The following is a 113,769-nucleotide window of genomic DNA, read 5'->3' as shown; positions in this document are numbered from 1 at the left end:
ATGTTTCTAAAAGTGTTCATTGTACGGATCCTTGCATCAACATGGAGTCCGGAAGTTTGCACAACATGCACACTCTCTCCCCTTTGCATAGAACATAAGGGAAAACTGGAGATAAAATAGTGCAAATATGATCTAACACACTTGATTTAGATAAAAACAGGTCTAACCTGATCCAATTAGAATTACGCTTTGAGAACAGTAGTCAGGTGCTGCAGCCACTGGTCGCTAGACCAGTTTAGACATGGGATGGCGGCTCTATACAGTAATTCAGATGCTATGTTTTTGGCATAGCTTCTTCAGGGGGCAAGTATCTATCTCCTGATGAAACTGGAAAAACGTTTTTTCAGGGTCAAACATCTGAGCAGCACTCAATAACTCCACAAATCCTCCATCCCTTACCCTTTTCACAGAGGAACACGCTGAAGTCCTAGGAGCTTGCCCTTGTATGAAATGTCAGCGATCTCTATGGCTGTATGTTCTATACAAGTGGGAGACTGTGCAAACTGAATACACTTTCGCTCCCCTCAAAGCCAGGGCGACATTTCCACATCAATTTTCTTTCAGAAAGAAGCAAAATCAGGTAGTCAACATTTGATATTTCAAGAAATGATATTTGCTGCACACACAAAAATATATTGACTCTTTAAACCCTTGTATTACTTGGTGACTATTAGTAGACAGATATCATTTTATACTAATGTAAGACGTTGCCCATCAAAGCTTGTTAGATCCAAACAAACCTCTTATTTCTTTGAGTAAAATACTCGTTTCTCGATGATCCAATTATTCTTCCGAAATATGGGCTCTACTCCTATCAGACTGATAGAAATATCATCTTTGGTTCCTATTCATAATACAGCCCACCACATGCCATCCCCCAGTGTACGTGAAGCAACTGGATCACTGAGGGCACCAGCATGACCAAAAGCGCCAATAACTCCTATAATGTAAGAGGTCACTAAAGCCATAGAACATCAAATGCAGAGATTCATCCATTTCCTGAGACGATATACATCATGACGGACAACTGCACAAAACTTTCATGGATTCCCCAAGACAGTATATTTTGTGGGTTTCACTTCTGGGTCACTAAAATCCCTTTAACCTCAAGGGTGGTTTGCACATTAATGACAGGACCAATTATTACAATTCTGACCACTGTCCCTTTATGAGGTTATAACTCTGGAACACTTCTACGGATCCTGATGATTCTGACATTGTTTTCTCGTGACATATTGTACTTCATGATAGTGGCCAAATCTCTTTGATATTACCTGCGTTTGTGAGGGGAAAAAAAAAAAAACGGAAATTTAGCGAAAATTTCGCAATTTTCCAACTTTGAATTTTCAGGCCCTTAAATCACAGAGATATGTCACACAAAATACTTAATAAGTAACATTTCCCACATGTCTACTTTACATCAGCACAATTTTGGAACAAATTTTTTTTTTTATTTTTTTTTTTTTAGGGAGTTATAAGGAGAAATTGCTGGTCAACTTTTAACCATATTTACAACACTTTTTTTTTTTTTTAGGAACCACATATTTGAAGTCACTTTGAGGGGTCTATATAATAGAAAATACCCAAGTATGACACCATTCTAAAAACTGCACCCCTCAAGGTGCTCAAAACCACATTCAAGAAGTTTATTAACCCTTCAGGTATTTCACAGGAATTTTTGGAATGTTTAAAAAAAAAAAACATTTAACTTTTTTTCACAAAAAATTTACTTCAGCTCGAATTTGTTTTATTTTGCCAAGGGTAACATGAGAAATTGGACCCCAAATGTTGTTGTACAATTTGTTCTGAGAATGCCAATACCCCATATATGGGGGTAAACCACTGTTTAGGCGCATGGCAGAGCTCGGAAGAGCAGGAGCGCCATTTGACTTTTCAATGCAAAATTGACTGGAATGGAGATGAGACACCATGTCGCGTTTTGAGAACCCCTGATGTGCCTAAACAGTGGAAATCCCCCCACAAGTGACGCCATTTTGGAAAGTAGACCCCCTAAGGAATTTATCTGGATGTGTTGTGAGGACTTTGAACCCCCAAGTGTAAACTACACTACTAACTACTATAACGCAGAGCCGTGAAAATTGAAAAAAAAAAAAAAAAAAAATCCACAAAAATTTTTTAACCCCCCAGTTTTGTATTTTCCAACGAGTAACAGGAGAAATTGGACCCCAGAAGTGTTGTTGTCCAATTTATCCTGAGTACGCTGATACCCCATATGTGGGAGGGAACCACCGTTGGGGCGCATGGCAGAGCTCAAAAGGGAAGGAGCGCTGTTTGAAATGCAGACTTAGATGGATTGGTCTGCAGGCGTCACATTGCGTTTGCAGAGCCCCTGATGTACCTAAACAGTAGAAACCACCCACAAGTGACCCCATATTGGAAACTACACCCCCTCAAGGAACTTATCTAGATGTGTTGTTAGAACTTTGAACCCCCAAGTGTTTCACTACAGTTTATAACGCAGAGCCGTGAAAATAAAAAATCATTTTTTTCCCCACAATTTTTTTAGCCCCCCCAATTTTTATTTTCCCCAAGGGTAACCAGACAAATTGGACCCCAAAAGTTGTTGTCCAATTTGTCCCGAGTACGCCGATACCCCACATGTTGGGGTAAACCCGTTTACGTGCACGGGAGAGCTCGGAAAGGAAGGAGCAGTTTTACTTTTTCAACGCAGAATTGGCTGGAATTGAGATCAGACGCCATGTCGCGTTTGGAGAGCCCTGATGTGCCTAAACAGTGGAAACCCCCAATTCTAACTCCAACACAAACACACCCCCAACCCTAACCACACCCCTAACCCTAATCCCAACCGTAAATGTAATCCAAACCCTAACTGTAGCCCCAACCCTATCCTTAATGGGAAAATGGAAATAAATACATTTTTAAAATTTTATTATCTTTCCTTAACTAAGAGGGTGATGATTTTTTTTTGCTGATGATGCTGTATGGCGGCTCGTTTTTTGCAGGACAAGATGACGTTTTCAGCGGTACCATGGTTAATTATACCTGTCTTTTTGATTGGGTGTTATTCTACTTTGTTCGGCGGTATGATAATAAAGTGTTTGTTTTTTTGCCTTTTTTTACGGTGTTCACTGAAGGAGTTAACTAGTGGGACAGTTTTATAGTTCGGGACGTTACGGACGCGGCGATACTATATGTGTACTTTTATTGTTTTTTTTATTTAGATAAAGACATTTTTTTTCATTGGAAAAAAAAAAAAAAATATATATATATATATCTACTTTGTCCCAGGGTGGGGCATCACAGTATAATGTCAGATCTGAGCAGGCGCTTACAAGCCACCTCCCTGCAGGACCCCTGTGGCCATTTTGGATCCAGGGCCTGCAGAGAGGAGACGCTCGGAACAACACGATCACATCCCGTTGTTCTGAAGGTCTCAGGGAAGCACGCAGGGAGCCCCTTCCCTGCGCGATGCTTCCCTGTGCCACCAGAATGCTGCAATCATGTTTTATCGTAGTGTTCCTGGGGTTACAGTGCCAGTCCGTGACCGCTCCTGGCGCATAGTGCCGGATGTCAGCTGTAATAATCAGCTGACACCCAGCGGCAATCACCTATGACGTACTATCCCGTCCCTGGGAATTAAGTCCCACGTCACCTCGACGGGATAGTACATCATATGGGATTAAGGATAAAGAGAATGCAACCCATTAGCACAACCCTTGGTATCACCATGCTGCCCATATGGCAAGGGGACTAACAGCAGTAGAGGAGCCACGGTCGGTGTTAGAATAAGTGATTATAGGACAGTTGTTCCAGAACAGACTAAAGAGAAGGCGTCTTAGCTAGTGGTATATGTAAGCCTAGTATAGGCCTACATCGAGAGCAAGGAACATGAGGCTGAGACCAGTGTCCGCCTCATAAAGCTCTTACAGTTCATCTATGAGAACTTACTACTATAGCACACAGGAGCAAAAATAAAAAATTCCAGAGTAAAACAACTTCCCCACCATCATCATGTTCCTTGTCTTTTCAGGGGTAGGAGGCACCGTTACATCCAGAAGCCCTGGCTCATAACCTCAGTAGAAGACCCTCAATATCCAGCAGAGATGTGAGCCAATCCATCCCATGCAGCAGCCCTCCCTGGTATCCCCATGCCTTCTCAAATCAAGGCTCTTTTTACATAGGCATGCAGGCATCTCTTCACTTCAGGTGGTCAGACGGCCGTGTATTCTCATGAGAATGAATAGTGTTGATTATTAGTGATGAGCGAATATACTCGTTACTCGAGATTTCTTGAGCATGCTCGGGTGTCCGCCGAGTATTTTTTAGTGCTCAGAGATTTAGTTTTTCTTTCCGCAGCTGGATGATTTACATCTGTTAGCCAGCATAAGTACATGTGGGGATTCCCTAGCAACCAGGGAACCCCCCACATGTACTTATGCTGGCTAACAGATGTAAATCATTCAGCTGCGGAAAGAAAAACTAAATCTCTGAGAACTATAAAATACTCGGACACCCGAGAGTGCTCAAGAAATCTCGAGTAACGAGTATATTCGCTCATCACTATTAATTATGCTAATGGCATAAACGAAGTCAGGGTTTAAGCCAAGTGTTAGCGTGATCTGATTTCCGTGCATGAGAATGGCAGCACAGATACTGAGAACTTAACTTCCCAATTGCCTCTGTGAGTGTACATCGGACTGCACTCTGATGACATCCAAGTGCAGTGCAATATTTACAAACACCCATAGACTTGTATGGGTGAGTGCAAACCGATTATCGGATGCACTCGCAGCATGTGGAATCGGAGTGAGAAAATAATCGCAGATCTGCACTGCCGAGTGCTATCCCATAAAACTTCAGACGGTCACACTGCTATATACAATGGCTGAGTGCGAAGGCCCAGGTAAGGAGAAAAAAAAAAATCCACCTTTGGGGAATTTTCTTTTGCTTCAATGTATTGGGGCTAAAAAAACCCAAAAAAAACCTAATGGTGTTTTATGAAAAATTTGCACTGTTTGGCTGTTACAGGCATTTTGTTTTTCTGCATGTTCAGCTTTGATGTGATCTATGGTTATAAATCAGATAATAGGTCAGAAACAAAAAAAAAAAAAAGATAACTCCCTGTTAAGACTAAAGGTACCTTCACACGAAACGACTTTGTAACGATATCGCTAGCGATCCGTGACGTTGCAGCGTCCTGGATAGCGATATCGTTTAGTTTGACACGCAGCAACGATCAGGATCCTGCTGTGATATCGCTGGTTGCTGAATAAAGTCCAGAACTTTATTTGGTCGTCAGATCGCCGTGTATCGTTGTGTTTGAAAGCAAAAGCAACGATACCAGCGATGTTTTACACTGGTAACCAGGGTAAACATCGGGTTACCAAGCGCAGGGCGGCGCTTAGTAACCCGATGTTTACCCTGGTTACCAGCGTAAAAGTAAAAAAAACAAACAGTACATACTCACCTGCGCGTCCCCCAGCGTCTGCTTCCTGACACTTACTGAGCGCCGGCCCTAAAGTGAAAGTGAAAGCACAGCGGTGACGCCACCGCTCTGCTGTTAGGGCCGGAGCTCAGTCAGTGTCAGGAAGCAGACGCTGGGGGACGAGCAGGTGAGTATGTACTGTTTGTTTTTTTTACTTTTACGCTGGTAACCAGGGTAAACATCGGGTTACTAAGCGCGGCCCTGCGCTTAGCAACCCGATGTTTACCCTGGTTACCCGGGGACCTCGGCATCGTTGGTCGCTGGAGAGCGGTCTGTGTGACAGCTCCCCAGCGATCAAACAGCGACGCTGCAGCGATCGGCATCGTTGTCGCTATCGCTGCAGCGTCGCTTCGTGTGAAGGTACCTTAACAAATTCTCAAGTAATGGGGCTGTTCTTTCAATAAATGTTGGTCTCCGACTGCTGATTATAAGGAATCAAAAAGCACTTACTCTCCTTCCCCGCGTTACTGGCGAGTCTCTGCTGTGACTCCCGGGGTTTGACACTGGCTACTGCCATGACGTCAGCGCCACAGCCAATGTCAGACCCCAGGAGCAGCGGCAGAGACTCCCCAGTAAACCAGAGGAAGAAGGAGCACAGAGCGTGGATCATTTCTGTATGTAATAACCTGCAGGAGGAGGCCATCAGTTATCGAAAAAGGGAACAACCCCTTTTAATCATCCTGGAGCCAACAATAAGCTGCACAACGTGGAGGCTACAGAACGTAAACATAGCAATATTTCTTTATGAAACCCAGTAGTAAAAATATCTTTAGCCCAATACATGTATTTAAGTATATATATAAAAGGAGATTTTTGTGTACTCACCGTAAAATCCTTTTCTCCGAGCCAATCATTGGGGGACACAGGACCATGGGTGTTATGCTGCTGCCACTAGGACACGAAGTAAACACAAAGAATAGCTCCTCCCCTGCAGTATACACCCTCCTGCTGGCTCTCAGTGAACCAGTTCGATAAAGCAGTAGGAGCTTAATATTTAACAAGGATGAACTATGTCAAAACCAAGTTAACTTACCAAAAAACCCAAAGCCAATAGGCTAACAGGGTGGGTGCTGTGTCCCCCAATGATTGGCTCGGAGAAAAGGATTTTACGGTGAGTACACAAAAATCTCCTTTTCTCCTACGCTTCATTGGGGGACACAGGACCATGGGACGTCCTAAAGCAGTCCCTGGGTGGGAAACAACTGCAATCGCTGCTTGTACCCACAAGTTACAGATGCGGCACAGCCGCCTGCAAAATTCGTCTGCCGACGGTCGCATCTGCCGAGGCTTGAGAGTGAATATGGTAATGTTTTGTAAAGGTATGCAGGATGGACCGAGTCGCAGCCTTACAAACTTGTGCTGCCGAAGCTTGGTGCCGGATGGCCCAAGACGCACCCACTGATCGAGTGGAGAGAGCCTTAATCCCTGCTGGGACAGGAAGACCTCTGACTCGGTAGGACTCTTGAATAGTCGAATGGATCCATTTGGCTATTATTGCCTTGGAAGCGGGAAACCCTTTCCTCGGTCCTTCCGGGAGCACGAATAGGGCATCTGACCTGCGGAAAGACGCTGTCCGTGAAATGTATCTCCTAAGAGCTCTCACTAAATCCAGTGTGTGAAGGGCCTTCTTGATGCGATGAACTGGTGCCGGACAGAGTGACGGTAAGACAATCTCCTCATTGAGATAAAAAGAGGATACAATTTTCGGTAGAAAAGAGGGGGGGATGTCCTCAAAACCACCTTATCCTCATGAAAATTCAGGAACGGAACTTGAGAGGACAGAGCCGCCAGCTCGGAGACTCGTCTAATAGAGGTGACCGCAACTAGAAAAGCAACTTTCCATGAAAGAAGAGACAGGGAAACCTCCTGTGGAGGTTCGAAAGGAGCCTGTTGCAAAACTCCGAGGACCAGATTAAGATCCCATGGTTCCAACGGCATCCTATAGGGGGGCGCCCGATGGAAGACTCCCTGAATAAACGTCTTGACCTGTAATCTGTTGGCAATCCTGCGTTGGAAGAGAACAGACAGGGCTGAGATCTGCCCCTTGAGAGAACTAAGGGCGAGACCCAAGTCCAAACCAGTTTGTAAGAACTCGAGAAAGGAAGGGATGGAAAAATGTAGGGGAGAACGTCCTTGGTCGCTACACCATGAAAAGAAAGTCTTCCAAGTGCGATGATAGATACGCATAGACGTAGGCTTTCTAGCGCTGATCATGTAGCTATGACTTCTGGAGAGAAACCTGCCTAGGTTAGGACACAGGACCTCTGCGTTCTGGTGGTAAAAGGGGCCTTGAGATAGCAGATCTGCGCGATTCGGTAGTCGCCAGGGAACATCAGCAACTAGTTGAACTAGTTTCGCGTACCACGCCCGGCACAGCCAATATGGTGCAATCAGGATTACTGGTACCCTCTCTGCTCTGATTTTCTTGATGACTCTCGGCAGGAGAGGAAGCGGGGGAAATATGTACGGAAGCCGAAAATGATTCCATGGGAGTACAAGAGTGTCTGCCCCGATGGCTGCCGGATCGTGGGACCGAGCCATGAAGTCGGGAACCTTGGAATTCAGCCGTGAGGCCATCAGATCCACGTCCAGGGTTCCCCAACGACAGCAGATCTGGTGGAAGATCTCCGGATGGAGAGACCACTCCCCGGAGTTGAGGCATTGCCGACTGAGGAAGGCTGCCTCCCAATTGTCCACTCCCGGGATGTGAACAGCAGAGATCATTGAGCGGTTTTCCTCTGCCCATCGGAGGATGTGGCCTACCTCTGTCATGGCCGCCCTGCTGCGGGTTCCCCCTTGGCGGTTGATGTATGCCACTGCAGTGGCGTTGTCGGACTGAATCCTGATTGGGCGACCTGCTAGGAAGGGATGGAACTGGAGAAGTGCCAGCCTGATCGCCCGGATTTCCAAGATGTTGATTGGAAGGCGTGATTCCTGGGGGGGACCAGCGGCCCTGAGCGGTGTGATGAAGGAACACCGCTCCCCAGCCTAGAAGACTGGCGTCTGTCATCACAACCTGCCAGTGTACTAGAAGAAAAGACTTCTCTTGATTCAGGGAGGATTTCAATGTCCACCTCCTGAGAGACTGTCTGACTCGCTGGGGAAGGAGGAACTGACGGTCTAGGGAGAATGGGTTACTGTCCCAAACAGCCAGGAGGGCAAGCTGTAGGGGATGGAGGTGTAGTTGGGCAAATAGAACCACCTCCATAGCTGCTACCATCCTGCCGAGGACTCTCATACTGAAGCGCAGAGAGTGAGAGCAAGGCTGAGAGAGCTTCTCGCTGTAAGACAGATCTTTTCCGGGGGAAGAAGAACCAAACCCCGGGACGAGTCGAGTATCATTCCTAGAAAGGAAATTCGCTGAGCCGATACTGGGGAAGATTTTTTGAAGTTTATCTTCCAACCCAGGCGAGAAAGGGTATCTATTGTGATGGCCACGGCTTCCCTGCAGGAGCGGAAAGAGGGCCTTTGATGAGGATATCGTCTAAATACGGGAGCGCCACCACTCCTCTGGTGTGGAGTATGGCCACGGCAGCCGCCATGACCTTGGTGAATACCCTGGGAGCGGTGGCGAGGCCGAAGGGCAGAGCAACAAATTGGAAGTGATCTTCCAGAACTGCGAAGCAAAGAAACCTTTGGTGAGAAGGTAAAATAGGAATGTGGAGGTATGCATCCTGGATGTCTATAGACGCCAGGAACTCGCCTTTTTCCATGGAGGCAATGACAAACCGTCGCACCCTGACGAACTTGTTCAGCAGTTTTAGGTCCAGTATGGGCCGTACTGTACCGTCCTTCTTTGGAACAATGAAGAGGTTTGAATAAAAACCTTGAAACCTTTCGCTTTGAGGGACCAGAATAACTCCTTTTCTCAGAGAGCTTATAGCTTTGAAGAACTCTGATGCTTTTGCCCTGGGAGGAGAAGACAGGAAAAAATGGTTTGGAGGACGAGATAAGAAATCTCTCTTGTATCCGGAGGACACTAGATCGCAGACCCACTCGTCGTGAACGACTGAGAGCCACGCGGCACTTAAGGAAAGCAGGCGGCCGCCTACTTTGAGGGTGTCCCCCCGGATATCGCAGGGAGTCATTGTGTGGAAGGTCTGCCCGTTCTGGCGCCTCTGGATCCCGGCTGCCTTGGCCTGCCTCTCCATGAAGGGGAAGGCTTAAAAGAGGCCTGTGAACCTCTGTCTCCACGTTGTGCCCGGCCAGAACCGGGAGATGTGGAAGTAGAGGACCAGTTTGAGTTGTAACGAAAAAAAAAAAAAAAAAAAAATCGGGACCGAGCCTGTGGTTGCAGGTTCCGAAAGGGCAGAGAGGGTCTCTGTTGTGGAAGAAATTTACTCTTCCCTCCAGTGGCGTCAGAAATTAACTGGTCGAGCTTTTCGCCAAAAAGGCGACCGCTCTGATATGGGAGAGAAGTCAATGACTTTGTGGAAGTAGAATCCGCACGCCAGTCCCTGAGCCATAAGGACCTCCGGATGGTGATGGCATTTGCTGCTGCTTGAGAAGCGCAGTCAGCGGCATCCAGGGACGCGGTGACTACAAAATCTCCAGCTCTGGCTATCTGAGTAGCGAGGTCTGCTATCTCGGGGGGGGGGGGGGGGGGGGGAGATTGGTATCCAGTACTGCTGAAGACAAGACCTCAGCCCAGTGGGTCATAGCCTTAGCCACCCACGTAGTGGCAAAAGATGGAAAGAGTGCGGCCGCTGAGGCTTCAAAAGCTGAACGCGCCATATTGTCGATCGGTTGGATTTTTAATAGAGGCGCCCTCCGAGGATAAAACAGATTTCGCAGCCAGGCGCGATACCGGAGGATCTACTGGGGGAGATTGTGACCAATCTTTTCTTAGATCCTGGGCAAAGGGATATTTGGATTCCATGGGCTTCTGCCCTGTGAATCGTTTATCTGGACGGATCCTGGGAGATTCAACAATTTGCTTAAACTCGGGATGAGTGGCGAACACTCTGTGAGCTCGTTTGGTCCTCTTAAAGGACACGGCATGATCCGTTTTAGATAAGGGTTCCTCCTCAAGTCTCAAAGCCTTATTCACTGACTCAATTAGAGAGTCGAGAGTCTCCTGATCGTGATGAAATTCCTGATCTAGGGACGTATCAGAATCTTCCTCTGAAACAGGTTCTCTACTAGCCCCAATGGAAGGGGAGCGACAAATGGAGCTCTCAGGACCCGAAAACCGGTGATATGCCATATCCCCAGACTGAGTCCTTTTCCAGGAAGAGTGAGAACTCCTTGGCAAGGTACGACCCCTGGAGTACGAGGGGTTCTGACCATCGGAAGTGTCGTCCGTATTAGTGCCCTGGTTAGAGGAAGGGTCTCCGAACGAGTCTAACGCTTTTGCCAGGGATGCCATAGACCGGGAAAGGGAGGTAGCCCACTGAGGGGGACTAGGCTCACTGGGTTCAGTATCAGCAACAGGTGGTTCCTGAGCCGTCACCGGTTCACAAGCTGTGCATAATGCAATATTGTGACCCCGGGGTAATGATACCTTACAAGAGGTACATGCAGCGAAAAATACAGTGTGGGTTTTGAGACATAGTAAAGCCTGGAGGAAAGCGCTTACTAGCAGGGGAAGGGTTAAGCTATGTTTCTGGAGCTTATCCATGGTCCTGTGTCTTGAGTCCCCAGGGGAGGTCCACAGTGTGATGCCACGGGAGTTATGCACAGGAATCGCTAATCCTGAAGGCTGTGATTGAAAAGGCTGGAGCAGCGCTGCAGCATCAGCCCTGTGGGTGTACCAAGATGGCCGCCGAGATCAGGAAGTGAGTATCTCAGGGAACGCCAGAAAGCGCCAGAAAGTGGGCGGCGGTAACTGCCGGTGGGCGTGGCCAAAACTCCGGCCTGTATGAAAGGGAAAAGCCGGGGGCTAAAATTTAAACCTGTGGTTGCGGCCTGCAGCGCCGCCACCGCTATTAGTGCCATTCTTAAGCCACACTCTCTGAAGGAATTGCCGCACTGCAGCCCACCCACGGACCCGGGCTTTAAGGTCCGGACCTCCCATATTCCAGGGACCAGGACCCCCCAAGCACCTCGGCCCCTGCAGTGTACTCACGGTAGATGCGGTGGGCTGGTGCTCAATCCACCGTCGCCATAGTCAGGGAGGGGGTGGAGAGCTTCTGCCGCCATGCGTCATCCGCTATATCAGTGGTGATGCAGAGGGGGGCTGCACGGACGCCATACATAATATGTCCGGCTGTGCACCTGGCTCCAGGAGAGGTAGATGGAGGGCTACTCCATGTGGTCGCCTGCTATGGAGGGGGGGAGATCGGAACGTGAAGGAACAGTCACCCGCAAGATGAGCTCAGGGCTGGCATCCAATGTTGCAGGAAAGGATACGGGAGGAACGCTCCACGTACTTGCCTGTTGATGGTTCGGGGGAGATCGGAGCCTAGAAAGGATCCGTCGCCCCCATTTGCTCCGTTAAAGGAAAAAAATAGAACAAAAAAATAAAAAACGGTGGGGTCTGAAACAGACCCAAGTGCCTCCTACAGACACCAAGCAAGAACTGGTTCACTGAGAGCTAGCAGGAAGGTGTATACTGCAGAGGAGGAGCTATTCTTTCCGTGTTACTTAGTGTCCTCCTAGTGGCAGCAGCATAACACCCATGGTCCTGTGTCCCCCAATGAGGCGTAGGAGAAAAAAAAAAAAAAAAGTCCCGAGTGGTGAACAACCCCTTTAAAATCACCCAAATCTTTGTGGCCTCTGTAATACGGCACAAGAAATGGTTAACTGAGATCAATGAAGGTCAGCAGAAAGTACAGAAGTGAAGAAAGCCACGAGCACGGAGGCACCTTAACTAGTGATGAGCGAGTGTACTCGCTGCTCGGGTTTTCCTGAGCACACTCGGGTGGTCTCCGAGTATTTGTCAGTGTTCGGAGATTTTGTTTTCCTTGCCGCAGCCGAATGATTTACAGCTGTTAGCCAGCCTGAGTACATGTGGGGGTTGCCTGGTTGCTAGGGAATCCCCACATGTACTCAGGCTGGCTAGTAGCTGTAAATCATTCAGCTGCAGTGATGAAAACTTAATCTCCGAACACTAACAAATACTCGGGAGACCATCCGAGCAACGAGTATACTCGCTCACCACTAACCTTAACTAAAGGGAAGAGGTGGTCTTACATCATTAGCCCCCATTCTGTATGACCGGTCATACACAACAATGAAGTGATGAAATTAAATCAGAATGACATTGTGCTGCCGAATTTAGTTCCTAAAACTACTTTGTAATGTAATTAAGAGCACCGTTGCTTTTTTTTTCTGAAAGTTAATTACAAATTCTTTCACATAGAAAAAAACCTTGTACAAGAAAGCAGCAACCACAAGTCATCGACTAGTAAGAGCCCTGAATCTGAATGTATGCACGTAAATACGTGATCAAATATTATAAACCTATGAAAGGTACTAATGTTTCCGTCCTATATTAAAATCACACGGCAAGCGCCCACGGACGAGCAGTGCACTTTTTTTTCTTATTTTTACTGGTGGACCTCATTGTTTCATTGTACAAAAAAAAGCAAAACCTAAAAACAAAATAACAAAAATAATAATTGGGGACGTAAGCGGAGAACATTAGCGCTCCCAACAATTAGAGAAGGGAGTTAATATGAAGAAAAAAATATACATTAAAATAAAGGGATGTGGGTAAAATGAAAGATGGAAGGCGAAAGAGCAAAAACAAGGCCCCGTCGCTGCTAGGTCAGAGAGGTGATATTTGGGAGCTGGATTTCAAAATGGGAGGTCTTCACTCGGGGGTCCTTCTGTCCTCAAGTGTATTTGCCAGTGAGATAAGCACCGAGTGAGCAGTACTGACTAGGAAGGGTGAAGAGGACACAATTTGTTTTCTACGGATGGTCATTTTTTTAGTCCCTTAGTCTTCCAAAACAATTGGTTCACTTGTACTGGCAGGATGGGGTGTAGTGAGGGAGGGCAGGAGCCCCGATGGTCGTGGGGGCAGTGGTAGCTTCAACTTCAGAGGCTGATTGGGACGTCGGGCAGCTCGGCGCATCTCCATGTGTGATAGGGATTTTCTTAAGCATCTGTAAATGGAGAAAATAGACAAGTTAAATGCTAAGTGATGGAGTAGAAGAAGTCACAGATCATAAAACTCTACTGTAAAATTCCATTATTCCTGGAACATTCTGGTTCAGAAATTCCTTAGAAGAAATAAATTCTAAGCCAGAGTAACAGGCCCTTAAGTAAGTAACAGTAGTAAGTCTTCGGGAAGAGCCAGGTGACCGTATAACTCAGACGAGGATCGCAACGCAGTGCACAGACTGGCCATCGCTTCTCCAGACACGAACTGCATAGAAATACACACTGTCACGATCAGGTAGGGAGAGCAGACGGCCGGTCCGAGCATTGCGTTGTGATCCTCGTCCAAGTTATACGGCTGATTCTTCCCTTATAGACGCGCTCACAGAAATACCTGGGGCCTACATTACCAGTATGGCGACTTACAATGTACGTATTCTGCCGTGGTGGGACTGAGGCACACACCTGGGGGTATGGACCCCGGTAAACATAGACCTTGTGATTTGAAAATTCTAAACCTCTGGTGCTTCCCCCAATAATTCCAGATGATCAGAATTCTACTTTTGCATATGGTTTTCACTTCTGTAGAATCAGGACTCTGTAGGTCGTAAAATACTAGGATTTTAGTCACCTTGTGTCTTTAGTAGCCACAAAAACGACAGGATTAGGGGCATCGGCAAGATTGAGTTTCTGCCTCTTGACATTGGGTTGATTGCTAGAACGGACACCTGATGAGAAGGAACGACCATTGGCAGAGAATGGTGGAACTACCCCCACGCCGGACACCTAAGAGAAGAGGTAGGAGATGAGAAATTCATGATTTAACAACTACATATAAAGTAGTATAATTAATGGACACAGGACCAGATTACTTAAACAATAATTTGAACAAGTGAACTGATACATTTACACCCATAAACTGGGCTGAGTTTAACAGGAATCATGGTCGAGCATGACTGGCAAATTCATCAACGGGAGTATACGTTCCTTGTCAAGGCTCACGGCAGCTGAAAGATATGGCAAATTTACTAAGAGGTATACACCATTTCATGAATTTGGCAGATCTTATTCCAGTGCACTATTTATTAAGACTGGAATGCAAGACGCTATTCTTGATGAAGATTCGGGACCATAATCTTTACCTCGTGGTGTGCGTAGCTATACAGTCTGCAAACCATCAGATTCGTCTTTTTGGTGAAGTGGATTTAGTTTCTTTCACTCAGACATCCCCTTTATACTCTATGCTGGCGCTTTATAAGGCAGTAGAACTGACAACCCCTTTAATCTTATCATGTGCTACTCACTCCTGCACTGGAGGGAAGAGGTTGCCATTGACGTTATGACCCCCACAACTTGCCAAGACGTGGATGATCGGCAGATACTGTGCACATGTCCTATTCTAATGAACCTTACATGTGCACAATACCCGACCAACATGCACGCGTCTCGGTGGGTGTGTGAAGTCGTACCGTCATCAGCTCCGTTCACTTTCAATGTGGAAGTGAGAGTCATATGTTAAAGGGAATCTGTCACCCCAAAATTCGCCTAAAAGCTAAGGCCACCGGCATCAGGGGATTATCGACAGCATTCTGTAATGCTGTAGATAAGCCCCCAATGTAACCTGCAAGAAAAGAAAAACAAGTTAGATCATACTCACCCAGGGGCGGTCTGATGGGCATCGCGGTCCGGGTCAAGCGCCTCCCATCTTCATACAATGACGTCCTCTTCTTTGCTTCTTGCGCAGGTGTACTGATTTGCCTTGTTGAGGACGGAGCAAAGTACTGCAGTGCACAGGTGCTGGGCCTCTCTGACCTTTCCCGGCGCCTGTGCACTGCAGTACTTTGCCCTCAACAGGGCAGATAAAGTAGGCATGCGCAGGAGCCACGGCAGGAAGCAAAGAAGAGGACGTCATCGTATGAAGATGGGAGGCCCTGGACCAGGACCAAGTCGCCCATCAGACCGGACTACACCGGACCGCCCCTGGGTGAGTATAAAATATAACCTGTTTTTCTTATCTTGCAGCTTACATCGGGGGCTTATCTACAGCATTACAGAATGCTGTATATAAGCCCCTGATGCCGGTGGGCTTAGCTTATAGGCGATTTTTGGTGTGACAGATTCCCTTTAACCCCTTTACTAGCTGCTTTAACAGACCGTACAGTCAGTCCTCATCAGTAAATGCAGGCTGCAGTTAAATTGAATGAGCAGCATGATTTAGGGGCAGAGACCCCAATTTCAGTGACTTCACTTATTGGGCTGCTTGCTGTAGTTTTGATAACTTATCTGCTGCAGATTTAGCAGTTCTCTGAATGCTGAGCTCTGTATAACTCTGCCGATTTAGTACACCGCACACTCCGTATGTATGTTTGCAAAATTAGTGAAAAGTTTATTTAACATGAAAAGCGACCAGAGGTAATTATTTATGTGCACATAGAAGAGGCCCTGCTGCCGGAGCGCCGCATAGTAACTACAAGCACCAGGTTTACAAAACCCACTTCAGGGCTACTATTGCGTAAATACACGCATCACTACTCGGCATTTAAGTGTATGCCTCTAACTACAAGGACTCTTCCCTCTTCTATGTGCACATTAAAGCGATTGTATGATTAAGGCCCTGGTAGGGCCGAAACGTCATAATAATTACCTCTGGTCGCTTTTCATGTTAAATAAACTTTTCACTAATTTTGCAAACATACATACAGAGTGTGCGGTGTACTATATTCTCTATGTACGTGGGGCTCATACAGCTCACTACACCTGCACCTCGCTCCCATATTACTCTGAGTGCGCGCCAATTTTCTTCACTTAACTCTGCCGATTGACAGCTTTCTTTGCACACTGTGCATAGGCAGAAAGGTGCCATTGTTTGGGGCGGGTTGGACTACTTGGCAGCAGGTTTATTAGTCCTGCAGTGATCATACACTTATGATAAAACAGTGATTCTATGAAAACAACAGCAATCAGCCCAGCAAGTGACATAATTGGACACCCGATCTCAGCCCCTACATTATGCTGCTCTCAGATTAGGCAGCAAAAACCTGGTGACAGATTCCCTTTAGCAGTATAGGGATATAATATGTATAGCACCTTTTATATTTATTCAAATTTGCATTGAGTTGCTCAGAGGCAATGTGTGGAGCAGTAACCCTATACTTACTGCTTCAAATGCTCTTTTGGCAGGTAGTACACCAATAGTACTGACTCTACTCTGACTCAGTTGATTACGGTTTATTGGAGTTTTTGTTCCCCGAGGAGTCTTCGGTTTCAGCGGTGCTTGAGCAGCTACAAGAACAGAAAGGTTTATCAGAACATAAAAAGGTTAAAAAGACCATAAAAACGAGAAAGCAAAAATAGGAAGGAAAAAAAAAATAAAATTATTTCTTACCTAGTTCTTTTACAATAGCTGCCAATGGTGGACGCACCAAGGGCGATATTTTCAGAGGAGTTTTAGCTGCTTTCGGTAGTCGAATGGAACCTGGTCAGAGAGGTTGCTACATGGTAAGTTCTCAACAAGTTACAAGGCTAGGAAATGAAAAAAAAAGTAATGATACTTTAGACAACTCACATTCTGCTTTAATGGAATTTGAGTTGATCGGGGCATAGGGTCGCCGTGCGGCTCGCCTAGGCTGCAAGATATCTCTGCACATGCGACGTGCGATGCGGGTTAATTTGGTCGTTTGCAGGAGGAACGTCTGACGGTTCTTTGCCAAAAGCTTAGCACGGTTTGCACTGGAGCTGTATGGAGACAAGCTCTGAGCTTCAGGCCGAGAGAGATGGGTACGAGGGTGGGCTTCCTAAAGAGAAAAGAATGCTGTCACTGCAAGATGGAGAGAAAATGTTACCCCCTATTACAGCAGTTAATATTCTCTTCTAAAGTTTGAGAAAGGTTTATTACTCCTCCTTAATATGCATGTGAACGATTTCAGAATGATCAGCGACGTACCCCGATATTGCGAGTTGCACCTTCAAGTTGTGTTGGCGTTTTAAGTCCTCCATACTTCTTCCAATAAATCCAGCAAGAAGCACAAAGGCGGCATTGCATGTTGGGTGGACCCCATGCATACCACTGTGCCGACACTGTGGCTGTAACAGGGGAAGGGGGATAATATATGAGCAAAAAAAAAAAAACCGCATATGCACAGAGGTTAGGACAAATTAAAGTTTGGAGTGCGCTTACTATGGCAGCTTTCACAGGTAAGACCTTTCTGGAATCCGGCTCCATTCAGTCCAGGCTTCGCTCCGACAGAAATAATCTGATTGGGGTTGGGTTTGGTACTAAATGGAAGAACTTGTGTCATTGAAAGCAAAATACATTCTGACGTATCACATAGAATACAAAGAAGGGCGTCACTCACTAGGTTGGGATGTAGACTTGTTTCAATTTGCTATCTGCTTCGGCGGCCTTCAGACGTTTCTGCAGGAAGAACCCGAATGGGTAGGATGCCATTTTTAATCCTAGTGTACCAGTTACTTAACAACATTTAGAACATATACACTTCTTACCTGCTGAATGTATCGGTCTGTAGTTTTCCACATATAGTAAAACTGGACAATACTAGCTAGAGACTTCCAAGGCAGCTTATATAAAAAAAAAAAAAAAAAGAAAAAAAAAAAAAGGGCATTAAGTTTCTGTATTTAAGAGACAAGGTGGGGCTAGAGTAACACAGATCAAGACAGTCACTGGACTTACAAAGTCTTGCCGAATATCATTGAAATCCTTTCCGTATTTCTCCAAAGCTTCCTCAAACAACATGGCTTCTGATGCAGACCACTCCTCCATCTCATCCCGACACAGGACTGGACCTCCTTGAGGGACAAGAGTAGACATGGCACGGGCAAGATCGTAACCGTTCCTCTGTAGTGTATCCATAGCGTGAAACTAGGGGAAAAAAAGCAGAAAAGATCAGCACAAAACTCACTGCATCAGTATTGGCAAAGACAAACCTAACTTTCTTACTTCCAGGATACTCATTTCACTTTTGTCTAATACAAATAAAACCTGGAATACAAAAACTAAAAAGAAAAAAAATCCATCCAACATCCATATATTTTTGGAGACATCTGAGAATGTCATTCAGTACGTGTAATTATGGGTGCCTTCATGCAATAAATTAATGTTTGCAGCCAAGTGTCTTCAGTTTTTTTTAATGGATTCACAGGATCCGGGTCCATCGGCCACGTCAGTAATCTGTGACCGCTGAGCCCGAGATTCTCCTCCTACCTCCCGCAGCTCGTCATTAGCCGCCCTGCACCGATCTCATCGCTCCGGCATGAAGCACATGTGATGTCGCACCAGACCGGCTAATCAAATTAAGAACTGGAGATGCCAAAAGGAAGGCGGTGGTTCTCAGGTTCTCCAGTCCAGCGGCCACAGTTGGCTAACGTGGACGATGGACTGGGTCCTGTGAATCGACTTGCATCAACTTAACATAACTCCAAACAGTGAAACCATAAAACAAAGAAAACCAAAAATGAAAGGGTTCTTTCTAACCAGAGTGATGTCACGAGAAGCAGCTGCGGCACTCATATGTAAGCTCGGCTGTCTTATTGAGCTGCTGCAGTCCAAGGCTCTTGCGAATGTTCCAACAGCTCTAAGGAGAGATCAGGACAATGCTGAGATTTCAATACGCTGCCAAAAACACGAGAGAAGAAATCACAACGAGCAAGTGAGCGAAACTCTCTACCTAGCAACCACAAGAAATTGGTCAATTTGTCTGTCTGTCAGAGGATTCTCTGGATCCCACACTTTGATTTCCATCTTCTGTTGGTTTCGATTATCAGATTCACCTGAAAGACCACGTTTATTAGTCACAGGAAACTGCAAGCCCGTGCAAATAGAACTTAAAGAAGTTCTCCGCTCATTGATTACATTTGCCAGAGAGGTGCCAAGGTCGTAAAAACAAATAAATGATAATCTACTATCCCCTGGATTTCGCTCACAGTCCCATCGATTTCTGTCACACTGGACGTAATCCCATCACTGACCAATTGGTCAGAAAGGGGACCCCAGAAGACAATCAGTGACCAATTCATTTATCAGTGAACTTCAAGTCTGGCGATGAGCGCCAGGGTTTAGAGCAAAATCCAGGGGGCGAGTATATCTTACTATTTTACCACCCTAGCTCCAATCTGCCAAACTGAACAATATAACTCCCTTTAGTATCGAGTACATAAAGTTACCCCCATCCAGTGACTTACCCTCAGCTAATTGGTCAGGAATGTCTGCCTGATACTTAGAACCGACCCGTATCTCCCCTTGATCAGCCAGCAGAGTCTTCTGTACTGGATCAAACACCAGCGAGTAGAAGAAACAATCCTAAAACCACAAGTAGGATTAGTAAAAAAAAAACACAAAAAAACAACACAACATGAGATGCACAAGGAGGAGAGGGATGAAGAAGTGACATGATGCATTTACCTCTTTTTCCAAATACTGACTTAACATGTCAGTCTCATTTAACAGGGTTACACTACATTTACCCCTGCAAAGAAAAAAATAATGTCAGTGGCAGTCTATGGATTCCGCCTGGACAAAAATAAAAATCATAGTCCATTATGAACTTTCACACATTGCAATTATCTGTTCTGTCTGCTGCAAGCTTTGTTCTTGTTTTTAGAACAATAAACGGAAACCAGACAGACTGCATAATAGTCAGTGCGGCCCCTCTGCTTCCGTTTGCATAAATGATGCACCAGATCACTTTTACATTTCCGTGTGTTCCTAAATATACGGAATCTGCCATGATTCCCCATCAGAGGGGCGCTTATTAAACAGATCACTGAGGGTCCAATTCTGTTTTAACCTGCAGATATGGGGTTAATCTGCAGGATAATAGCGCTGTGAACCTACCTGGCGGTAAGACCCCCACTGCTGGGAAGAAAAACTTTATTCCCCCAGCAGCGTTTTGGTTGCAGTCACGGGGGTGGCACTGGCGCAGGTTCAGTCACCGCTCTGTGTATATAACGGCACTGACTGACAGCCGTTCCTTATGCTGAGCTACTGTCAGCCAGTATCGGGACGCGGTTACAGCCGCTGTGCTTGATACACAAAGCGGTGACTGAACCCAGGTCAGCATCGCTCCCGTGACTGAAACCTTAAGGCTGCCGGCGGGAATAAAATTAATTTCCTCCCGGTAGTGGGGGACTAAGTACCGACCCAAGGCAGGTCCAGAAAGCTATTAACCTGCAGATTAACCACGTTTTTTCAGGTGACAGGTTCCCTTTAAAGACTGCAATGCCTTTAACATGCACATACCTGATGTGTGTGGCCGGCAAGGATTCAAACTGGCGCGACAGAAAGAGCTCACGGTGTTTCAGCTGGTGCCGCTGTTGTTCGCCCACCGTTGGCTGCTTTGACTCCTCCTCGAATTCCCCTACAAATGCGTGGAAAATCAACATCAGACTCTGTATAGATATCTATAGGAAGATACCGTGTAGAGAATTTAGAATGACATGATCTGCAGCATTCACAGCGCTGCAGACAATCACCAAGCTCAGCGCCCTGAGCACCTGTCACTCCAGCTCTATTCCTGGCCCAGCACCGCCTCCTCCTGCTTGACCAATGGCTCCTTTGCCTGAAGTCACACAGCAGAGAGGCTGTCAGTCGTACAGAAGGCAGCAATACTGAGTGGGGAATAGAGCTGGAGTGACTGTGGCTTCAGATCTACCATAGCTTTTCAGCCTGATTTTTAAATCAATTCCAACGCTGACTACTCAGGAATGGAGGAACAGACTGGCCATGTAAAGGTATTCCTGGACTTTTCTTTAAAAGATTTCCTTTATATAAGCTTTTTAGTCATCCACTGCCTTTTAAAAAGCGGTTTTCAGGTTTACATAATGGCAGTACCGTTCACGTGTTCTAGATGAGACAACACTACTGCTTCATGTCACCAAGGCATAGATGCATCGCTGGACAGCCAAAGGCTATGTGCACACTTTGCGGATTTTGCTGCGGATCCGCAGTGGATTTGACCTCTGCGGATCCGCAGCAGTTTCCCATGAGTTTACAGTACAATGTAAACCTATGGGAAACAAAAAACGCTGTGCACATGCTGCGGAAAAAAACACGCAGAAACACAGCGGATTACATTCCGCAGCATGTCACTTCTTTTCTGCGGATTTTCACCTGCTCCAATAGGAAACTGCAGATGAAAATCCGCAGAAGAAACCGCAGTACAAACCACGATAAATCCGCAGTAAAAACCGCAACGGGTTTTCACTGCGGATTTTGGAATTCCGCTGCGGAAAAATCCGCAGTGGAATCCGCAAAGTGTGCACATAGCCAAAGGGTAAGTAATGTGGTTTTTATTTATTTTTTCTTTTTAACATTTTTGGCTCTAGCTAAAATTAACATTCAAAACTGTACAAGTCCAACAAACCAGAACTTACTTGCGTTGCTGTCGGCCAAGCTGTTCAGGCTGCTGGAGATGTCTCTGCGACGGAACAGGCAGACCACTTTGGCTTCTACGTTACCATTTGCAGTCTACGATGGGAGAGGACACGCTTTAGTCAAAAGCCGATAAATAAAAATGTAATTACCTCCTGAATGGATCTAATTGAAGTTCTGTTACCTTGTTCAGCTCCTCGATTCTGCGGATCAGGTACGGGTTACTGGAGGAGTTTTCAAAATATACATAATCTGCAAACACAACAAAGAATTTCATTAATGGCTGATATAACCTGTAACGTATCATACACGAGTGACCGGTATCAGCTGACTAAAGACACCGACCCTCCGATGTGTATTGAGGCTGCCCAACAAAGTCAGAGAAAAGGAACATTGGGCATGTAGGGATTTAAAAGCCAATAATGTTTGCAGGGAAAGAAAGTGCAGCTGGGTGTCTGGCAGCCGCTTACTCCACTCTCCCCATAGACCACCCACAAGCTGTGTATGCCGCAGACAGGGGAGAACTGCTCTCGCTCCCACGGTCATAGTGTGTGCGACATCGGGCAGTGCTCGCAGCTTAGCAAGTCTTCATAGCCCATCGGCTACTAAATGGAGCCAAACCCCATGCATAGTTCCCCAGTATGGTCCGTGCGCCTCTATATAAATCACCCAAGAGTCTGCCTAAGGGACAATGGCAAAAACTAGTCATACTGGGAGAACTTGCTCCCAGCTAAATGAACACCTAGAAAGAAAAGCCTTAGTGCACGACAATAACAAAAAGGTCTGGGATAAAGACCAATAGATCAAAAATATGAACAAGTCACATCATAGTAATCAATAAACCCTCACTTAGTATGTCTCCTCCTCTATATGATCCATGATCGATGCAAATAATAGTAGTCATTAGTCACAATACTAAGAAGGACGGGTGGACTCAGTTTATGGAAAAATATAAAAAGCCCAGGTAATACCACATATGGCCTATGAAGCCCGGATATGTCAGCTTTATGTTCCCCGACTGGCAGCAGAGGTTGGCACCCTGGATAACGAGGTTCTGGCGCCCGCGCTCCCCCTCACTTTCCCTATGTGCACCTGATATAGCAAATAATCCCTGGCATCTGTAAACATAAGAGTCCAGTGGGTGGTTCTACTAGTGATTGACAGTCTTCCATGGGCATGCAGAAATAGCTGTCAATCACTAGTAGCACCGCCCACTGGACTCCTATGTGTACAACCACCAGGGATTTCAATGAATAAAATGCAAGAAATCTGCATATTATTCAGCTCATTCCGTGCTGTCCACAGATCAGACCGCGCACAACGTGAGATTCCTACCAGAAATGCAAATTTACTAAATCACCACCGCGTTGTTTAGTACAGTCTTCTCCACCGACTGCACGGCATGCCAATCCTAAACATGGCGTCTAATCCATGTGCAGGTGACCAGAAATGTCCGTTATTGGCCCCTACTGTATGGGAAACGGGCGTATGTGCAGTGCCGTACACAAGGCCTTTTCATGTAGGCAGCTGATTGCTGCGTCACCTGCCCTTCCGTTAGTGCCCATGTTCAGGATTGGAGCGCCATGGGGTCTGCGGAGAAAACTGTGCCAAAGAAGACCTTGGCTCTAATCTAATTCTGCATTAATAAGGGGCTAATAATACACTTTACAGCACATTTGGTTAAATTATATTTGGGGTTACTTATAGAGATGAGGGTTCATCTCGGACACCTAGTGTCTGGTGCTGAACTCTGACCTCTCCTAGATATCCGCCTTAGTGTTTGGAGTCCCAGGCAAAGTCCGAGAGGGGAGAAAGAATATATATTTTTTTAAAAAACAATGTTTGGTTCCCCATTGACATTTATCGGGTTCTGGTACCCAGACCGAACTTTGGACTAAAGTTCAGTAGAACGCAATGAACCCGAACTTCAACGAGTCCGCTCATCCCTGGTTATTAAGAATCAGAAAAACCAAACATGGCCTAAAGACAGGTGCTGCTCCTGCCGGGGGTGGGGGGAATGAGCAATGTTTCCAACCCTGAACTACTCAGACCATGTGTTTCTACCAGGACCAAAAAAAACCCCCACACAAAACAAAAAAAACCCCAAAAAAACAGAACTCCGCCAATGTGCACACCGCTGCAAAATGTGATTCACATGTATACCTGAAAATTTAATTTTAGTGTTCTGGATGTGTTTTTTTTTTTTTTTTCCCTATAAAATAGGGGGAAACAACATTATAGCCATTCATACATAATACACGTCTGAACTGCTACACTACAGCAGCCTCAAGACAGATGATGGAAAATTACCGTATATAATTTTCTAAAAGCAGTAAACTAAAAATAAAACCCCACCACTATACAGGTTTCAAACTTTATTGTAGATCATTAAAAAATATCACAATCAGCATAGTAAGTCACAATAGGGGGATGTTACACAGTAATATAGGGGGGCTGTGACTTACTATGCTGATTGTAACATTTTTTAATGATCTACAATAAAGTTTGTTGTTATGGGATACCTGGATTCTCCGTCTATTATCGCTTGGCTTTCCTGCTGCACCGCTGACTTGTCGGATCCCTCTCTTCATTTGGGCGAGCTGACTTACACCCCCTTTTTTGCTTACTACACAGGTTTGGTATCGCGTTCTCATACTGGTCTGGGGAATAGAGGTGCCAGGTCATTTTTACGGCACTATGAGGTCATATGTTGAAAAAAAAAAAATACATAATTGTTCTTAGAAGAGACAGGAGGAAATAAGAAAAAGGGCAAAAAAAAAAAAAAGAAAAAGAAAAAACATAACAGGAGCCTAGCAGGCGTGGGTTAATAACGCAGCTACGCAACACTTCCATCTGCAGTTTCCTCTGCTCTTTTCATTAACTAGGGTGACTTCAGCTATCGGCTCTATACCTCGTCTCTGGTGTTGTTACACCCTAAACTGACATCTTTCATCTTACACTGAGCTAATAAAATGCTCTCCATTCTGAAGAACTGAGGGATTTTTAAATATATTTAACGATGGTTGCCTAAGTAACTGTCCATCTCTGCAGTGTATCAGCAGTGGACGGACTCCTAGACAAAGGGGTGCAGTGCTTAGAAGCTCTCCTGCTAGAGAGTTTGTAAGCGCTTCTCTGTAGTTGGCTGGCTCACCGGATCTTGACAACTTCGGTGCCCCTGAGGACACACAATTCAGGCCAGTAGCCCTCTCTGATGCAGTTGGTCCGAATGGTTAAAAATCTGTCAAGCTCTGCATGTGCTGCTGTCACTACCGGCAGCATCATATGAGGGGTTAAACTGCTGGGATCGGTGAGAACGCTGATCCTAGTGGGTAGAGCAGGAGCTAGGCTGTGCACATCAGCAGATTGCATCAGCGCAGAAGATGAATCAGCATGAAGAACATATCAATCATGGAGCAAAAAGTGACATGTGCTCAGCTCATATTGAATCTATGCATCAAATACCATTAAGGGGTTAAAGACAAATTAACAATTAGAGCCGAAACCCTTCCATACAGGGCTGGAGGCCTTGGGCCATGTACACACTGCGGATTTCAGCATCCCAAACCTTTGTTCTCATGCGAGATAAGTTGCTACCAGGGGAGTGTGCAACTACGTATCTGGGCATCCCCAGTGAGGAGCCATGCAGCATTTTGGGGTGTGGGGTGGGAGTGCTGGGATGACTTCTCTTGCAAGCTTCAGCCAAAAAATGCATGCGCTCAGCCCGGCTGTCTGCAGGTTTATGGGGGTGGTGGGAGAGGAAGAAGCATTTGGCCGACAGCTTCATCTTACATGCTTCACAGGCATCTAAATTTGGCCTTGGGACAAATTAAAATATAGGGGTTTCGCAGTCCATGTATAGACTGCAATGCACCAACATGCTTGGATCAGGAGACCCACGACCAGTCCATATATCAGGGTCCTTACTCGGACCACAAAACACAAGATTATCTGAATTCTGGCCTTAGTATTAGAAATACCATACGTAGCAGCGTTGCCCGCCACTCTCAGAGTCACTGCTGTCATCTCTCCGCCTGCTGCCAGCCACTGTCAGTTACTGCGGTCATCTCTCTGCCTGCTGCCATCTCTCCGCCTGCTGCCAGCCACTGTCAGTCACTGCTGTCATCTCTCTGCCTGCTGCCATCTCTCCGCCTGCTGCCAGCCACTGCTGTCATCTCTCCGCCTGCTGCCTGCCACTCTCAGAGTCACTGCTGGCATCTCTCCGCCTGCTGCCTGCCACTCTCAGAGTCACTGCTGTCATCTCTCCGCCTGCTGCTCGCCATTCTGACTCATTGCCAGCCCCAGAAGCTCCCATCCTCCAATAATCATTCCTTTTAAGTTGTATGTTAGCCGCCCTGGTACGCCTGCCCAGAAAAGCCCCAAAAAAAACAGACAATAGTAACACAATTGAGAAACACTGGCAAGAAAAAAAATAAGCCATGGTGCCAGCACAAATAGCAATTGCCAGTCTGCACAGGTAAGTGAACAGGATTAGAACATAGAGCTGAAAATCAGCAAAAGGGTAATCAGGAGCGCCGAACCTATATCACTGCAGTCAATCAGAAGGGTAAAGAGGACTCCATTGGTATCAGTGAGAAACTCTTCCAAATGCCTTGTCAATCAGGACTAGTGACTGTACTCCAGATACCGCAATCATTCTCCAAGGGTGTATCCAGTTTTAGTTCTAGATGTTTTTTTTTTGTTTTTTTTTTTACTGTGGAGACAGGGTGTTCAAAAACAATAAGATTTTCAAGTCAATACTCGCTACAGGAAACCATTCCTTTTTGGGGAGTTTGTCTTCTTTTTGAACCGTTTTTTCCCCCCCAGACTTTTGATTCCATCAGGATCTGCGGCAAAGAAGTGGCGACATACCGTATGAGTTTTTTCCCCCACAGCCAGGCATCTTTCAAAATGTTTAGTGGAAAGAAAAATAAAATGTGACTTGTCAGTTTTCTGGCCTAAAATGCATGATGAATAGGTCCTTCGGGTCTTTTCTTTACAGGCGTCTTCCAGTAATAATCCAGTGTAGAACTGATTAGAAACTAAATCAGAAATCCCATTCATACTGCCATTAAGTGACCCATTTAGACGGGTCGGCCATACTCCAGTGCGCAAAGTACGATTACTTACACAGAACTTTGGGCTGCTGAGAGTTATGATTTTTAAAGGGAATCTGTCAGTGGGATCAACCCTCCTAAGTCGTCTATATGAGCGCGTAGGTCAGAGGAAGCGGAATAAAATGATACCTTGATATCTGCAATCAGATGCTTTATTCCAGAGAAATCCAAAATTTTTCTTACATGCAAATGAGCTGCTAACGGGGTTTGGCACAAAAATGTCACTGGCTGCAGACTTGTGAATCCTTACAGTGTGCACAGTCAGGATTCCCCGACACCAGGAGCAGGCGGCCATGTGAGAGCAAGTATGCGATATACTTACTCCTGGCCACATTATGACTAGACGTGCAATACAAGCGATTGCAGATATGAAGGTATCATTTTATTCAGATTCCTATGACCTACATGCCCATATAGATGGCTCAGGAGGGGTAATCCTACTGACAGATTCCCTTTATGTGCACTGGCTCTGAATATTTCAAGACCCCATTCACAAGTCTGAATTCCACATGAATGATCATTTGCATTTATGGCTGTGGAAAGCTGACACGAGCAGGCCAACAGACACTAATGGACAGAGTGTGGTTACTTAGCTAGAGATGGCAGATCCTCCCGACCGCTTCCTGTACTCTACTTACAGTAACCCACAATTACCGCACACAGCGCCATAAATCAAGAGGTCCCCACAGTGACTACAGAGGAGCTTGGGCGCTGTGCGAGTATACAAAGTGCAAGATCTGAGGGCCTCATCTAAACAATGGGGCCCAAACAGTTGATGGGGGGGGTAAATAACCGCACATATAGCACCTGCTGTCCAACAAGAAAACCCTGTGTATAAAGTCAGAGGCACAGTAAGAGGCCCCACAGCAAGGCCTCACTCTGACCTTCCACTTGTTTTCTTCTGTGAAAAAAAAAAAAAAACTACTAATTTTCATCAGATTGCCTTGGAACAGGTGACATTATAATGGGTCCGTGTTCTGTGAGAAGCACGGATAGAACACGCAAGTGTAAGGATTAAAGATCCATTAGTTTGCGGTATACAATCTAGACAGGTTTTCTTGAATCTGCACTAAAGACGTGACAACCACTGAATCACCAGCAGAGGATTACAGAGGCTAAGATTCCCAGAAAACACATCCGGAGCATCCAAGGATCAGGTTGTGGGTCCACCTTTATTTATTTATTTTTTTTTACTATGCAAAAGTCCTGCGCTCACATAACAGTATATATTCCATGTCCCTGTAATAGACTGAAACAAAGCCCAGCTCACCATAGTCGGAATCCTGTGGAACTCGGAGCACGGAACCGCTGTGTCAGGGAGTAGAAGAATTCAGGAAATGATGAGGAATCCAGCTCCACGAGGTAGTGAAAAAAACCCCTTCCTTTATTCATCGTTATCATGATTAAGGGTGCTTGTTCACCAGAAATGAGTTGATATCGCATTTTAATCCATGTTGTTGCTAATGTTTTATCCTCCACTGAATATGATTTGAAGTGAAGAAAGGAAGGTTTTTTTCACTACCTCGTGGAGCTGGATTCCTCATCATTCCCTGTAATAGACGCCTATAACACCTCAGAGAATAAAGGGGTCTCAGGTGCAGAGCACAGGATCCGAGTCCCTCATCTACAAGAGATATAGGAGTAGTTTATGTACCCAACGGCACCGCAATCACCATGATGGGGGTAACCAAGAATGTGGTCACCTCTGCCCTGACCTCAGAGAGATCAGTCTTATAACAGCTGCAGATCCTACAGAAATGCCATAAACATAAGTGCAATGGAAAAGCAGCATCTTGACATGTGCGGGACAGTGTGGACCACCAAGATCCACCACCAGACTTTACTACAGAATACTGTAAACAAACATTTAAAAAAAAAATGGTGCAATAACAAAACTAATACCACGTCGTCACAAGTGTGAACGAAGCCGTATCTACAAGCCGGGGGGGCAACATCGTTCTTAGGTACACACCATGTCTGTCCAGGTCTTCTTCCCATAAGAACACCCCTTAATTTTGTTCCCCGAGTTGTGCACTACCAGACAAGCCCTTCTTAATTGCTAAAGTACCCCACATAAAATACAAAAAACACACATGCCTCTTGGACCAGTGCCATTTTGCCAATGTTTGCACTGTGTTTACATTGTCAAAAAAAACACAAAACACTGCAGCCAGTCAGTGACCGCTGATCGGCTGCAGCCATCACTGTTCCATTGGAGTTGGTATCTTTAGCAGTTATAAAGGCGTTATCCAGGAGTGGACAACTTCTTGAACCATCTAATCTTTATGCTATGAGCGACAGCTCAGGGTGTCTCCTGCGGGAACTCACAAAGTCATGGTAACACTGAGCGCGGCAGTGTGTTTATTCCCAGTGTTCCATCTGAATCCCCAATAATCAAGATTTGGAAGAGCCCCGGAGGATTAATTATATTAATGAGGCAAACGAAGTACAAACTATGAAAGGTTGTCCACTGTGCTCCCTTCTGGAGGCATCCATATTCCCTGACAGTCACAATGACACGTGAAGACCCTAAAGGTCCGTTTAGACCAGTGTTTCCCAATGTTTTCACGGCCCCCCAAAAGGTCGTTTTCAGGATTCCCTTATTGATGGAAGTATCATCAAGGAATAAGAAATTCTCTCACCTGTGCGATACTAAAAACAAATCCTGAAAACATGATCTGTTGGGGGTTGTGAGGACTGACGTTTGGGAAACACTGGTCTACATTGGCCGACCAGCAACACAATTACTGATCATTGAATTCCTGTGAGTCCTGTTTACACTGGACGATGTCCTGACAAAAACGATGATCTACAGCGCAAAAGATCGATTCACTAGTGTTCTGCAGGTGATTACACATCTTGCATTATTGTCGTGCAGTGTAAATGCCCTTACACGAGCTCCAGAGATCTTTTGTGGCTATCTCCGCACCACACAATGGTATGATGCACTATTCTGTCCAATCCACAGCTCTGACTCTACAGCGACATGATCAGACTCCTTGGAAGCAGCGCTCCGCAGCGTTAAAGGCTACGTGCACACGTTTCAGAAAGCCCTGCGGATTTTTCCGGACTGATTTTGGTAAATCCGCAGGTAAACCGCACTGTGGATTACCTGCCGAATTACTGTATTTTTTGTGCGGATTTCACCTGCGGTTTTACACCTGCGGATTCCTATTATGGAGCAGGTGTAAACCGCTGCGGAATCCGCACAAAGAATGAACATGCTGCAGAATAAACAATGCAGCGATTCTGCGTGGTTTTTTTCTGCAGCATGTGCACAGCGGATTTTGTTTTCCATTGGTTTACATGGTACTGTACTGTAAATGTATACTCTCTTGCAATGTTACATTCAAACGGGAAGAAAACGTTGTGGATTTTATCTGTGTAAAACTGCACAGAATCCACAGCAGATTATTACGGTTCCTGACGTGTGGTAGAAATGTTTTCATCCATGGAAATTACTGTGCGGATTCTAAAAGGGTTTTCTGCAAATCTTTTTTAAAAAAAGTTAATTAATTGTCCAAGAATGTGATAAAATAAAGAAATAACCCCCCTTAAAGAGATCCTGACTGATCTACTGAAGTGGCATGCCGGTCAATCCCTGTATTCTGCTATGGTGTCTATGTGCTGGCTTAGGTTGCAGGCTTTTATTCATCAGGGTTATATATACTAATGAGGCATAGTTATTTAGCCATTGAATTCCCAATCGCTGTTCTGGTGATGTCCGTTCTATCATTCACATTACCACCTGCAGCCAAGCACTGATCTCAGCAGTTACATGCCATCACCGCTGAGGCCAGTGATTGACTGCAGCGGTCATGTGAATGATAGATGAAACGGTCGAAGAGTTAAAGGGTAATTAGTAGTGATGATCGCTCAGATAAGGTGTTATCTGAGCATGCTTGAGTGTTATTCGAGCATCTTCAGAGCGCTCGAATAATATGTTCCAGTCCTCGCGGCTGCATTTCTCGTGGCCGATAGGCAATCCCTCAATTTGTTTCAGCGGTCTAACAAACAGGTAATCCCCGCATGTGTTGCCGCTGTCTATCAGCCGCGAGGACTCGAACTTATAACTCGAGCACGCCTGAGATACTCGGGTAACACGATATCCGAGCACCTTCGCTCATCACTAATAATTAGCTTTTTTTATATCACATTTTTTATTTCTGGAAACCTCTAAAAATCTCAAAAACACCTTTAACCCCTGAATTACTGGGCCATGTTTTGTTTTGTAGAGAAAAAAGGGTGGCACTCACCGTTTCTAAAATCCAATCTTTATTGTGACGATTTAAAACATCTTCGGCGAGGAGGTGTAGAACGGGAAGAAAAAAAATTGGATGACGGCCGTTCCGCGCTCCCTTGCGCTTCTTCTGAATAGGACCCGTAGAGGCGCAAGGGAGCGTGAAACGGCCGCCGTCCAATTTTTTTCTTCCCGTTCCCCTGCCAAAGATGTTTTAAATAGTCACAATAAAGATTGGATTTTAGAAACGGTGAGTGCCACCCTTTTTTCTCTTCAGTATATGGATTGATGCAATTGTTTACAGGGTTTGGCACCCATGATCCAGAAAGGGCGGTGTATTTGACGTGGTAATCACACACACTGGATATTTGGGCTCAGGTGTTGCAGCGGTGCAGGATTCTATCTTCTATAGTATTGATCATGTTTTGTTTTGTGCTTTTTCATTCTCCTTTTCAAGAATCCACTTTTTTTTATTATTATTTATCCATCTACGTAGCTGTGTGATTGCTTCCCCTTTAACGTCATTTTGGGGGTTTCATTTTTATGGTGTTCATTCTGCGGTAATAGTTACCTGGTAACATGATTCTTCAGGTCAGTATAATTACAACGATAAACTTGAGTAGGGTTTTTTTTATTATTATCGCTATTTCAGTGACTTAAAAATGCTCACAGCGTGCACAGTTTACAGTTATTAGGATTCACGGGAAAATTCTGACCAGATGTGTCCGGCCTCGCTCAATACACTTTTATTGGCTACGTTAGTGCGCATCTATTCGATGATCCCGAAGCTGGAGACTCCTGATAGCGTGCACTGTGCATGTTGTGAGGATTCACAAGTCTGCAGTCAGTAACTGCAGACTTGAGCCCCAAGCCTGGACAACCCCTTGAAGAAAAAGAAATTGGCTTGTGTCACCATTTACAGAAACCAATAACTTTTTTTACTTCAGGTTTTCTTTTTTTGGGGGGGGCTGTGCTTTTTTTCTGGCGAGGCAAACTATTTTTCATCACAATCATCTTCAGGTATAGGAAACATTTTAAAAACTTTTTAGCCAGTTGTGTCAACCAACAAAAAGCAATTTTGTTTCATGTTTATTTTTCTGTTTACCCTTATAAGTTAAAACGACGGCTACTCTTTATTTCATAAATTAATATCACACATGAAAATAAGAAGATTTTCAATATATGTTATCAGAGAAATCTGCTTCTTTCTCCTCTTGGACCTGATCTTTCATTCTCGGGTAAAATGTGTCTCGGGTCAATACAGATTTCTACTTTACGGAAATGCCAGTTGGTGCTGATGAAATTCTATGGAGAAGAAGAGGATCTATATAGAATCTCATCAGCAGCAGCTGCCATCTATCTCAATATTGGGAAAGTCTTCACTGAACACAGATTTTATCCATGAATATTGAATTTTGATCAATTCTGGAAGAGAAAGAAGCAGATTTATCCGATAAGATTTATTACAAAGTTGCTTATTTTTGTGTAATATTGATTTATCACATAAAAATTAAAACGACAGTTACACTTTAACCCCTTTCCGATGTTGGGCATAATAGTACGCCCATGTCGGAATCCCTCCCTTTGATGTGGGCTCCAGCGTTGAATCCACATCTTTCCCGGCACATGTCAGTTGTTTTGTACAGCTGACATGTGCCTCAACAGCAGCGATCCACCCGCAGCTGTTAACTAGTGACAGCAGCATTTAACTCGTGTTTTCCAGAAGTGTACCGGAAATCCTGCCCATCCTGTCACGTGATCGCGGGTCACCGATGGGTTGGCATGACAACCAGGTGTCTCCAGCAGACCTGTATGGTTGTCATACCTGGATTACTATGAGGGCTGACCGGTGGTCAGTGATCATAGCAAGTGACCATTTCTGCTACATATAGGCGTTCTGATCATCGCCTGTTTGTAGCAGAGCCGATCAGACAGCGGCAGTTTCTACTCTCCCATGAAGAATATTGAAGCATACAAAACGTTAAAAAATTTGTAAAAATATTAAAAAAATATAAATATAAGTTCAAATCACCCCCTTTTAGCTCCATTCAAAAAAAAAAAATATATATATATTTGGTATCGCCGCGTTCAGAATCACCCGAACATCATTAAAAAAAAAGAGAAGAATTGACCCAATCACTAAATGGTGTAATGTAAAAAAAAATTCAAAAAGTCAGAATTACCTTTTTTTTGGTCGCCGCTACATTGCAATAAAATGTAATAACGGGCGAGCAAAAGAACGTATCTGCACCAAAATGGTAGCAATAAAAACGTCAGCTTGGAGCACAAAAAATAAGCCCTCACCCGACATCACGAAAAATGGAGACGCTACAGGTCTCGGAAAATGGCACTTTTGGGTTTGTTTGTTTTTTTTTTTACCAAAGTTTGAAATTTCTTTTTCACCACTTAAATAAAAAGATAACCTAGACATGTTTGGTGTCTATGAACGTCTAAGGACCTGGAGAATCATAATGGCAGGTCAGTTTTAGCATTCGGTGAACACGGTAAAAAAAAAAAAAAAAAAAAAAAAATTGGAATTGCACTCTTTTTTGCAATTTCACCTCACTTAGAATTTTTTTCACGTTTTCCAGTACACGATGTTAAAACCAATGGTGTGCAATCAAAAGTACAACTCGTCCCGCAAAAAATAAGCCCTCAAGTGGCCACTTTGACTGAAAAAAAAGTTATGGCTCTGGGAGGGGCGCAAAAAAAGGAAACACAAAAACAAAAAACTTTGGTCGTTGAGGGGTCAAATAACTTTATATTTTGATCTGACTTATGGATATGGCACTTAGGATTATACTACCCCCCCTTCCCACACACACTTTAGTTTTGAAGAAAAAGGGGGGGGGAATGAAAAGTTTTGTTTGTTTAAGTTTCCCTTTAGTCCCCCCATGGTGGGCTCTGATCACTATTGTTAGAGCTAGATGCCGGCTGTAGACCGTAGCCAGCACCTGCCCTGTGTGGAGCAGGCCCTGGCATCCAATTACATGACAGATATATACATCATGGGACGTTTAAAGGGGTTTTCTGCTTAAAAAAAAAAGAAATAAAAACTGTTCCTGGTTTTAACAATAAAACTGGCCTTTCCTCATCCTCTCTGGGTCCAGTGCCGAGTCACCACCGCTGCTCCTGATGTTGTCAAGGACACTGCGCTGCAGGCAATCGCTAAGTTCAGCAGCTCACGCCGTCTATTCTGGCAGCAGCAGAGACTCAGCGCTGGACCTGGGGAGGGTGAGTAAAGCTCAATTAGTTATAAATGGGAAAAGAGGTATTCCGGCACCAAAATAACCTCATAAAAGGGATTTAAATTCTCTTGTAACTCAGGGAGGAGAGAATATGGCACCGCACACGTGGATTTGGCTGATTTTTCCACGCCGTGCGGATAAACCGGGAATCGGTACAGAACCGGTACCAAGAACCAGGGGCATTAAAGCAATATAATGCCCCAGACAGAAATCAGTCCATTCACATAAAGAAGATTCCAGAACATCACCCACTGCTGTAAGGGAGACCCCCGGGGGTCGTACAGGGACCCAAGAAGCCTCGTGCGCCCCCTGCAGGCCGGGCAGGAAGCGCAGCAGTGAGGGGCTCAGACAGCGCGGAGGCCTGTGGCCGGTCACTGCGGCCCGCACTCCATTACAGGCTACAGGAGCATGGACGAGCAGCACACAGCCCTCCCCACAGTCCCCGAGGGCTGACGAGCCGGTACTCACCGCCCACCCGGTACATATTCGCCGCCATCTCTCGCTCTCCCGCGCGCACAATAACTCGGGGCGCCGAGTGTGTTTCCGGTGCCCGTGGTGGGGGCGGGGAAAGAAGGGGGGATACTTCCGGTAAGAAGGAGAAGAAGGAGAGGGAAGGACTTCCGGAAAGTAAATAAGAAAAGCGGGTTCAAAGTATCACTTCCAGCGGGTAGTTCCGAAAATGCACGAAGAGCGTTTACGGAAATAACCGAAAGTGGTTGACATCAGCCGTTGGTTAGCCTTGATAGCCAATCAGATTGATGCATTACAATCACGTGGCTTATAATGGCATATCCAGAGTATAAACGATGCATACGGGTGGCGGGGAACAGTAGTGCGCATGCGCAGACTGCGTGTGCTGAATAGCCGGCCCGTCATTGAGCGCATGTGCAGGCTGCGGCAGGGTCTAGGTGGCCCATCACTCAGAGTGTGAGGACACGCTCAATATTATCACCGATTAAGTATCAAAAATCGCGCATTAAAATTTTAAAAAAACTTTTGTATGTTTTATTATTTTATTTTTTGCAGTCAGTATAAGTTGATTTCAGTTTACGGTTTGTTTTTTTCATACAGCAAAAATTACACATTGGCCTGGATTCATCAATAAGATTGGCCAGAACTTGTCTTTTGCTGTGTTTACACCAGTCCCTGACAGCTCCATCATCATTCTGAAGAGTCGGGGCCACAGAAGTGTCATTAACTACGGCGGAGACTGCAGCTGAAAGATGCGCCATATTCATTAAGAAGCGCCTGTCTGACCTGAATTGGCGCATCGTGCGAACTCTTCATGTAGCCTGGAGTGCACAGAAACCACGGATCACCATACAGCAGCTCCGTTCTACAAGGATCACTACAGAAATCACTAGATCATAGTGGATTTATGGAGGTTCAAGATCTCTGTGCGCACAGTAATCTATACCGCCACCCTCCATACAGTAACTCCATTACAGAGGTCTCACAACACGATCGACTAGAATCAGAGGCAGAACTAGAGTCCAACGGCAAAACTTGGACCTCCCCCTCCCACACATGTTGGTCAGATGTATGGGCCCTTGTAGCGTTCTAAATCCTATAAGGACATACAAGTTGTACCCCCTCTCCCATTATGTAGTAATGTCCTCCATCTTGGGCTCACTCCTGATTATATATATTTATTTATATATATATCTATATATATAATTGTCTAAGGGTTTTTCCGTCTGTCTGTCCCGTTTATTCATTCTCTGATTGGTCGAGGCCGCCTGGGCTACGATGATGTCATAATGGAAATCCCGCGTCTGATTGGTCGAGGCCGCCAGGCCTCGACCAATCAGCGACGGGCACAGTATCGACGTAGATGTCATAATGGTTGCCATGGCGACGATTATGTCAAAAAGGTTGCCTCGACCAATCAGCGACGGGCACAGTCGGAATCATCATTGTCCATATACTACGGGGACATGCATATTCTAGAATACCCGATGCGTTAGAATCGGGCCACAGTCTAGTGTATATATATATATATATATATATATATATATATATATATATATATATATATATATATATATATACACATATATATATATATATATATACACACACTCCATCCCGGCATATATGTTCCTTATCCTGGTATATATATACTCCATCCTGGTATGTGGCCCTTATCCTGGTATATAAATACTCCATCCTGGTATGTATGTTCCCCATGCTGGTATATGGCCCCTATCCTGGTATATATATATACCCCATCCTGGTATGTGGCCCTTATCCTGGTATATATATACTCCATCCTGGTATGTATGTTCCCCATCCTGGTATATGGCCCCCTATCCTGGTATATATACCCCATCCTGGTTTATGGCCCTTATCCTGGTATATATATACCCCATCCTGGTATGTATGTTCATCATCCTTGTATATATGTTCCTTATTCTGTTATATATATCCCCCATCTTGGTATATATGTTCTCCATTCTGAATTATATCCCCCATCCTAATATATATGCCCCATCCTGGTACATGTCCCCCATTTTACCGCTGTTCTTTAATGTATAGAAAAAAGGTAAACAATTATATCGACCTTCCCCCGACATGCGGGGGCCTGTTCTGAAGATGCCAGCTGACCTCAGCGTGCAAACGACAGGGAACACATGACATCACGGCCATGCTCCCCGAGTCGCATGCATGCTAACGTCAACTGACTCTGATTGGCCCTCAGCGTGTATTGTAGTGCTCGGACCCAGCGGCTGTCTGTGCCACAATACACTCCAGCTGAATGTGTGTCCAATGATGCACATCCAGTTGAAGTTTGCGCTGGCGTCGGCAGGTCCCTCACCCACACGGGCCCACTGTGCAACCACGATCGTTACACCCCTGACTAGAGTGGAGGCTCAAGTGTTCTCTGCACACAGTAAAATCAATTAAAATATCCTCCATACAGCAACTCCATTCTGGCCGCCTCACTACAGGGATAAGCAGAATGAAGTTGCTGCACAGGGTTAGTGGTGGTCAGTTATCCACCTGTCGTGTATAAACCATCCTCTGGGTACATTGTTTTTTACTACTTTTGGAAATTTGCTTTCCACTTGCAATATTTTTCTTGCATTCAATCTTACTTTTATAGTGTGGTAGGATATATACTCTTGTATCTACAAGAGGTGTTAGAACTTTTGGTGAGTTTTTCAGGTTGCAGATTTTATGCACACATTAAATAGGTTCCTTGAATTTTTTCTGAAATGTGCAGCATAAAAAAATCATTGTGGGAACGTAGCATTCTAAGGCTATGTACACACGTCAGGATTTTGTCAGGCTTTTTCCTCAGGTTTTGTAGCCAAAACCAGGAGTGGAACAATTAGAGGAAAAGTATAATAGAAACATATGCACCACTTCTGCATTTATCACCCACTCCTGGTTTTGGCTACAAAACCTGATGAAAAATCCTGACGTGTGCACATACCCTAAAGGGTCTTCCACGTTGCAATGATGTAGAATTGTCGTTCTAATGATGACTCATGCAAGGAAAATAGCCTTCCTGTGTCAGCTAGTCAGGTTTTAATCACGTGATGTTACAGATCTAATGGGAAAGAGAAGAATTATCTGGGTAGAAAGGCAAATTAGCAATTGTAAGTACACAGTGCTGTGTAATATGATGACTGCACTATATTAGGAGGATAAAAAACTTTGACGGGAGGAAGAGGAGGAGTGCTTCTTTAAGGCAAGTGGACTCTAAGGGTATGTGTCCACGTTCAGGAAACGCTGCATTTTTGACGCTGCGTTTTTCCGCAGCGTCAAAAACGCAGCGTCCAGATGTTACAGCATAGTGGAGGGGATTTCATGAAATCCCGACTCCATTATGCGTTAAAAAACGCATGCGTTTTTGCCGCGAAAACGCACATGCGGTGCGTTTTTTCAAAACGCAGCATGTTGCTACAATGAGCAAAACACGCAGGCACACCGCAGGTGACCTGCCAGTGACCTCGGGTGCAGTTTTGGTCAGGATTTTACTTGCATAAAATCCTGACCAAAGCCTGAAGCAAGCCTGAACGTGGACACATACCCTAAGGGTATGGCTCCACGGTACGGCTTGCCGGCGGGTTCGCCGCAGCGGCGAAGCCGCTCGGAGCTAAGCCCCGCCCCCTTTCTTGGACGCGATGGTGCCGGATGTGTACAGTACACATCCGGGATCATCGCACCCCTCGCCATAGGGCCCTGTGATATGCCTTGCGGGGACGCTGCGTCCCCGCAAGGTGTACGGACATGCTGCGTTCTGAAAAGACGCGCAGCATGTCCGGAGTCGCAGGGCCGCCGCGTGCGGGTTTCCACGCATAGTGGAGACGGGATTTCATAAAAGCCCCTCCACTATGCAGGAACATCTGGACGCTGCTTGTTTGACGCTGCAGCGTCAAACAAGCAGCGTTTACGTACCGTGGAAACATACCCTTAGCGTTCTTATATGCCTAAAATAAGAAACAGAGCAGGTACTCACCCTCCCTGGGGTCCAGAACCGACTCACAGACTCTGCTCAGGTCTGTGTTTTGACTGCATTGGTGACGTCATGTCAACAATGCACACAAGCAGTGCAGCTAATCATTGAGCTCAGTGATTAGCTGCAGCGGTTATGCACCTTTAGGCCGGGGACACACTTAACGTATAAAAAAACGGTCCGTTTTTCACGGCCGAGAATCGCACAAATGTTTCAAAAACAGTGATCCGTGTGCAGTGCGAGGATGCGATTTCCTCGCATCAAATGATCCGTGTGACATCCGTGTGACATCCGTATGGCATCCGTATGCCGAGATTTTCTCGCAGGCTTGCAAAACCGACATCTAATGGATTTATGTGCTCAAATGTTCGGGAAAACATATATACAGTATATATATATATATATATATATATATATATATATATATATATATATATATATATACACAGTAGGGCAAAAAAGTATTTAGTCATTCAGCAATAGTGCAAGTTCCACCACTTAAAAAGATGAGAGGCGTCTGAAATTTACATCATAGGTAGACCTCAACTATGGGAGACAAACTGAGACAAAAAAATCCAGAAAATCACATTGTCTGTTTTTTTTTATCATTTTATTTGCATATTATGGTGAAAAATAAGTATTTGGTCAGAAACAAACAATCAAGATTTCTGGCTCTCACAGACCTGTAACTTCTTCGTTAAGAGTCTCCTCTTTCCTCCACTCATTACCTGTAGTAATGGCACCTGTTTAACCCCTTCATGACCCAGCCTATTTTGGCCTTAATGACCTTGCCGTTTTTTGCAATTCTGACCAGTGTCCCTTTATGAGGTAATAACTCAGGAACGCTTCAACGGATCTTAGCGATTCTGAGATTGTTTTTTCGTGACATATTGGGCTTCATGTTAGTGGTAAATTTAGGTCGATAATTTCTGACTTTATTTGTGAAAAAAACGGAAATTTGGCGAAAATTTTGAAAATTTCGCAATTTTCACATTTTGAATTTTTATTCTGTTAAACCAGAGAGTTATGTGACACAAAATAGTTAATAAATAACGTTTCCCACATGTCTACTTTACATCAGCACAATTTTGGAAACAAAATTTTTTTTTTGCTAGGAAGTTATAAGGGTTAAAATTTGACCAACGATTTCTCATTTTTACAACAAAATTTACAAAACCATTTTTTTTAGGGACCACCTCACGTTTGAAGTCACTTTGAGGGGTCTATATGAGAGAAAATACCCAAAAGTGACACCATTCTAAAAACTGCACCCCTCAAGGTGCTCAAAACCACATTCAAGTAGTTTATTAACCCTTCAGGTGTTTCACAGCAGCAGAAGCAACATGGAAGGAAAAAATGAACATTTAACTTTTTAGTCACAAAAATGATCTTTTAGCAACAATTTTTTTATTTTCCCAAGGGAAAAAGGAGAAACTGGGCCCCAAAAGTTGTTGTCCAATTTGTCCTGAGTATGCTGAAACCTCATATGTGGGGGGGAACCACTGTTTGGGCGCATGGTAGGGCTCGGAAGGGAAGGAGCGCCATTTGACTTTTTGAATGAAAAATTAGCTCCAATCGTTAGCAGACACCATGTCGTGTTTGGAGAGCCCCTGTGTGCCTAAAGATTGGAGCTCACCCACAAATGACCCCATTTTGGAAACTAGACCCCCCAAGGAATTTATCTAGATGCATATTGAGCACTTTGAACCCCCAGGTGCTTCACAAATTGATCCATAAAAATGAAAAAGTACTTTTTTTTCACAAAAATTTTATTTTGCCTCAATTTTTTTCATTTTCACATGGGCATCAGGGTAAAATGGATGCTAAAATTTATTGGGCAATATCTCCTGAGTACACCGATACATCACATGTGGGGGTAAACCACTGTTTGGGCGCACGGCAAGGATCGGAAGGGAAGGAGCGCCATTTGACTTTTTGAATGAAAAATTAGCTCCAATCTTTAGCGGACACCATGTCGCGTTTGGAGAGCCCCTGTGTGCCTAAACATTGGAGCTCCCCCACATGTGACCCCATTTTGGAAACTAGACCACCCAAGGAACTTATCTAGATGCATATTGAGCACTTTGAACCCCCAGGTGCTTCACAAATTGATCCATCAAAATGAAAAAGTACTTTTTTTTCACAAAATTTTTATTTTTGCCTCAATTTTTTTCATTTTCACATGGGCATCAGGGTAAAATGGATGCTAAAATTTATTGGGCAATTTCTCCTGAGTACACTGATACATCACATGTGGGGGTAAACCACTGTTTGGGCGCACGGCAAGGCTCGGAAGGGAAGGAGCGCCATTTGACTTTTTGAATGAAAAATTAGCTCCAATCGTTAGCGGACACCATGTTGTGTATTGAAGGTATGTAGTGTATGTCATGTTGGGGTGTGGTGTACTGTACGTCAGGTTGGGGTGTGTGGTGTAGTGTACACCACACACACACACCAACCTGACGTACATTATACCACACCACACACCAACCTGATGTACACTACGCCGCACACACCAACCTGACACACTACGTCAGGGCTGTCCCACACGTCCAGATAATTCCGGTACCGGAATAAATCGGTACCGGAGTTATCCGTGTCCGTGTGCCTGGGAACTCACGGAGGCCATACCTGCGGCACACGTGTGCCGCCCGTATGGCGAGTGGGTACCACACGGAGCGTGTGGTACCCACTCTGCATGGTGCTGAAGCTGCGATTCATATGTTCCCTGTAGCAACGTTTGCTGCAGGGAAAATATGAAGAATAGTGTTTAAAATAAAGATCCATGTGTCCGCCGCCCCCCCACCCCCTGTGCGCCCCCCCGCTGGTCAGAAAATACTCACCCGGATCCCCCGTCGGCAGTCGCTCCTTCCTGGTCTGGCCGCGGCTTACTGTATGCGGTCACGTGGGGCCGCTCATTTACACTCATGAATAGGCGGCTCCGCCCCTATTGGAGGTGGAGCCACATATTCATGAGTGTAATCGGCCGCATACAGTAGAGAAGCCGCGGCCAGACCAGGAAGGAGCGACTGCCGACGGGGGATCCGGGTGAGTATTTTCCGACCAGCGGGGGGGCGCACAGGGGGTGGGGGGGCGGCGGACACATGGATCTTTATTTTAAACACTATCATTCATATTTTCTCTGTAGCAAACGCTGCTACAGGGAACATATGAATGGCGGCTTCAGCACCATGTGGGGGGGACAGCGCTTACTGTAGCGCTGTCTCCGGCACGCACACGGACCCCAGACGGAGAATGTCCGTGTGAGGTGCGTGTTTTACGCGGACCCATTGACTCTATTGGGTCCGTGTAAAACGTGCGCTCCCACGAACACTGACATGTCTCCGTGTTTGGCACACGGAGACACGGTCCGCACACGGTCCGCACAAAATCAATGACATCTGAACAGATGCATTGATTTTTATGGGTCTACGTGTGCCAGTGTCTCCGGTACGGGAGGAAACTGTCACCTCACGTACCGGAGCCACTGACGTGTGAAACCGGCCTCAGGTTGGTGTGTGTGGTGTAGTGTATGTCAGGTTGGGGTGTGGTGTACTGTACGTCAGGTTGGGGTGTGTGGTGTAGTGTACACCACACACACACACACACACACACCAACCTGACGTACATTATACCACACCACACACCAACCTGATGTACACTACGCCGCACACACCAACCTGACACACTACGTCAGGTTGGTGTGTGTGGTGTAGTGTATGTCAGGTTGGGGTGTGGTGTACTGTACGTCAGGTTGGGGTGTGTGGTGTAGTGTACACCACACACACACACCAACCTGACGTACATTATACCACACCACACACCAACCTGATGTACACTACGCCGCACACACCAACCTGACACACTACGTCAGGTTGGTGTGTGTGGTGTAGTGTATGTCAGGTTGGGGTGTGGTGTACTGTACGTCAGGTTGGGGTGTGTGTGTGGTGTTGTGTATATCAGCCTGGTGTGGGTGACTTCTGTAGTGGAATATCAGGATGTGGCTAGTCCACGGACGTGTGATGAATTCTGAAGCATTCATTCAAACACAGTGCCGGTTTGTCGGGACACGTTTCACATTGGAAACGAGATTCCCTTCTTATCCCCCTTTTATAGCACACCCGACACCTTTTTTTTGCTCTCCCCTCACAGGGAAAATGTTGCCCTGGTACCATACGGGATCCTTGAGTTCCAGGGGTGCTGGGGCCCGCTCCTTCCACGCCTCCAATCAGGGCCTTTATCACCGCCTCCTGGAACTGAAGGAAGGTGTTGTTGGTCTGACCTGCACATCGTGATAGCACGTATGCATTATACAGTGCCATTTGTACGATGTGCACAGCCAGTTTTTTATACCACACCTTCGTCTTCCGCATGGCACTATAGGGCTGGAGGACTTGATCAGAAAGATCAACTCCCCCCATGTGTTTGTTGTACCCCAGGGCACAGTCCGGTTTGTGGACCTGTGCTGGGGTACCTCGAACGGTGGTGGCCGTGGTGCCGGGACCATGGATTGTGGTCAAGAAAAAGACGTCCCTTTTGTCTTTGAACTTGACCGCAAGCATGTTGCCGCTACATTGGGCCCGGCTCTCACCCTTCGGGAGAACCTGCTCAATTAGCGACAAAGGGAGACCCCTCTTGTTTCTGCGCACAGTACCGCAAGCGACGGTAGCTCTGGCAGAGAGGGATTGAAAGAGTGGGATGCTTGTATAAAAGTTATCAACGTACAGATGGTAACCTTTATCAAGCAGTGGGTGAACCAAATCCCACACTATTTTCCCACTCACCCCCAGAGCGGGTGGACATTCTGGGGGCTGGATACTGCTGTCCTTTCCTTGATAAACTCTAAAGCTGAGAGTGTACCCTGAGGTACTCTCACAGATCTTGTAGAGCTTTATCCCGTACCTCGCCCTTTTGCTTGGCAGGTACTGACGGAACTGAAGCCGCCCTTTGAAGTGGACGAGGGATTCATCCACACAAATTTCTCTTTGGGGAGTGTACACTTCAGCAAACTTGTTGCTGAAGTGTTCGATGATAGGCCGAATTTTGAACAGTCTGTCAAAATTCGGGTCACCGCGGGGAAGGTTGTCAGTGTTATCCCTAAAATGGAGAAATTTATGAATCGCCTCAAAACGTTTGCGATTCATAACCATGCCATATATTGGAGTTTGATATAAAATATCAGTACTCCAGTATTGGCGAATTTCTGGTTTCTTCACAATCCCCATGTGAAGGACCAGTCCCCAATATTTCATCATTTCTACGGAGTCAACGGGATTCCAAGTAGTAAATGATGAACTTGGGTTTTGGGCAAAAAATTGCAGGGCGTATAAGTTTGTTTGCTCCACCATGAGACTGACAATTGACTCCGAAAAAAAGACTTTGAAAAAGTCTATTTCCCTGAGGTTGGCAGTCTCAAATTGGATTCCTGATTGGGGAATGAAATCAGGAATCCGTGGAGCAAAGTTTTCAGGGACGGGGGTCCAGGTGGGGGCACTAGTGCTAGGTTGGGCGTGACTAGCACTAGGTTGGGGGATACTCACCCTTGGCTGTGTGTCTCCTCCGCTGGGCTCCGGCTCTCCTCTTCTGGGCTCCGGCTCTCCTCTCCTGGGCTCCGGCTCTCCTCTCCTGGGCTCCGGGCGATTTCTCGTCCTGCGACATCTTGTGGGTGGCGAGTCCGTGTCACTGGAGGAGGAAGAGGGGGAGGAATACAGAAAAGTAGGGTCCTCACCCTCACTATCAGCGTCGGAGGCAAGAAAGGAATATGCCTCCTCAGCTGAGTACAGCCTTTGTGACTGGGATGACTGGGATGAGCGGGACATTGTGTGTGTGGTGTGTGTGCGTGTGTAAAAAAAATCCAAACTTTATTATAGTGTTGCGTGTGCGTGTGTATGTGCGAGTGTTTGGTGAAACTCTTCTGCAGGAGGAGGCTGTCAGGCGCGCGGGGGGGCTGTCAGGCGCGGGGGGGGGGGCTGTCAGGCGCGGGGGGACAGGAGGGGACTGAGGAGATGCAGCGTCAGATGGAGATGAAGCTGGCAGCAGCAGGTGATCAGGGGGGGCAGGGGGTGATCAGGGGGGGCAGGGGGTGATCAGGGGGGGCAGGGGGTGATCAGGGGGTGATCAGGGGAGCAGGGGGTGATCAGGGGGGGCAGGGGGTGATCAGGGGGTGATCAGGGGAGCAGGGGGTGATTAGCGGTGATCACTGAAAAGGGTGATCACCAGGGGAGGAGGGGCTGACAGACTCAGGGGGCGGTAGGCGAGATGAAAACGCAGCAGCAGCAGCAGGTGATAAAGGGGGGCAGAGGGGTGATCAGGTGGACGGGGGGGGGGGGCAAGGGGTGATCAGGGGGGGCAGGGGGCGAACAGGGGGGGCAGGGGGTGATTAGCGGTGATCACTGAAGAGGGTGATCACCAGGGGAGGAGGGGCTGACAGACGCAGGGGGCGGTAGGCGAGATGAAAACGCAGCAGCAGCAGCAGGTGATAAAGGGGGGCAGAGGGGTGATCAGGTGGACGGGGGGGGGGGCAAGGGGTGATCAGGGGGGGCAGGGGGCGAACAGGGGGGGCAGGGGGTGATTAGCGGTGATCACTGAAGAGGGTGATCACCAGGGGAGGAGGGGCTGACAGACGCAGGGGGCGGTAGGAAAGACGAAAATGCAGCAGCAGCAGGTGACAAAGGGGGGTGATCAGGTGGACAGGGGGGGCAGGGGGTGATCGGGGGGGGGGGGTAGGGGGTGATCAGGGGGGCAGGGGGTGATTAGCGATGATCACTTTAGAGGGTGATCACCAGGGGAGGAGGGGCTGACAGACGCAGGGGGGCGGTAGGAGAAAAGAAAGTAGAGCAGCAGCAGGTGAGATAAAGGGGGGCAGGGGGGGTGATCACCGGAGCAGGGGGTGATCAGGGGGGCAGGGGGGAGGGAGCAGAGGTTGGGGGGAGTGGAGGACAGGAGAGTGGAGGTACCTGTCCTCAGCAGCAGCGGTGGTGCAGGCGGTAGCAGTGGGGGAGGCGGCAGTAGCGGCAGCGCTCTGAAGAGGTCTGCAGCAGCGGCGGTGGCGATCGCGGTGTCTGGGGGGGCAGGTGAACAGTCGGGCACCTCGCTCCTCAGCTTCCACGGATGGGATGAAGCTGAGGAGCGAGGCAGACACTGTTTATCTCCGCCCCTCCACATCTGATTGGAGTGCAAGCGTCACATGGACGCTAGCTCCAATCAGAGCTGGAGGGGGTTAAAAAAAGGTCGCCAGGAGCGATCGTAAACCCGGGGGGGCAAAGCCACCCCCCCCCCGGGGTGAAGTACAGGTCCCCCTGCACCTGCGGGTACGGTGACATTTGAATGACCCCGGTCACCGGACCCGCAGGGAAGCATTCCCGCCATGACGCCACATAGGCGTCATGGGTCGGATTGGCACCGACTTTCATGACGCCTATGTGGCGTCATGGGTCGGGAAGGGGTTAAACTTGTTATCAGTATAAAAAGACACCTGTGCACACCCTCAAACAGTCTGACTCCAAACTCCACTATGGTGAAGACCAAAGAGCTGTCAAAGGACACCAGAAACAAAATTGTAGCCCTGCACCAGGCTGGGAAGACTGAATCTGCAATAACCAACCAGCTTTGAGTGAAGAAATCAACAGTGGGAGCAATAATTAGAAAATGGAAGACATTCAAGACCACTGATAATCTCCCTCGATCTGGGGCTCCACGCAAAATCCCACCCCGTGGGGTCAGAATGATCACAAGAACGGTGAGCTAAAATCCCAGAACCACGCGGGGGGACCTAGTGAATGAACTGCAGAGAGCTGGGACCAATGTAACAAGGCCTACCATAAGTAACACACTACGCCACCATGGACTCAGATCCTGCAGTGCCAGACGTGTCCCACTGCTTAAGCCAGTACATGTCCGGGCCCGTCTGAAGTTTGCTAGAGAGCATTTGGATGATCCAGAGGAGTTTTGGGAGAATGTCCTATGGTCTGATGAAACCAAACTGGAACTGTTTGGTAGAAACACAACTTGTTGTGTTTGGAGGAAAAAGAATACTGAGTTGCATCCATCCAACACCATACCTACTGTAAAGCATGGTGGTGGAAACATCATGCTTTGGGGCTGTTTCTCTGCAAAGGGGCCAGGACGACTGATCCGGGTACATGAAAGAATGAATGGGGCCATGTATCGTGAGATTTTGAGTGCAAACCTCCTTCCATCAGCAAGGGCATTGAAGATGAAACGTGGCTGGGTCTTTCAACATGACAATGATCCAAAGCACACCGCCAGGGCAACAAAGGAGTGGCTTCGTAAGAAGCATTTCAAGGTCCTAGAGTGGCCTAGCCAGTCTCCAGATCTCAACCCTATAGAAAACCTTTGGAGGGAGTTGAAAGTTCGTGTTGCCAAGCGAAAAGCCAAAAACATCACTGCTCTAGAGGAGATCTGCATGGAGGAATGGGCCAACATACCAACAACAGTGTGTGGCAACCTTGTGAAGACTTACAGAAAACGTTTGACCTCTGTCATTGCCAACAAAGGATATATTACAAAGTATTGAGATGAAATTTTGTTTCTGACCAAATACTTATTTTCCACCATAATATGCAAATAAAATGATAAAAAAACAGACAATGTGATTTTCTGGATTTTTTTGTCTCAGTTTGTCTCCCATAGTTGAGGTCTACCTATGATGTAAATTACAGACGCCTCTCATCTTTTTAAGTGGTGGAACTTGCACTATTGCTGACTGACTAAATACTTTTTTGCCCCACTGTGTATATATATATATGTGTATATATATATATATATATATATATATATATATATATATATATATATATATATATATATCGAGACACATATATATATATATTCTGTATTTATATTTCATTCAGCGCGATATCTGTGAAAAGCCGGTAATTCAATTGCCGGCTTTGCATTTCTCCTTCACAAACCCGACAGGATATGAGACATGGTTTACATACAGTAAACCATCTCATATCCCCCTTTTTTTTGCATATTCCACACTACTAATGTTAGTAGTGTGTATGTGCAAAATTTGGCCGCTGTAGCTGCTAAAATAAAGGGTTAAATGGCGGAAAAAATTGGCGTGGGCTCCCGTGCAATTTTCTCCGCCAGAGTGGTAAAGCCAGTGACTGAGGGCAGATATTAATAGCCAGGAGAGGGTCCATGGTTATTGGCCCCCCCTGGCTAAAAACATCTGCCCCCAGCCACCCCAGAAAAGGCACATCTGGAAGATGCGCCTATTCTGGCACTTGGCCACTCTTCCCACTCCCTGTAGCGGTGGGCTATGGGGTAATGAAGGGTTAATGCCACCTTGCTATTGTAAGGTGACATTAATCCAGATTAATAATGGAGAGGCGTCAATTATGACACCTATCCATTATTAATCCAATTGTTTGAAAGGGTTAAAAAACACACACACACATGATTTAAAAGTATTTTAATGAAATAAACACTCTCTGATGTCCTATCATGTCCCACGAGGTAATCCAGCTGGATGTCCTCATATGACCTGGAGCGTGGGAAAAAGTTCCCAGGCTGCAGTTCATGAGAACATCCAGCAGGGGCGCATCACCGCGACTGAATGTAAGTACAGATCACTGCTTTCCTTTCAGCACCCAGGGATTACAGGTACGAGCGAGTGGTTTATCGCAGCTCGTGCCTGTAATATTAGTTAACCCCTCCAGATGGATTACCTCGTGGGACGTGATAGGACATCAGAGAGGGTATGTATATTGTGTGTTTATTGTTTTGCCAAGCGAGGGTCTGAAAATGGATTGAGAGAGCAATAAATTATTAAAACAACCGCTGTGTTTATTTCATTAAAATACTTTTAAATCATGTGTGTGTGTGTGTGTTTTTTAACCCTTTCAAACAATTGGATTAATAATGGATAGGTGTCATAATTGACGCCTCTCCATTATTAATCTGGCTTAATGTCACCTTACAATAGCAAGGTGGCATTAACCCTTCATTACCCCATATCCCACCGCTACAGGGAGTGGGAAGAGAGTGGCCAAGTGCCAGAATAGGCGCATCTTCCAGATGTGCCTTTTCTGGGGTGGCTGGGGGCAGATGTTTTTAGCCACGGGGGGGCCAATAACCATGGACCCTCTCCTGGCTATTAATATCTGCCCTCAGTCACTGGCTTTACCATTCTGGCGGAGAAAATTGCGCGGGAGCCCACGCCAATTTTTTCCGCCATTTAACCCTTTATTTTAGCAGCTACAGCGGCCAAATTTTGCACATACACACTACTAACATTAGTAGTGTGGAATATGCAAAAAAAAAAGGGGGATATGAGATGGTTTACTGTATGTAAACCATGTCTCATATCCTGTCGGGTTTGTGAAGGAGAAATGAAAAGCCGGCAATTGAATTACCGGCTTTTCTATAGAACACCGCTGCGTATTTCTCGCAATGCACACGCATGGTCCGTGTGTAATCCGATTTTTTCTCGCACCCATAGACTTGCATTGGCGAGTCTCGGCCGAGATACGCTGACAATCGCAGCCTGCTGCGAGTTCCCTCGGATCCGAAATACGGTGGAGAAAATATCGGATGATGGGAGCTGAACCATAGATTAACATTGGGCCGAGTGCTATGCGATTTTTTATCGCATAGCACTCGTCCGTATTACGGTCTAGTGTGACCCCGGCCTTAAAGTTCACTGTTCTTAAAGTGAAAAAGTTGAAACCCCTTTAAAGTGTAGTCTGACTTTGTGGGTGCAAGTTGGTCAGTGATATGTAGCCACAGAATTTATAAAAAAAACAATAAAAATAACAAATGATTAAAATAAATTACTGCGTTTGTTTCCGCAGGCAAAACTTGCTCTCTTACACTAAAGAAGCTGCACACAAAAAGCAGGTTTTGCTGAGTTTTTGCTACGTTTTTATTCTCTGGTGCATGTTGATAGTCTAGTGGCACAAAATAAAACCTGATTTAACTGATACCTGCGTTTTTTGCTGCATTTTTACACTTACCCATCGTTTCCTATGGATGAAAAAACACTGGAAATACGCAAAAAAAAACACAAAACACTGAAAGCAGTGACTTGTTGCAGTTTTCCAAATCAGTCAGGAAAATAAAACCAATGTGTGTGTATGAGGCTTCTGAAATCTCATAGTCTTTACTGGTACTGTAAAATGCAGGTTTAAAATTAGCATTACAAAAATGCTACGTGTGAACATAGCCTTAGCATAGCCATTCTGGACAAGACCATGAAAAAAAGGATGGTTAGCTGAGACTGTGATAGATTTCCTTTACAGCTTTGTCAGACGTTTTGACTCTGCAAACCCGCTGACAGCCCTAGATAGGAGAGGTGTTTAAAAGCAGATTTTACAATACAATGTACATGCATTATAATATAGATCTCGTGAGGCTGGTGTACTTACTTTGGAAATCATTGTAAGAATGGATATATTATCCTTAGTGAATATTGCCCTGCCTAATATTTAAATGCTCATTTAATATAAAGGATGATGCAACCATTTTGACATGGAATTTAAAGTAAGCACAACAGCATCATCGGGTCTGAGTGATCTATTTAATATTGTATGCAGTTTGTACTGATAAGTCTGGTGATCATTGCACATGGACAGTAACAGGAGTTGCTCTGCTGTAAGGTTTGAAGAACACGCAAAAGAAATCTGCACTCTCACCCAATCTTTATTTCTCATTGTCTGCAGCATAGTTAAAGGCTATGCTCATCTTTGCACAGAATTTTTATTAAATGTCCATTTGCGTTATTAATGCAAAGCTTGGCAACGTTCTAAAAAAATCAAGCCAGACAAGTCACTAGGTGCAAGAATCACCAAGCTGCAACTTTCTTACTTTGGACACATACGAACAGAGTGATCACTGTGGAGAAGGACATCATGGTCAGAAGAGTAGAAGGAACAAGGAGAAGAGGAAGACCAGCCACCCGATGGCTTGATACAATCAAGATAAAGGATGAGAAGACCCTGGTGGACCTATCTAGGCTTGCACAAGATCCATCTTCCTACAGAGCGTTCATCCATCAAGTCGCCATGGCTCAAGATCGAGCTGAATGCTGTTATTATTAAAAATAATAATACTAATCATACTAATAATAAAAATGTTCTACCATTTTCCTGTTGCATAGAGTGTATGAAAGTCCTTTATCTAGCAGAGTGGACTACAAAAATGTATCAAATCCATCAGAGCTCCCATTTTCCCTATCTCTGGCAGCCTCTTATTGTCTGGAGAACAAAATATATAGGCCATTGGAAATCCATGCGACGGATCCCCCTCTCTATCTCCACCATTATCTGCAGGTAGAGGGTCGGGAGGTCTCGGTACACATTAGACTATCAGCGGGTCGAACAACCGTGTAGATGGGATTTTTTTGTTTTGGCCCCATTTACAAGGTTGTGTTTTACCTCTCTATTTTTTTTACACAATTAAAATAAGTACCCGTTATAGTTTATGTCTTTTGGGACAATAGTCCGGAAAAAAAATTGATTAATCAAGTAAAAACAAAGCAAAACTCGGATCGCACTTTCTTACTTTTACCATTAATCTATGATAAAAAAAAATTACAGTAACAATTTAAAGGTTTTTTTTCTGGGATCCGAATAATGATGGCGTAACCTTCAGTGTAGGGCACCAGAATCAGGTGGGTGGAGGTCCAACTTTTGGCTTGGCTGTTTGAAGAGGCCATCTATGATGCTCATGTTAGCCCTATATTTGCATCATACAGTTTACTTAGTAGCAGGATTAGCAACGTTATCACAATCACATCAATGGGACATGTTGGCAACGTTCTCTAACACTGCTACTAAGCAGACAGCGTGCGCGCAGAAAGAGGGATGTGGCTGCAGAGTTCGTGGGAGCACTGCGGCCCCTTAAACAGCTGATTAGTGGAGGTGCAGAGGGTTAGACCCCCATCAATCTGATATTGATGACCTATCCCAACAATAAAAAAGTCACAAACTTTCAGAATAAAATCGTTTCCACAATCATAATTAAACCCCAATCACGACACCTCATTTTCCAATATTTCATATATATCTCTTTAATAAAAATCCATTTAAACTGGAAGTCAGTAATTAAACATATACCTTTATATACAGTAAGGGGTAAAAAAAAAATAGTGCTTTGGAAGGTAAGAGGGAAGGAGCATTGTGAGGGCACAGAAGGAGCAGGTATAAGGATGGATGGCTCTCACGTCACCCGGCGCAGCTTTCATGTTAGGTAGGTTTTTGCACTATTGATAGGTGGGGCTCGATTTTGGCATTGTTTGCATCTAATGAGACAGTGCGGGACAGAAAGCTTCACGTTTCTGAGGATATGTTGCAGGATTGTCTACAGTGCAATTATTGATAGCAATATTTCATAAAAATCTGTTATGGACGTGTCAGCACCAGAAAAGGGTTTTATGGTCGGTCACTAACCCTAATGCCTTTATTATACATATACATCTTCTGTCCTTCACTCTCTTAGAAAGCGTATGCTGTGTCTGCCGCCGGACGCTTACACTATATGTACAATGACATGAGGCACGTTGGGGGTTTATTACTGCAGGACGTGGTGGGTTTGCGTTTCAGTAGTTAAGATGGCGTTAAGACCTATGGCTCAGTCTAGAGCAGTATGGCAGGTGTAGGGGAATAAAAGGGGAATGTAGTCAGCAAAAAGCAGAGCTGGGAGAATGTCTGATCGACTTGTGGAGTTGTACCGTAATAACCTTTCTGATATTGTGACATTGCAGGTCGTTGTGTCGGCTCCGCTCTTAGAAGGTACTTGTGTGACATCGGCTCAGAGTTACCTTACACGGCTTTAATTGATAAGGTAACAATTAGTGATGAGCGATAAGGTGTTATCTGAGCATGCTCAGGTCCTAACCAAGTGACGTCGGCGTGCTCAAATAATATGTTCAAGTCCCCGTGGCTGCATGTCTCGCAGCTGTTAGACAGCTACATCATATGCAGGGGATTGCCTAACAAACCGGCTATCCCTCCATGTGATGTGGCTGTCGAACAGCCGCGGGGACTTGAACATATTTTTCAAGTATGCTGACGTCACTCGGTTAGCCCCTGAGCATGCTCAGATAACACTTTATCCCAGCATGTTCACTCATCACTAGTAACAATGAATGTTGGCAGATTTAATAATAATAAGTCACAACCAGGTTATGGTTTCCGGATCTTTGTCTCTGTGTATTGGGAGACGTCCCTTAGTGAGCAGCTTCTAGCGATGATGTGGAGGACAGCGACTGGCTGCGAGGAAGATTTACAGCTTTCACAACTCTCCACTGGAAAATGCTTGCATCCTTCCCACCCAATGATATGAGGTAGCTATCACTGTGCGTGAAGCGAACGTTGGTTACATGGCTTCCATGGCCAGAGTAGACATGGCTTGGTGCCTATTGGAGAAATATGCAAATTAATTACAGACATTTTACATTATATTAGCAACGTATTACATTTGCAATAATAGTGTTAGAATGTTACTGTTATACATCACTCGGCTTCATACCTTAGGCTTATTGCAAGGATAGCTAAAGAGGTGAACCTTGCAGAAATCATCTGCAACGGAGATCATGGTCATGCCATGGGAGCGGGAGAGAGCATTAATATCTGTCCCATCAGATCCTTCTGGCCAAACCCCTATTGAAAGAAAAAATGAAAAATTTACTGTCCTCTGCTATAGACCATTGGTATGTACAGTCTTCCTTATTGTTAGATCAGGTGGGCACCCCACAGTGCACCAAACAGTGCACTCCACAATGCACCCCACAGAGAACACCACACTGCCCCCCACAGTGCACTCCACAGTGCACCCCACAATACACCCCACAGTGCACTCCACAATGCACCCCACAGAGAACACCACACTGCCCCCCACAGTGCACTCCACAGTGCACCCCACTGTGCACTCCACAGTGCACCCCACAGTTGATACACCCCAATTTACCCAGTCAGCACTAAAGGGCCTGGCTGTACTATGCAAATATTGAAAAATGGTACAGCCGTGATCTATAGGCTGCAGGCCAGACACTGTGCAGCACACGTGTGTGACTGACGCCCTATACCAGCCTCATCTGTGTGCATTTATACCACTAGGAAATCACCACTCCATGAATGGTAGGTTTGTGAGTGGTTGTTTCATCAGTATTTTGCTTCTTTGCTGCGCCCACCTTTATCATGCGAGTCTGCTGCATCCTGTAGTGCTTTGCTATTGTGATCTGGTATTGGTAATGTCTGCTTTTTTTTACCATGTATGTTTCACTTTTATGTGTAGTCTGCAATACTACATGTCTCATATATGCAGGTCCAACCTCTCCAGAATAGAGTCCCATCTCATGCCGCTGTCACTGGAGAGAATGAACAGATTGAACACTATCTGGACAACCCCTTTTTAAACTAAGTAGACACCCACTTAAGATAAAAATAACATCTACTCACCACTCATTAAGGTGGTGTTCCAGTGATGTGGTCGTCAGTGTTCATGATATCATTATGCCACAAGAGCGCTGCAGCCAATCAGTGGCTACTATTGGGCTGCAGCACCCTCAGACAAGTGGAAGAAATGTTCAGGAGAGTATCTGTTATGTTTATTTTACAAGGGGGGTTCTATTTCATTTAAAAAGGGGTAGTCCAAGTAGTGGCTTGATCCTTTGTGAGATTTTGTGATTATGCTTGGCAGCCACGTATTCCCTGTTCATACGAAAATGATGTATGCTCAATAGATTCAAACATGCATGTTTATGGAGGGTGTAGCCCTATATCCCTCTATGAAGCATATCATATAGTATATGCATATTGTGCTCTATGATGGATATATCCGTAGCCCTGATCCGGCTTAACCTGTCAATAGTGACTGCGGCATCTGATGAGTTTCAAAGAAAGAGTCATATTATGGCTAGCTTAAAGGGATGTGTATTATGGAAAAAGCCTTTAAAAGTCAAGAAAGATGTACAATTGACATGGAGCCCATTGCTCTGAGTGAATACTTGTCTGCTCATTAATAATATAAATTATATTGTCATGCACTAATCATTACTTACCAAAAACATGGTAGCCCAGTACACATGTGTATGTTGCCCACTCACGATCTTTATTTTTATATCTGTTTCTGAGAAGTTTGCACCCTCCGATGATATCCCCTTGTTAGGAATAAGTGATAAGCAGAAAAGGTAAGACAACCAAAGACTTTGGAAAAAAGTAAAATATTATACTATAGTATAGGTATGTGACAAGTGATAGGATATAAGGAATAAAGAAAAGTTAAATAAATAAATTAATGATTCTCATTAATTACTAAGTATTACCTTAAAAATAAAATCTAAATTAATTGTAAGATTCTAAAATGTGTTTCTGTTTTCAATACTCACAGTATAGGATCTCATAGTCTCCAGAATTTGACATGATATAATTTCCATCTTTTGACCAATCCAAATGGGTTATAAAGCTGGAGTGCCCCTGTTGTGAGAAGATGAAAACAAGTTCAATTTATTAATTTTATTGGTGACTTTACTATGGTACTTAAACATAAAAGGAAAGTTAACAATATTTGTATACTGTGGTGGCCAGTATTAGATATAATAGTGCCCCTAAGTTACAATATTAGTTTATTTCTTGACAACCATTGCAACCAACTGATTCCATAACTCTACTGAAAACTAGTAAATGGAAGTCCCAAATAAGAGGGAAAATTAAGAATAAATCTGACAAAGAAAAGGAGTTTAATATCCAAAAATGAAAAAGACAGCGCCTCACACGTTGGTGACATAAATCACGCTTTATTCTGCCTTCTGTGGCGACGTTTCGATCCCAAAGATCTTTATCAAACCTTTCTTTGGGATCGAAACGTCGCCACAGAAGGCAGAATAAAGCGTGATTTATTTCACCAACGTGTGAGGCGCTGTCTTTTTCATTTTTGGATACTGGACTTTATGCTAAGAAGGACTCCTTGGCTGAGACGTGCGCATCATGTATGGGTAATGCTGTTCTCCCCATAAGGTGCTGTGTTCTAATTTCTAAGTAACGTAAAGAAAAGGAGTTTGTCCGGAACTAACATACTGAAGACCTTTTCTTGGGGTAGCTTATAAATAGGAGATCGGTGGAGATCTGACACTAGGGACCCCAACTGATCAGACAAAATCCGCTCAGCTGTAGTGGCCAGATGTAAGCAATGTACAGAGTGGAAAAACGCAGCTACGTAGATGTGCAGTGGCTGCTGCCGAGTACTGCAGTTCATCAGCCATTCACTTGAATAGTAGCTGAGCTGCAGTATCCACGGACATTCACTACACAGTGTACGGAGCTATAGTGTTCGAGCTTTATCTATAGGGAACTTCAGATGGCTTTTGTCGGACCCCATCCAACTAATACTGATGACCAATTAGTAGTCCCGGACTGTAACCTGAGGCCAATGTAGCCTGAGGGACCGCTTTAACCAGAACTGGTAACTTAATTCTAAAATAAGTGCCAATGGGTATATCAAATTTGTATTGACAGCAATGGATCCTAAGAGCATCAGAAAAGCAAATAATGAGGGCTGAGAACTCACCACGCACTTTCCATATCGCGTGTAGTGCTGCGTTCTCTCACACACGAAGGTCTCTCCCTCTCCTTCGGGGTTTTCTCCTTCTTCTTGGGAGCTATATTTTTCTTCTAAAGAGCTGTCTCTGGAGTAATCCTTATGTTCTTTATGGCCCGTGCTGTACATGTAGATGACATTATCATGGGAACCAACCGCCAGGAAACTCCCATCTATCGGAGAGAAAGACAGAATGATGAAAACCATGCAGAATGTAAGATGTCAAAACAAATCTAAAGGCCGATCTAAGCAAGACGGTAATGAAACCCAGAATGTTTTAATGGTAAAAGGTACTTTCCACACCACAATTTCTAAAATCACATATAAATCAGTAGATTGAAAAATATTGTTGGACATTTGAGGAAGATCATTGCATCGGGAGACAACTGTGGTCAATGGTCGGCCAAGTTGTAGCCTCTTTGGGGTACTTGATGTCCGGAGGTTCCAGCTATCTCACCAAGCTCTCCCATACACACGAGCCCTCGGCTTTGCTGAACTTCCATGTGCTTTTAGCATGGAGAGAGGAGAAAGCCGTTTCTGGACTTCTCTGATAAGTGGCTTCTCTCTTCTAAAAATAGGTTAACATTCCCCAACTTGATCTATTGGAGGGGAGAGTCAGGAGGCCCCCCCCCCATATACATCAGATAGCTTGTTGATCCTACCGAAATCAGCCAACTTTCATCTGACGTGTACGAGACCCTCATTGCAGCCCCAAATAATTTAAGAAATTAGAAAACCTACAACCTGCACTTATTTTACAGATATGTCCCAGAATCTAAAATGAACACAAAACTCAAATATACATTAAGAAAAAAAAAAGCACTTGAAAAAAAGACACTTGTGTCTTACTCGCCTGGAGAGTATCTGACCACAGAGAGTTGCTCATTCCCATCGGAGTGCACCGAGAGGATTTTGCTGGACTGCAGGTCCAAGACCAGCCACCTGTAAAGAACGGATATGTGATGGCCACATAGGTGGAAGAAGGAGGTACAGGAGCCACAAATCAATGTGGGTATAAAAAGCTGCAATGTCATCGTAACAGCAGACCAGTGCAGGACATTGCACTTAGTAGCATGTAGCACATATTCGGGAGAATTGTAAGGAGAGAAGAATGAAAAGATGATGTTATAGAAGAGGAAAGAAGGAACTGCAAAACAGATGTCTATTCTTACTTTCCTGTGCTTAGACCCACACAAACTTCTTTTCCATTGGGATGGAAATCTGCACATAAACCAGGATCCTACGAGTAAGAAGCACTGTTTCATAGTAGGTCCATAAATATAAATATACACAAAAATACCCTTCTCAAAAAAATTACCTAATCCTTCAGCAACCTTATAGCAGAGAAAAACTTGGAAGTGTTTATTCACGTTCACAGTACTGGTGGCCTTCCCTCAGGATATGACATTCATATCAGATCGGTAGGGGTGCAACTCTCAGCTGTTTGGGGGGGTGGAGGTACTCACAGCCTTTTCTGCTCTGTTTGGGAGGGCAGAGGTACTCACAGCCTTTTCTGCTCTGTTTGGGTGGGCAGAAGTACTCAAAGCCCTTTCTGCTGTGTTTGGGAGGGCAGAGGTACACACAGCCTTTTCTGCTCTGTTTGGGTGGGCAGAGGTACTCACAGCCTTTTCTGCTCTGTTTGGGTGGGCAGAGGTACTCACAGCCTTTTCTGCTCTGTTTGGGAGGGCGGAGGTACTCACAGCCTTTTCTGCTCTTTTTGGGAAGGTGGAGGTACTCGCAGCCTTTTCTGCTCTGTTTGGGAGGGTGGAGGTACTCACAGCCTTTTGTGCTCTGTTTGGGGGAGGTGGAGGTACTCACAGCCTTTTCTGCTCTGTTTGGGAGGGAGGAGGAACTCACAGCCTTTTCTGCTCTGTTTGGGAGGGCGGATGTACTTACTGCCTTTTCTGCTGTTTGGGAGGGCGAAGGTACTCACAGCCTTTTGTGCTCTGTTTGGGGGAGGTGGAGGTACTCACAGCCTTTTCTGCTCTGTTTAGGAGGGCGGAGGTACTCACAGCCTTTTCTGCTCTGTTTGGGGGAGGTGGAGGTACTCACAGCCTTTTCTGCTCTTTTTGGGAAGTTGGAGGTACTCGCAGCCTTTTCTGCTCTGTTTGGGAGGGTGGAGGTACTCACAGCCTTTTCTGCTCTGTTTGGGAGGGCGGAGGTACTCACAGCCTTTTCTGCTCCGTTTGGGAGGGCAGAGGTACTCACAACCTTTTCTGCTCTTTTTAGGAGGGTGGAGGTACTCACAGCCTTTTCTGCTCTGTTTGGGGGAGGTGGAGTTACTCACAGCCTTTTCTGCTCTTTTTGGGAAGGTGGAGGTACTCGCAGCCTTTTGTGCTGTGTTTGGGGGAGGTGGAGGTACTCACAGCCTTTTCTGCTCTGTTTGGGAGGGAGGAGGAACTCACAGCCTTTTCTGCTCTGTTTGGGAGGGCGGAGGTACTTACTGCCTTTTCTGCTGTTTGGGAGGGCGGAGGTACTCACAGCCTTTTCTGCTCTGTTTGGGAGGGCGGAGGTACTCACAGCCTTTTCTGCTCTGTTTGGGAGGGCGGAGGTACTTACAGCCTTTTCTGCTGTTTGGGAGGGCGGAGGTACTCACAGCCTTTTCTGCTCTGTTTGGGAGGGCGGAGGTACTCACAGCCTTTTCTGCTCTGTTTGGGAGGGCGGAGGTACTCACAGCCTTTTCCGCTCTGTTTGGCTTTATACGGGAAAATCCCTTATGCAGTAATTGCACCATAACGTAACATTTCTGTGACTCACCTCCAATAAACATGCCCAATTCAGAGTATGGTCACTGCCATTCCAAATACACAACTGCTTGTCATGGCCACAGGTTACAAAGATATTCTGAAACGGATGTGTAGCCAAACCCCACAATTCATCTGTGTGCCCCTGCAGAAAACAAGGTAACATGCGACAGAATGCATGAGTGTATGATATATTTTATGTACGGTATATATCTATATCTCATATTCCAGGCACAACAAAGGAAAGATCAACGATGTACTGCCCACAAGACTCACATAAGTGTTTCTTCTTTTATTGGTAGACTATGCTATTAATGGTGGCTTACAGTGTTTGTGTGCAATGTCCATGACAAGATAATCCACGTACTACATTCTATAATTCGCCCTTTATTGCAGAATGTAACATTAAAGCATGTGTCAGGAATAAGACATCTGTGCTAATAGAGAAGCTCGAATACTATGTTCGAGTCCCCGCTGCTGCAGGTCTCGTGGCTGTCGAACATTTGTTTTTTATATGGGTTTTTTTTTTTTTTTTTTTTTTACAGTGGGGCCCTCTAGTGGACAGATGCTAGGATGCTCATGAAGGTTGTGGTCACTGCCAGATGTCCGCCCCATAAACGAACATGCTGGACGGTAGGTGCAAACACACCTGTATGATAGGTGCAAATCCCTGCTCCAGAGACCCCTTCAGAAGGGCGTTCTTCGTTGTCCCGACCAGCAGTTCTCCCTCTATGCCCTCTGCGATGGATCGTACAGCCCCATACTGTTCAGGGATCTGAACGACAAAAGGAGTAGAAACACGATGAAGAAAGGCGACACCAAATTACATTTCTCGTCCTCTTGGAATAACTGCTTACCTCGTATTCCTTCAGTTGGCTCAGGGTCTCACTCCACAACACCAAGCGCCTGTCCTTTCCTCCTGAGCTGAGCACGTAACCTCCTCGCAGAGCGATCAGCGATGATACGCTGCCATCATGTGCACGGGTGTGACGTGATATCTGATATGTATCTGGGGAACAGACAAAGGAGGGGGAAGAAGAAAACTTATCAACTACGTGACGAGTAATTGGTTGTATACAAGACAGAGGTGGTCATAGACTTGAAGGATATTCCCATCTCTAGGATCCTATCCCAATATGTAGTAGGTGTAATAATAATAATATTAGCAAATACCTCCAATTAGAAATGTAGTTTAGTTCTTCTGATTCGCTATGTACCTTACCCCATGTGCAGGACCTTAGATATCCATGGTTACAACCACTCATATAGTGATAGTGAGTTAGCTGTTAGTGGTCATAACCATGGATACCTAAGCTACTGCAATGCCCTGCACATAGACTAAGTGACATAGTGAATCAGAAGAACTAGACTACATTTCTAATTGGAGGTATTTGCTAATATTATTATTACACCAACCACATATAGGGATAGGATCGTGGAGATGCACAATTGGTAAAAATTTGAGGAATGAAATAAAAAATGCCCTGAGGATTGGATATATTTCGGTCAGACCAACCGATCTTCATCCCATAGAGGTAAGAATAGTTAACAATGCTAAAAATGATAATACAATCCTAAAATCATTTCCGTATGTTATATCTCACCCTTTGCACCTTTGCCCAATGTCCGTGTATCTGCGGCACTTCTGGCCCAGGTTAATATCTGTCCCTCTGAGTCTCCTGTAAGGACATCCCCGGTTCGGTCGAAAAGCACACACTGCACGTAGCGAGGCTTTTTATATTTCTATAGAAGGGGCAGAAAAAAACAAGAAAAACGGACTGTACAGGAAATAATGTGGCAGAAGTAACAGCACAAGTCAATAAAAAATGTGTGTGTGTGCACATCCTAGTCGTGAGAAGGACGTACGCAAGGGTGGACGGACGTCCAGTGGATGTTCAGTCCCCATATACAGTGCAATGTCCAGTGTTCGGTCCCAATATACAGTGCAATGTCCAATGTTCGGTCCCCATATACAGTGCAATGTCCAATGCTCGGTCCCCATATACAGTGCAATGTCCAATGTTCGGTCCCCATATTCAGTGCAATGTCCGGTCCCCATATACAGTGCAATGTCCAATGTTCAGTCCCCATATACAGTGCAATGTCCAATATTCGGTCCCCATATACAGTACAATGTCCAATGTTCGGTCCCCATATACAGTGCAATGTCCAATGTTCGGTCCCCATATACAGTGCAATGTCCAATGTTCGGTCCCCATATTCAGTGCAATGTCCGGTCCCCTTATACAGTGCAATGTCCAATGTTCAGTCCCCATATACAGTGCAATGTCCAATGTTCGGTCCCCATATACAGTGCAATGTCCAATGTTCTGTCCCCATATACAGTGCAATGTCCAATGTTCTGTCCCCATATACAGTGCAAAGTCCAATGTTCTGTCCCCATATACAGTGCAGTGTCCAATGTTCTGTCCCCATATACAGTGCCATGTCCAATGTTCTGTCTCCATATACAGTGCAATGTCCAATGTTCGGTCCCCATATACAGTGCAATGTCCAATGTTCTGTCCCCATATACAGTGCAATGTCCAATGTTCTGTCTCCATATACAGTGCAATGTCCAATGTTCGGTCCCCATATACAGTGCAATGTCCAATGTTCTGTCTCCATATACAGTGCAATGTGCAATGTTCGGCCCCCATATACAGTGCAGTGTCCAATGTTCAGTCTCCTTATACTATGCAATGTCCAATGTTCAGTCCCCATATACAGTGCAATGTGCAATGTTCGGTCCCCATATACACTGCAATGTCTAATGTTCTGTCCCCATATACAGTGCAATGTCCAATGTTCAGTCCTCATATACAGTGCAATGTGCAATGTTCGGTCCCAATATACAGTGCAATGTCCAATGTTCAGTCCCCATATACAGTGCAGTGTCCAATGTTTAGTCCCCATATACAGTGCAAAGTGCAATGTTCGGTCCCCATATACAGTGCAATGTCCAATGTTCAGTCCCCATATACAGTGCACACTGGTGACACACAGATGGTAAAATGGACACTCGGGCCGTACACTGTTGACACACCGATGGTAAAATGGACACACGGGCCGTACATTGATGACACACGGACGGTAAAAACGGACACACGGGCCGTACACTGATGACACACTGAGGGTAAAAATGGACACATGGGCCGTTCACTGATGATGGTAAAATGGACAGACGGGACACACATTGATGACACACGGATGGTAAAATGGACACATGGACAGTAAAATTGACACACGGACCATACACTGATAACACACTTATGGCACCCAGATGGTAAAAACAGACACACGGGGTCGTATATTGATAACACACAGATGGTAAAAACGGACACACGGACCACACACTGATGGCACACGGATTATAAAAATGGACACACGGACCATACACTGATGGCGGACTGATGGTAAACGGATGGTAAAAATGGACACACAGGCCGCCCAGTTTTTTTTTAGATATCCCAGGATAAAAGAAACCAACTTAAGGCACTTACCCCAAAAATCCCCTGTTTCTTTGTGAGTGAAGCACCACTCCAGCTCCAGAAGTGAATATGTGACTTGCCTACAGTGACAATGTAAGAGTTGTCCACGGGGTTGAAAGCAACACAAAGCACCGGCTCATTCGTGCACTAGGAAAGAAACAGTAAAAGCCGGGAGAATATCACAGATCTCATAAAGAAGCTGACGAGGAAAGCAAAAATTATCACACTAAAATATGTAGAGGTGTTGGAGGCATCCAGTAAGGAAACTTGTCTGTGATTCTTAATTCTGCGCACTCTCAGAGTGTTACTTAAGTGGTTGAATCTCAGTCTTACTTTTATAGATATTTGTATATATTCTGTAGCCGAGACCGAAAATGTGAGTTTGCCTATTAAATAACTAGATGTTTCCAGCCAGCTAACGCTCGGCACGCTCATTGCTATCTAATTAACGCTGCTGGTGATTAAACTAAAGTAAATAATGACAACATTCAATAGCGCTTACGCAGGTGGTAAATTAAAGGGTACCTGTCACCACGTTTTTTCCGTATGAGATAAAAATACTGTTAAATAGGGCCTGAGCTGTGCATTATAACAGTGTATTTTGTGGACCCCGATTCCCCACCTATGCTGAGTTCGCATCTCTGCTTCAGGAAAATGGCCGCCGCGATCTCCATCTGCGCACGCGCGGCATCCCGCGGCCATTTTCCTGAAGCCCCGGGCAGCAGAGCGCTCCATCTGCGCACGCGCGGCCACAGGAAGATGGCCGCCCCCACCGATCACCAGGGGAATAGCGCAGATCGTGCTCTTTTCCCTCCCCTGTGCAGTGGATTCTGGACTTGGGCATGCGCAAACCACTACGCCACCAACGGAAAAATAAGCAAGATCTGGGGGAAGACACCACGCCCATCTGACCAGACCAGCCTGATTGACAGGCGAAAACGGCTACTTTGGTAACTTATTTCGGCAGCATAGGTGGGGAATCGGGGTCCACAAAATACACTATTGTAATGCACAGCTCAGGCCCTATTTAACAGTATTTTTATCTCATACGGAAAAAACGGGGTGACAGGTTCCCTTTAACTTAAAATGAAGTTAATAACAATAGTGTGGTGATGTGTTGGGGGCAGGAAAATGTGTGGTGATGTGGTGGGGGGGTGGGATTATGTGTGGTAATGGGGTGGAGGGGCGGGATTGTGTGTGGTAATGGGGTGGGGGGGCAGGATTATGTGTGGTGATGTGGTGGGGGCGGAGCTACTGTGCAGGGGGCGGGATTAGCGAGTAATCACGATGCCTCATATATATAGATGTTAAAGAGAATCTATCAGCATGTTTTTCCATATGGAAGTAGTGATATGTCTGTCCAGGTGCTCACATTAATTTTTGTCTCAGTCATAAGAAGTCTAATATAGAAACCATATGCAAATCAGGCTGGAAGTGCACAGGGGTGGGTCAGTGCACTTGAAAGATGCAGTCAATGTGTGCTAACACGCCCACTGGGGACCTCCCCTGTAATTTGCATATGGTGACCCTGCATACAGCAATAACAGATCCATCCCAGTCCTTTGCAGCTTGAAATGCCTAAATATGTTCTTACCCAGTGTCAGTGCACGCAGGAGGTCAGCAGGGGAACAGCGGTAGAAAGTGAATTAAAATAAAAACAAGCTGCAGACAGGTTTACAAGTGTTTGAACGTTTTCTATCCCAACATGATACTAACCTTTGTCTCCGCGATCTTGTTTCCTTTCACTGTATCCCAGATTGACAACACATGGTCGTTGCAGTCATCTATAACACCAAGGTATTGGCCAAAGTCCTGTGAGAAGATCACAAATACTTTGATTATGGTTACGTTGTACAATACTCGGCAAATCCAAACTCCTAAGCAGCAATTAGGGAACAGAAAAAAGTATATAGAAGCCTACAAAGGGAAAGTGTCATCAGAAAATCACCGGGTGATTAAATCAGGTTTTATGTTAGAGGGGTTTTTTTTTTTTACAAATTTTAGATTTTTTTTTTTCAATTTTCTATTTTACTATATTGAAAAAAAAAGGAACGTCAGAAATGTTCCAATTTTGACATCTTCAGCCTGAGCTGCTCCAGAGACATCTGCCATTTTCACTCTGCGTGTGGCAGTGGTGATGGAAGCAATCACAGCCAATACCTGTGGGCAGCGCGGACGTTGTCCTGCCAAAGGCACTAGTACAGGACGGACCTGTGATTCCATTCAACCAGGCTGAATGGGCATGTGCTGTCCAGCAGCTCAGCCCCTGGGATTGACTTCATGCAGTGGCCAATAGGACAGCACCACACACTATTCCAACTTCCTGCAGTGGCCAATAGGACAGCACCACACCCTACTTCAACTTCCTGCAGTGGCCAATAGGACAGCACCACACCCTACTTCAACTCCCTGCAGTGGCCAATAGGACAGCACCACATCCTATTTCAACTTCCTGCAGTGGCCAATAGCAGCACCAAACCCTATTTCAACTCCCTGCAGTGGCCAATAGGACAGCATCACACACAACTTCAACAATCAGCAGTGACCACTTTTTTTTTTATTGATCCCATAGCATTTGACCCTGATAATTCACTTGTCTATGGTTTTGTCACCCGATTGTGCCCCGGGTTCTATCCTCTCAATTCCTGACCTGGCTAGTTGTACTACTCTTGCTTCAGGCTCGCACCTCCAGTCAGCAGCTACTCCATGGACGCAACTCCTGTGGCTTCCCAGCGAGTCCAAATTTCTGTATAGAGAATAAATTGTAATGGCCGACATTTCTCTGGGATCTGCTACACGAAGTGTCTAGAGCAAAATCTGTACAAGGAAGCCTCAGACAGACTTTACAACTTGCCACTGGGCCCTATACTAGACTCACACTTCCTATTCTGTACAGACAACTTTCAATAGCTTCATTATCATCACAGACAGGATTACAATGACAAATAACATGTCTATGTACAGAAGACAACATAGGATCCACAGTGGTGATGTCACAGCTCACCTTCTCCAACTTCCCATCACAATGACCTTTCTCCAGATCACAGCATGCTCAGATTAGGAGCTCAGTGGACTTATAAACACGATATAGGGTCTAGTTTATTGCTGCTAATGTCCATGTGCCAATACAAGAAGTAGGACTCTTAAAAAAAATTATATTTAGCAATTTTACCTGATTTAAATAAATTAGTAATTTTCTGATGACGCATTCCCTTTTTTATCTAGTGGTACATTAATACTTTTTTTTTTTTACATAAACTGTCACAACCATGTTTCTTTAAGCTCAAAACTTCCTTTTGTTAATAGTAGTATTAAGATCTGTATTTGCACCCCTAAAAACAAGAGTGAAACATAAACAATTTTAAAAAATGTTTATCACTTCTTCTATATTTTGAACCAACCTCTGTCCTTCACTTACAAATGGCCTTATTTTAAGAGCGGAAGGTGAAAGTCGAAGGTTTTTATAGAACCTATAGAATTCGGAAGGCATTTTATGTACTGAATGGAAGAGACTGAATACAAACACTTACCTGGGTGGAGAAGGCGAGACAACCCACACCTCTTTCAAAGAAGCCCAAACCAAGCTGATGTAATATCTGAAGTGATGAGGAATCCCAAATAAACACCATGGGCTGCAAAAAGAAAAATACAATGATTGTTATAAACTATTTTTCTTCAATGGATTGCAGAGAGGGTAAGGTACGTTCTGAGACCTCCTACCTTGGACACCAAAAGGGCTTATCCGGGCACTGACCTGACAGTAACTGCTTTGCTCAGCGCAAATGATTTAAAGGGGTTGTCCACTATTTATATATTGATTGTCAACAATATAGGATCGGTGGGGGTCCGACAACAGGTATCCCCAACAATCAGCTGTTATGACCTACAATGGGTAGTTGAAAGCAATGTGTGGATAGTCTGTACAGGGTTTAGTGGTTGCTGCCAGGTACCGTAGATCAGCTCCTATTCTCCTATCTTCTGTATCTGGCAGCAGCCACTAAAGAATCAATATAAAAATAGTGCTCCTTTCCTTTACTACTTTTAGAAGCCACTGCAAACGAAATATGGCAAGTACTTCTATAATACATAGTCGCACCAAGTCTTCCCAAGGAGTGAAATTCATAAGAAACTTTCCAAACTTAAAGTTAATATTGTTTTTCTTTTTCTTATAGATAATTAAATCAATTCCCTCTTCGCTAATTTGAGCCTTTTACAAGAGGGACTAATTTCACGAATTGGGGGTTAATGCAAGGGGAAATTCCAGCCTTTGTTATATCATTATGATTTTGCTCATGTAGCGCTATCATCTTCCACAGCCCTTTACAGACATTATCAGCAATGTCCTCATTGGGGCTCACAATCTAGATTCCCTATCAGTATGTCATAGGAGTGTGGGAGGAAACCGGAGATCCCGGAGGAAACCCACACAACCCACACAAACCTAAAATGATGCCTAGGCAAGGAAAATACTAAGGCAGGTGATAGTCGGCAGTAGAGGACAAAAAGTAAAAGTTATCTGACCCAAGGCTCCAGTATTTTTAGCTTTTTAATAACGACAAGGGAAGAGAGGAAAGTGTTTTATTGCCTGTTGTGGGCAATTTGAGATTTGAGAAGGACATCATGGTCAGAAGAATAGAAGGAACAAGGCGAAGAGGAAGACCAGCAACGCGATGGCTTGATACAATGAAGATAATGGAAGAGAAGACCCTGGTGGACCTATCTAGGCTTGGACAAGATGATCTTCCTACAGAGCGTTCATCCATCAAGTCGCCGTGGCTCGATATTGAGCGAAAGGCCATTAATAATACATAATGTGGGCAATTTTTCTATGGTCTCTAAGCAAATGAGGTGACTATGAAAGGTACGTGCGCTTCTCACCTTACCATCCTTGTCTACTCCAGCTGTTTGTCCAGAGGCCACTTTTACTCCATCCGGGTGGACAGCTAAACTATGTGTGATCAGCAATGGTGGAAAGAGCAAAGGATACGTGAAAGTTATGTACATTCCCTTATATTACAAAAAATAAAAGTCAGTTGGGTTTCCCACTTTGCACAGTCTTTGTTTTCCCACAGATCTCCTGAACGTAAGTTGATTGCGGAATATCCTGCTATTAGGACCCCAAGTGATCTGCTGCTATCTGGAGGGGAGTATTCAATCTTCATTCTCCTTGTAGGAGCTCAGCCTCGGGAATAATGAATGGCAACTTGGTACTCAGTGAAATATATAGGTCATCCCCACATACAAGCCTGATCTTCCAGAAAGAAAGACATTCTTTTAGTTGCTCTCCACCATGTCTCACTGACCGAGTTTCTATTCTAAACCAGAAAAACCATTTAAAGGAAGTTATTAAGTATAAAATAATTTTGAATTTAGAAAAAAACAAAACAATTTTCTCAATTTTGTAGATTCCCAGTTTTATAGTATATAAAGGGGGAGTCATTTTGTCTATTCTTTTAAATCTGCCAAAAGAGACTCTAGAAAAAAAATCTTTTAAAAAATGTGTTTTTTTTGTTATAAATCTTACAAGAAATGTGTTAACAGAAAAAGATTATATGTTAAATACTTTAAAAAAAATACAAACATTTAATTTTACATATCACTAAAAAAAAAATGTATTTTTTTTTAGTAAAAAACACTTGAAATTTTTTACTCTTGCAATTACATCTCTATTTATAGTAGCTACCACAGAATCCACCATTCCCAATATTACAGCTCACCTCCAGCTCCCTTCATAATGACTTTTGCCCACGTGCCCAACAGAAGGTAAAAGTTTAATATTAGTTCTCGCTGACAGTGTGACAATTTTGTTTGATATAGATAGTGATAGGAAAAAAAGTTTTTAGAGATAAACTATTTTTTTCTTCTAAAATTATGATTTTTTTGCAGTGGCTCAGACACATATGAAGCTGACCTGCTCAGGTCGAGAATCCGTGTTCAGACAGATTTGTACGGACATCTGAAGAAGCTTTAAAGGAAAGCATCTTGTTTCTAATGATGCATGAATTTGGCATTAAAACAGCTCTGCAGCATAGTGTTTAGGAGAAAATAAAGCAAAATAATGTAATGAATAATGTAAAAAAAATCAGAACTTTGCAATGCTTGCAGAATAATTAAATAAGCATATTTTCATGTAGAAAAAAACTGGACAATTTTTATCTGCATTGCCATTCATATTCCATCGGTGCGTAATCAATATGTTCGCTGCATTTTTTCTAAACTACAGTATATCTTACTGACTTTAATGCAGAAGGAAAACAAGAATAACCCACGTAAGAACAATGATTGTGTTTTACATGGAATTTACCCAAAAATTATCAACAAGTGAAATCGTAAGTGACTTTACTGATCAAACCTCTACAGTTAAAAGCAGAAATTCACCAACCTCACGCCTACCCAAAAGGTCTCACTCCCCTGGACTTACCAGCGAACGCAGTCCGTGTGCCGTAAAAAGTGGCGCTGCGTTCCACGGTTTACATCACAGATGACTATGATGCACGCGGTAAAATAGATAACTTCTCCGGACTGCAACATACGCAGATTGCATCGTGAATCACGGCCGCGACAACCATAACTGTGTGTGCAGAACGGGTTAAGGAGATCTCCTTAGTCAAAGTTTCTATAAAGATAAGGCAAGTGGACTACCCAAGTTACATGTACTATAAGCTCCGGAGTCACAAGCGTCTCTACAGTAAATTGTTCCAATTTCTTTTAGAAAAAAGTCATTGGATATAATCTAAAATGCTATTTTTATATTCAAAAAAAGCTTTTTTTTTCTTTTAATTCTATGTATTTCACAGCAGCACCTTGATCGCTTCCTTTAGCCACTTCACGGCTTTCAAAGCCTAAAAGAAGTTACAAAAGATGGAATATATGCACAGCAAGTCGTTTTGACATTGCTGTGCGTATGTTCATGCTTTTTGGCACTTTTCAGGCAGGTTCCAGATAAAATCCATAGGAAAAAAGGAGATTTTTGTTTACTTACCGTAAAATCTTTTTCTCCGAGCCAATCATTGGGGGACACAGACCGTGGGTGTTATGCTGCTTGCCACTAGGAGGACACTAAGTGATACAAAGAAAGTTAGCTCCTCCCCTGCAGTATACACCCTCCTGCTGGCCCTCAGCTAACCAGTTCGGTGCAAAAAGCAGTAGGAGATCAGTAACAACATATTAGCTTACAGCATGTCATATCATATATGAGAGTATAGCATATCGGATTGTAAAAACAAGCATAAGCCAATACTAGGGTGGGAGCTGTGTCCCCCAATGATTGGCTCGGAGAAAAAGATTTTACGGTAAGTAAACAAAAATCTCCTTTTCTCCTACGCCTCATTGGGGGACACAGACCGTGGGACGTACCAAAGCAGTCCCTGGGTGGGGACAACATCAGATCAGGCTCTGTGTAACCGCTACTTACAAGTGCGCCACCGCGGCCTGCAGAGTCCGCCTGCCCAGAGTCACATCTGTGGAAGTCTGGGAATTATAATGCTTCAAGAATGCATGCGGACTGGACGAATCCGCAAACGTGCAGGCGTGTCTTGTTGACGCCTGGTGCCTGGAACCCACGATAGACGGGGAGATAGGCTGTCATCTAACACGGAAGGACTACTGGATGGTGAAAGAATACACCAGGCTAAATGGCCGATGGAGACGGCCAAACCCTTCCTGTAAAAGTCAGGAAACCTTCCTCTTACCGGTAGGAAACCCAAGATACAGTGTCCAACCTTCGGAAGGACGCCGTCCTCAAGACATACCTACTCAGAGCACTTGCTCTGTCCGGAATATGGGGACCTCATTCCATTTTGTGGAGTGGTGCCAAAAGAGATGAGGGAGGAACTATGCCCTCATGACAGTAGTAATACAATACCACCTTGGTAACTAGGGACAGGGAAGGCTTGAGGACAACCTTGCCTTGAAGGAAATAAGAGAAAAAAGACTGAAAAAGACCCGTTAGCACCAAAGACTCGTCAGGATGAGGATATAGCCGAGAGAAAAGGGGGCAACCTTCCCTAATAGAATAGATCCCAATGATCTAACGGTATGCAATATGGAAGAATTACATGTGAAAAACATCCTGCGAGGTGGTCCCTACTTGCAGTTTTGTTGCAGAAATACAGAAAGCTACCAGCTCCGCAAGTGAACTGACGTGGTCAGTACGGATGTCCGAGGATCACTGGGGCCCTTTCTGCTTCTGAAAAGTTTTCGGAAGTGGAAACTGGTACCACGGAATAACCGGAGCATGCAGTGCGAAGGCTCCTGGATCTCGAGGCCGAACAACCAACTCCAGTACACCGGCGATCAGTCAGGACGCTATCCGAGCTAACAACTGTAGAGCTCCAGTGAAGGCGGGTCTGATGGAATACTTCCGGTGAAGTTCCCACTCACTTGAGGGGAAACCCTGACGACTAAATATGTTCGCAGCCCAGAGTTCTACTTCTGGGATATGAACTGCCAATATCACCGAGTGATAGATCTCGGCCCATGTGAGGTACTTTGGCCATGGTGCTTGAACGTGGGTACTCGCTAGATGATTGACGTATGACACAGCCGTGGCGTTGTCCGATTGAATTCGGATGGGTTGACCCGCCATAAGGAGTGGACCTACTATAGGACTACCCTTGAGATCTCCAGAGCAATGATCGGGAGAAGAGGACTGGCATTGGAAGTTACTAGTAACCATGGAACCAGGAGAAAAAACTCCGGATGAAGAAGGAACTCAGAGACTATCGTCTGAAAGGCTGCTTGACTTGCTGAAAACTAACGGAGCAAAGGAAACTGTTTCCATTGTCGTCTCCGTTTTTTTTTTTTTTTTTGGAACCCTCCCAGCAAATCGAATGAAATGAGGGGATGAGTGAGCAAGAGCGCAAGCTCCCGTTGAAAAACCATGACCTTGTCCGGAGGGAGATTTTACCACCCTTCTGGAGGAATACTGGATCATCCTCAAAAAGGATATCTGCTGGGCTGGAAATGAGGAGTTGTCTAAGTCTAGCCACCAGCCCAGGTGAGAGGGTATCGCAAGAGATATAGACGACTTAGCGTAGTCCTGCAAGGGTGGGTAAACAGTCGGTCAAACAGGATAGGACGACCACGCCTCTAGGTGCAAGATGACAGCCACCATGACCCTTGCGAACACCCTGGATGCGGTAGCAAGGCCGAAGAACAAGGTCGTGACTTAAATGCTATTCACGAATGGAAAAGCAAAGGAATTTTTGAAGAGGTTAGGCATCCCGAATGTCGATGGATGCCCGAAACTGCACCTTTTTTGTTGAAGTAATGGCTGAGCGGATGAAACTCCATTCGAAGAAGAAGAAGAACCTTGTGAAAAGATTGTTAGAAGTTTGAGGTCCGGAATCGGTCCTACTTATCGTTCCACCTTTTAGTAACCAAGATCCCTTAGATCTAGACTGTCCTGGACAACCCTTTCACTGTTGGTCGGGGCTGCGGAAACGTACGATTGTTCGTTAGTCTCCCGCTCAAGAATATGATTGACCAGCTGAACTGTCCTCAGGAAAGGGATACTGGTGTGAATCAAAGTAGTTAAGGGCTCTAAGCAGGAGACCGTTGCTCTAGCATCCATGCGGCGGATAGGGAGGTTAAAGGGCTGGACCCGTAGTTGCCAAACGGAACAAATCAGATGTGCTATTTGACAGATCGTGGCATTTTTAATTAAGGACATATCGGGCAGGGATACTGGTAGGTAACCCACAGGAGATTGTACCCGGTTAATCTGCCGAGTGGCAGAATGCGCCGCTGCTTCCAGCAGGTCATTGCAGAGTTAAAAATTAGGAGCCTCAATCCACCATCCTCTTAACAAGGAAGTGGAGAGGGAAATTCGCCTACTTGCATCTTCTGTTAAATAGTGGTGATGCAGAGGGGGGTGCTCAGACGCCCGAAAAAAAAGGATGCCTCTGTACATCCACAGAGTGCAGGTCTCCGGGTGGACAGGACAGGCTGTCTGGCGTTAGGCCTGGACCTTCGAGTGCCCGTCTGTTGATGGTGTGGGGAGACCGGCGCCCTTTAAAGTGCCTGTCGCCCTTAAAAATCAGACCAGGCATAGCGTCCCGCGTAGAGGCTTCTGTCCAGTGAATCGCATATCCGGACTGGATGGCAAAAGCTCTACGAGGGAGTTTAGGCTGAGGGAACTAGTTACACTGGGATAAACTGGGCTCGGCGGCAGAGGGCTCCTCAATTATGACCAGTTTCGGATTGGTCATGGTGCCCTCAAGACCAGGGAATACTGGTCGTGTGCCGTTAAGACCAGGGAAAACTGGTCGTGTGCCTTTAAGACCAGGGAAAACTGGTCGTGTGCCTTTAAGACCAGGGAAAACTGGTCGTGTGCCTTTAAGACCAGGGAATACTGGTCGTGTGCCTTTAAGACCAGGGAATACTGGTCGTGTGCCTTTAAGACCAGGGATTGCTGGTCGTGTGGCTTTAAGACCAGAGAATGCTGGTCGTGTGCCTTTAAGACCAGGGAAAACTGGTAGTGCGCCATTAAGACCAGGGAATACTGGTAGTGCGCCATTAAGACCAGGGAATACTGGTCGCGTGCCTTTAAGACCAGGGAAAACTGGACGTGTGCCTTTAAAACCCGGGAATTCTGGTCACGCGCCCTTAAGACCAGGGAATACTGGTCACGCGCCTTTAAGACCAGGGAATACTGGTCACGTGCCTTTAAGACCAGGGGATACTGGTCACGTACCCTTAAGACCAGGGAATACTGGTCACGAGCCTTTAAGACCAGGAAATACTGGTCACGTGCCTTTAAGACCAGGGAATACTGGTCACGTGCCTTTAAGACCAGAGAATACTGGTCGTGTGACTTTAAGACCGGGAATACTGGTCATGCGGGTTTAGGTAAAATCTCGCAGCGAGCGAGAAGCGCCAATTTAGGGGACGGAGCTACAGGCACGACGTGGGCGGAGCCTCGAAACTTCCATGATAGGCCCCAGCCGGGGCGTAAATTTCTGCAGCCGGCGTCAGCGTAAGAGTTAGGGGTGGTCACCCGTTGCTCGAGAAAATTGAGCGCTTCCGCGTCAGGCGCTAAGCGCCAGGAAAAAAGGCTAAGCCGCCTTGAGGCGACACAGTGCGCTTCTGGAGGTGCGGACTACACATCGGCCGAAGCCGGGAGCTAAATTTGTTAGCCGGCTGGAGCGTTACCTCAGGGAGGTGGTCACAGGGAAGTCTGAGACTGCCTGTCAATATCCCGCTGCAGAAGCCCATTGCTGGCAGGATCCACTTACCAACGGTGCGCGTCCCGGCATGGAGCCGCCGCGGATGTCGGGTATTGCAGCGTGGACGGTGCAGGGGTAGAGAGATAAACCTCAATCCATCATCCCTTTGTTAGGGAGGTGGAGAGGAACCGTCCGCCTCCTTGTCCGCTTTCACAGTGGTGGAGGCTGCCCGGACCATGGAGGGGGGCTTCTTCCACGAAGTTCAGCCCATCGGGACCATGAAAGCACCTCCGCTCCTGAAAGGTATTTCACTGCGGCCTAGTCCGGCTGCAAAAGCCGGGGACTAAATTTATGGAGCCTGCCGGTGGGGCGCGTCGCGCGCCGAATGATTGCCGCTGGCGTACCGGCCAGTGGCACCCCCAAGACCGCATCTTCCAGTCAGGCAGCGTGAGGAAGCATGGCCCCCGAGATCTGCAGGGCGCCTCTCGTCCCAGACGAGAAGCGCCGATATAGGGGGCGGAGTTACGGCCGTGGGAGGGATCTGCCCACTGCGGCCTACTTGCCGAAAGTACCGCCGGCGCCTACCCCATAGAGGCCACTGCGGCCCACTCCGGCTGAAAAGCCGGGGACTAAATTTCCGGCCTGCCCGGCGGTGTGAGGTGGCGCGGCCGCAAAGCGATCCGGAGCGCAGGAGGGGAACTCCTGATGTACTCACAGTCCGGTAATGCAGGTCCCCCTGTCCCTGCGCGCTCCATCCTCATCTGCAATCCCTTTGGGCTCTGCCGCAAGTATGCAACGCCATGTGATGTGGGCCTTGTATGTCGGGCCACCGGAGAGGAACATTAGAGCAGGCTCTATGTGCTCGCCGTCTTGCAGGGGGAAGGGAAATCGGGACCAAAGATGGAAACCCGTTGCCCGAGTAAAATTTGGCGTGCTCCCGCGTCGCAGGAGAGGGACGGGGAGGTATACTCGCCGTGCTCGCCTGTTGCTGGTTCGGGGGAGAGCGGGTCCCATAAAAAAGGATCCGTCGCCCCCTTCACTCCGTTGAATAAAAAATAAAAATAAAAATAAGAAAGTTGGGGTCTGAAAACAGACCCAAGTGCCTCCTACAGACACTAAGCAAGAACTGGGTAGCTGAGGGCCAGCAGGAGGGTGTATACTGCAGGGGAGGAGCTAACTTTCTTTGTATCACTTAGTGTCCTCCTAGTGGCAAGCAGCATAACACCCACGGTCTGTGTCCCCCAATGAGGCGTAGGAGAAAGACATTGTGTCCACATAACCTAAAGATGCCAACATACCCTGGATAGCAGTCGACTAACAGCCATCTTATTTGACTCTCTAATACACGTGAATGCTCAGATCAGCCGAGCGTACATGAGTTCTCTATAGGGATGGGCAGATTGAACTCAAACTTGCCCGATCCTTCTCTCCCCTGACATCATCTGTCATGCAAGAGTCAGGAGGCCCCTATACACGAGATTGTTTGCATGCCGATCAATGCTTTGGTTGTCACATGAACAACATTTGTCACTGACACACAGAATATATGATAAATTTATGACTGCTGGGAATTCAACTGCTGAGACCCCACTAATCCAAAAAGGAGGGGAACAAAGTTCTCTGCGCTGTGAGAATAAAACGGTATTGAGCATGTGTGACCACCACACCTATAGAAAGTGAATGGGCAGTGGTCGCATATGCTCAATGGTCGCACATGCTCAGTGGTCGCACATGCTCACTACTGCTTCCATTCACACTACGATGTTAAGAACCTCCAATCTTGTGACCATTGGAGTTCCCAGTCATGAGACCTCCAGCAATCTTACATTTACTACCTGTACTGTGAATAGGTCCTTTATGGAACGGCCCTTTTATGAGAAGAGACATCTTAATAGCAGAAGTAAGGTTTTAAAAGGCATTTAGGCTCAGTATAAGGATACACCCATTCTAACTGCAGCTTCTCACTCGGAAGTTCTGGTTTCTGGTCATCATGGTTTTTTATGCAGGAAGGTATATACATTGTAATTGGTCGACCACGAAGAAAAACTTTAACGCTCATACCATCTATATAGAAACGGAAATCATTTATTAATTTAAAGCACAAAGTAATATAGCGCCATTATGGGAAGTTGTAATAAAAATATGCTCCTTGGTATTAGGAGATGAAGTAGGTAAAAAATCATAAAAAAATCATAAAGACAAAAATGACAATGGTTTATAATATTAACTGGAAATCTGATGTTCCTCAAAACTCAAACATATACTATGCAAAAGTCAATAAAAAAAGCAATAATAATCACACAGCCCCTCTCATGAATGGTGATTTACACTATTGGTGATCAAGAGAATAGGAGCTGATCTGCAGGACCCGGCAGCGGCTGCCACACAAAGAATTACAGCTCTGTTCAATGTGTACCAGATCTTATAACAGATGATCAATGGAGGTGCCAGGTGTCGGACCCCCATTAATCCGATATTGATAAATTTGATAAATTATCTGAAAGCTAAGCCATGAATATTATTTAACCAGACAACCCATTTAAAGATGAGGAAAACAATAGCACTTTGAAAAATTAACACTCACCTATATTGTAATTTCCCCGTTTTGACGAAGGGGGACCTGAAAGATATTTATGTGACGTATCAAAAAAAGGTAAATCAGAATCAGTACAGGGCAATAAATATACAAGTAGCGTGATATTTCTATGCTATTCACGACCATTAAAATATGTTATTTTCTCACCACTGTAAACAGAACATTATTTATTAATGTCTATGGAGGATATGAACATTACAACCAACGTCAGCTAAAGAGGATGCAACTATCACTGCCGACAATAATTCAATATAGGACTTTAAGATTGTGATCTATAAACAGACTTTCTGATATTTTTCTAAAAAATAGTTGGTTTACCAAAGTAAAACACTTTATTTCTGGCCACGGACACCACTATTGTATCAGAATATCTCCAAGGTGTACATTTCCATTTATTATCTCTGTTATGTTCTTACCACTGAAAAGATTGGAAGTCGAGAGAACTTTCCTATCTAGTTTCTTAGTCCTTTCTTTTGCGTCTCGGACCAGTTTATCGGAAGAACTGTTTCTGCGTAACCTACAAAAATACACAAGTTATGGTTAGATTATCATCCTGTTATATATTTATACCCACATCCAACATTCAAGGTCTAAGTATGGACTGCAGTGTACGCAACGCTTGTGGAACGCCTGACCCAAACTCAACATTTTCACAGTCCTATAAAGACCTGTGGCCAATCCGTGATTCTCGGTCCGTACTTGGACCATGAATATCAGACAAGTGAAAACCACCTAGTAATGATGTATGACTCCACTGTGAGCAACCCTCTGGTGCATGGCAGCTTGACAACTTTCCGATGTGCTGCTATACTGCTGCCTTGGAAAAAATGGAAGCAAAGAAAAGGTGCCAAAAAGAACAGTAGAAAAAAACAAGAAATAAAGTGAACTTGTATCAAGTGTATAAATACATAAATCTTTATTAGTAAATATATGATAAAAGGTTTGAAAACTCGGAAGTGATACAGAGAAAATCGGAAAACAATGGAGCGGAAGTGCTAATGCTTCACTTCTGCTCCAATCACACAGAGCTCTTCAGAGCCCCATTCTCAAGATCGTGGGGGTCCCAGCGGTCGGACACACTAAGATCTTTTTTGGAGAGGCCAATTATCAGCCAAGCGAGTGTATAAACATGGCAGTAATGAGCCTACAAATGAGAAAATGCAGCCTATATAGTAATATTTGTCATCCCCAGTATCTAGGTGTAAGGGCTCGTGCACAAGACGGATTTTCTTGTACTAGTGCTATTCTATGAAAGACACTTACGATATTCTACGGGGCTGTGCACATCTCTGATTATTATCCTCGGAATGAGTGGTCCGCGGCAAAATAAAAAAAAAATAGCGATATGTCCAATTTTGTTAGAACAAAATCAGCAATGCAAATCTATGGGTCCATGAAAAAAAATCAGATTGAACTCGGATGATTTTCATAAAATGACGGAATGGAGAAACTTTTTTTTTCCTCTTTATGTCGGAGAAAAACTGATGCCAATCTGATTAAACTCTGATCAGAATAATCAGACCATTTTTTTCTAAAGTGGAGAATACGGTCATGTGACTCTATCCTAAGAAGGAACCATTTACAAACTGTATGGACACCAAAAAATTATATTATTATCTATCATTCACCCTCATACAGATTGTATCGGTACCTTCAAATGAGAAGCAATCAAATTATTACATGGTTTATTGGCACGCATTATCTGCTCATGGGCTTTCTACCGGAACATTAGTAGTAAATTTATACTCGTGGACCCAAAAGGGTTGTGTAATAATCTCTTAGACCAAAAAGATTTTAAAATAATCAATTTAATTTGTGGCCAAACAATGGAAAGAAAGTACTTAAAAAACATATCAGAAAATTACCATTGCTTTTTTTATTTATATTACAATTTGTACCAAAAAAATAAATCTTGTAATTTTCATACTGGCCACTGGGATTATTATCTCCTGTTCTTTTCAGAAGACTTTTCAGCAGGCTCCTTATCATCACAGGTAAGATAACAATGACAATAAACTCCTCTATATACAGCTGAATACACAGGATCCACAATAGGCGAAGTCATAGCTCCCCCTCCCTTCCAATAACCTTTGCACAGGCTCATTAGATGCTTGAATACAAAAGAAAGGGTCCGAGTCGGACTATTCCTGCTAATGTACATGCAGATTTTCTGAAATATTAAGAAGTACATTCTAGAATAGTCACAATGCCAATATTAAAATCACAAGATAGTGAATAGCCAACTATATGTTATGGAAACATTTACCAACGCAAGTACAAGGGAAAAATGAAGGAATTGCCTAAAATCAATGAATCAGGATTTAGCTTTTTTTAATTTTTTTAAAAGGGTCTCTAGGAAGGAGTACAGTAATCTGGGTGGCGGATGTGGAAAACCCTGACATTTCTTCTTTTTAATTAATTTTGCATTAGTTTATTCACATTCCACAAGTAACACATAAGAAACAGTCCATACAAAACCCTAAGTGACAAATCAGCAAAAATGAAGTAAACATTCAGAAATATTCAAAGTATTCTTGCACCAAAAGGCCACTGTTGTTCAGCTGTGCCATGAGCGACTCCTGCTAATAAAGGGACAATTGTTTTATGTTCTACAGTATTTAATCTGTGATTTTATGGTTACTGTGTGCAGCAAAAAAATGCCTCAAGAACTCCCAATAATTATAATACTAATAAAAAAAATCCAGAGCACCCATGTGACGAAAAGTGCCATTTTATGATGATATAATTTTTTTGAAAAGGATTGTCTGCTGATCGCTTGCAGTTATCGCTAATTCGCTGCAATGGTCACAATGCACAACGGATCACATGAGCCACTGAGGATAGCAGTACCGACAACGCAAGTACTGTGCAACAAATCACATGAGCGACTGAGGATAGCAGTACCGACAACGCAAGTACTGTGCAACAAATCACATCAGCCACTGAGAACAGCAGTACCGACAACGCAAGTACTGCGCAACAAATCACATGAGCCACTGAGGATAGCAGTACCGACAACGCAAGTACTGTGCAACAAATCACATGAGCAACTGAGGATAGCAGTACCGACAACGCAAGTACTGCGCAACAAATCACATCAGCCACTGAGAACAGCAGTACCGACAACACAAGTACTGCGCAACAGATCACATGAGCCACTGAGGATAGCAGTATCGACAACGCAAGTACTGTGCAACAGATCACATGAGCCACTGAGGATAGCAGTACCGACAGTGCAAGTACTACAGAACAGATCACATCAGCCACTGAGGATAGCAGTACCGACAGTGCAAGTACTACGCAACAGATCACATGAGCCACTGAGGATAGCAGTACCGACAACGCAAGTACTGCGCAACAGATCACATCAGCCACTGAGGATAGCAGTACCGACAACGCAAGTACTGTGCAACACATCACATGAGCCACTGAGGATAGTAGTACCGGCAATGCAAGTACTGCGCAACAAGTCACACGAGCCACCAAGAATAGCAGTACCGATAACGCAAGTACTGCGCAACAAATCACATCAGCCACTGAGGTGTTGTGAATTTGGATTCTGGGCTCCCCCGGTGGCCGCTTGTGGAATTGGACTTGTCATCCTCTTTCCTGTTTCACCTGGTTCCATCAGTAGTGGGTGTCGCTATTTAAGCTCATTTCTCTGGTGGTTTCTTGCCGGTCAACAATGTTATCTGATGCCTCTCAGTGCTTGTTCCTGCTTCTAGACAACCACTAGATAAGTTGGACTTTTGTCCATGTTTTGTTTTGCCTATTTGTTCCAGTTCACAGCTGAAGTTTTGTTACTGTGTCTGGAAAGCTCTCGTTGATCAGGGATTGCTACTCTGGCGTTATGAGTTAATGCCAGAGTTTAAGGTAATCTCTGGATGGTGTTTTGTTAGTGTTTTTCTGCTGACCATGAAAGTATACTATCTGTCTTCTGCTATCTAGTAAGCGGACCTCAAATTTGCTAAGACTATTTTCCTGCTGCGTTTGTTGTTTCATCTGAACTCATCGTCATTACATGTGGGGGGCTACTGTCTTCTTTGGAATATTTCTCTAGAGGTGAGCCAGGTCTTACATTTCCCTCTGCTAGCTATTTAGGTCTTAGGCCAGAGCTGGGCATCTAGCGATAAATAGGAAATGCTACCTGGCTATTTCTAGTTGCGCGGCAGGCTTAGTTCATGGTCAGTATAGTTCCATCTTCCGAGAGCTTGTCCCTCTATAGGCTTGCTATGATCTCTGCCTGCAGAGATCATGACAGTTTGACCGGCCCATAAAGTGTTAAAGACCCAGGTTGAGAAAGGAGAGTTATAAGAAGTCTGCTGGAATTTTTTTTTTTTTTTTTTTTTTCCTCCAGTCTGCCTTGCTGCAGTCTTTTTTTTCTCTCTCCTCCTAATCTCTGTATGGCTCTGTGTGCACCTGACAATAATGGATCTTCAGAGTGTAACTGTGGGTTTGAATAATCTCATCACGAAAGTACAAAATTTACAAGATTTTGTGGTACATGCTCCGGTATCTGAGCCGAGAATTCCTTTGCCGGAGTTCTTCACAGGGAATAGAGCTAGCTTCCAGAATTTCCGAAATAATTGTAAGCTTTATTTGTCCCTGAAGTCTCGTTCAGCTGGAGACCCTGCTCAGCAGGTTAGGATTGTGATTTCCTTGCTCAGGGGTGACCCTCAAGATTGGGCCTTCTCATTGCCAGCAGGGGATCCTGCGTTACGCGATGTGGATGCGTTTTTTCTGGCCTTGGGCTTGCTTTATGAGGAACCTCATTTGGAACTTCAGGCAGAAAAAACTTTGATGGCACTATCTCAGGGGCAAGACGAAGCTGAAGTTTACTGCCAAAAATTCCGTAAATGGTCTGTGCTTACTCAGTGGAATGAGTGCGCCTTGGCGGCAACTTTCAGAGAAGGTCTCTCTGATGCCGTTAAGGATGTTATGGTGGGGTTCCCTGTGCCTGCAGGTCTGAATGAGTCCATGACAATGGCTATTCAGATTGATAGGCGTCTGCGGGAGCGCAAACCGGTGCACCATCTGGCGGTGTCTATGGAAAAGACGCCAGAAAGTATGCAGTGTGATAGAATTCTGTCCAGGAGCGAGCGACAGAATTTTAGACGGAAGAATGGATTGTGTTTCTATTGTGGGGATTCTACTCATGTTATATCAGCATGCTCTAGGCGTACAAAGAAGCTTGATAAGTCTGTTTCCATTGGCACCATTCAGTCTAAGTTTATTTTGTCTGTAACCCTGATTTGCTCTTTGTCATCCATTGCCACGGACGCCTATGTTGACTCTGGCGCCGCTCTGAGTCTTATGGATTGGTCTTTTGCCAATCGTTGTGGTTTTGATTTAGAGCCTTTGGAGACTCTTATTCCTCTGAAGGGGATTGACTCCACCCCATTGGCTAATAATAAACCACAATACTGGACACAAGTAACCATGCGTATCAATCCGGATCACCAGGAGATTATTCGTTTCCTGGTGCTGTATAATTTACATGACGATTTGGTACTGGGATTGCCATGGTTGCAGTCTCACAACCCAGTCTTGGACTGGAGAGCAATGTCTGTGTTGAGCTGGGGATGTAAGGGTATTCATGGGGACTTACCTTTGGTTTCTATTTCGTCGTCCATTCCCTCTGAAGTCCCTGAGTTCCTCTCTGACTATCAAGACGTCTTTGACGAACCCAAGCTTGGGTCGTTACCTCCGCACCGTGAGTGCGATTGTGCCATAGATTTGATACCGGGTTGTAAATATCCAAAGGGTCGTTTGTTTAATCTGTCTGTGCCGGAACATGCTGCTATGCGGGAATATATAAAGGAGTCTTTGGAAAAGGGACATATTCGTCCATCTTCTTCTCCCTTGGGAGCTGGGTTTTTCTTTGTCTCAAAAAAAGACGGCTCTTTGAGACCATGTATTGATTATCGGCTTCTGAATAAGATCACTGTTAAGTATCAATACCCATTGCCATTGCTTACTGATTTGTTTGCTCGTATAGAGGGTGCTAAGTGGTTCTCAAAAATTGATCTTCGTGGGGCGTATAATTTGGTGCGGATCAGGCAGGGGGATGAGTGGAAGACCGCATTTAATACGCCCGAGGGCCACTTTGAGTATTTGGTCATGCCTTTTGGTCTTTCTAATGCCCCTTCAGTTTTCCAGTCTTTTATGCATGATATTTTCCGCGATTTTCTGGATAAATTTATGATAATATATCTGGATGATATTCTGATTTTTTCTGATGACTGGGACTCTCATGTCCTGCAGGTCAGGAGAGTTTTTCAGGTTCTGCGGTCTAATTCTTTATGTGTGAAGGGGTCTAAGTGCGTTTTTGGGGTCCAGAAAATTTCCTTTTTGGGGTATATTTTTTCTCCCTCTTCCATTGAGATGGATCCCGTCAAGGTGCAAGCTATTTGTGACTGGACTCAGCCCTCCTCTCTTAAGGGTCTTCAGAGATTTTTGGGCTTTGCCAACTTTTACCGCCGATTTATTGCTGGTTTTTCGGATGTCGTTAAACCACTGACTGATTTGACCAGACAAGGCGCTGATGTTGCTAATTGGTCCCCTCATGCTGTAGAGGCCTTTCAGGAGCTTAAGCACCGTTTTGCCTCTGCCCCTGTGTTGCGTCAGCCTGATGTGAATCTGCCTTTTCAGGTTGAGGTTGACGCTTCGGAGATCGGAGCTGGGGCAGTGTTGTCGCAGAAAGGTTCCGACTGCTCCGTCATTAGGCCTTGTGCCTTCTTTTCTCGCAAATTTTCGCCCGCAGAGCGGAATTATGATGTTGGGAATCGGGAGCTTTTGGCCATGAAGTGGGCGTTTGAGGAGTGGCGCCATTGGCTCGAGGGGGCTAGGCATCAGGTGGTGGTATTGACCGACCACAAAAATTTGATTTATCTTGAGACTGCCAGACGCCTGAATCCTAGACAGGCGCGCTGGTCTTTATTTTTTTCTCGCTTTAATTTTGTGGTGTCATACCTACCGGGTTCTAAGAATGTTAAGGCAGATGCCCTTTCTAGGAGTTTTGACCCGGACTCTCCTGGTAATTCTGAACCCACAGGTATCCTTAGGGAGGGAGTAATTTTGTCGGCCGTTTCTCCTGATCTGCGGCGGTCCTTGCAAGAGTTTCAGGCGGATAGACCGGATCGTTGTCCGCCTGATAGACTGTTTGTTCCGGATGATTGGACCAGCAGAGTCATCTCTGAGGTACATTCGTCTGCATTGGCAGGTCATCCCGGAATTTTTGGTACCAGGGATTTGGTGGCAAGATCCTTCTGGTGGCCTTCCCTGTCACGAGATGTGCGAGTCTTTGTGCAGTCATGTGACATTTGTGCTCGGGCCAAGTCTTGTAGTTCTCGGGCTAGCGGACTGCTGTTGCCCTTGCCTATTCCTAAGAGGCCTTGGACACACATCTCGATGGATTTTATTTCAGATCTGCCTGTTTCCCAGAAGATGTCTGTCATCTGGGTGGTCTGTGACCGTTTCTCTAAAATGGTCCATTTGGTTCCTCTGCCCAAGTTGCCTTCTTCTTCTGAGTTGGTTCCTCTGTTTTTTCAGAATGTTGTCCGATTGCACGGTATTCCTGAGAATATTGTTTCTGACAGAGGTACCCAATTTGTGTCTAGATTTTGGCGGGCATTCTGTGCTAGGATGGGCATAGATTTGTCTTTTTCATCTGCTTTTCACCCTCAGACTAATGGCCAGACCGAGCGGACTAATCAGACCCTGGAGACATATCTGAGGTGTTTTGTCTCTGCTGACCAGGATGATTGGGTTGCTTTTTTGCCATTGGCAGAGTTCGCCCTCAATAATCGGGCCAGCTCTTCCACCTTGGTGTCCCCGTTTTTCTGTAATTCGGGGTTTCACCCTCGATTTTCTTCTGGTCAGGTGGAATCCTCGGATTGTCCTGGAGTGGATGCGGTGGTGGAGAGATTGCATCACATCTGGGGGCAGGTTATGGACAATTTGAAGTTGTCCCAGGAGAAGACTCAGCGTTTTGCCAACCGTCATCGTCGTGTTGGTTCTCGGCTTTGTGTTGGAGATTTGGTGTGGTTGTCTTCTCGTTTTGTCCCTATGAGGGTCTCTTCTCCTAAGTTTAAACCTCGGTTCATCGGCCCTTATAGAATATTGGAGATTCTTAATCCTGTTTCTTTCCGTTTGGACCTCCCTGCGTCCTTTTCCATTCATAACGTTTTTCATCGGTCGTTATTGCGCAGGTATGAGGTACCTGTTGTACCTTCAGTTGAGCCTCCTGCTCCGGTGTTGGTTGAGGGTGAGTTGGAGTACGTTGTGGAGAAAATTTTGGACTCTCGTGTTTCCAGACGGAGACTCCAGTATCTGGTCAACTGGAAGGGTTACGGCCAGGAGGATAATTCTTGGGTCAATGCATCTGATGTTCATGCTTCTGATCTTGTTCGTGCCTTCCATAGGGCTCATCCTGGTCGCCCTGGTGGATCTGGTGAGGGTTCGGTGCCCCCTCCTTGAGGGGGGGGTACTGTTGTGAATTTGGATTCTGGGCTCCCCCGGTGGCCGCTTGTGGAATTGGACTTGTCATCCTCTTTCCTGTTTCACCTGGTTCCATCAGTAGTGGGTGTCGCTATTTAAGCTCATTTCTCTGGTGGTTTCTTGCCGGTCAACAATGTTATCTGATGCCTCTCAGTGCTTGTTCCTGCTTCTAGACAACCACTAGATAAGTTGGACTTTTGTCCATGTTTTGTTTTGCCTATTTGTTCCAGTTCACAGCTGAAGTTTTGTTACTGTGTCTGGAAAGCTCTCGTTGATCAGGGATTGCTACTCTGGCGTTATGAGTTAATGCCAGAGTTTAAGGTAATCTCTGGATGGTGTTTTGTTAGTGTTTTTCTGCTGACCATGAAAGTATACTATCTGTCTTCTGCTATCTAGTAAGCGGACCTCAAATTTGCTAAGACTATTTTCCTGCTGCGTTTGTTGTTTCATCTGAACTCATCGTCATTACATGTGGGGGGCTACTGTCTTCTTTGGAATATTTCTCTAGAGGTGAGCCAGGTCTTACATTTCCCTCTGCTAGCTATTTAGGTCTTAGGCCAGAGCTGGGCATCTAGCGATAAATAGGAAATGCTACCTGGCTATTTCTAGTTGCGCGGCAGGCTTAGTTCATGGTCAGTATAGTTCCATCTTCCGAGAGCTTGTCCCTCTATAGGCTTGCTATGATCTCTGCCTGCAGAGATCATGACACTGAGGATAGCAGTACCGACAACGCAAGTACTGTGCAACATATCACATCAGCCACTGGGGATAGCAGTACCGACAATGCAAGTACTGCGCAACAAATCACATCAGCCGCTGAGAACAGCAGTACCGACAACGCAAGTACTGCACAACAAATCACATGAGCCACTGAGGATAGCAGTACCGACAATGCAAGTACTGTGCAACAAATCACATGAGCCACTGGGGATAGCAGTACCGACAACGCAAGTACTGTGCAACAGATCACATCAGCCACCGAGAACAGCAGTACCGACAGCGCAAGTACTGTGCAACAGATCACATGAGCCACTGAGGATAGCAGTACCAACAGTGCAAGCACTACAGAACAGATCACATCAGCCACTGAGGATAGCAGTACCGACAGTGCAAGTACTACGCAACAGATCACATGAGCCACTGAGGATAGCAGTACCAACAACGCAAGTACTGCGCAACAGATCACATCAGCCACTGAGAATAGCAGTACCGGCAACGCAAGTACTGAGCAACAGATCACATGAGCCACTGAGGATAGCAGTACCGACAACGCAAGTACTGCGCAACAAGTCACACGAGTCACCAAGAATAGCAGTACCGACAACGCAAGTACTGTGCAACACATCACATGAGCCACTGAGGATAGTAGTACCGACAACGCAAGTACTGTGCAACACATCACATGAGCCACTGAGGATAGTAGTACCGGCAATGCAAGTACTACGCAACAAGTCACACGAGCCACTGAGGATAGCTGTACCGACAACGCAAGTACTGTGCAACAAGTCACACGAGTCACCAAGAATAGCACTACCGACAACGCAAGTACTGTGCAACAAATCACATCAGCCACTGAGGATAGCAGTACCGACAACGCAAGTACTGTGCAACACATCACATGAGCCACTGAGGATAGTAGTACCAGCAATGCAAGTACTGCGCAACAAGTCACACGAGCCACCAAGAATAGCAGTACCGACAACGCAAGTACTGCGCAACTAATCACATCAGCCACTGAGGATAGCAGTACCGACAACGCAAGTACTGTGCAACATATCACATGAGCCACTGAGGATAGCAGTACCAACAACGCAAGTACTGTGCAACATATCACATGAGCCACTGAGGATAGCAGTACCGACAACGCAAGTACTGTGCAACATATCACATGAGCGACTGAGGATAGCAGTACCAACAACGCAAGTACTGCGCAACAAATCACATCAGCCACTTAGAACAGCAGTACCGACAACGCAAGTACTGCGCAACAAATCACATCAGCCACTGAGAACAGCAGTACCGACAACGCAAGTACTGCACAACAAATCACATGAGCCACTGAGGATAGCAGTACCGACAACGCAAGTACTGAGCAACAGATCACATGAGCCACTGAGGATAGCAGTGCCGACAACGCAAGTACTACACAACAGATCACATAAGCCACTGAGAATAGCAGTACCGACAACGCAAGTACTGCACAATAAATCACATGAGCCACTGAGGATAGCAGTACCGACAACGCAAGTACTGTGCAACAAGTCACATGAGCCACCAAGAGTAGCATTACCGACAGTGAAAGTACAGCGCATCATATCACATGAGCCACTGAGTATAGCAATACCGACAACGCAAGTACTGCGCAACAGATCACATGAGCCACTGACGATAGCAGTACCGACAATGCAAGAACTGTGCAACAAATCACATGAGCCACTGAGGATAGCAGAACCGACAACGCAAGTACTGTGCAACACATCACATGAGCCACTGAGGATAGTAGTACCGACAACGCAAGTACTGTGCAACACATCACATGAGCCACTGAGGATAGTAGTACCGGCAATGCAAGTACTGCGCAACAAGTCACACGAGCCACTGAGGATAGCTGTACCGACAACGCAAGTACTGTGCAACAAGTCACACGAGTCACCAAGAATAGCACTACCGACAACGCAAGTACTGTGCAACAAATCACATCAGCCACTGAGGATAGCAGTACCGACAACGCAAGTACTGTGCAACACATCACATGAGCCACTGAGGATAGTAGTACCAGCAATGCAAGTACTGCGCAACAAGTCACACGAGCCACCAAGAATAGCAGTACCGACAACACAAGTACTGCGCAACTAATCACATCAGCCACTGAGGATAGCAGTACCGACAACGCAAGTACTGTGCAACATATCACATGAGCCACTGAGGATAGCAGTACCGACAACGCTAGTACTGTGCAACAAATCACATGAGCGACTGAGGATAGCAGTACCAACAATGCAAGTACTGCGCAACAAATCACATCAGCCACTGAGAACAGCAGTACCGACAACGCAAGTACTGCGCAACAAATCACATCAGCCACTGAGAACAGCAGTACCGACAACACAAGTACTGAGCAACAGATCACATGAGCCACTGAGGATAGCAGTGCCGACAACGCAAGTACTACACAACAGATCACATAAGCCACTGAGAATAGCAGTACCGACAACGCAAGAACTGTGCAACAAATCACATCAGCCACTGAGAATAGCAGTACCGACAACGCAAGTACTGCACAATAAATCACATGAGCCACTGAGGATAGCAGTACCGATAACGCAAGTACTGTGCAACAAATTACATGAGCCACTGAGGATAGCAGTACCGACAACGCAAGTACTGTGCAACAAGTCACATGAGCCACCAAGAGTAGCATTACCGACAGTGAAAGTACAGCGCATCATATCACATGAGCCACTGAGTATAGCAATACCGACAACGCAAGTACTGCGCAACAGATCACATGAGCCACTGACGATAGCAGTACCGACAATGCAAGAACTGTGCAACAAATCACATGAGCCACTGAGGATAGCAGAACCGACAACGCAAGTACTGCGCAACAGATCAAATGAGCCACTGAGGATAGCAGTACCGACAACGCAAGAACTGTGCAACAAATCACATGAGCCACTGAGAATAGCAGTACCAGCAACGCAAGTACTGAGCAACAGATCACATGAGCCACTGAGGATAGCAGTACCGACAACGCAAGTACTGCACAACAAATCACATGAGCCACTGAGGATAGCAGTACCGACAACGCAAGTACTGAGCAACAGATCACATGAGCCACTGAGGATAGCAGTGCCGACAACGCAAGTACTACACAACAGATCACATAAGCCACTGAGAATAGCAGTACCGACAACGCAAGAACTGTGCAACAAATCACATCAGCCACTGAGAATAGCAGTACCGACAACGCAAGTACTGCACAACAAATCACATGAGCCACTGAGGATAGCAGTACCAACAACGCAAGTATTGTGCATCAAATCACATGAGCCACTAAGGATAGCAGTACCGACAACTCAAGTACTGCGCAACAAATCACATGAGCCACTGAGAATAGCAGTACCTACAACGCAAGTACTGCGCAACAGATCACATGAGCCACTGAGAATAGCAGTACCAACAATGCAAGTACTGTGCAACAAATCACATCAGGCACTGAGAATAGCAGTATCGACAACGCAAGTACTGCACAACAAATCACATGAGCCACTAAGGATAGCAGTACCGACAACTCAAGTACTGCGCAACAGATCACATGAGCCACTGAGAATAGCAGTACCGACAACGCAAGTACTGTGCAACAAATCACATCAGCCACTGAGGATAGCAGTACCGACAACACACATACTACTCAACAAATCACATGAGCCACTGAGGATAGCAGTACCTACAATGCAAATACTGCGCAACAGATCACATGAGCCACTGAGAATAGCAGTACCAACAACGCAAGTACTGTGCAACAAATCACATCAGCCACTGAGGATAGCAGTACCGACAACGCAAGTACTGCACAACAAATCACATGAGCCACTGAGGATAGCAGCACCGACAACGCAAGTACTGCACAACAAATCACATTCACATCAGCCACTGAGGATAGCAGTACCGACAACGCAAGTACTGCACAACAAATCACATGAGCCACTGAGGATAGCAGTACCGACAACGCAAGTACTGCACAACAAATCACATGAGCCACTGAGGATAGCAGTACCGACAACGCAAGTACTGACCAACATATCACATGAGCCACTGAGGATAGCAGTACCGACAACGCAAGTACTGCACAACATATCACATGAGCCACTGAGGATAGCAGTACCGACATTTATTATACTGCACATCTCAGCTATACTGCCGCTATTCTTTTATTTCTATGCAGCTGAACGCTACGGTCCCGAGTGCCGGCGGCAGTGCCGGGTATTGATAAGAGAGACTCGTGCGAGTTTCTCGCATTGCTCTCGTGAGTGTGACCCCGGCCTTACTCTGCCCTGCTCTCAATTTGCTATGAATCAGCTAGGGATTTTCTAGCAAACAACAGTTGTGCCTTTATTTTTTCACAGCACAATCAAGTGCACAAGTGGCTTACCGTCTGTGTAATGCCAGTCGCCATTATATTTTTCAGACCAATGTTCTGCGTTAAAAACAACAACACACAGATGCTATATTCTGGATCCACATTCTGTCCATTTTTCATACACTGGTTGATAGCAGGAGCCTTTTTTTTACTTATTTTTTGCAAACGAGAAGAACAGATGACACGGAGCTGGTAAAAATCGACACGTGGAACAAAAGAGAATGGAAATCGCATCATCGGTTTATTTACAAATGGCGTTAATGACTGGTTAATGATTGACTGTGATGGTGTGATACATTTCATTCCATACTGGCCAGCAAAGTGTGTTCACATTGGCATCGGCTAAAATACAAACCATTTTTCTGGGGACAATGATGGAGAGCCTCTTTATGGGAAGCTCATTCTCCGACTAGACTTTTCTACGAAAATTTGAAACCAGATGTTGTTTCAAGTGTTAATTTAGGAAGGGATTCTGGCATGCAATGGTGGAGCGGATCCTGGGAACCGAACGTAACCACATTTAGATGATTTGCAGATGTACCACAAATGCTGAACACCCCATAAAAAACAAGCCAGAAATTCTGCCCTATTTATATCACAGTTATGTAAAACACAAGAGCCTCACAATATTAAAGGGGTATTCCCATCTCCGAGATCCTATCCCATATGCAGTAGGTATAATATTAATAATATTAGCAAATACCTCCAATTAGAAATGTAGTATAGTTTTTCTGATTCGCTATGTCTCTTTCCTCATGTGCATCCATGGTTACGACCAATAGCCACTAGCTGTCACTACATGAGGAAAGAGATATAGCGAATCAGAAGAACTATACTACATATTGGGATAGGATCTTGGGGATGGGAATACCCATTTAAGTCAATCCTTCTCCAGTACAGTCATTTGAAAGCAGTCAGTACATACCCTCCAGTATCAAGAAAATCACTGATGTTAAAAAACGGGCACTTTAACCAAACACTGATGAAAATGGTTTAAAAAAAAAAAGGATGGTTTGAATGAGGCCTACTCGTATGCCCACAAGGCGACCTCTTTTATGCACGAGTGAACCTGCCATGTTCTCCAAGAGAAAGATGCTTCAGGACCACGTTGGAGATTTTTGCCCTGAAGCATCTTTTATGGTCACTTACTGAGTCTAATCTGTTTGCTGTTTTTCATCACCAGCAAATATTATTATTTTTTAGCTTTTTTTTCCACCATTTTTGGGTCATGGATTGAATTGGCACTTTTCAGTCACTTTCTTCTTTCTTTTTGTTTAACCCCTTCACAACCTATGATATATATGAGTTTTTTCGTACCCGGCATTAGATGCGGGTTCCGGCGCTAAGTCATATCTTTTCCGGCACATGACAGCTGATTTGATTTGGCTGGCATTCATAGCAGATGAGGATTTACGCTGAAGCCCTGCTATGTGTAGCACAAGTGATCAGAAGATCGCAGCTTCAAGTCTCTTAGGCTATGTTCACACGATGCGGATTTTACTGCGGATCCGCAGCGTTTCAGCAGCTGCGGGTCCGCAGCAGTTTCCCATGCGTTTACAGTACAATGTAAACCTATGGGAAACGCAATCCGCAGTGCACACGCTGGGGAAGAAAACACGCGGAAACTCAGCGGTTTAATTCTTTGTGCGGAATCCGCAGCGGTTTTACACCTGCTCCATAATAGAAAACCGCAGGTGTAAAACTGCAGTGGAATCCGCACAAAAACCGCAGTAAATCCGCTAAAAATCCACACGAAAAACATGGTGTTTTTGCCCTGCGGATCTATCAAATTCGCTGCGGAAAAATCCGCAGAGGACCATTCTACTTGTGCACATAGCCTTAAGGAGACTATTGAAGCAAGTAAAAAAAAGGTTTTAAAAAGTATTTAAAAAAAAAAATCAAAGAAATTTAAAAGTAAAATTCACCCCCTTTTGCCCCATTCAAAATACAATAAAAAATACACACATTTGTATAACTGCATTCAGAAACACTCAATCTATCAAAATATAAACTACCGTAAATTAATCCGATCTGTAAACGACAATGAGAAAACAAAAATGCCAGAATTACGATTTTCTTGGTTGCTGCAGTATTACAATAACGTGCAATAAGAGGCGATCAAAAGATCATATCTACTTTAAAATGGTATCAATAAAAACGTCAGCTCGGGGCGTAAAAAATAAGCCATCACCCAGCCCCAGATCCCGAAAAATGGAGATGCTACAGGTCTCGGAAAACTGTGGCATTTTTATTTTTTTTTTTTACAAACTTTGGATTTTTTTCACTACTTAAATAAAAAAGAACTTATACATGTTTGGTATCTGCAAACTCGCAATAACTTGGAGAATCATAATGACAGTTGTGGAATTCCCCTTTTTTTTAGCAATTTCTCCACACTTGGATTTTTTTTTTTTTCGTTTTTCGGTACACTAGATGGAAAAATCAATGGTGTCATTAAAAAGTACAACAAGCCCTCACATGGCCATATTGATGGAAAAAAAAAAGTTATGGCTCTGGGAAAGAAGGGGAGCAAAAAAACAGAAATGCAAAAATGGAAAAATCACAAGGTGGTGAAGGGGTTAAATCAGTATTCCAGAAATGAATATTAGAAATGCATATGTCCCTTTTTTGAGTGTTTCCCATGTGCTTTTTCCGTCACGTTTCGGAGCGCGTCCACCTGAAAGACGTCATGTGCAGATTCAGGTTTTTTTCACATGCTGCATTTTTTTGCTGCAGTTTGCTGACAATTTTTGTTTTTCTGCTTTTTAAAAAAAAAAACAAACTTACAAAGCAGACTTTGGCTATAAGTCAATATTAAATACCAATACATTTTTTCTTCGTCAATTTTTTCTTCTTTAATGCATTTTTCATAAACTTCTCTATAAGAGCTAAAAATGCAATGTGTACATGTATGCATTCACATGCAGCAGAAGAAACCTGGTTGGGGATAAAAAAAAATCCCAAAAAACAGCCATGAAAATAAATAGCATGATGGCCATTTTCCCTGAATTTTGCACAGTAAGGCCGGCCTCACACTAGCGAGTTTTACGGACGTAAGAGCGCAGAAATTACGTCCGTAAAACTCGCAAAATAAACGGCACAATTATTCTCAATGGGGCTGCTCCTATTAGCCGTATATTACGGTTCAGTATTATACGGCTTTCTACGGCCGTACAAAATCGCAGCATGCTGCGTTTGTCAGCGTATTGCGCAAAAAAAAATCGCTAATGAAAGTCTATGGGGCGAGAAAAATACGGATTCCACACGGACCAGCAGTGTGACCTGCGAGAAATACGCAGCGGTGTTAGTGAAAAGTCGGTAATTCAATTGCCGGCTTTTCATTTCTCCTGCACAAACCCGACAGGATATGAGACATGGTTTACATACAGTAAACCATCTCATATCCGCTTTTTTTTTGCATATTCCACACTACTAATGTTAGCAGTGTGTATGTGCAAAATTTCAGCGCTGTAGCTGCTGAAATAAAGGGTTAAATGGCGGAAAAAATTGGCGTGGGCTCCCGCGCAATTTTCTCCGCCAGAATGGTAAAGCCAGTGACTGAGGGCAGATATTAATAGCCAGGAGAGGGTCCATGGTTATTGCCCCCCCCGTGGCTACAAACATCTGCCCCCAGCCACCCCAGAAAAGGCACATCTGGAAGATGCGCCTATTCTGGCACTTGGCCACTCTCTTCCCACTCCCTGTAGCGGTGGGATATGGGGTAATGAAGGGTTAATGCCACCTTGCTATTGGAAGGTGACATTAAGCCAGATTAATAATGGAGAGGCGTCAATTATGACACCTATCCATTATTAATCCAATTGTTGGAAAGGGTTAAAAAACACACACACACACACACATGATTAAAAAGTAGTTTAATGAAATAAACACAGCGGTTGTTGTAATAATTTATTGTTCTCGCAATCCATCAGGAACACCCTCGCTTGGAAAAATAATAAACGCACAAGATACATACCTTCTGGTGAACCGTCTCGTCCCACGAAGTAATCCATCTGAAGGGGTTAACTAATATTACAGGCAGGAGCCCTGCTAATGCAGCTGTGCTCGTGCTTGTAATTCCCCGGCGAATGAATGAAATGTAGGTCATTGACCTACATTTCCTTCAGTCGCGGTGATGCGCCCCCTGGTGGATGTCCTCATATGACCTGGAGCGTGGGAAAAAGTTCCCAGGCTGCAGTTCATGAGAACATCCACCAGAGGGCGCCTCACCGCGACTCAATGTGAGTCGCGGTGAGGCGCCCTCTGGTGGATGTTCTCATGAACTGCAGCCTGGGAACTTTTTCCCACGCTCCAGGTCATATGAGGACATCCACCAGGGGGCGCATCACCGCGACTGAAGGAAATGTAGGTCAATGACCTACATTTCATTCATTCGCCGGGGAATTACAAGCACGAGCACAGCTGCATTAGCAGGGCTCCTGCCTGTAATATTAGTTAACCCCTTCAGATGGATTACTTCGTGGGACGAGACGGTTCACCAGAAGGTATGTATCTTGTGCGTTTATTATTTTTCCAAGCGAGGGTTTGCAAATGGATTGCGAGAACAATAAATTATTACAACAACCGCTGTGTTTATTTCATTAAACTACTTTTAAATCATGTGTGTGTGTGTTTTTTAACCCTTTCAAACAATTGGATTAATAATGGATAGGTGTCATAATTGACGCCTCTCCATTATTAATCTGGCTTAATGTCACCTTCCAATAGCAAGGTGGCATTAACCCTTCATTACCCCATATCCCACCGCTACAGGGAGTGGGAAGAGAGTGGCCAAGTGCCATAATAGGCGCATCTTCCAGATGTGCCTTTTCTGGGGTGGCTGGGGGCAGATGTTTTTAGCCACGGGGGGGCCAATAACCATGGACCCTCTCCTGGCTATTAATATCTGCCCTCAGTCACTGGCTTTACCATTCTGGCGGAGAAAATTGCGCGGGAGCCCACGCCAATTTTTTCCGCCATTTAACCCTTTATTTGAGCAGCTACAGCGCTGAAATTTTGCACATACACACTACTAACATTAGTAGTGAGGAATATGCAAAAAAAAGGGGATATGAGATGGTTTACTGTATGTAAACCATGTCTCATATCCTGTCGGGTTTGTGCAGGAGAAATGAAAAGCCGGCAATTGAATTACCGACTGTTCACAGATATCGCGCTGAATGAAATCTAAATACAGAATATATATATATGTGTCTCAATGACATATATATATATATATATATATATATACTGTATATATTTTTTCCCGAACATTTGAGCACATAAATCCATTAGATGTCGGTTTTGCAAGCCTGCGCGAAAATCTCGCAGTACGGATGCCATACGGATTACATACGGAGGATGCCATGCGCAAAATACGCTGACACACCCTGACTACGGATCACTATTTTGGGAACATTTCTCCGTATTACGGCCGTAGTACGGACGTATAATACGTGGCGTATTGTCTTACGCCAAGTGTGAGGCCGGCCTTAGACCTATTTTTGTGCTGATTTGTTGCATCACTAGCAGCAAATCCGCAGCAGAAATTCAAGCGTCAGGCTCAGATTTTTTGGAGCAGAATTTGATGCCAGCGTGTTGACGTACCCTAGTGTTTGAACCCCTTGAATTCCTTTTAAGTGCATCAAGTACTTTCTCAAAACTCAGCGATTCAGCACTTGCCATAAACTACTTTGTTATTTCACGGATGCAGAGGTCTGGACTTCTCTACTGTGTGGGAAATTGGAATCAAGGCCACTTTCCATAAAAACGTTTTATACAAAAATAAAGAGCCAGCATCATCTGTAGACAATTACCTTCTTTATTCAGTTCTTTGCTGTGCATCACCAGTTTGGGTCCCTGCCCAGAATTAAGATGCTGCCTGAGCCGATGTGAGGAGGCTCGCTGTCAGCTCTGAACTCTGATGGGCACTGATAGACCCTAGGGGTTAGTAGACAACAAATTGCAATAAAAAAAATGGCAAAAATCAAAAGCTTTTTTTTTTTGGCGTAAAAGTCATGGTCCACTTGTGCCATTCTAATCAATTTTTGCCAAAACATCAACAAATACCATGAGACAAAAAAAAAAAAAAACGTAAAAAATGATATTACGAAGCGGTTACATATTCTTCATATTTTTCCTCTCTTATTACTTCTTATTGTCTCAATGAAAATGGAGAAATCAATGGTAAATGCTGATAAAGTAACCCCCGGATGAGGCACGGAGGGTCCGAAGGAGGGGGGCATGACCGGGGCAGGTAGCGAGTGACCATGTGATTGGGGATTTTGGGAAAAGGCAGGGAGAACGACAGGGAAGGGTGGGGAGGAAGTAAAGGATTGACAAAGGGGGAAATGACATAGGGGAAGTGACCTAGGCACGGGAAAGAAGGAGTGGGGGTCAAGGAGGATAAAAAGGATGCAGGGAGGAGCCGTAACCCTCTTTCGCTCCCAGGATGGCCGGTCAACACGCCCCACCCACCCATCCTAGAGGAGAGAAGAACGACTGGGTCGCAGTAGCTGGATCAACTATTCCAATACGGATAGCAGGATACTTATACAAACGTATTTAATTTGGCAGTAACCTTTAAGCCCAATCCAATGGTTCCCTGGAGGTTTCCCCTACAGGGGTTTTTCCTCTCCTGACTGGTGGCGGATGGTTCTTCGTGAGCCTGAGGTTCTGTTATAATCAACGGAATGATGATGTGAGTGTTGGTGGGTCCTCAAAGCTAGCAAAAAAGTTCGGTAAGAGGGGGATTCTTGCATTGCAGGGACCCCCTTACAGTGGATGGTTATGGGTTGTTGGTGGTCTGGTGAGACTTGGGTGATACCCGACGAGGCAAGTCAGGGTCACATTATCATGGGACCCGGAGGGCCACCCGATGTTGGAGGTCGGGTGCGTGGTACTGATGGGTGGGTACCCGACGATGGAAGTCGGGTACAGGTTTAACGGTGTGGAGGCAACCTCTTCCCTCAATTCATGGTGCTTCCGAGCCTGGAGGAAAATGCGGCTGGAAGTAAGGCTGGGAGGGAAGAGGCAATGCCGACGGTTTAATCACCAGACCAGGATAGGGTTAGCTTCGAGGGCCCCACCAAGTGTCTTTAATTATTATTATTATTAATAAATTGGCTGCTGTGGCCGTTATTATCCAAAAAGTACTGGTGTGGCGTGGTTATTCAAGGGAAAGGGGGAAGGTCACAGAGAGTCAACCCTGCCAAGGTCAAGGTGATCAGCCATTATCTCCTACTTCTCACAAACCCTTTTCTGCAACAGGTAATAAGGAATGTTCATGCTCAGCCTTCAGTCATTTACCAGCCAAAAAATGGAAGGATTTTTACAAAACTTGCAGATCGACAAACCGGTTTATGTAAGCGGTAATGACAAGCTGTCATCCTATCCAGTGACATTAAAGTGAACCTGTCAGTAAGATATGATAAACAATGGGAGACGGGGAAGGGGGAGACAGCTCACCACCTGTTACAGCAAAGTCCTGCTGTACATGCCTGGAAGAGCCCGGGATCCAGCTGGAGAAGAAGAAGAAATCCAGCATGTTCGCAGGTAAGTAATGGAAGTCCAGTATTTACTGAAAAATCAATTCTTAAAAACATGTCGACATGCTGCTTTGGCCATGGTGTGAACAACCGGAATAGCAAACATTTTATTACACTCACCTACGGGCCATAGGGTTTGATGGGCATCACTGGTCTTGATCCAGCGCCTCCTCTTTTCTTGCAATCACCATTCTCCTGCCCTAATTCGCGTGGATGATGCATCCTATGACATCCACACAATGTCTTGCCCTGTCGAGGACAGAGTGCAGTATTGCAGTGCGCATGCGCCGGCGCCCTGTGGTCTTTTCCTGCACATGCGCACTGCAGTACCTTGCTCGGCCCTCGGTGCGCCTGCACAGGAGCACTATGCTGGACACTGTACGGATGACCTAGGACACGGCATCCACGTAAAGCAAAAAGGAGGACGGCATCGCAAGAAGAAAGGAGGCGCCCATCAGACCGCACCGTAAAGTAGGTGAGTATAATAAAAGCTCTTTTTCTTGTCTTGCAGGCCGGATTGGGGGCAGATATACAGCATATTGGGAGTGCTATTCATGGGGGCTTACAGGTACTGACCTTACTTCATATGGGAAAAACCTGGTGACGAGGTCCCTTTAATATGCAGTGTTCAAATTTTTTATTTTGCAAAATCTAGCTGGAAACACAAACCAGAACTAGAACCAAATGACTGAGCATAAAGATGTACATTAAGGTGTGAAATAGGATATTTTCTAGCCAAGAGAATACAACAATCAGGCTCTAATCTCTAATGTATTGAATGTCTTCCTTCCCTCGGGGAGCAGCTATACGTATATATAACCTCTGTCAATGACCCGGACAGCAACGATGGGTGCAACCTACAGGCCCGGTGTCTTATCTTCAAAACATGTTCCAAAACAAATGTGAAAGACTCACTAATCCTTATGACTGACCATTCCTCCCAAGAAAATATGGTGTTCACAACACAAGGACAGGATAATAAGCTTCTCGCTATTACTACAGAGAGGTACTGTTCTCTGGGAACCTAAAGAAGAGTGATACAGCCAGAATTAAATTATGCAAATGGCACTGCTCTACACTGGGCTCATTTCATGGCATTTTCCATACTTCTGCACAAAATGTGACATAAGACTCTATATTTAATATTCTGGAATGTTTCCACTCATTGAACACTATACAAGAAATTAGTTCATTTTCTCTGCAGACAAGCGAATCCTGTAGTGAAATTACAGAAGCAGAGACTTATGTTACTTTCAGAAATGTAAAAGGTTGGTACACCACATGTACAAAAGTACTGGGACACCTTTATTTTAACACGGCATACAAAATTTTTCCACTCCATGAGGGTTCGTCATAAACAGAGAGAAGAGACAAAGGCATAGTCAGGTCACAGTCCAGGATCAGAACTGCATGGTCAGAGTGCATCAAGGCAAAAGGGGTAATACAAACAGGCAATAGGCAAATCCAGGGTCCGACAACAGAAGATCAGAATGTCTGAATTCAGAGCACCGAGAACACACCACACTGAGAGTCAAACTATGACTGATAGCTTAGTTAAGTAGCTGGGTAATCACTTAGAACAGGGAACACCTGAAGAAAGCTCAGCACCTCCTAGTCTCCGGTAGGACAGCTTAGCGGACAATCAAAATACCAACAGCTCAGCACACTCCTTCACTAGATTGGACGAATGAGCTGTCACTCACTGTGTCCAAAATACACTGAGCGGTGGAGTCGTGACACCACTTTTATGGGAACAGATAGGGGGTAGGCACGTGTCTGTTCCTCATGACTGTGCCCAATGCACACGGTCCACATTTTTTAGGTCAGTGCTCTGTGATGCCGGCTGTGTTCTTCCTCACCAAACTCCCGCCAGTTTGGTGTGGAAGAACACAACCTGCAGCACAGAGCCCTGACCTCAACACCGTCTAACATCTTTAGGGGAAAGTAGAACGGAAATTGTTAGTTCGGCCATCTTCTCCAATATCAGTGTCTGACATCAAATACACTTTTTTGGATGAAAAGTCAAAAATTCATATACTAGCGCCAAAATCTTGTAAAAAGTCTTCACAGAAGAGCAGAACGTGTTATAGCTGCAAAGGGAACAATTCCATATTAAGGTCTATGGATTTAGAACGGGAGGTTAGAATAGCTCCTGTAGGTGTCCCAATGCTTTTGTCCATATACTGCATTTCCTACGACCCACTGGTATTATGATTATATTCTCAACTTCAACCAATATTAGCGAATAGCAAAACTCTGTTTAGGGGAACTCTACAACTCCAATAATGCCCCTCTTCTCAGACTTTATCTAGAAAGTCTGGTGGCATCAGGTGTACCTGCCCTTCCTTTTCTGCACCGTGACAGCATTCAGCATTGCCCTCCACAGACCATGGCTTGTGCCACTTAGCAATGTTCTGCTCTCTTAGAAATACTTGTAGTCTTGTACTTTTTTAACTTGGCTAGATCTTCATATTGTGCCAAAAAAACATAGAAAGCCTTGCCAACTTTACTATGTAGCACCAGTAAAATGAGGACAAACCCTTTTCCTTTTTTAAGTCCCCCTGAGACCAATTACTGCCTTCCGTACCCATGAACAGATTTCTGTAATGTTCCACAGGTATAAATCGCAGCTTTAGCTTATATATGCAGTCGGTTTGAGGGAAGGTAAATTAGGATAAGGGTTGAAGAATCCCAAACAGCCACTAACGAGCCAGCAGTTCACCTCTGGCGCATTTTGGCCGGAATACGACAAAAGCCTTCTGTCCACGTAGACTGACATAATGAGAACAAGATTTCTGGACAAAGCTCTAATAAGTCACACGTTATTCCACCCTGGACAGCAGAGATGGATCTTGGAAATCATCACCATCTCCTTGGCTGATCTTATTCTATTCTCCCTCACTTGGAAACCTCTGGACTGTTCTGATAATTCCACCATCTTAGATGATGTGAGAAAATGCTTTAGGAGACCAACATTAAAGTTGTGGGAAGATCTACTAACACAGACAACCGGCACTGTCCAAACAGCTCTGAAGGACCAATGGTATGAGGTAATGTCACATCCAGAATAGAATTGGGGGTCCAAAAGTCCCCTGTGTGAATGGAACATTACTGAGCATGTGCGACCATTGCGTAATGGAAAAATGGTCGCACGTGCTCATCAACTAATCTTTAGCGAAAGGGACTTTCTGCCCCCCTTATTCTCAGGATTGGTAAGGGTCTCAGCAGCTGCATCAGTTATTTATTACCTATCATGTGGGTAGGATAAAAATATTGTTTAGGGTACACCCCCTTTGCATTACCATGACAGACTTAAAGACGTTGTTCACTACTTGGACAACCTCCTCTTAAATGCAAAAGTATCCCAAAAAAGTACAAAAAAAAAAACAAACTCCGGCACCGGCATAGTTCCAGCGATGTCAACACTGGGTCCTCCCAGTGTGATCTTGTTATGTCACATGAGCACTGCAGCTAATCAGTGGCCACTATTGGGCTACTTTGCTCACTCTTCCCTCGGATTAAACTCAGATGTCCAAGGGAGATGCGAGAGATGCGGCCCATTAGCAGCTGCCGAATTGCTGCAGGGTACACAAGATATAACAATGTGTTGCAAGTGCCAGGAGCGACAGTGCCGGTAATGCTGTACCTTCGTCTGTGCAGGGAGTCTAACGCTGCAGAATCTGAACCACAAATCCGTGGCCACATCTGACGATGGACTGATCTATAATACCAATCATGGATCTTGTAAAACTGAAAGCCATGATGGCAGTGTACACCAAATTGGATATAATTATGCAAACATTATGTCACTGCACTTACAGCTCCTTCTTGTTCAGTCTCAGTGGCGTCACACCACGTACAATGGCCGCTCCCTCTTCTTGCGTTGGACTTTGGGAAACCTTTTCCACCTCTTCAGAGTCAGCATTTCCATCAGCGGATTCTCCATTGATGGAGTCATTCTCACACGCTACTGTCCCATCCATTGGATCTAGACCGTCTTTGGGGTCTTTATCAACCAAAGACCACTCTGTTTGCGTTCCAACAGTACAAAGTACGCAACTATAATCCAGAGCTCTTTCCACCGGCTCACTGCAAAAGAATGGAACAATTAATCACAACGTATAATTCTGTGCCAATGCCCCTGCCACCTTATTTGTTAGTCATAGTAGGTCGTGTTCTCAGCTTCCTTTTACTATCAGTAAATTTCCAAACATATCTATCCATCCATCTCATTATGTAGGCGGCACTTAGCCAACTTTTGCCACGTTTTTCACTATAGGCAATGACAGATCATTTTGCTTGTTGGTCGGGTTGATCAGCGGCACATTTACATGGGCATCTCGCCATTTGTCGTCTTGTCTAAATGGACGTTTAGTCGTGAAGGATTTTTAAACTTCTTGTAAAGTATCATGTATTTAATTGCAGTTTAATTGATTAATTGTAGAAGGGAAATTGTGTCTATTGTTTTTATAAACATAGAAGCAATCCCAGGGGTCTCAGGTTCATATCCAACCAAGGACAACATCTGTTGGACTTTGTATGTTCTCCCCTTACGTGTGGGTTTCCTCCAATTTTCACCCACATTTCAAAAGACATACTGATAGAGCCAATTTAGTTTGTGGGCTCCAATGGGGACAGTGAATGATGATAATATCAATAAAGAGCTGTGGAATATGTCAGCAGTATAAAAATAAATAAACATTAGGCCATCATATTGGAGACAAACCCTTTCTTCTTGCATTGTCTGTATACACACTACAGCAGGGCGTGTAAGCACTATTGTGGCTCCATAAATGGAGGATAATGGTCAAAGAAATGTCAATATACTATTACAGTCTCTAAAAAGAAATGGAGTCAAGACTCCTCTGACAACAAGGAGTGGCAGGAGAGATGCATACAAAGCCTTTTATACATATAGCGCATATCCTAACCTTGGCTGACCCGGTCTCAGTCTGCACAGAAAGGCCGAAGAGTGGGCTGCACACAACAGGAGAGAGCTACATGGACAGTCACACAATATATGTGTTTGGACTTCTTACAGCTTTTCTTTAATTCTATTATCCAGTGTTCAGACAGATATGTTAGCCCAATATTATTAGAATGTTTGCACAGAGTACGCCTATACTTTTATCGGTTTATTTTTATTGCAATGTATTCTACAGTACTAGAAATATATATATTGTACTGCAGCAAATCCAGGTAGGCTAGGGTTAAGACCTAGCACTGCGAGTCATGATTAGATGAACCTGACTAGCTTTGACTAAGAACCAGGAAATGGGTTCACCTTGGTGTGTCAGTCTGCTGGCCCAGGTGTGTATAATGGATGACAATCCCTCAAACAAGAACTGAAAGACTCTAGTCTGGCTACAAAAGGTGTCTACAAGCTATGATACTTACAAAAGGGGGTGCTACTCGGGACTAACCATGCAGGGTTTGACCAGGGGTGCCCAAACTTTTACATACCACTGTATACAGTTGTGGCCAAAAGTATTGACACCCCTGCAATTCTGTCAAATAATACTCAGTTTCTGTCTGAAAATGATTGCAAACACAAATTCTTTGTTATAATTATCTTCATTTAATTTGTCTTAAATGAAAAAAACACAAAAAGAATTGTCCTAAAGCCAAACTGGATATAATTCCACACCAAACATAAAAAAGGGGGTGGACAACAGTATTGGCACTGTTCGAAAAATCATGTGATCCTTCTCTAATTTGTGTAATTAGCAGCACCTGTAACTTACCTGTGGCACCTAACAGGTGTTGGCAATAACTAAATCACACTTGCAGCCAGTTGACATGGATTAAAGTTGACTCAACCTCTGCCCTGTGTCCTTGTGTGTACCACATTGAGCATGGAGAAAAGAAAGAAGACCAAAGAACTGTCTGAGGACTTGAGAAACCAAATTGTGAGGAAGCATGAGCAATCTCATCTACAAGAATCTACAATCTACAAGTCCATCTCCAAAGACCTGAATGTTCCTGTGTCTACCGTGCGCAGTGTCATCAAGAAGTGTAAAGCCCATGGCACTGTGGCTAACCTCCCTAGATGTGGACAGAAAAGAAAAATTGACAAGAGTTTTCAACTCAAGATTGTGCGGATGTTGGATAAAGAACCTCGACTAACATCCAAACAAGTTCAAGCTGCCCTGCAGTCCGAGGGTACAACAGTGTCAACCCGTACTATCCGTCGGCGTCTGAACGAAAAGGGACTGTATGGTAGGAGACCCAGGAAGACCCCACTTCTTAACCCAAGACATTAAAAAGCCAGGCTGGAGTTTGCCAAAACTTACATGAAAAAGCCTAAAATGTTTTGAAAGAATGTTCTCTGGTCAGATGAGACAAAAGTAGAGCTTTTTGGGCAAAGGCATCAACATAGAGTTTACAGGAGAAAAAAAAGAGGCATTCAAAGAAAAGAACACGGTCCCTACAGTCAAACATGGCGGAGGTTCCCTGATGTTTTGGGGTTGCTTTGCTGTCTCTGGCACTGGACTGCTTGACCCTGTGCATGGCATTATGAAGTCTGAAGACTACCAACAAATTTTGCAGCATATTGTAGGGCCCAGTGTGAGAAAGCTGGGTCTCCCTCAGAGGTCATGGGTCTTCCAGTAGGACAATGACCCAAAACACACTTCAAAAAAGCACTAGAAAATGGTTTGTGAGAAAGCACTGGAGACTTCTAAGGTGGCCAGCAATGAGTCCAGACCTGAATCCCATAGAACACCTGTGGAGAGATCTAAAAATGGCAGTTTGGAGAAGGCACCCTTCAAATATCAGGGACCTGGAGCAGTTTGCCAAAGAAGAATGGTCTTGTCAGGACTCTGAACATTTTTTACCTTTTGTGCATTACTGCCCTTTTCCAAGATGGCATCTTTGGTCTCATGTGCACGGTGTCTTCCTGCTATAAAACTCCACCCCAGCCTTCAGTCTGTGGTAGACTGCCTTGCATCCAGCTCCTGACCTCTGATTACTCCCTGGCTATATACCTGCTCCTGTGAACCTGTGTGGTGATCCTGCTACTCTGCTCTGAGTTCCTGCTGCATACACCAGTTTCCAGTAATCCTCCTTCATCTGCAGCTCGTGTTTACTTCCATCTCATTTGCTGGACATGTAATCTGTTTCTGCTCTGCAAAAACCTGAGACTATTAACCAGGCCTCCCTGGTTGAGCTAAGATATGATTTGAACTGCCTTATAAGCTTATCTATCTGTGTTTGGCCTAAGACAAGGATTTATTCGTGTCAAGTATCCTCAAGAATAACTGTGCTTCATAGACTTTCTGCTTGATTGCATTTTCCTTTGAAGTTCCCTATAGACTGCTAAGCTGCGTTTTATATTTACACCAAGTGTTGTGGACTTGAGTTTCTCTCTGCACCTGTTTGAATCACCGTGTGATAATATAGACTTTACCACTTATAAAACTGTGTCCTGTAGTTGTCTTGTTCCACGCAAAGAGTCTCCTGAGTTATCCCCTATAATTATTACAGGTCTAAAATTCCAGCAGAGCATTGTAAGAAACTCATTGATGGTTACCGGAAGCGGTTGGTCTCCGTTATTGTGGCTAAAGGTTGTGCAACCGAGTATTAGGCTGAGGGTGCTAATACTTTTGTCTGGCTCATTTTTGGAGTTTTGTTTGAAATGATCAATGTTTTGCTTTTTGCTTCATTCTCTTTTGTGTTTTTTCATTTAAGACAAATTAAATGAAGATAATAATAACAAAGAATTTGTGTTTGCAATCATTTTCAGGAATTCTGACAGAATTGCAGGGGTGTCAATACTTTTGGCCACAACTGTATATATATGCCTAACTTTGGTGATTTGAAACTTGGAAAGAAGGCTCTAGCACTAATAGCGATCAGAGGTTTATTTAATGGCCCTAGACTTTGGGTCCGGGTTTTAGGAGTAGCTGGGAATGATGGGTGGGACTGGCTGCTCCCATTTCTCCAATTTAGGTCTGGCAACTGATATAAAGGGTCTGCTGAGCTGCTCCATGGTTGTCTGGGAAGAGAGGTGGAAACATCTCTGAGACTTGGTCTCTGTGTGTGAAGGAGAAAAGACCTCTGGTGTTATTTACTCTCTGCCAGAGTCCTAAGATCTGACATAAACGGGTAAGCCGATCTGTTCTTGAGTATGAACGGTTTTCTTATGTTATACCTTTTATGCCCAGAAGAAACTATCTGTATTCGTTTACTGGAAGTTTATGGACTTTTATTAAATCCTCCTGTGTGATCAAGACACTACGTGCCTGTGTATTTACCTCAACAGCTGCCAAGTGTGAGCGAATCCCTGCAATGAATATATAAAATGTGTGTATATATATATATATATATATATATATATATATATATATATATATATATATATATATATATATATATATACACACACACACACACACACACACACACACACACACACACACACACACACACACACACACACACACACACACACACACACACACACACACACACATGCACACACAGTGACAAACTGCAATCTAGTGCACTTTTAAGTTAGCATTTCTAGTTCTGTCTAGCAGAGAAATATGATAACATCCATTGTTTACGCCGCTGGCTTCATTCAGAGAACTGGGAAACTGTGCACATTTTTTTAAATCAAAATTCTTGGACATTTGCTAAAACCTCTTATTTGGGCATTTGGATAGAAAAACAAATGTGTTACCATCTCTCTTTCACGTCTCTCTATTTAAAGGTCTCGAGCATAAAACAATTAAGACAAGATGCATCCTATGGACGTGACGTCAGCATATTGGTACCTGATAACTTTCGCTGGTGCAGTGACATTACTGACAGGCGGTACAATAGAGGATGAGGAGTCACCTGCAGAAGTGAAAACACTCCGTCAGTAATGACAGTAATTACCAGGCATAAAACATACAAGCTAAGCAGTATACTGTTCGTTCTCATTAAGGGGAACGTTTGCCTCGAAACTGATTTTCCAATCACGACAAACCATTTTTAAATAACTTCTTCTCATCTGTAAAATTCTTCTTGAACCTTTAGGAATCTCCCTAAAGTGTCATCTTTCCTGCATAATTAACAAATTTTACAACTGGTGAAAATTGTCTCTGAACTTTCCAAGTGGGATATGCTCCAGGACACTGAGCATCATCTGCTGAATCATGGGTCATGATTAAGGGAGCTTAGTCTCCAGAAACGCGTTGAGATTCGGACCCATATGGTTTGTGCCGAAGTTTGTATCCTCCATGTTTAAGTTTGTGAATAAAGAGAACTTTTTTTCACGGATTCGGTGAAGCTGGACATTTTCTCCTCTTGGATTCTACACGCCTGGACACAGCGGGCCCATGCTCCAGAAACTCAACTTATGCATCACAGGTGAGCTGGTTTATATTCCTTCTCTTCAAAGCCATCTCACGTGCATGATCTGCGGCCATCTCGTGTGCATGGTCTGCAGCCATCTCACATGCATGTCTGCTTTCTACAATTCTGTGCCGTAGCTGCTGTAAAATATGCTGCAGAGCTTCTTTTAGTAAAAGTATGAGGGCATCATATGGTTTAGTCAATAGTGACCAATAATATTCCCCTCAAGGCTTAATTCAGACGTCTGAACATCATGCTGTATGACTCAGGGTCTCCTGATCTGCACTAAACGGCCTCATGTATTTGCCTATAAGGCTGCCGTCACACTAGCAGTATTTGGTCAGTATTTTACATCTGTATTTGTAAGCCAAAACCAGGAGTGGGTGATAAATACAGAAGTGGCGACATGTTTCAATTATACTTTTCCTCTGATTGTTCCACTCCTGGTTTTGGCTTACAAATACAGATGTAAAATACTGACCAAATACTGCTAGTGTGACGGCAGCTAAGGCTGTTGAGTTCAGGTCTGAAAACCCGTAACCGGTCCAGGATACCACGGTCCATACTCAGGACCATTGTACTTAAAGGTCTGAATTCAGCTTTAGGGTCTTTCAGACGTGTATGATCAGTCGGATATCGAATCGCAATGCATGGACTGGCCGCACATCTCCTAACCAAAGCGTGACAGCTTCATATATTTTTATGAAGCTGTCACACTCGAGTCAGGAGATGTGCGGCCAGTCCGTGCATTGCAATGTGACATTCGGCCGATTATCACGCATATCTGAAAGACCCTAAAGCTGAGTTTATACATAGACTCTTGACCAATGTCAAATTATTGGCAGCTCGTCTCTTGTGTACATGTGGCAATGTGCTGGCAATAACGATAATTTTTAAGCCAGTCTAAAAATTATTGCACCTGACGAATGAGCGTTTTCCTCATTCATTGGCCTATGACTGCCATGTGTTTAGACAAGCCGATAGTTTTTAACTAGCGTTCCTAGAACTCCGATTGACTTTTTCTAAACTCTACTCTTCAATAAGAGGTTCTGCGGTGGTATATATACTGTATACATTAAAATGGGTACATTTTTACTTACAAAAGTGTCCAGTCGAGAACTGAGACTCCAGGTTTCGGATCCTTTGAAGGACATCACATAAGGCTGACTTCAGTAAGGTGACTTCTTCCTCCTGTGCCTGGAGACGGAGCTCCCATCCTGCTGGTGGGCACTCATCTGTGGGATAGGAAACAATGGATGACCGGGCTGTGGCTGTCAGCTGCTGGCACATGGTTCTGCTGAACACCTCTGTATTATACAGGTTACCACCTGCAGCCAGCCGCACATTCCTGTCCTTCTCATGCACCTCTTACCATGTTATTGTTTCACAATACGCTCAACTTTCACACTGTGAATCTAATTTACACACCCTCCTCCGCAATGTCTGGAGACGTCCACACCCCATATCTATCCCAATACCGCTCTCTGTACCCTGACCACACACAGCTCTGCCCCAGCTGTACCCTTCCATTTCATTATTTTCTTCTTGAAATGTAACTCTGGATGTAAAACTCACTTATGCTATTAAAATAACAATAGTTTAAAATGCTTTATTAAGTCAGAGATTAACCGTTTAACTCTCACATTTTAAAGAGAATCAGTCAGGCAGGTATTTACCACCTAATCTGAGAGCAGCATAATATAGGGGCAGAGATCCTGATTCCAATGATGTGTCACTTTTTTATCAGGAGGAGATCATCACTAGAGGACTAGTAAACCTGTTGCCATGTAGCTCTCCTTATTAATGAGCTTTGTATAACCTCGTCTATGCCACTGATTGGCAGCATTCTGTGTATGCTCTGCATAGGCAGAAAGCTGACAATCAGTGGTAAGGGCGGGGTATACAGGGCTCAGCATTCAGAGTGATTTTATCACAATGAAATCAAGCACCCCAGTAAGTGACACATCGCTGGTATTAGGGTCTTTTTCCCTACATCATGCTGCTCTCAGATGGGGTTGCAAAAACCTGCTGACAGACTCCCTTTAACAACCATAAATACAATCTGGATTATCAAAAAAATACTATCTAACCATTCTTGTATATTTTACAGATATATTTTCAAATAGACACCTGGCATATTGGGAAAATGCCACTTAGTACCTTGTAATCATGGGTGCTTTCATGAAATATAGCATTAATAAAAAAAATTAAATAAAGGTTTTGTAAAAAAAAACAATTGTTTTTTTGTTGTTGTTTTTTTAACAAACATCTAGCCAAAGAGACTCTGAGAAGCAGAATACCACTTACATGTAAAATTTAAGATGTGCAGAATACGGAAGTGCCCATGCACATAAATAACCAAAGATTTTGTTACAGAGGCAATATTAGTGTTTCTCACTGATAAAACACATACTCGTTATAATCTACGTGGATGTTCACATGTCCATGTTTTTGAGGATACATCCATCCAAGTGATGGATCAGAAAAAAAAACACTTGTATAAGTAAAATAACACAGTGTGAACACACTCTAATATAATAGTAACATTTAAAAACAGACTAAGCTTCATCAGAGTTTCATCTGTTTTTTTTTCTCCACCATCTCCTATCAGTCAGTGAAACTGAATTCTGGCATAAAACTGCGGCAAACAATGGAGCAACGTTTGGCATTTTTACGTCAGCGCCTTTTTGAAAATTGGGTGGAATTGGAATTAGACGGAGAGTGTCCATGCATACCAAACAAATTAACCCTAATTTATTATGGCACAAACGTGGCATAATCAGATATGTACGACGACCCCTGGCTGGTATAACATTAATGGCGGTGGTGCATGGCAGCTGCATTTTCCTCCGGCGCTTCCTTCATTAAAGGGGTTGTCCGGGACTATTATATTATTTTTATTATGAGCCTAAAAACTAACAGGCAGGTAATTATTGCTATCAGAGGTAACTACCTGCCTGTTCTACCCAGTGCCAGCTGAGAGCGATCACCGACCACTCCAGTCGGCGATTCGGCTGCCCCACATAAACAGCAGCTCTTCTTTCAGGCTGCTCTGTCAATGGGGTGTGACTGTTGTCATCATACTGATTGACAGCCGGCTCCCAGCAGTTAGGCAGCAGGGATATTTTTGTCAATCAGCATGACATCAGCAGTCACACCCCATCAACAACGCAGAGTGAAAGAGAAGCCGCCGCTCTGTCAACGTGACGTCAACGGAATCCGTTGAATCGCCGGCAGTAGCGGTCCGTAACCGCTGTGCGCTGGCAGAGATCGCCGCTGGTCACAACAGGCAGGTAGCTAGCAACAAAATGGTTCAAATCCAAAGAAAACACCAACGTATACACTTGAAAAACATGTTTTTGCCAGACTGAAAAAAAAAAAAGACACATTACGTGAAACCTACACTATGGGTATGTGCGCTTAGAAATTAAAAATGCAACATTTGAACATAGCCCAAAACACCTTCAGTAACTCAAAGACACCTTTAAAAAAAAAATTAAAAAAAAATCCCAAAATAGGAGAGAAGCAGTTTTTAAACTCTTCAAAGAATTGTGTAAATACATCCTTTTGGGTATGTTCACACTAAGTTTTTTTAGGAGAAACTAAAAAAAATATATATATTTTTTTTTAACCACCTGGCATTTTTTCACAATCCGAAGCAGGACATAAATTTTTTAAAAAATCACAAAAATACTAATATATGACAAGCAAAGTGGTTTTGCAATAAAAGTGAATCGGAAGAGTCTTTCAATCATCTTTTCTACTGATTTTTTTTTTTTTCAGGTTTTCTTTTTTCTGGCAGGAAGACTGAAAACCTCTGCATGAGGCCTGGTACATAAGTGGCAGCTCCTGCTGTTACTAATAATAACTACAAAGTGGATACAAAGTTCTGCAGTTCTGGGAGAAAGTTACAGAAAGTTTTCAGAGAAGTTTAAAAAAAACTTTGTAATAAGTTATTGGACTCCACAACTCCCAGGTCAGGGGCTGACTGGGCATGTTGGGAGTTGTAGTGTCACATTGGGGGGATATGTTGCTCCCCTTGGGGGGATATGTACCACAGTGCACATGACAGTGAGGAGGAATGGGGCTTCTTCTCTGCACTCACCTGCAGTCTGCTCCTCCTCCATGCCAGGTATCTGCCCGGACCGAGAAGGGGACGGTCACCCCGGGCAGCTCCTGCCGCCTTCTCCTCGGTGCTTGTCACTTTCCTGTCCCGCAGACTCTGCCCCTGTCTCTGCTGCGTGCTCTCTTCTCTCCCCCGCACTCTCTGTTCCTCCCTCCTCAGCAGCAGAGACAGTCTGTGTCAGGCCGTCAGTGACTGTCCCTCCCTCAGGAAGCGCGTCTCACTTCCCCATACAAGAGACGGGCACTGATAGCCAGAGAGGGGGCAAACTACAGGCAGAGAGTGCTGGAGACCGCAAACATGGAGGGAGAACACTCGGCTCAATCTCCCGCCGTTTATAAACGCAGTATTCGCCATAGAGGATCATTGGTTGCCATGGGAAACTCCTCAGGTTTCTGTCAGAAGTGGCGCAGACAGAGAGGCTCCTGTGTGTACATCGAAAAAAAGTCACTGTTTGCAAAGGCTCCTGTGTGCCTCCATCACTAATCAAAGTAATAAAATATTATTCCTGAAACACAACTGCCCGAAACATGTCCTCCTGCCCTGAATGTGCTATTAGTCACCGTCACAGACATCACTAAGGAACCCTATGTAGTAGGATAGTCTTTTCCAGGTGGACTACTCTGAAACCCACCAGAAAAAGCGCCCCCCACAAAAAAAAAATTCTTACAAGAATGAACACGTGCATTTCTATGTAAAAATAACTCGCTTTTCACATGTTCAGGCTTTCGAACGTGTTTTAACTATGTCATATATATATATATATATATATATATATATATATATATACTAGATGGCAGCCCGATTCTAAAGAATCGGGAGTCTAGAATCCATATATACTTTATTTATTCAAATGTAAGAATAATACAATTAATAAATAATAGTAAGAAAGAACAAAAAATGGCTGCACTCACCAGCTCTTGACAATTCTTGACAGTACGGCACATTTCTGATTGGTCGCTCGCGGCAGGCGGCAACCAATCAGAAAAGTGCCGCGCACCACGAAGGCATATATCTTTGTCCACCCTGAGCGGGTGTAGGACGCTGGTGACGTCACTTATCTCCGGACATTATCTCCGGACAAAGCCACGGAAGTTGGCACAAATTGCCGGAAGTAGTATTCTAGGCAATTATATATTAGATTTTAATGTTATCAGTGTTTACCTTTGAACGTTTATATTGCATTGTCCTGTCACCAGCCATGTGTACGATTATCGGCCGAAAGCCTCTCTGGAACCAATAATCACCCCATGTAAAGGTATCTTTATAAGTTAAAGATTCAGAATACTATGACTTTTATCATATCCTGAACAGTCAAGTTTTTTATGAACCGTTAAGGTTTTCTGGTTGAAGTAAAAAAAACTCTGAGTGTTTACAGTTTGAAACCATAAAATGTTGAAAAATTATGTCATTCTTGAGTATATCACTCAATGGTGCGCATAAACGTGTCAAATTTGATCTATAATATACTTTAATATACGTTACTTTAATCTTTAATATACTTAAGAACAGGGCCCCAGACATCACACAGGGGGTCTGAAACACCGCACAGTGGTCCAAAATATCGCTGTGCTCTGCCTGGGGCCCCATATGCTGCCTGGGGCCCCTGTGCTCTGCCTGGGGCCCCATATGCTGCCTGGGGCCCCTGTGCTCTGCCTGGGGCCCCATGTTCTGCCTGGGGCCCCTGTGCTCTGCCTGGGGCCCCATATGCTGCCTGGGGCCCCTGTGCTCTGCCTGGGGCCCCTGTGCCCTGCCTGGGGCCCCTGTGCTCTGCCTGGGGCCACTGTGCTCTGCCTGGGACCCCATATGCTGCCTGGGGCCCCTGTTCTCTGCCTGGGGCCCCATATGCTGCCTGGGGCCCCTGTGCTCTGCCTGGGGCCCCATAGGCTGCCTGGGGCCCCTGTGCTCTACCTGGGGCCACTGTGCTCTGCCTGGGGCCCCATATGCTGCCTGGGGCCCCTGTGCTCTGCCTGGGGCCCCATGTTCTGCCTGGGGCCACTGTGCTCTGCCTGGGGCCCCATAGGCTGCCTGGGGCCCCTGTGCTCTGCCTGGGACCACTGTGCTCTGCCTGGGGCCCCATATGCTGCCTGGGGCCCCTGTGCTCTGCCTGGGGCCACTGTGCTCTGCCTGGGGCCCCATGTTCTGCCTGGGGCCACTGTGCTCTGCCTGGGGCCCCATAAGCTGCCTGGGGCCACTGTGCTCTGCCTGGGGCCACTGTGCTGCCTGGGGCCACTGTGCTCTGCCTGGGGCCCCATATGCTGCCTGGGGCCCCTGTGCTCTGCCTGGGGCCCCATATGCTGCCTGGGGCCCCTGTGCTCTGCCTGGGGCCCCTGTGCTCTGCCTGGGGCCCCATGTTCTGCCTGGGGCCCCGTGCTCTGCCTGGGGCCACTGTGCTCTGCCTGGGGCCCCATATGCTGCCTGGGGCCCCTGTGCTCTGCCTGGGGCCCCATATGCTGCCTGGGGCCCCTGTGCTCTGCCTGGGGCCCTATATGCTGCCTGGGGCCCCTGTGCTCTGCCTGGGGCCCCTGTGCTCTGCCTGGGGCCCCATGTTCTGCCTGGGGCCCCTGTGCTCTGCCTGGGGCCAC

At 45.0% G+C, this 113,769-nt stretch overlaps 2 protein-coding genes across 3 annotated transcripts; both read right to left on the bottom strand.

Annotated features, from left to right (window-relative positions):
- Window positions 1-12,939: 12,939 nt before the first annotated feature.
- MTA2 (metastasis associated 1 family member 2) lies at window positions 12,940-35,176 on the bottom strand. Of its 2 annotated transcripts, none has more exons than XM_077287522.1 (18): window positions 34,970-35,176; window positions 22,084-22,151; window positions 21,902-21,995; window positions 20,769-20,886; window positions 19,932-19,995; window positions 19,712-19,829; window positions 19,198-19,300; window positions 19,005-19,104; window positions 18,204-18,392; window positions 18,017-18,091; window positions 17,869-17,927; window positions 17,691-17,788; window positions 17,457-17,596; window positions 17,079-17,307; window positions 16,899-16,988; window positions 16,671-16,795; window positions 14,145-14,299; window positions 12,940-13,518 (listed from the first exon to the last, which is right to left on the bottom strand). In XM_077287522.1, the coding sequence occupies exons 1-18, from the start codon at window positions 34,995-34,997 to the stop codon at window positions 13,350-13,352; spliced, it is 2,022 nt and encodes a 673-aa protein (XP_077143637.1). In that variant the 5' UTR covers window positions 34,998-35,176; the 3' UTR covers window positions 12,940-13,349. The 2 variants fall into 2 exon arrangements, with proteins under 2 accessions (XP_077143637.1, XP_077143636.1); XM_077287521.1 differs by lacking the exon at window positions 34,970-35,176 and adding an exon at window positions 22,245-22,359.
- Window positions 35,177-51,983: 16,807 nt separating this feature from the next.
- EML3 (EMAP like 3) lies at window positions 51,984-111,335 on the bottom strand. The gene is made up of 23 exons (XM_077287520.1): window positions 111,167-111,335; window positions 108,162-108,296; window positions 106,497-106,560; window positions 101,539-101,808; window positions 76,947-77,047; window positions 76,519-76,554; window positions 75,875-75,998; window positions 69,188-69,337; window positions 67,645-67,714; window positions 66,297-66,398; window positions 64,483-64,578; window positions 62,779-62,913; window positions 60,880-61,018; window positions 60,133-60,284; window positions 59,925-60,050; window positions 59,289-59,420; window positions 57,704-57,771; window positions 57,385-57,473; window positions 56,502-56,704; window positions 55,324-55,411; window positions 54,997-55,095; window positions 53,466-53,596; window positions 51,984-53,352 (listed from the first exon to the last, which is right to left on the bottom strand). Exons 1-23 carry the CDS (start codon window positions 111,186-111,188, stop codon window positions 53,164-53,166), a joined length of 2,721 nt encoding a protein of 906 aa, XP_077143635.1. The 5' UTR covers window positions 111,189-111,335; the 3' UTR covers window positions 51,984-53,163.
- Between the last annotated feature and the right edge of the window lie 2,434 nt (window positions 111,336-113,769).

This window comes from Ranitomeya variabilis, chromosome 2 (genome assembly GCF_051348905.1).
Source record: "Ranitomeya variabilis isolate aRanVar5 chromosome 2, aRanVar5.hap1, whole genome shotgun sequence".
Classification (NCBI taxonomy): Eukaryota; Metazoa; Chordata; class Amphibia; order Anura; family Dendrobatidae; genus Ranitomeya; species Ranitomeya variabilis.
This window is presented reverse-complemented; position numbering and strand designations above follow the sequence as displayed.

Excerpts from the sequence above, each read along its gene's own strand:
- MTA2 (XM_077287521.1), bottom strand. The coding sequence starts at position 22,293 with ATGTTCCTTTTCTCTGACTTTGTTGGGCAGCCTCAATACACATCGGAG. Across the intron at positions 19,830-19,931 it reads GTCAGTATTTGGAAAAAGAG|GATTGTTTCTTCTACTCGCT; the intron begins GTAAATGCATCA and ends TTGTGGTTTTAG. Across the intron at positions 18,393-19,004 it reads CTTCTCGTGACATCACTCTG|TTTCACGCTATGGATACACT; the intron begins GTTAGAAAGAAC and ends TTTTTCCCCTAG.
- EML3 (XM_077287520.1), bottom strand. The coding sequence starts at position 111,188 with ATGGAGGAGGAGCAGACTGCAG. Across the intron at positions 77,048-101,538 it reads AGACTGAACAAGAAGGAGCT|GTTACGCAGAAACAGTTCTT; the intron begins GTAAGTGCAGTG and ends GTATTTTTGTAG. Across the intron at positions 61,019-62,778 it reads AGAAACAGGGGATTTTTGGG|AAATATAAAAAGCCTCGCTA; the intron begins GTAAGTGCCTTA and ends CCCCTTCTATAG.